The sequence below is a fragment of the Carcharodon carcharias genome, chromosome 6 (genome assembly GCF_017639515.1).
Source record: "Carcharodon carcharias isolate sCarCar2 chromosome 6, sCarCar2.pri, whole genome shotgun sequence".
In the NCBI taxonomy this organism is placed as follows: Eukaryota; Metazoa; Chordata; class Chondrichthyes; order Lamniformes; family Lamnidae; genus Carcharodon; species Carcharodon carcharias.
The window spans coordinates 146,317,071-146,461,249 of record NC_054472.1 but is presented as its reverse complement, the minus strand read 5'-3'; the positions used below and the strand labels follow the sequence as shown (position 1 = coordinate 146,461,249).

The window sequence follows — 144,179 nt, the reverse complement described above, 5'->3', positions numbered from 1 at the left end:
TCCCCAGGAGGCAGTTATTGATTCCACAGACCCCTACCTTGTATGTTCACCTGGACATTCCTCCCCCTTACTTCCTCCTCTACACTTACTCTCTCCTCCCCACCAGACTCCTTCCTCCCTGATGGATCCCTTCCCCCCTCCGGACTCTTTCCTCTCCCTAAACTCTTTCCCCCTCCCCGGACTCCTCACCCGCCTCCAAACAGCTTCCCCACTCCAAACTCTTCCCTCCCTCCGAACTCCTTCCGCTCTCCTAAATTCTTCCCTCCCCACTTACACCTACATCCTCAATTGCCACATTTTCTCCATTACACCCTCCTACCCCCATGTTGCCTCCTCCCCCTCCCAACCTCATCCCCCCCCCGACACTTTCGTCACCCCCCCTCCTAACCTCATCCCCTGAAACATTCGTTCCCCCTCCCAACCTCATCTCCCCCGACCCCTCCCCAGCCAAACCTAGACCTTCCCCTCCCACAGCCCCCACCCCCGCTGGTACACCTTCCTTTCCAAATCACAGCTGGGCCTTCCTCTCCCCTCCCTGCCCCCTGTTGCCGATCATCCATAGCAGCCCATGGTGAAATCTGTGATGTTCCAAAGCAGACCCAATACTTCAACAGAGATCTCCCACCATCTGTGAGCTGCTTCACAGCGCAGTCATATACATGAGAACCTACACAGCATGCGATGCATGTGTTCTTCCAAGGTCCAGTAGCTGTACGGCTCAACATCTTCCGCAATCTGAGCAAGACCCAACTTCTGCACGTCACACTTGTCCAGACGTGTTCTGGGCCCGCATATTTTCTCATTGGCGTAACAGGAAATCGGGCATGGCGTGGACAATTCCAGTCGGGCATTCCTTTGCATCCCATTAGCGGGATGCAAATCGGGTTCAAGCTGGCCTCCAGCGAGATTCACAATCTGTCAGGCGGACAGCATCGGATGATCCTGCTGTGATTTCATGCCATTGTGAAACTGATTTCTGCCCCTCCCACTGAATTTCCCACCACCACTGCCTGCCATGATGCTCAACACCAACGGGAATTGAAAATTTTGGCCAAGGAGTCTACAATGATATAGTGTCATGTTACATGAGTAGGCAACAAAGTGGCAAATGGGGTACAATGTCAGGAAATGTGATGTTATTCTTTGGTCTTAAGAATAGAAAAACATATTTTTTTAAAATGCATGAAACTTGTAAATATTGACGTTCGGAGTTACTTGGGTCATACAAGGAACACAAAGTTAGCATGCAGGTACAGCAAGCAATTAGGAAGGCAAATGGCATGGTGGCCTTTATCGCAAGAGGATTGGAGTGCACAAGTAAGTCTTGCTACAATTGTACAGGGCTCTGGTGAGACCACTGTGCACAGTTTTTGTCTTCATATCTAAAGGAAGATATATGGTAGAGCAAAGGTTCACTAGATTAACTCCTGGGATTATAGGGTTGTCCTATGGCTGAATAGATTGGACCTACATTCTCTGAAGTTTCGAAGAATGAGAGATGAGCTCATCAAAACATACACAATTCTGAAGGGACTTAGCAGGGTAGACACAAGAGGTTGTTTCCCCTGGCTAGGGAACCTAGGAAACAGGGGATAACAGCCTCAGGATAAGGGGATGGCCATTTAAGAATGTGACGAGGAGAAATTTCACTCAAAGGGTTGTGAATCTTTGGAATTCTCTACCTCAGCGTATTGCGGATGCTCCATTGTTGACTATATTTAAGGCTGAGGTAAATAGGTTTTTGGTCACTGAGGGAATCGAGATATGGGGAGCTGGTGGGAAAATAGAGTTGAGGTCGAAGATCAGCCATGATCATATTGAATGGCGGAGCAGGCTTGAGGTGATGAATGGTCTACTCTTGCCCCTTTTTCTTATGCTTTTATGTTCTTATTCTTTCATTGTCACTGAGTCAAAATCCTGGAACACCCTAACAGCACTATGCGAGCACCTTCACCACATGAAATACAATAGTTCAAGAAGACCCTCCAACAGCTTCTCAAGGGCAACTAGGGATGGGCAAAAAATGCTTGGTCTTGCTTGTAATATCCATGTGCCAAGAATATATTTTTAAAAATCTGTTCTCCACCAGTGGGGTATGACCTTCCTGTTTGTTTCAAGCATTTTTTGTCTTTTAACATTTTTTAACAGTTTTCTAGCTGATTCTTTCACACTCCTGACAAATTTCACATGAGCCTCTGATTGACTTTAAGAAGCAGATGTCTCCTTCTGTCGAGACATGATATACAGTTACAGTCTGTGAACAGACATCAGTCCTAGCCGTGTACATGTGAAACCAAATCAAACAGTTTATCTATACTTCAGTTCGACAAAGTGGACATTGCGGGGAGACAAGCACAGATTTAAAGAGGCGGCACAAAGGAATGATTGCAAATATTTCACAGTATTCAGTTAAAACACATACCTCTATAAATAGCAGTGTTTGTTCAATGCTTAGAAACGCTAGAGTTAGCTAATTAACTCTTGAGATGCCATGACCTTGTTATTGTCAAAAGATTCAACAAAGCCCACCTAATGGCCCAGTAACAATAAACAAAATGAATTAAAGAAATGAAAGACCGGCATTCATGAAATGCTTTCCATGACCTTTGAGGCCGAGGTGTCCAAAAATGCTTTACAGCCATGCTGCCAATTTACCCAAAACCAGCCCCCACCAATAGCAATTAAATACATGGCTAGATAGCTGCTTTAGGTGTTGGCATCAGTGTTGCCCAGAACATCTTACTGTTCTTTGAATAATGCCTAGGGATCTGTTACGTCTACCTGAGTGTGCAGATGGGGCATCAATTTAACAATTCACCTGAAAGATGGGACCTCTGACAATGCAACTCAATACTACACTGAAGTGTCTGCCTTTATTAGGTGCTCAAATCTCTGAATCTATGACCTTCTAACTCTAGAGGCGAAAACACTATCACTGAGCCACAGCTGATACCTGAAAAAAGTAAGGTCCAGTTTGAATAGCAGAAATTGCTCCTGTTGTCCTCACCAATATTGCTACCACATCACTAAAAAAAAAATAAGTTAATCTCATTGTCTGTGGGATTTTGCTGTGTGCAAAATGGCAGCTGCATTTGTCAGCATAACAACAATGAATGCACGACAAAGTGTTCGGAGTTGTGATAAGCTTATCTATGGATGCAGAATAAAGTTCCCTTTTACACTGTACCCTCAGGAAACTCAAAGTTGGGTCAGATGGAATAAGAAAGCAGCAAATCCTGCTCCTAGAATCAGGAGCATCCTGGACTTCAGCCAGGAGCAGTGCTTATGTGACAATCAGGTGCACAATCATGACGATGTAGCAAATGTATGAACAGCCTTTCTGCAAGACAAAGTTGCACGCTCTGACTGAGTGACAGTATAAAAATTTGTTTAAGACTCTGGCGATGTATCCTTCAATGTTATAGAACTTAAAATAGTCCAAAACATGAAGGAAACAGAAGCACCTGCCAAGTATTGTTTCCACGAAGGCTCCATGACACTGAGTCACTGTGGCAGGATGTCAAATTTACTGGTCCTCCTCAGGAAGAGAAACCTAGTGTTAAATTACATCTGCAGGCTGTTTCTCAAGGACATGTGTGCAGGTTGACCTTCAGAGATCCTGAAAATAAGACCCAATAAAACATTACATCAGATTTCTTGTTAGGTGACTCGAGATGTGTCTGTTGGGTGGTGTGGTGGAAAGTGCGGTGGGGATGGGTCAGTGTCCAAACTCTCCCCCCAGCCCTACCGCCAGTTGCCAGGCCTCGGGCCTCACCGGCCACCGTCGACAATATTCCCCCCCCACCCCCCAACCCCCACTGCCCCACTCCCACCAACCCTCCCTCACCCTGCTGCTCCGACTTCAAATCTGTATCTGGAGTGGTCGGAAAACGTCTCTCCTGCTTTCCAATTGGCCCTGTGAACAGAGATCTCCAGGAGAGGGGAGAAGAGGGGGGGAAGAAGGGAGGGGGAAAAAGCGGAGGGATAAGAGGGAGGGGAATAAGGGGTGTGGTGGAGGGAGGGGGAGAGAGAGGAGGGTGAGAGGGGTGTTGGGTGGGGGTGTGGGGGCGCTGTGACCCTACACACTTCACATATAATCAGTCAGGAATTCGGAAAATTTTGGCTGTATAATCACATTTTGTTGTGATGACTGCAGGGTGGCAATTGATGACAATGCTGCCATTTGACAGCTATCATTTGACATTGCAAGTATAGTTCTGGGTGAAAGTGAAATAGATTGATATTCAGATGATTGCTTCTGAGTGCAAGGAATATCAAATGATAACAGAATGTTTGTCATTCAGTGCAGTTGACGTCAAGTGGACACTGTTGAAAGCAAATCATGTGAAATGATATGAAAAAGTTTGGGTAGGGTAACATATGGTCAATATTGACAAGACAGTATGCATGTCCCATTGTTAGTTGCCCTGATGGCCCTTATAAGCCAACCAAACATTGTGGAACTCGAGGGACTTCTTGGCCCAGACCAGATAGGAGTGGCAAGCCCCACCATGCAGTGGATTTGACAACTTTAGTTTAATTTCAAATTATGTTTCCTGCACACTGAAAAACATTACATGCCCCTAAAGGTGAGAATTAGGATAGGTGTTCAGGCCCTCTGTGTGTGGGCACAATGTAGATTCAAGGGAGCTATACCCTATCTAACCTGTAGTGTACTTGCTCAGGAAATGTTCCATGATACAGTGTAAAGAACATACATACATACGAACTAGAAGCAGGAGTAGGCCACTTGTCTCCTCAAGCCAGCTCTGCCATTCAATAAGATCATGGCTGATCTGATTGTATACTCCCACCTACCTTTCACTCTCCCCCCACCCCCGTTAATCAAAAATCTATTGAGCACTGCTTTAAAAATATTCAAAGACCTTGTTTCCACAGTCTTTTGAGGAGAAGAGTTCCAAAGACTCAAAACACTCTGAGAGGAAATAATTTCTCCTCATTTCTGTCTTAAATGAGCAACGCATTATTTTTAAACCGTAACCCCTAGTTCTAGATTCCTCCAAAAGAGGAAGCATCTTCTCCACATCCACTCTGTCAAGACTCCTCAGGATCTTAAAGATTTCAATCAAGTTACTTCTTACTCTTTTAAACTCCAGTGGATGCAAGCCTAACCTTTCATCATTAGACAACCAGCCCATTCCTGGTATTAGAGTAGTAAACCTTCTCTGAACTGTTTCTAACACATTTACATCTTTCCTTAAATAAGACCAGTATTGTACCAGTACTCCAGATGTGTTCTCACCAGTGCCCTGTACAAATGAAGCATAACTTCCCTCCTTTTGTATTCAATTCCCCTCACAATAAACAATTAGTTTTCCTAATTACTTGCTGAACCTGCATACAAGTCTTTTGTGATTCATGCACTAGGACACCCCGATCCCTCTGAATCTCAGAGCTCTGCAATCTCTCACCATTTAGATAATATGCTTCTTTTATCTTCTTCTTGCCAAAATGGACCATTTCACATTTTCCCACATTATAATCCATTTGACAGGTCTTTGCCAACTCAGTTAACCTATCGATGTCACTTTGTAGCCTCCTTACAACTTACTTTCCTACCTATTTTTGTGTCATCAGCAAATTTAGCAACCATACCATCAGAAAAAAGGGGGCTTTTTTCTGTATATAACTAGTGCCTTAAGTGTCCTGGGAATATTTGTTGGGGCAGTGTAGAGGGAACTCACAAGTGGCCTATAGGAAGGAAACTTGAAGATTACCTGATCTAGCCTGGATGTGAATTCAGTTGTACACCAACTTGATTGACTTTGAACAGCTGCTCTGAAGTAGCCTAGCTAGACATTCAATTATATCAAACTACAACAAAGAATAGCAAAATCACACGCACTGGAATTACTCAACAAGAAGGCCGGCACTACCTTTTTGTGAAAACTAGGATTGCAATAAATGGCAACCTTGCAAAAATGCCCACATCATGAGAACGATTTTTGTTTTAAATTATGCGCTTACAAACACTACTTGATAATGAAGGTCTGTATCTTTTCCTAATTCCAGTGTTCCCATATGGTGCAGTGCCTGTGATTTCAGAATGGCTGTTGTTATGATGATGGCACTGGGGATATTGATGTAGCTAAATTTCTAGTATTATGGTGCATCTCAGTGGACTGCTGCATCTCAGCTGCTGTCTTTGAACAGGGATAAGAAATTTCCGCCATTTGGCAAAGTTCTGAAATTTGGATTTTGGAATTCTGCTATTCTAAATATATCTCCGGCCTCCACCTCCTCCATAGTCCAAATGGGGCTGTACAATTAGAAGCACAGATGTCAGTTAGAGTGGGGAAATACAGACTTGTTAATGAAGCAGTAGCGAGTGTTGGAGAGACAGAATCTGTGAGGAGCTGCTCCTCCAATCAAAGATTTTGGCTGTCAAGTGCTTGCTGCTTCAGCTCCTCCAACTAAAGGTTCCCTCTCTCCCAATCTTGCTGTTCCTCCAGAGATAGAATCTATGATTGAAAAAGCAACAAGGGCAAAAGGGACGAACATGTGATTGGTGGACAATGGGCAGTTATTCTGACTAACACTGCTGCAGGCATTCAGGAGACTTTTCATTGCACCATCGCCAACCACTTGACCATATGCTTGACAACCAGTCTGAGCTGTTCAACAGCCTCCATAATGGCAAAGAATGAGAAGCCAGTTGGGATGAGGGACTGTACCAGTACAAGGTTGGGGCGAGGGTCTGTATCGGGCTGCGGCTGGGTTGGGGGTGTGGATCAGGCTGGGGGTGGGGGTCTATACCAGACTGTGGTTTGGGGTGGGATCTGTGCCCCGGGGGTCAGGGTGGAGGTCTGTGTCAGGCCGGGTTTGGGTTGGGGGTCTGTACCAGGCTGGGTTTGGAGTGGGGTCTTTATCAGGCCAGGTTGGGTTGGGAGTCTGCAACTAGCTGTGGTTGGAGTGAGGGCCTGTATCGGGCTGCAGTTGAGGTGACTCAAACTACAACAAACAAACTATAAATTACAACTGCTGAGACAGTATTGGGGTGGGAGACTCTACTTGGCTGTGGTTGGGGTGGGGGACTGTACTCGGCTGTGGTTGAGGTGGGGGACCGTACTGGGCTGTGGTTGGGGTGAGGGACTGTACTCAGCTGTGGTTGGGGTGGGGGACTGTACTCTGCTGTGGTTGGGGTGGGGGTCTGTACTCGGCTGTGGTTAGGGTGGGGGGCTGTACTGGGCTGTGGTTGGGGTGGGGTACTGTACTGTGCTGTGGTTGGGGTGGGGGACTGTACTGGGCTTTGGTTGGGGCGGGGGACTGTACTGGGCTGTGGTTGGGCTGGGGGATTGTACTGGGCTGTGGTTGGGGTGACGGTCTGCACTAGCATTTTTCTCCAGTTTCTCTCCTACCTCCCCACCTGCTCGCTTCAAACTCACTTTGTCCACGAGATCTAACCCCTGCTCCCTCGGCCCTTTTCCCATTAAACAGCTGACGACCCAGTTCCCCTCCTGCTGCAAAAGAAAAAGGAAGAAAGGAAGAAACAAGAGAAAAAAAATGTACCAACAAAAAACACAAAACAAAGTGGAGGCAGAAGGTATGATCTAAAAATGTTGAATTCAATATTGAGTCCAGAAGGCTTAGAGTGCCAAGTCAGAAGATGAAGTGCCGTTCCTTAAACTTACATTGAACTTCATTGAAACATTGGAGCAGGCTAATGACAGAATGGTCAGATGGGGATCAAGGTGAACAACTGAAATGACAAGCAACAGGAAGTTCAGGGTCATGACTGGAGGTGTTCCGCAAGGTGGTTGCCCAGTCTGCGTTTGGTCTACCCAATTTAGAGAAGCCACATTGTGAGCAGAGAATACAGTAGATTAAATTTAAGGAAGTACAAGAAAATCATTGTTTCACTTGGAAGGGGTATTTATAGTACTCAGAGTCCCTAGATGGTGTCAATAACTCAAGGTTGAGGCAACTGAATGAAACTTCAATTTAAAGTTTCATAAACACAGCCTCTAAGCCTCCATGGCAGGTCCCTATGAAGGACAAGAAAACAAGATGCTTAGGCACAAGTTAGTATAAAATAATCCCCCTCCAAAACTAACATTTAAAACTTATCGCAGTGCATACACCACCTGGATGTAATTTTATAAAAACCCCATTGCTGCCACCAAAATGGCACACCCACCTATGAGCAGCCACAGTGCCAATGAGGACGTACCTGTCAAAAGGTGCCTTTGCCTTTCAGTCCTCTGAGCTCCTGTGCTCAGACTTGGGAGGACTCCATCGGTGGGATTTTCCAGCCCCACCCACCACCGGGATCGTCCGGCCCCGCCAAAAGTCAACGGACTTTAGGCCACCGAATCTTCCTCGGTGGGTCCTGCCACGAAGGGGCCGGAAAATCCTGGCCTATTAGATCCACGGGGTCACAGGCACTGGAACTGCACATGGGTGGGAAGTTCAGTCCCTGCAGTTGTGCCGTCAATAAGTGAACCCTACAATTAAACATAATTTACATGCAATTAACAATAGTTGCATGGTATCAAATACTCAGTAGGGGGACTGAAATCCCGAGCCAGGTGATAAGTCTCTCCTCAATACAAAAGCAAAATACTGCAGATTCTGAAAATCTGAAATAAAAACTGAAAATGCTGGAAATACTCAGAGGATCAGGCAGCATCTGTGGAGAGAGAAACAGAGTTAACATTTCATGTCAATGACCTTTCATCAGAAGTTTCTAACATTTGATGTCCTGGGAAGCAATGAGTTAAAATAAGATAATTCTTGAATTGAACACCTAGGCATAAGAGGAGGCCAAAAAATGGCTTGCATTTCTATAGTACCTTTCATAACTTCAGGACAACAAAAAGCCAATTATGTACTTTTGAAGTGTAGTCACTGTTCAAATGTGGGAAATGTAGCAGCCAATTTGTGCACAGGAGTGAAGTAAATGACCAGATAATCTGTTTTAATGCTGCTAACTGTGGAATACATTTTGGCTAGAACATGAAGAAGAACCTCCCTGGTCTTTTTGAAATAGTGCCACAAAACCTTTTACATCCACCCAGAACCCAGGAGAGGGGCTGCAGATGGTACCAATCACCGGGGCCAAGGCTCTAGGGGGACCTGGCTCATTGGCCAAGTAGCCTGTCATTCAGGATGGTCAATGTCCAAAGGAGCCAATCAGGTATGTAGACCATCCCGATTGACAGGCTACTTGGCCAACAATTGCTGTTGTTCTGAACAACAGCAATCATTAAGTTAGTAGAAAGCACCTTGTCTCGCTCCTCGTGATTGGACTTGTTGGAGTTGGAGTCCTCGGTCAACATGTGCTGTCTTCTGTTTGGTGGTTGGATTAGACTTAGTTCGGAGTTGTGAGCTGCAATCTGTCAGAGTGGAGCTCAAGGTAAGTGCCTGGTTGGAGAAGGTCTTAAGACTTTGGAGAAGAGATCGGTAGGGCAAGGGTCCTGGGCCATAGAAAACATCATCAAAGTACTGGACTGGGGGTGGGGGGGGATGGTGAGAGCTTCAGGATTTAGGGAAGAGGTTGGCAGGGGCAGGGCCCTGGGTACAGACAGATACCATTGGTGATTGTAGCCCTGAGGCCTTCATTTCCCGATCTCTTCTCTAAAGGCTGAAGGACCACCCCCCCCACCCCCCCCCCGCCCCGCGCCGGACCACAGAATGAGGGACTAGACCGGTGGACGATTTCAGGATTTAGAGAAGTCGGGAGGGGAAGGGCCCTGGGCCACAGTTATCGGAACAGTAGGGACAGATTTTACTTTTGCGTTCTACAACTAACCCCTTCAGCATTAATTTTATCTTAATTCTTTCTCCAGGTTAGTTTCTCATCAGCCTGACTTAAGTATAATACAAAGCAACCAAACTGAGTGCTGGGTTCCTGATGTTCACATTTGCATCATCCTGGCATATGCCCTACCCTCCCTTTCTGTTAATGACAGTCTGATTGAGATATATTTGGATTAGTGAGCTATGCTTAAATTTTTAAATGAAATCATTTTTGCAAAGCATGCAAAATATAATACATACTGATTGCATCCACCTGTTGAACTTAAAAACAAAGAAGTAAATGAGGGCGATATGCAATGCACAGTAAAGCGGGATATTCGTTTCCCTGAGTTTTCACACATTCCAAGTCAAACATTTCATTTATCAGCCCCTTTATTGGGCTTTCATAGAGCTGTATACTAGGGTAAATCTCCAGCTCCCATAGCAGTCCTGCTTATTGGCAAATTTCTACCAGTGGCTGCTGAAAACATTCCCACTTTATGCTCCTCCAATCACAGCCATATATTTTTCTATTTCTCTCTCCATCCACTCCCATTTTGCCAGTTGGGTTTTGATTCTCCACTTAAGTCCATCAATCGCCTTCACACATTTTTGTTTTATTTGTGGGGTGTGGGCACAGCTAGGGCCAGCATTTATTAGTCATCCCTAATTGCCCCTTTTCAGAGGGCATTTTTTTAAGAGCCACTATGCTGTGTGGTCTGAAGATTCCTTCCCCAAAGGGCATTAGTTAACCAGATGGGTTTTATTTTAATGACAATAGCTTCATGGTCATCCACCACTTGCCATGGTGGGATTCAAACCCAGGTCCCCAGAACATTACCTTGGGTCGCTGGGTTACCAGTCTAGTGACAATACCACTATGCCACCATCTCCCCTGCCTCAGTTCTGTAGTTAAATATCCTCTTAAGTCAGCTGTATTGATGGTAAAAGGTAGAGCAGGGCAATGAAAAAGCATTAAAACAAAACCCTAACCCTCATGGAAAAACCCAGGGGGTTTGGCAGGTAGAAGCATAGCGTGACTGATGGTACCTGGTGACATGCTATTATCAGAAGAGTTTTGCAGGAATCTGAATAACGGAATGTACTCGGTGGAAAATCCAAATCCACCTAGACTTCTGACAAAATAACCGAGCCTAACGGCCCCCATGTTTTTTGTTGTGTGAAAATTGTAAAGATGTGGAAGAAGTGAAGAACTTGAGATTGGATGGGAAGGCGGTTCCTTGAATCAACAATTCATGAGGTTGCTTTCTGACTGGTCTGTATGTAGGAAGAAAAGGAAATGATCAGTGACAATGGTGTGTCAATAGTGGTTTCAATCTTAACACTAAACCTAACCATAATAATGTTGTTAATTTTTTTAAGACTAACCCGGTTTCGTGTTCAAAAGCTTTTTTAAAAATTCATTAACAGGGATGTGGGTTTTGCTGGCTGGGCCAGCATTTATTGCCCATCCCTAGTTGTCCTTGAGAAGGTGGTGGTGAGCTGCCTTCTTGAACCGCTGCAGTCCATGTGGTGTAGGTACACACACATGCTGTTAGGAAGGGAGTTCCATGATTTTGACCCAGCGACAGTGAAGGGACGATGATATATTTCCAAGTCAGGATAGTGAGTGACTTGGAAGGGAACTTCCAGCTGGTGGTGTTCCCATCTATCTGCAGCCCTTGTCCTTCTAGATGGTGGCCGTGTTGGGTTTAGAAGGTGCTGTCTAAGGAACATCTTGTAGATGGTACACATTGCTGCTAATGTGCATCGGTGGTGGAGGGAGTGAATGTTTGTGGATGTGGCGCCAATCAAGTGGGCTGCTTTGTCCTGGACAGTTTCGAGCTTTTTCAGTATTGTGGGAGATGAACTCATCCAGGCAAGTGGAGAGTATGCCATCACATTCCTGACTTGGGCCTTGTAGAAGGTGGACAGGTTTTGGGAGTCAGGAGGTGAGTTACTCTTCGCAGGATTCTTAGCCTCTGGTATGCTCTTGTAGTCACTGTATTTATATGGCCAGTCCAGTTTAGTTTCTGGGTAATGTTGATAGTGGGAGATTCAGTGATGGTAATGCTACTGAACATCAAGGGGCAAAGGTTGGATTTTCTTTTGTTGGAGATGGTCATTGCCTGACACTTGTTTGGCACGAATGTTACTTGCCACTTGTCAGCCCAAGCGTGGATATTGTTCAGGTCTTGCTGCATTTGGATATGGACTGCTTCAGCATCTGAGGAGTTGCAAATGGTGCTGAACATCATGCAATCATCAGCAAACATCCCCATTTCTGACCTTATGATGTGAAGAAGATACTCCCTCCATTCCTGCAACTACCACATAGGCCAGTTGAAGAGGAGAAGTTACAACCCCCGATCACACAGTGACCACAGAGACGCAGGCTTCCTTTAACCGGTTTTATTCAAACATATGCAAGGGAGCTGCAATCATTCCTAAGAATGAAGATCAAGCTCCCAGATTGATTACATTTAATTATTTTTATACTTTTTTCTTATCATAATATATTTGAGTACATTTGAATACATCCAATCGGTAACTGACACACCAGTCTCCTGCTAACTCTATCCTATTGAGTACATAAACATGTGATTTTGCTAACCAATTATTCTAAAGGAGATATACATAATATCCAATCAAAATTAAAACATGTGCACAAAGACCTTGGTTCTCACAGCTCAAGACTGTCTGTGTTTCATCAAAGCCCCCTCTTTGTCCATTATATATCTTTCCATAACTAAGCTAAAGCCATCAGCCCTTCCCTATGTGAGAGGGGAGTGCACTTAATCGATTTTATGTCCTGCTTGTGTCTTCAGCCTGACTCTCAAGGCTGTACCATGTTCATCTGGTAATCGTCAACTCTTAATATGCTTAGCAGCCATGTCTGCCTGGAGATTTTAAATGTTCATCAGTATATTCTTACAGTGTTCTCTTTTAGCATTTTTAATTTTCCTCTAACATGATGGAAGGAGGGTCCTTGATGAAGCAACTGAAGATGGTTGGGCTGAGGACACTGCCCTAAGAAACTCCTGCAATGATGTTCTGGAGCTGAGATGACTGACTTCCAATAACCACAACCATCTTCCATTGTGCTAGGTATGACTCCAACCAGTAGAGAGTTTTCCCCCTGATTCCCATTGACTCCAGTTTTGCTAGGGCTCCTTGATGCCATACTCTGTCAAATGTGGCCTTGATGTCAAGGGCAGTCACTCTCACCTCACCCTGGGAGTTCAGCTCTTTTGTCCATGTTTGAATCAAGGCTGTAATGAGATTAGATGCTGAGTGGCCTTTGAGGAACCCAAGCTGGGCATCAGTGAGCAGGTTATTGCTAAGCAAGTGCCACTTGATAGCACTGTTGATGATCCCTTCCATTACTTTACTGATGATGGCGAGTGGACTGATGGAGTGGTAATTGGCCAGGATGGATTTGTCCTGCTTTTTGTGTGCAGCCCATACCTGGGCAATTTTCCATGTAGCCGGGTAAATATCAGTGTTGTAGCTGTACTGGAACAGCTTGGCTAGGGGTGCGGCAAGTTCTGGAGCACGGGTCTTCAGTACTATTGCCGGAATATTGTCAGGGCCCATAGCCTTTGCAATATCCAGTGCCTTCATCCATTTTGTGGAGTACCTCAACTTTCAAAAAACCATGAAAGTTCCATGCAAAAAGCTATAAATTAAGCTCAAGCTCAAGGCATTCAGGATTCAGGGTTAATCCCGGCATTTGTTGAAGATCAGGAAACATTCATTAGAGGAGTTATGTCAGGTTGGAGAGGGGGAGTACCGAGCAGGTTCAGTGTTGGGGCCACTGCCATTTCTAATTTACGTAAACTATCTGGATTCAGACACTGATTGCAAAGTTATCAGATTTGCAGATGATACCAAGCTAGGAAATGCAGTGGAATTGGAAGGAATTCAGAAAGAGTTGGATAAATTTTTGCAAATGAGCAGAACCAATGGTAGATGACAATTAATGGAAATTCATCCAGCCATCCAGAGAGATGTAGAGGAAAATGTAAAGTGCTACAAGAATGAAGGAGAAATAGACAGCGGAAAGAGTCTTTGTAGATTAAACATTTTAGATTAAACATTTCACATGTCCAATCAGCACAGAACCATTCAAGTCATTGGGATGCTAAATACACAGCATGAAGTATAGAATATGAGTGAGAGAAGGTAACAATCAGGTTGCGTAGGGCTGTGGTCAGACTTAAACATTGTATCTAGTTCCAGTCATCAAGAAAGAAAGAGAGATGTTTAACCACTGGAGGCATTGCAAAGAAGAGTCTGAGGCTTATTGAGTTTCAGGGGTCTGAGATATGAGGATAGACTCGAGAGCCATGGGCTTTTCAGCCTGGATGAGGAGCACCTAGAGATTTCCTTATAGAGGATTATGAGCTTGTTAAAGGTACAGAGGAAGTTGACCTTGAAAATTATTCTATATTTAACCTCAGGAGTTGAACAAGTAGACCAAGATTTATACAAGAGAGAGAATTTTAAGATTGTAATCAGGAAATTCTTCACATAATCAATGATCATAAATCCCTCGATTAATTAAGTAAGCTGCTGGTTGTGACAATGCGGGGGTTGGCGAATGGGATCTTTCTGGATCATCCATAGCTATTATGTGATCTCACATTAAAGCTGCACTGCACAAGCGAGCTAATGTTTTAACACAACTTTTCAGTTAATAAAACACCAACATATAGGTCTTGTGATGCAGTGGGTAGCATCCCTGTCTCTAAGCCAGAAGCTCTGAGTCCAAGTCCCAATCCAGGAGTTGATGACCATAAAGGTGCATTCATAATGCAGCCAAACAGCTTGAGTATCAGCTTGTAAATCCTCCTAACATATGCCAATGGCAGGTGGTAAGTTGTGGGAGATTCCTGGTCAGGCATGCCATGGAAAGGAATTGGAGCCTCTAGCATCACTTATCCATAGCTACAACACACACACACACACACACACACACACACACATGTAAAAATGTAAGTTGCCAAAGCAACTTGGACCCCTTTGGGGGTTGGCTGGATGGCTGGTGTGGTGTGCCAACAACACTGGACATGATCCCTGTTCCAGTTGGGGTGGATTCAGGACCTGCCCCCTTGCCCGACCCATGGTGGAAATTGTAACGTTATAGGTCGGACCTGCTTTTCAGCAAAGAACTCAAGGAGGAGAAAATGCCAACAGGGATAACTTTACAAACTGCCTTATTATTAAAAAGAATTGATTTCCACTCTCATGCACAAACTTGATTTTCATTCCCATGGTAACACAATGTGTTTGGCATTTGATTGGCCTTGAGTATGTAATTAAGTTCTTATATTAATAAGTGAGTATTTATTTTGGAGAAGTGGATGGTGTCACTCCTGAAGATTGTTTTTATTCTTTTGTGGGATGTGAACATTCTTGGCTAGACTAGCATTTGTTGCCCATCCCTAATTGGCCCTGAGGAGGAGATGGTGTGCTGCCTTTTTGAATCGCTGCAGTCCCTCTGGTATAGGTGTACCACAGTGCTGTTATAGAGTTCCAAGATTTTGATTAAGCAACAGTGAAGGAACAGCGATATAGTTCCAAGTCGGGATGGTGTGCGGCTTAGCGGGGAACTTAGGAATGGTCATGTTCCCATGGGTCTGCTGCACTTGTCCTATCGACTTCAATTTACGTAGGGTTCCCTGAGGCCACACTCGGTCAAATGCTGCCTTGATGTCAAGGACAATCAGTCACTCTCACCTCACCTCTGGAATTCAACTCATGTCCATGTTTGGACCAAGGCTGCAATGAGGTCAGGAACTGAGTGGCCCTGGCGGATCCCAAACCAGGCGTCAGTCAGTCGGTTAATACTGTGCAACTGATAGCACTGTCAACAATACCTTCCATCACCTTGCTGATGACAGAGAGTAGCCTGATTGGATAATTGGAAGGATTGGATATTTCCTGCTTTATGTGGACAGGAAATGCCTGGACAATTTTCAACATTAATGGCTCGATGCCAGCATTGCAGCTGTATTGTAACAACTGGGATTACTGTCTTCCTTTAGAGCGATCACATTAAATTCTTTAGGGCAAGCATCAAAGAACATATATTTATATATCACCTCTCATTACCTCAGGACATCCCAAAGCACTTTACAGTCAAAGCAGGACTTTTTTGAGGTGTGAGCAGTGGTTTAGTGTACGAACGAATGTATGAAAATAGCTATAAGATAACTTTTTTTTTAGCACATCTCCACATACACTTTTTTGCCTTGGGACAATAGTAGGGAGGTGCTAGAAGGATTCCCAGGCTTATTGTTAGCCAGCTTAAGCACGCCATGAATGCTCCATCCGTGGACAATATATCCTAGCATAAGACTTCTGCCCAAAGTAGGGACACTACTATCACTGCACTACAAGACCTCCTAGGTGACTGCTAATAGCCGGATAATCTGTTTAAGCTGTTGATTGAGGGATGATGACATGTTCACTGTGATTGCTGACACAGTGGGTGGAATTTTCCGTGCCCATTGGCGTCAGACATCGGGGGGCATGAGCGGACAAATATGGCAGGAAGGCCAAAAATTGGTTGCACAACGTCATGAAACGTCAGTTTGCAATCATCAACTCCCCCATGTCAATGGCAAGCTGCATTTCCCGCGCATGTCGGGAACTTCATTTTAATACATTTGCATAACATAAGCCCTGCTCACCAGATCCCCCTTCGCTGGATCACCCAGGCATGTCAATGTGATTGCACGCAGACATGACTCACAACAGCATTTATAAGCATGCACCTAGCGAGCTGCACTTTGAGAGGAACTTGGAGGTGAGTGCACTGTAATGTTGCACAGCATCTGTGAGGGTTGCCTGTTGGACCTCAAGGTTGAGGTGATTTGCATTCAGGTGAGGGCACAGACAAGTTGCTTTCTCCTGACTGGCTGACAATGCGATGCTGGGGCAAGGGCTGCGTTGCAATGGAGGTGAGCTGGGAGGGGCAAGGGCTGCACTGCAGTCGGGGTGAGTTGTGGAGGACAAGGGCTGAACTGCAGTCGGGGCGAGTTGTGAGGGGCAAGGGCTGCACTGCAGTCGGGGTGAGTTGGGGGCAAGGGCTGCACTGTAGTTGACGGTAGTGTGTAAGCATGTGCAGGGTTGGGGAGGAGGGGAGCAGCCATGCATTAGGGAAACCTTGTATAAAGTGACCATTCCTCCACAGCTGAGACAGTTCAGAAGCATGCACATTGCTATGCTTGGAGTTGTGCCTCTAGCATATCTGCTCACTCAAGCAAGGCAGAGGCATGAAAGTGCCACCAGATACTCCAGGGCTCTTCACCCTTCGGGCAAAAACTGCAAACTAATGAGCAGTTTAGTGGACTACAGAACAATTGGAGGCCTGCACATATTGTACAATCTCCTTGCTAAAGCTGGCCATGGAGCAGTCACTGGTGGAGGTGCTTACTGACCCTTGCAATGTCATCGTTCAGGTTTGGACCAGTCTCTCCCATTGTTCCAGCTATTAGTGCAGCCTTGCAATGTGGGTTAGGAGAATGCCTGTGCCTGAGCTGAGAGCACAGCATGCAGTCCAATGGGCAAACTTGCTGCCAATTGGTCAGGTGCAGTGGGGCGGAGGTGAGTGGTGTTTCCAGCAACCATGCAGCTCACTAAACTCTGGCCATCCAAATGGTGACCAGCGCTCTCTGCAATGCGTTAAGTAGCCTTCAGACTTAACCAAGAGAGGTTCTTAGTACATCCATCTAACCCACGTGTATTTCTCTTTCATCCTGCAGGAGGAGTACATCAGGAGCATGAAGCAGGGTGACCTAGCTGTATGCCTCAGGCTTACAGATAGCAGAGATGAAGAAGAAGAGGGAGAGGGCCAATGGAGGAGCAGCACCCTCAGGAAGCTGGGGCACCTGCACACGCCACTGAAAAGCCACAGCAAGCCATCACTGGTCAGCACCAAACCAGACCCAGGGTCTGTAGACAGCGCTTGCCATTCCTGCAGATGACTGAGAACCAATGTTGCCAATGGTTGTGCACATCCAGGGAACTGGTCAGTCAGACCTGCCAGCTTCTGCAGGATTTTGTGCCACTGCCAGTGGCCCTCAATTTTTACGCTAGTGGCTCCTTTCAGGGCTCCACAGGTGACCTCCATGGGATATCGCAAGTTTGCACTCTCAAACACATCCATGAGGTCATAGGCACGAAGGCACATAACTTTGCCCAGGATCCGGAAAGCCAGGAAGCAAGAGCGCTGGGATTTGCCCAGATCTCAGGTTTCACGCAAGTGCAGGGTGCCATTGACTGCATTCACTTGGCGCTCAGATCTCCGTCCCAACAAGCAATCAACTACATCAACTGCAAGGGCTTCCACTTACTGAATGTTCAGCTGGTGTGCGACCACTGCAAACGCATCCTGCAGGTCTGTGCAAGGTTCCAGCCAGTGTCCACAATTCCTACATTCTCAGTAGGTCTCAGATCCCTGACGTCCTCCAGGCTCCAGAGGGGTTGAAAAACCTCAGGGACAAGGGCTATCCTCAGAGGACGTGACTGATGACAGCTGTCCAATGGCCTCAGAATGCAGCGGAGAAAAGGTACAACAAGGCTCATGCTGCAACTCGCACCTTGATGGAGCAAATGCTTGGGATGTTGAAACTGAGGTTCCGGTGCCTGGACTGGTCTGGTGGAGCCCTGAAATACAATCCATAGAGGGTGTCACGCATCGTCATCGCCTGCTGCGCCCTTCACAACCTGGTGCTACAATGGAGAGAGGAGCTGGCTGAGGGGGAGATGGAGGAGCTGAAAGTCTCCTCTGATGAGGAGGATGTCGACAAGGATGAGGGTGAGGAGTACTTAAAGACGAGGATGAAGGCAATGTGCTCATCGCACCGGCCAAACGAGGCAGAGGCACTTGGGAGGCCCTCACAGCTGCTAGGTTTGTGGAGGATGATGACAACATGCAGTGAGGAGACACCATAGATCCTCACATCTGTGAATGTTTGACTCCCGTGGGGCTGATGCCAGCGCACATACCCTCTTTCATCAGGCTCCTGTCATGGAGACACAGCAGATGCCTACAGTTCCTACATTCCAGGAGGATAATGGCGACATGCACTGGGGACACTCCATGGATCCTCACATAGCTTTATGTGAATGCCTGACTCCCGTCTGATTGGCACTTCACTTGCGCTCTGTGAACAGCGTCATATCATGGAGATGCAGCAGGGAAACTTTAATTTCTCTTGATCATGTGACATCCTTCGTGAGCTGAACTCCTCAAAACCACACTCATAGACACAGGTGCTGATGAGATGGGGGGCAGCCGCACCGTTCACAAAGCTATTAATGTCTATATTATTGGAAAATATTTTTCTTTTAAAATAGAGGTTTAGTCTATGGATGTATCTTAATTAGATTAAAGCCAGTTAGTCTGGGTGATTTGATGTGCACTAGTTTTAAGATGTAAACAGAGAAGTAGAGATACATTTGCATTTTGTTGAATACAGCATTCAAGAAGTGGGGTGAAATCTGGCACATAGCTAGCAGACACCAAGCAATGTGTTTATATTACTAATAAAATTAGTACTATGAAAGGGTTTTATTGTTAGAAAAGGTGGAGTTCAAAGAAGCTGGTGATACAATGAGAATTTATATTCAATGAGATGTGCTGGATATAACAGATAGCAGTTTTGTGTGTGCAGAGCAGAGGCAATGTAAGATCAAAGTAGCTGTAAGCCTACAACTGTCTCCACAGGAACCAAAGTGAAAAGAGCCTCTTTGTGAATTCGTAAGATGAAAATGCTTTGCCTGGTGTTTGGATAAGCCTATGGGTTGCTGTTGCCTAAATGGAGATTAGTTTTGGAATTTGTTAGAAGTTATGATAGTAATTTGTAGCCATGTATATGTGTTTAATGTGTTGTAGCTTAATAAAATGTTTCATTTAGTTTAATATAAAACCTTTCGAAAATGGATAGTCTGATTCCTGAATTTAGAGTTGCATCTCACACATGCCAATTAAAAATATAGGCTATGACAGTTGTTTAAAGTTTTCCTCTGGGATTTTTAAATAACTCAGCTTTACCAATTGTGTCATAACAATTGGGAGCTCTAGCAGGACAAAAATATTTCTAATTCCAATGGTTTGGAATTTGTAAATCTTAAGGTTACATGTACGGGACCCACTTTGAATTCAGGAGTTGGTGAGGTATTTTAGAAGTGGTGAGATTGCAAGGTGGCTTTGGTAATTGCTAAGACTTGTCTGGGAGTAGAAGAGAGAACTTTGATTGGGTAGGAGAAAATAACCAAAAGTAAGTTAACAGAGTTTGCGCTTAAGTTAACATTGGGGTGACTTGGGGGTGCCAAGAAACCCAATATAATTAAGAGTTTAGTATAGAATCTACTGTTGGAAGTGAAACCTGACACTAGTGAGTCACAGCTGGAGGTAGTGAGACTTCAGTAGCAAATAAAAAAGCTTGAATTAGAAGCAAAGGACAGAGAAATGGCTTTTAAAAGGGAATTAGAAATTGTGAAGATAGAGAAGGAGGAAAGGGAAAAGAGAGAGAATTCCAACTGAAAATGTTGGCAGTTAAAAAAGAAACACCAATAGGTGAGGAAGGATTTATCTGTAGAGTGGAGCCCAGTGGGGAGATGTTTAAATTTGTACAAGCTCTTCCAAAGTTTGAGGAAAAAGATATTGAAGCATTCTTTATTTCATTTGAGAAGCTAGCTAAACAGGTGAAATAGCCACAGGAAAACAGGATGTTGTTATTACAGTCTAAGTTGTTAGATAGGGTGCTTGAGGTATATGCTTTGCTATCAGAAGAAATGTTGGTGAATTATGATGTGGTGAAAAAGGCTATTTTAAGTTGGTTCCTGAAGCATACAGGCAGAAATTTAGGAATATGAGAAAACAGCCTGGGCAAACTTATATTGAGTTTGAAAGAGTAAAACAAAGTAACTTTGATTGGTGGACATAGGTGTTAAAAATAGAAACAACCTGTGCAGCTCTTAGGGAAGTAATTATTTTGGAAGAATTTAAAGATTCAATCCCTTCAGTAGTGAGAACTCATGTGGAGGAACAGAGGGTTGATTCTGTAAGATAAGCAGCAGAGATAGTTGATGATTATGAGTTAGTTCATAGAGCTAAACATTTTTTCATCACCCTTTCAAATTGGAGAAGGATTAAAAGTGGTAAGGTGAAAGAAAGGTGGGTGGTTAGGAAAGAGAAGGATTAGCTGGAAGTTCCCTGGAAGTTTTTTCTCAATAAAAAGGAAGGTGCTGAAGGTAGAAGTGACATTTGAAAATTGACGTGTTTTCATTGTAATGAAGTGGGGCCCACGAAGTCAGTGTGTTGGAGATTGCAGGAAAAATCTATTTGAATTGTCGGCGCACAGAAAAGCTCTGGAAGTATAAGTACTGTGGGTTCTGAGGTTCAGGTACAAGAGAAACCAGTGGTTTGTGTGCAGATGAAACTGAGAGAATCAATGAAAGGTAAAGAAGTGGAAATGTGTTCACAGTTTACTCGAGAATTCTGAGAAGCAGGTTACAGAAATGTTTAAAGATTATGTATGTGAAGGGAAAGTCTTCCCATGTATACAGGGTGGAGTAGGTGAAGATGTTAAAATTTAAAGAGGTGCAGGGGCTAGTCAGTTTTCAATGTTGTGGGATAGTGACATTTGTTGTTCAAAGGGAGTATTGCAGAAGAAGGTAATAATAAGTGGGGATTATGGAGATGCCAAATCTATTCCGTTGTGGACGTAAGTTTAGAGCAAATGGAAGACAGGTGAAGTTATAGTTGGATTGGTGGAAAAATTGCCCATTGCAGGTGTTCAATTTATTCTGAGTAAAGATATAGCTGGATCGCAAATGTGGGTGATGCCTTTGGTAGTTAAGAAGCCTGTAGAAGTGTTTTCAATGGAGGCGTTACAAAAGGAACATCCTGAATTGTTTCCTGACTATGTTGTAATGAGATCAAAGGCTCATAAGGAAGAACAAGAAAACAAGATAAAAACAGAATTACCTGGAAAAACTCAGCAGGTCTGGCAGCATCGGCGGAGAAGAAAAGAGTTGACGTTTCGAGTCCTCATGACCCTTCGACAGAACAAGATAAACAGGCAGTTCAAAGGCAAGAAGAAGGTGTAGAAATCCAATTAGCTGGCACTGTATTTGATAACATTGTTCAAGAGGAAGGGATACAGGACAATTCAGCTGAAATGTTTAACTCAAAGAGGTTAGTGGAATTATAGAAAAATGATTTGCAATTAAAACAGTTATATCAGAAAGCTTATTCAGAAACAGAAGCAAAATGTATTCCAGTATGTTATTGTCGGGAAGGTATTCTATGAGAAAGTGGTGGTCAGTTCATGTCTCAGCAAATGAAAGCTGGAGGAAGGTGCATCAGATTGTTATCCCATTAGGATATAGAAATGAGATTCTGAGGATTGCTCATGAAGTTCCAATGGGGAGCATTTAGGAATTAGAAAAACACAGGAAAAGATACAGAGGTTTTGTTTTGGCCAGGATGGCACAAGAATGAAGCCAAATTCTGCAGAAAATGTTATACATGTCAAATAACAGGAAAACCACAAGCAGTGATTAAGCCGGTGCCTTTAATCCCAATACCAGCAGTTGAAGAACCTTTTACCATGGTCATGAACGATTGTGTAGGACCCTTCCGTAAGACTAAAAGTGGAAATCAGTATTTATTGACAATAATGGATGTGTCTACCAGCTTTCCTGAAGTGATACCTTTAAGAAATATTACAACTAAGAAGATTGTGGAGGAGTTAATTAAATTTTTCACAAGTTATGGTTTACCTAAGAAAATACAATCAGATCAGGGGTCAAATTTTCTGTCACAGCTGTTTAAGGAATTGAGGAAACGTTTGGTCATAAAACAGATTAAGTTAACAGTTTATCATCCAGAGTCACAAGGAGTTTTGGAAAGATGGCATCAAACTTTAAAAGCTATGATAACAGCATACTGTCAGGATTATGCACAGGATTGGGATACAGATTCTATTGTTATTTGTTATTAGAGATGCTCCTAATGCATCGGCTGGTTTTAGCCCTTTTGAACTAGTTTACGGTCATGAGGTAAGGGGACTGAAATTGATTCATGAGAAATTAGTGGGTCAAAATTCAGAAACTATTCCCCTGGATTATGTATCAAATCTCAGGAAAAGATTGAACAGAGCATGTAAGTTGACTAGGGGACATTTAAAGACATCACAGCAAGCGATGAAAGTGAAAGTAGATAAGAAAGCTAAAACTTGCAGTTTTGTTTCTGGAGAGAAAGTACTAGTTTTGTTACCAGTAGTAGGTGATTCATTAAATGCAAGAAGTGATGGGCCTTACAGGATTGAAAAAATTGAGTGAAGTAAGTTATTTAATAAATACTCCAGATAGAAGAAAGAAGCAGAGGGTGTGTCATGTAAATATGCTTAAAAAGTACTTTGACAGGAAGAGGAACAAAAAGCGGTATTAGTAATGGTGGATGATGAGAGAGGTAGAAGTGCAAGACTCTGAAATTGATTTTCCTCTAATCAAATTGGATAATGAGACGGTGTTTGAAAACTTAAATGAACTATTGAGTTACCTCCCAAGCAAGTGCCAAAGTGATTTGGAAAAGCTATTGCAGTCACACAAACCTATTTGTGGAAATAAGCTAGGAAGAACAAATTTAGCTATAATTGTGTATGTATAAAAATATCATCTTCAATAAGGTAACAACCTTATAGATTAAATCCGTCAAAGCTATCATAAGTACAAAAAGAAAATCATTTCATGCTTCAGCATGATATCATTGAGTCCAGTTGCAGTAACTGGTGTTCGCCCGTTGTATGGTACCGAAACCGGATGGAACACACAGACTGTATATGAACTATCGAAAGGTAAATGTGACGAAAGCAGATTCATATCCCATCCCACGGTTGGAAGATTGCATAGAGAAAGTGGGACAATTGAAATTTATCAGAAAGATTGACTGGCTAAAAGGATATTAGGAGGTACTGTTGTTAGAGAGAGCAAAGGAGATATCAGCTTTCATAACGCCAAATGGTCTATATGAGTTTAAAGTCATACCATTTGGTATGAAGAATGCACCAGCGGCATTTCAAAGACTGACAAAGAAGGTAATTGCAGGTCTAAGCAATTGTGCTGTTTATATTGATGATCTAATTGTTTTCAGTCAGACTTGGGTGGAGCATTTACAGCATCTGGAATAATTATTTACTCAACTACAAGAAGCTAATTTGGTGATGAACTTGGCTAAAAGTGAATTTGCAAAAGTGCAAGTTATGTACCTAGGCCATACCATTGGACATGGTAAGGTAGCTCCGAGATATGCGGAAGTCAAGGCTATCGTGAATTTCCCAGCAGCTATAGCAAAATGAGAAGTTTTGAGATTTTATGGGCATGAGTGGGTTTTACTGAAAATTTATACCAAATTTTAGCCGCGTGGTTGCTCCATTGACTGAACGATTAGAAAAAGAACAAGAAGTTTCAATGGACACTGGGGTGTCAGAAGTCCTTCGATAGTTTGAAAACTGTATTAACTATGACACCAGTTTGGCTGTACCCAATTATGCCAAGCAATTCAAATTGGCCGTTGACGCAAGCAGTATAGCCATTGGAGCTGTACTGTTACAAGAAGATGACACTGCAATTGAAAAACAATAGGATATTTTTCGTGGAAGCTGAATGTACAACAGAGAAGGTATTCAATGATCGAAGAAGAGAATTTGAGTTTGGTATTAGCATTGTGGCATTTTGAAACTTATGTTGCAAACAATTCATCAGAAACAATATGTACATATCATAGTCCTTTGAAGTTTTTGGGCAAATTTCGAGACATAAGTGCAAGGCTTTTCAGATAGAGTCTATTATTACAAATATTTAATCTACGAATTATACATATTGCTGGAAGAGAAAATCTATTCACAGATGTGTTATCAAGAGTTTGAAGCTTAAAGGAAAATGGGACTTTTTTTAAAAAGCTAGATTCTGAACTGGAATGATTTCTTGTTGATATCAAGGAATTCTGTTTGTGTGTGTGTGTGTGTGTGTGTGTGTGTGTGTGTGTGTGTGTGTGTGTGTGTGTGTGTGTGTGTGTGTGTGTGTGTGTGTGTGTGTGTGTGTGTGTGTGTGTGTGTGTGTGTGTGTGTGTGTGTGTGTGTGTGTGTGTGTGTGTGTGTGTGTGTGTGTGTGTGTGTGTGTGTGTGTGTGTGTGTGTGTGTGTGTGTGTATAGCTGGTAATGTAATAGTATAATAAGTAAAGGAAATACTGTGAGATGGGTTATTAAAATGAAGCCAACTTTTAGAATTATGACGGTTCATTTTTCAATAGGGAGGGGGATGTCATGAAGCTATTAATGTATATATTATTGGGAAATATTTTTGTTTTAAAATAGAGGTTTAGTATGTGGGTGTGTCTTAATTGGATTAAAGCCAGCTAGCCTGGGTGCTTTGATGTACACTAGTTTTGAGGTGTGAACAGACAAGTAGAGGTGTATTTGCATTTTATTGAATAGAGCATTCAAGAAATGCGGAGGAATCTGGCACCAAGCAATATGTTTATATTACTAATAAAATTAGTACTATGAAAGGGGCTTTATTGTTAGAAGAGGTGGAGTTCAAAGAGGCTGGTGATACAATGAGAATTTATATTCAATGAGATGTGCTGGAAATAACCAATAGCAGTTTTGTGTGTGCAGAGCAGAGGCAATGTAATATCAAAGTAGCTGTAAGCCTATAACTGTCTCCACAGGAACCAAAGTAAAAAGAACCTCATTTTGAATTTGTAAGATGAAAATGGTTTGTCTGGTGTCTGGTTAAGTCTATAGGTTGCTGTTGCCTTAATGGAGATTAGTTTGGGAATTTGTTAAAAGTTATGATAGTAGCAATTTGTAGCCATGTATATGCGTTTACTGTGTTGTAACTTAATAAAATGTTTCATATAAAACCTCTCGAGAACGGGTGGCCTGATTCCTGAATTTAGAGTTGCATCTCAAACATTCTACTTAAAATATAGGTTATTACAGTTGTTTAAAGTTTCCCTCTGGAATTTTTAAATAACTCAGCTTTACCAACTGCTCGGTCATAACACACGTCAGAGGCGCACAGAGAGAATGACGGAACTCTATGCCGCCAGGACATTCTGGCAGCAATAATAAGCCCCGTTGAGGTGCAGGCATGACTGATGTGACCAGTGACAGTGAAGACACACTATCAGTGTGCTGGGAAGGGTGCACAAAGCACAGGGAAGAGGTCTTGGACTGAGACACCTGCCTTTATCTTGTGTAGGGACCAATGTCTTACATCTGATTGACACACACTGCTCATCAGAACAAGGTGCCATAGGCAAGGAGACATTCTTGGGAGCTTATTAACAAAGTGAACATTATGTATAAGTGATGATAGTTGTGCCCAGGCTGCACCCGGTGCGGAAGGGGGTCGGGAAGGAGGAGGACCTTCTCCTGGGCCTGACCAAGTTGGCCATTAACAGGTCCAGGCAGCGGGCGATCGACGGGGAGTCCCGCCCGATTGTTTGTCCCTCTTCCGCGGCTACGTTCACGGCCGGTTGTCCCTGGAGAGGGAGCACGCGGTGTCTGCTGGCACTCTCGAGGCCTTCCGTGCTCGGTGGGCACCGCGGGGACTGGGGTGTTTTGTTGACCCCTTTAATCACATTTTGATTTAAAGTTTGTAAGTTTCCTTTAAACTTTGTTCTTGGTTTTACAGCTGACCTGAATTAGGGGCTGTGCCTGATTTATCCCAATTTTGTTGATTTGGTTTTCATTTAAAAGATTATCAGTGTGCTGGGAAGGGTGCACAAAGCACAGGGAAGAGGTCTTGGACTGAGACACCTGCCTTTATCTTGTGTAGGGACCAATGTCTTACATCTGATTGACACACACTGCTCATCAGAACAAGGTGCCATAGGCAAGGAGACATTCTTGGGAGCTTATTAACAAAGTGAACATTATGTATAAGTGATGATAGCTGTGCCCAGGCTGCACCCGGTGCGGAAGGGGGTCGGGAAGGAGGAGGACCTTCTCCTGGGCCTGACCAAGTTGGCCATTAACAGGTCCAGGCAGCGGGCGATCGACGGGGAGTCCCGCCCGATTGTTTGTCCCTCTTCCGCGGCTACGTTCACGGCCGGTTGTCCCTGGAGAGGGAGCATGCGGTGTCTGCCGGCACTCTCGAGGCCTTCTGTGCTCGGTGGGCACCGCGGGGACTGGGGTGTTTTATTGACCCCTTTAATCACATTTTGGTTTAAAGTTTGTAAGTTTCCTTTAAAATTTGTTCTTAGTTTTACAGCTGACCTAAATTAGGGGCTGTGCTTGATTTATCCTAATTTTGTTAATTTAGTTTAATTGTTTTAACTCAAAAGAGTTACATCTTTACCTTCTTAACCCTGCCATGACATCTTGGTGTTCCCCTGACAGCCACAGCAGAGGTGGAGGCAGGCTGCTGGCTGCTTCACCCTGTAATGATGGGCGTTTTCTGGAGGGCCGAGACCTGGAGGGCCCTGGGCTGCTATCAGGATCCTGCTGTGTGGCCTTGGCACCCTCCTCAGCCTATAGAGCTGAATTTGTGGGTCATAGGTAGAGGGGATTCAGATTGGCTGGACACTCCCGGAGTCACCTGGGTGGATGGCCCCAAGGTGTACACCTGCTGTTCCATCTCGCTATGGGTGCCTGAGGGCCCTGGTTAACTCCTTGAGAAGGAGGAGCTGGAGTGAGATCGAGCTGTCCACCACCCTCTTACATTGACACTGTTGGAGGCCAACTATGGTGTCAGCGATGGAGTTCAGCCTGCGCAGCAGTGCAGGACCGATGTCCTGGACCAAGGCCGCCATCCTAGCCATGTTAACCTCAGTGCCTTGGCATGCTGGTGCTGTCACCTCAGACCAAAGGCAGATGGACTCCTCTATCATGTCTTCCAATCTGAGAAGTGCAGCGGACATCCCTTCCTAATGTTCCCAAACTTGCCTTTGCAGCTCCAGTAACTGAGATATGACTGAATCCAGGGTCACGTCATCCGACTCGGACACTGCAGATTTCTGGTCTCCAGCAGTCCTCTCAGTGCCGGAAACCAGGGAAGTCCCTGCCACTGCCTGTTGTGGATCAGGCAGTGTGATGTGGCCACCAGATTGTGATCCTAAGGCTGCTCTAAAGCTTGGTCCCACCAAGATGTGGGTCTCTGTGCTGATGGATGGTGTGGGTCAGCGCTGTGATGGGTTTTCAATGAAGGCTTTAGCAGATTCCTCTTCTGAGGTGTCTTCAGGGCTTGAGTCGAGGATCTGGGCTGTGGACTCTGTTGGCTGTTTCCCAGATGTGTCTGCAAAAGCAAGGAGAGATAATTAGTGCATGGCAGTGGCCTGTGAAACAGGACACATCAGTCACAGCATGGTTGTCTGATGGATGTTGCACTGCTGAACCCTCACTTCACAGAGCACTGCCGACCTCACCATCAGCCCAGGAATGGTCCAGATCTGTGCTGGCCAGCTGGAAGGCTCTATTTTGAAAATCGGTGAGGACCTTGATTTCAGGGATTCCTCCCCAGTCTGCAACCTCTCTCTTTTGTTGTGTGCCAGCTTGTTCTGCACGAAGACAGATGGAGAGAGTGTAAGGAAGACGCCTGCCAGGCCATATGATAGGTGTGCCTGGCATGTATGGGTGGTGAGTGGTCCCATGGACAGAATGAGGATGAAGGTGTGTGTAAGATGGTGAATGGTGATGTCTCTTGAACTGGCAGTGAGTGAGATCACTGGATGTGTGATGGGTTTGTAAGTGTGTGAGTTGAGAGTGATGAGAAGAGTGACTTACTCTGGCCGGACAGAGGACATCATTCATCCTTTTGTGGCACTGGGTGGCTGTCCTCTTTTGCAGGGCATTGGCACTGACTACCACTGTCACCACCTCCCAAGCCAGATTAGTGATGTTGCTGCCCTTCCTGCTGCCAGATCGGGGGTAGAGGACATCATGGTGGGCCTCCACTGCATCCAAAAGGCATTCCAGGGATACGTCACTGAATTGGGACTGCAGTCTTCTTGTCTTTCAGGGCCATTTCTTCTGTGCAGCAGTCATTGTCTGGAAGCACTGACAGCTGCACTTTAAATAGGGTGCCTGGTGTGAGGAAGTGGCAAGGTGATGGTACCACAAACGTATCAGAGGCCCCCTCCAGTGAAACAGCTTGTTTGCCGGCATTGCATGATTAATGAGGCATGATTAGGATGATCAGGCAGAATTGGGACGATACAGTGTGAAAAACCGCCATCGTGGCCAGTGAGTAAAACGGTCTTTTTCCTGCCCGCTACCACACTTAGTGCAAATCTGGGACGTTTCCATCCGGTGTCTGAGAAGGAACCTGCATATCGTCATGCCAGGTACTGGAGCCATGTATGCACAGCTAACATTGCAAACGAGATCAGGATGAGGAAGAGAAAAGCTCAGGGGGCAAGCCGAAATATTATTCCGCTAGTCCCATTGACCTGTACCTAGTCCATAACCCTCCAGACCTCTCCCATCCATGTATCGATCCAATATATTCTTAAAACTCAAGAGTGAGCCCGCATTTACCATGTCAGATGGTAGCTCATTCCACACACTCACCGCTCTCTGAGTGAAGAAGTTCCCCCTAATGTTCCCCCTAAACCTTTCGCCTTTCACCCCAAAGCCATGTCCTCTTGTGTTTATCTCTCCTAATCTAAGTGGAAAGAGCCTACTCGCATTTACAAATTAATTTGAAATTTGTTGGCACCCAGTGCCCCCGGTTCAAAAAGTTTTGGTGACCTAGTGAACCTTGTAAAGAATTATTGCCAGCCAAAGCCCTCAGCAACGATACAATTGTTCAAATTTAACTCAAGGAACAGTGCCACGGGGGTGTCAGCTGCTTCTTATGTGGCAAGTCTGAAACAATTATCAGAATATTGCGAGTTTGGTACATCAATCAATGGTATGCTCAGAAATCGTTTGGTGTGTTGTATAAATGAAGATGTGATTCAGAAGAAATTACTGTCTGTAACAAATTGGGATTTTCAGAAGATATTCTGGCAATGGAAAGCACAGTGCGGGACTTGAAAGCCATACAGGGCGCACAAAGTGGCACCGTCCTCCACGTTGGGCAGGGAGCCATAGCCAGAAACAACATGAAAATAGAAGGCTTTGCTCAGAAGAAAGAAGCAGCCACCACTAGCAGACAAATAAAAAGAGACAACTTAGCATCGAAAACATGGCATAATGGTAACAGAGGTGGAAGCAGACAGCCTTGTAATGAATCAGTTTTAAAAAGTTGGATGTTTTTTCTGTCAGCGAAATGGACACCTCATGAGACATTGCTTTCAAACAAAAGCAAAAACCCAATGAGATCTACAGCATTGAAAACCCTGAACTAATAGATTCATATTTATTTAAAGGTATAATTTAAAGGTAGGAAGGACAGAACCTTTCAATGTAACCATGAGAGTGAATGAGAGGCCTATCGGAATGGAGGTGGATACAGGTGCAGCCACTATGGTGATAGGTGAGCATACTTTAAAATACTTGAATCAGGGGGAACGTAAACTAAATTTGGAAGAAACTGATGTCAAATTGAAAACTTACATGGGAGGAGACAGACGAGCTAGGGGCATAAGTAATGTCGCAGTACACTACGGTGGTCAAACAGTGAAATTACCCTTGATGGTGGTAGCAGGCAGAGAATCAAGCATACAAGGATGAAACTGGCTGAGGGAAATCAACCTTGATTTGTCACAGAGATTTCAAAAGAAAAATGAAAATCTGCCAAAAGACCTTTACGATCAGTTTCCCTCCTGTCTAAGTATGTATCTCTGGAAAACTATGAAGAGAAACGGGAACAGTTCTGCACTTCTGTAAGTAAAATGAAGGATGAATTGGCAGGGAAGGCATGACAATGCTTAATTTTCCAGGAGGCAGTACACCAATGCAAAAAAACAAGATGGAAGAACTGAAAAATCAGCAACGTGAAACCAAAGAGGCTTTGAAAGCAAAAGTTGTAGAATTTTCTAAGAAGCAGACAGATGATGAAATTCTGGAAAACTCAAGCACTGAGTTCACTCAAGTCGAGCTTACCTCTGAAATTAGCCTGGTCAATATGGAAGAATGCCCATCGAAAGAAGACACAGAAGCACAAGTAATACCATTGATCTTAGCAGTGTATGAGTATACTTTCATTCGTACACCCAGAAGTTAAATTGCAAGCGCTGATGCACTTAGTTGTTGCCCATGAAAGTAAACAATGAGGATGTTCCAATTCCTGAAGAACTCATTTTATTATTGAACTTCCTAGATTCATCACCGCTATGTGCTAGACAGATTAGACAAGTCGAGACCCAGTCTTATCCAAAGTGCGAGAACAAGTTCTTCATGGTTGGTCATAAGATCAGGGATCTGATGAGATTAAACCATATTTCCAGAGAGTATACAAGCCAGGAAAGTATCTCATTGTGGGGAGCTCGAGTGATTGTTCCTCCACAAGGACGAAAGCCATTGTTGTCTGAAATTCACAGCGCACATCCAGGCATTTCCCGAATGAAGACCATAGCACGCAGCTACCTATGGTGGCCTGGGAAGGATGGAGAAATAGAGAACTTAGTGAGAAGTTGTATGCAGTGTCAGCAAGTACAAAAATTACTTGCAACAGCTCCTTTACGCCCGTGGCAATGGGAAAGAAGGCCATGGGTGCAATTACACAACGACTACGAGGGACCTTTTATGGGAACAATGTTTCTACTTATCATCGATGCTCACTCAAAATAGATGGACGTATGTGAAGTGAAGTCATCGACATCTCCTGCTACAATTGACCAGCTAAGTCAAAGTTTCGCAATCAGCGTACTTCCAGAAGTGGTCATATTAGACAATGGAATGGCACTTATGAGGGCTGAGTTTCACCGATTTATCAGCCTCAATGGCATTACTCATAAAAACTTTACCATAACACTCTTCTTAATGGACTGGCCAAGAGAGCAGTTCAGACATTCAAGTCTGGCATGAAGAAATTGTCTGGAGATTCTATAGCAACTAACCTAGCACGTTTTCCATTATAAGACCATCCTTCAACAATAACAGGTGTCACACCTGTGGAATTGTTGAGGAAGCGCTGTCTCCAATCGAGATTGAGCCTAATTATAACAAACTTGTAGAGGAAGGTGGAAAGGAGTCAGGGGAATCAGAAAACTGGACATGACTGACACAGTCGTGACAGGACGTTTAATGTAGGAGAGAAGGTATATGTGAAGAATTTTAGGGAAGGACCAACATGGTTGTTTGGTGAAATAAGCGCAATAACTGGACCTCTTTCATACTGCTTGAAAGTGGAAGATTGAGTCATATGGAGACATGTGGGTTATATAAGACGAAAAGAAACAAAGTACCCAGATATGATTCCACCAGTGTTCATGACTTAGTTAACGTCTCCTGTTGAAAGAGCTCAACTGAGTACAGATGTAGCTGAAGGGTCGACTGCACCTGAAAGAGTAGGAGAAACGGATTTTTGGGTACCTACCGAAGAGGCTGATGCTCAGATGACTCCAGTGAAGGAGGTTCTGGATAAAACATCAGAAGCTGAGACATTCTACACAAAGTCAGAAAGACTGATTTTGTAAATTACTTACCTGTGTGAAAAACTTGATATTTTGAGAAAAAATGTAAAATGTATTTCTGAGTAAAGGCGGAGGGATGTAGTAATCTGAAGTGTAATATACCTCTAAGACGAATGTTGTAATGGAAGATCACATGCTCTTAGTATCCAATAGCAGAGTAGCGTGGGTTACCTCTGTCGTCAGTAGTCTTGAGTCAGAGTCTGAAGTGTAAAGACAGAATTTTGAGTTATGAGCACACAAGTGTAGCTGCTGAGTTCCTTCTGTAAATAAACTGAATGTATTTATTCTAAGAATGACCTACTGATCTTTTCTGCCTTTGGTACCAACTCGGTCATCTCAAAACAAGTGTACAACCCAGATCCTTAAGTCCCAACAGGGTACAGGATCCAATACATACTCCTTTTATTTTTCTGCAGAAAGCAATTACAGTGGGGGAGGTGAGCGGGACCTCAACATCCCAACTTCAGACTTCAGAGCGGGGCGGGATGCCTGGCTCCGCCGACTGCGGGTCATTGCCTGTGGGTCACTAGGTCCCTACCAGCAGAGGTTGTCGGTTTAGGAGGAAGCAAGACAATCAGTCAGCCCAGGGGCTTCTTTGGGACAAAAGGCAAAGTTCTTGGTAGGCTGGGGTGGAGCCTGAGCCAGTGGTGCAGGCTGAAGAAGGGTTGGAGCCAGGAGCCTCATGGAGAGAGAGATAAAGAGAGAGCAGGGCAGCAGCAAGGAGTCGGAGTTTGAGATGTGAGTCACAGTGTTGAGGAGTCAAGGCCATGAGTAGAGCAGCCCGAAGCCTCTGACAGTGCCAAGAGAACTGGGAAACAGCAGCAGAGCGGATAAGCAGCTGTTGGAGACCAAGGTAGACTGCCTGGATAGCACCCCAGATTTGAAGCCACAAGGTGGGGAAGATCCCCTTTGTGTCTGTGAGTCAAGATAACCTGAATCACATGGTCATGGGATATTAGCAGTGAAAACTCCATCAACTAAACTCTGCTATCCAGTTGATTAGAGATCAGGACTTAAGCTCTCAATGGTATCCTGTTGGATCTTGGGCTTCAGTTGTGAATGCCCATTATAAAAAGTTAGCTTCCCTAAACTCTCCCATTAATGTTTATAAAGATCTGATGCTAGTGGAATAAAGAATCCCTGTTTCATAATTGTTTTGCTGTTTGTGTACATGAATCTCATGTTACACTAGCACAAAGCAGAAACCTAGCACAAAGGAAGACGATTGTGGCTCTTGGAGGTCAATCATTTCAGTCAAAGGACATCGCCATTGGAGTTCATCAGGATAGTGTCTTCGGCCCAACCATTTTCAGCTTCTTCAACGATCTTCCCTCCATCACAAGGTCAGAAGGGTATTGTTTACTGATGATTATGTAGTGTTCAGTTCCATTCACAATTCCTCAGATAATGAAGCAATCCATGTCCATATGCAGCTAGACCTGGACAACATTCAAGCTTAAGCTGTTGAGTAGCAAGTAGCATTCACACCACATAAACACTGGGCAATGATCATCTCCAAAAAGAGAGAATCTAGCCATCTCACTTTGACATTCAATAGCATTACCATCACTGAATGCAATTACATTAATATTCTTAGGGTTAACATTCACCTTAAACCTAACTGGATCAGTGACATAAACAATGTAGTTACAAGAACAGGCAAGAGGCTGGGAATCCTGTAATGAGTAACTCATCGCCTGGCTCCTCAGAGCCTGTCTTCCATCCACAAGGCACAAGTCAGGAGTGTGATGGAACATCCTGCACCTGCCTGCATGAATGCAGCTCCAACAACACTCAAGAAGCTTGACACCTTCAGGACAAAGCAGCTTGCTTGATTGGCATCCCACCCACCATCTGTGGCAGCAGGATGTATCATCTACACGATGACTTGCAACAACTCACTAATGCTGCTTCAATAGCACCTTCTAAACGTGTGACCTCTAACACCTAGAAGGACAAGGGCAACAGATGCAGGGGACAACCACCACCTACAAGTTCCCCTCCAAGTTACACACCATCCTGACTTGGAAATATATCGCTGTTCCTTCACTGTCGCTGGGTCAATATCCTGGAACTCCCTTCCTAACAGCACCATGGGTGTACCTGCACCACATGGATTGCAGCAGTTCAAGAAGGCAGCTCACCACCACCTCAAGGCATTTAGGGATGGGCAATAAATGCTGGCCCAGCCAGCGATGCGCGCATCCCATGCATGAATAATAAAAAGGCTGAAGTCAAACAACAATTCAGTGCTGTAGTGGACACTCAGACTGAGGTCATGCTTTGATGCTTGTTGCTATTCAAGCCTGTTTGGTGCCATGCAAGCTCAAACTGCTTCCATCAGGCGAGACTACCAGTGCTCAAAGGAGCTTACAGGTCTCACAGCAGTCCTGAAATCTGTCCTCCAGCAGATTACTAAGGCACTATCCAGGGGGCAGTGACAATGGCTTCATGGTGCACATATCTGCTGTTGACTCTGAAGAGAACAGCATTCGTGCTCCCATCACTGCCACTTGGTCAGTCCCCTACTGATGCCATTCAGGAGCAGAGTTGTGGAGAAACAGTGATGGGGAAATGTTCTTAGGGCAACCAGAGTATGATTAGCCACTCATGGTCAGCCCACTTGGAGTGATATAGTTCTGGATGCCTCCTTCCATTATCCCCTCTCCTTTCCTCCTCCTCCTCCACACTCCAAGGTGCTCACTGAAGGCCTTCAGAAAGAGTTGCACCCTCATTACATCCAAATTGTGCAGTTTGCAGCACACCACCACAGATTTGTAGACACAGTCTGGCTAATATTGGAGGGCTTTGCACAAACAGTCCGGATAGTGGAACCATTGATTCAGAAACCCAATGGCTTGCTCCATGTGGTATCAGGGGGAGGCAGTGGCACAGTGCTATTATCATTGACTAGTATTCCAGAAACCCAGGGCAATGCGCCGGGGACCAGGGTTTGAATCCCAGAAATTTAAATCTAATTTTTTAAAAAGTCTGATAACCATGAAACCATAGTCAATTGTTGTAAAAATGCATCTGGTTCACTAATGCCCTTTAGAGAAGGACATCTGCTGACCTCACCTGGTCTGGCCTACGTGTAACTCCAGACTCACAGCAATGTGGTTGACTCTTAAAAATGCCCTCTAAACAAGGGCAATTAGGGGTGGGCAATAAATGCTGGCCTAGCCAGTGACGACCACATCCCATGAACAAAAAGAAATTGAAGGATTCAAGATGGGAACTGATAGGTTTTTTTGTTAGATGAAGGTTTCAAGGGAGATGGAACTAAGGTGGTGAGTTAATGGAGCTGAGATACAGATCAAACATGATCAAATTGAATGGTAGAGCAGACTTAATGGGCTAAATGGCCTATTCCTATTCGTATGTTCGTGTGCTGGTTCTCTGCAATAGAACTCTCCTTATTCCCATTTCCATACCCAGTCTCCACTTAACCCAAAATGGTTTTTTTAAACTCTTTAAAAGAGCTCTTCCCTGCATTCCATTCTCCTGCCTGTTCACTTTTGACCCATTGTGCCAGTGCTGGCTTTCTAAGTTCTTCCTTTAGTCCCATTCCCTTGCCCTTTACCCATTTTCCTATCGTGCTTGTGCCAACTCTTTGAAAGAACTCTGTGTTTAATCCCATTCTCCTGCCATTTCCCCATAACTTATTCATTTCTTTATGCTTCAAATATTTATCCAGTTCCCTTTTAAACATTGCTATAGTTTCTGCTTTTGTTTCTGGTCAGATGACCCATGTCTTCCTAATTCTCTGCGTAAAATATTCCCCTAATCTCCTCTCTTCATTCTTTTAACCTGGACATCAGCAGAGCATGAGAAATACTTTTTGAGATTGATGGCTGGCATCAAATGAGGGTTTCACCAGGGAAACCAGGTTCCAAGGAGTGTAGCAGGTCTTGAACAGGATCAAGAAATGAAGCTTATAGATGTTTTTAAATGTTTCTTTATGATTTGGGAAGAGAAGCAGTGCTCCTTGCACCCCACCTGGAAACCTAAGACCTCCTCAACCTGTTCCCTTCACGAATCACAATTGCCACTAGATCCCTCACCTGTACCAAACCCCCCACATTCCCCACCGCCCCCCTTCACTCCACTTATATGACTGCCAGGGGCCCACTCCCTTGGGCTTCCAATGGTGGCCTCCTGCCACTCAATATCCTACTCCTCCCAACTATCCAGGTTCTGGCTCCTGCTGGAATACCAGGCAGGAAATTCACACCGGAGGTGGAAACAAGAGTCCAGATCTCGCTACATCCTGGTCATGCGAGCTTGGTGACCACCCAGGCCTCAGACCGACCTCCTGCCTCAAGCTAAAATCAGAGTTTTACTCTTTTGCCCAGATACAGAGAGGCAATTTTATTCATCAATCTGAGGAATTCGAGTTTAACTTATGTCCCTTTTTCACATTTCTGTTAAATGCTGTCAGAATAATTAAATTAATTTCAAGCGGGCATAAGTAACTAGGTTAGATGCATTCACAGAAACAAGTTAGCTAAGCAGCTAAACGTGCAGAAAAAAGAACATTTGGTCTGTCACTTCAGAAACACATCACTTCAAAAAACATCAACAAAATGATTGAGAAAATAGGGGAAAATGCTTTGCTGCCTTGTGCTTTCCATATTTAAAGAGCACTGCCAGAAAAATGTTAAATGCACTCGTAAACTAAACATGATTTTGTCCACATTTAGTTGCTTCATGGCCATCAATTATTTGGCCCTTATGATAGTTTCAGCTTCCTCTGAGCGTAGTGGTATTGTCACTGGACTGGTAATCCAGAGGCCAAGGTAATGCTCTGGAGGCGGGGGTTTGAATCCCACCACTTTCTACCCAGGTCAAGATGAAAGGGAAGATAACTGGTACACTAGAAGAATTTACAATCAAGAGGAAGGAGGTGTTGGAAAGGCTATCTTTACTTAAAATAGGTAAGGTTCCAGGACCGGATGAGATGCATCCAAGGGCACTGAGGGAAGTGAGAGTGGAAATTGCAGAGGCACTAGTGATAATCTTGCAGTTTTATTTAGATACAGGGGTGGTGCCAGAGGACTGGAGAATTGTGAATGTTGCACTCTTGTTCAAAAAGGGATGCAAGGATAAAGCTGGAAACTACAGGCCGGTCAGTTCAACCTCAGTGGTAAGGAAACTTCTGGAAACTATAGTATAGGATAAAATCAATAATCATGATAATTAAGGAAAGCCAGCATGGGTTCATCAAGGGAAAATCATGCTTAACTAACTTGCTGGAGTTTTTTGAGGACTTAATAGAGAAGGTTGATAAAGCAAACACTGTTGATGTGATGTATATGATTTTCAAACGGCATTTGATACAGTGCCACACAACAGACTTGTGAGCAAACTTTTAGGTCATGGAATAAAAGGGAAAATAGGCACTTGGATAAGAAATTGGCTGAATGACAGGAGACAGAGAATAGTGATAAATGGTTATTTTTCGGATTGGAGGAAGGTTTGTAGTGGAGCTCCTCAGAGGTCAGTATTGGGACCCTTGGTCTTCCTGATATATAGTAATAACCTACACTGTGGTGTGCAGGGAATGGTTTCAAAATTTGCAAATGATATGAAGATTGGAAATGTGATCAACTGTGGTGGGGATAGTCTTGACCTTCAAAAGGACATATACATGTAGGTGGATTGGGCAGACAAGTAGCAGATGAAGTTCAATGCAGAGAAGTATGAGATGATTCATTTTGGCAAGAAAAATATGGGTAGACAGTATAAAATAAAGGGAGATCCTCTAAAGGAGGTACAGGAACAGAAGGACCTCAGCTTATACGTACATAGCTCATTAAAGATGGCAGGGCATGTTGAGAGAGCAGTTAATAAAGCATAAAGTATCTTAGGCTTTAGTTATAGGGGCCTTGTGTACAAGAGTAATGAGGTCATGTTGAACTTATATAAGACACTAGTGGGGCCTCATTTGTGTCCAGTTCTGGGTGCCATACTTGAGAAAGGATGTGAAGACTTTGGCGAGAGTACAGAGGAGATTCACAAGAACGATTCCCAAAAGAACTGTAGTTCTGAGGATAGATTGGAAAGGTTGGGACTGTTTTCCTTGGAGAAAAGAAGGCTGAGAGGAGACTTGATACAAGTATTCAAGATCCTGAGGGGTATGAACAGGGTAAATAGAGAGAAAATGTTCCCACTCAAGAAAACATCAAGAACTAGAGCGCACAGATTCAAAATAATCGGCAAATGTGATGTGAGGAAAAAACTTTTCACCCAGAGGGTGGTTGGAGACTGGAATAAGCTTCCTGAAAGGGTGGTGGAGGCAGGTTCGATCGAGTTATTCAAAAGGGAATTGGGTTGCTACCTGAAATAAGAAAATGTGCACGGTTACAGGGATAAGACAGGGGAGTGAGAGTAGGTGGAATGCTCTTTCAGAGAGTCAGTGCAGACTCAATGGGCCAAATGGCCTCCTTCCGCACTGTAAAGGTACTGTAATCCTGTGAAAGAAATCTGGAATCAAGAGTCTAATGATGACCATGAAACCATGTTGATTGTCATTAAAAAAAACCCAACTGGTTCACTAATGTCCTTTAGGGAAGGAAATCTATCATCCTCACCTGGTCTACATGTGACTCCAGATCCACAGTAATGTGGTTGACTCTTAAATGACCTCTGAAATGGCCAGCAAGTCAGTTGCATCAAACCACTAAAAGGTCAATAAAAAGGAATGAAATCGGACAGACTACCTGGCATCGACCTAGGCACCAGAAATTACAATGGCAATCTCAGCCCTGTCGAACCTGCAAAGTCCTCCTTTCTAACATTTCGGGGCTAGTGCCAAAATTGGGAGAGGTGTATCACAGACTAGTTAAGCAACAGCCTGATATAGGCATGTCCATGGAATCATATCTTACAGATCATGTCCCAGACACCACCATCACCACCCCAGGATATGTCCTGTCCCACTGGCAGTACAGACTCAGCAGAGGTGTTGGCACAGTGGTATAAGGTTGGGAGGCAGTTGCCCTGGGAGTCCTCAACATCGACTCTGGACCCCATGAAGTCTCATGGCGTCAGGTCAAACATGGGCAAGGAAAGCCCCTGCTGCTTATCACATGCCACGGCCTTCAGCTGATTAATCATTACTCCTCCATGTTGAACCTCACTTGGAGGAAGCACAGAGGATGGCAAGGGTGCAGAATGTACTCTGGGTGGAGGCCTTCAATGCCCATCACCAAGAGTGGCTCGGTAGCACCACCACAGATCGAGCAAAGGTCAATTGCTGTAGCTTGGAGCTAGCCAAGTCTCAAGGACGTAGCTGCTAGACCAGGTCTGCAGCAGATGGTGAGGGAACCAACAAGAGGGAAAAACATACTTGACCTCATCCTTACCAAGCTGTCCGCTGCAGATACATCTGCCCATGACAGTATTGGCAAGAGCGACCACTGCAAAGTCCTTGTGGAGACGAAGTCCCGTCTTCACATTGAGTATCGTGTTGTGTGGCATTACCACCGTACTAAATGGGATAGATTTCGAACAGATGTAGTAACTCAAGACGAGGCATCCGTGAGGTGCTGTGGGCCATCAGCAGCAGCTGATGATTGCACAATATTCAGCACCATTCGCGACTCTTCAGGTACTAAAGTGGTCCATGTGTAAATGCAGCGAGACCTGGACAATGTCCAGGCTTGGGCTGACAAGTGCAAAGTAACATTCCCTCCACACAGGCGTCAGGCAATGACTACCTCCAACAAGAGAGAATCTAACTATCGCCCCTTGACATTCAATAACATTACCATCACTGAATTCCCACTATCAACATTCTGGGAGTTGCCATTGACCAGACCCTGACTGGACTAGCCATACAAATACTGTGGCTACAAGAGCAGGTCAGAGGCTAGGAATCCTACAATGAGTAACTCACCTCCTGACTCCCCAAAGCCTGTCCACCATCTACAAGTCAGGAGTGTGATGTAATATTCTCCACTTGCCTAGATGAGTGCAGCTCCAACAACACTCAAGAAGCTTGACACTGTCCAGGGCAAACAGCCCGCTTGATTCGCACTTCTTTCATAAACATTCACTCCCTCCACCACCAAGAACAGTAGCAGCAATGTGCAGCATCGACAAGATGCACTGCAGAAACTCACCAAGGTTCCTTAGGCAGCACCTTCCAAACCCACGACCACTACTACATAGAAGGACAAGGGCAGCACATAAATGGGAGCACCGCCACCTGGAAGATCCCATTCAAGGCTGAATTGGAAAAATATCGCTGTTTCTTCACTGTCGCTAGGTTAACATCCTGGAACTCCCTCCGTAACAGCACTTTGGATGTACCTACACCAATGGGTCTGCAGCGGTTCAAGAAAGCAGCTCACTACCATCTTTTCAAGGGCAATTAGAGATAAGCAATAAATGCTGGCCTAGCCATTGATGCCCACACCATGTAAATGAATTTAAAAAACACAATAATCCTGGTTTACACTTCAGTATGGTGAGCCCTGTGCTATCAGATGGCATAATAATCCAAGGAGCTGTCTGCCCCCTTAGGCGAACTTAAAAGGTCCTGTGGTACTATCTGTGAAGAGGAACTGGGGAAGTGTCTTGGCTACTATTTAACCTTCAACCATCATCACCAAAGCAGATTATTTGTTCAATCATCACATTATTGTTTGTGGGAGCTAGCTCTGCGCAAATTGGTTCCACGTTTCCCTACATTAGAAGAGTGACTACGTTTAAAAATTTCTGCTGCTAATGTGTACCTCTGTGCAACCCAGCCTGCGCCATCAAACACACAGTAATGTTTTTTTCAAAGGTCAATTGCTGTAGCTTGGAGAAATTTGCAGATCTGCAGGTCTTTGTAAGTTCTTGGCCATGGCTCAGGAGTGACAGTATAAAAAGATTGGCTTTCTTACTCTCTTTTTTTAATCATTTTAATACTTTGTAATGTGATGCCTGCAGTGTGACTAGACATGTGACTTTAATATTCATACCAAATTTTCCATAGCGGTTGTCATGTTATTATAATGATATAATACTTATTTACTTATTTACTGTACAAGACACAAGGCACCAATTGCTCTTAAGGGATTCACTTATTAAAAGTAGGCACACAAAAACATTTAAACATAGGTACAAAGCTTGAAGGCATCAGAGCTCTGCTCAAAGCAAAAGTTAAACTAAGACTCGATCACATTTCCCTTCTAGTATTTCATGCTGATATCCCTTAAATGCATATTACAACATCCCCCTTTCTTTTAAAGATACTTTTCCCCTTCCAAAGAAGTATAACTATTTAGAATACATGTTCATATTTAGTTATCATCAAATAAGTGCAAAAATCTGATGAATCTGAGTCTCAAAAGCATAAAGGTAATCTACAGGTATGCCCAGATCTTCTGATGGTAACTTTAAATGGAGGTTTTTAAATTTATCACAATGATATGTGGGATTGTCATTCTTGGATGTTGTTCCTAGCTGCATGTGAGATCTTGACCTAGATTCAATAGGACTGCACAGGGTTTGAAGAGCTGGAATGGATCTGACTAGTCCTCGGTTGTGCCTCACCAAGGGGCCTCCGTTGCACCTTTGCATGTAATCACTTCCTAGGGCTTTGGTTCGGAACAAATCCTTGTCATCTTGGCTGGTTGTCATGTACCTTCTGTGGGATCCTGGATGCAAACTTATTGTCCCAACTGTAAACTTGGCAATTCTGTACCTGGATTATTATTATACATGTTGGTCATCTTCTCTTGCAGTTTTAAAAGTTGGACTCTACTTTCTGAGAGAGTCGAATGGGTAAGAGCAGGGCAATTGGTACAAACTGGTTTGTCAAACATGAGCTCTGCCAGTAATGGAATAGTTGCACTTAAAGGTGTTGCTCTCAGATGTAACATTGCAATGTGTAGATCTTTCTTGATCTATCTACATTTGAGAATTATGGATTTCACTGTGTCAGTCACTCATTCAGCTAGGCCATTACACCTAGAGTAATGAGGAGAAGAAGTAGTGTGATCGATATTACATTCCTCACACATATCCACAAATGACTTACTATTAAATTGGGGAACATTATCCGTAATGAACTCTCTGCACACAAATAAACTGAAAATAGCACTTTGAGTGTGCACAACAGTTATACTTGATATATTTTGCAATTGCCAAATAATAGGGGTATTTGGTAAAGCCATCAATGAGGGCGATGAAGTCAGTGCCATGGACATGAAAGAGGTCGGATGTGACTTTGGACCAAGGATGGGTAGGAACTTCATCTGAAATCGATAGTGCTTTGAACTTGGTAAACACTCTCGACGTACCTCGCACTTCTTGACGGTGTTTTCAATATCATTGTTCATACCAGCCAATAGACTGTCTCTCTTGTAGGTCATCTCTTCCAGTCTGTGCCCATGCCTGAGTGATGAAATTGTTGAAGAATATCAGGTCACAAACATTCCGGTATGATGACCTGCCTGCCTTTAAAAATAACTCCCCGAGAGATGCCTAGCTTGTCCCAATAAGTCCAAAATAGTCTCAAGCATTTGTGGACATGCTGAATTGAATCAAGCCATCCTTTGATGATGATTTTCCACAGCTTCTGTAGTGTAGAATCACTCATCATTTCTTCTTGTAGCTGCTGGCATTTGAATTGTGCAAAATTTCACCAGACCAAAATGCACCAAGCTAGGGGAGTGCGACTAGGTAGAATGCTCATTCAGAGATCCAGTGCAGACTTGATGGACTGAATAGCCTCCTTCTGCACTGTAAAGATGCTGTGATTCTGTGAATTCGGAGAACATCTTCAACTTCAATGTCAATTAAGTCAACTTGTAGATCTATGGATATATCTTCTGTTTCTGAGCTAAGCAATCTGCTAAGTGTATCCGATGTGATTGTCAAGTTACCTGGCTTGTACCTAATCTCACAGTTGTAACCTTGAATCTGTATTAAGAGACCTTGCAATCTTAGTGGTGCACCAGTCATGGTTTTCGCCAAATCATCTCCAGTAGCTTGAGGTCAATCTCTACCACAAATGTTTTGTCAATAAATAGGTATGAAAAATGCATGATTCCAAACACTAAAGCTAATGTTCCCCATTTGATGTTGGAATAATTGGAATGTGTTATTTACAGAGATTTTGAAGCAAAGGCAATAGGTTTGCCTTTTTGTAGTATGTATGCTCCCAGGCCTTTCTGGGAGGCATCCATCTCCATGTGAGCTTGAAAGAGATCCTGGCTAAGAGGTAGCCTGAAAGAAAGTTATTGGAAACAGTATCATTCAAATGGGGTATGAAATGCAGTAAGCTCTTGAGGCTCCTCTGCAAGATGTACTGACCCAGTATCCATGTTTGACATCAAGCGTCAAGCGTAATTTTACACCTCCAAACCTTGGATTTAATTCTTCTAATGTGGATATTTTGTAAGGACAGCATTTCAAAGCTTCGTTTAAATGTTTTGGATTGAGGTATATTCTCAATGATCCACTAAGATAAAAGCAAAATATTGCTGATGCTGGAAATCTGAAACAAAAGCAGAAAATGCTGGAAAATCTCAACAGGTCTAGCAGCATCTGTGCAGAGAGAAACAGAGTTAATGTTTTGAAGGGTCATGTGGACTCAAAATGTTAATTCTGTTTCTCTCTCCACAGACGCTGCTAGACCAGTTGTGTTTTTCTAGCATTTTATGTTTTTGTCTCAATGATCCATCCTTTTTTATGCCACATGCGATTGAGCTCTACCAATCTATGTGCTCTTGCCCTCTACTAATGATTCTGTCCTTCTCTATTTTGTCTAGTTCAATCTTTAAAATCAGTGGATGGTGCACTTACATGGTGGATCAATTGATGGACTTGCATTCTCTTGCAAGTGTAAAGTGTAAAAAGTAATTAGCATGATTGATGGACCTGCCCGTCCATCCTTAAGGTTGGTCGAAGGGCCGGGAGCCCAGACAGGCTTCTGAATAAACATGAAACCTCATCCATAGGTGGGATGAGGTTTCATGAGGGTATAACAAATTTTATAAAACGTCTAAATAAAAGAAATTGAAATATCCCAGCTCATGTGACATGTTAGTAAGTGGGCATGTCAGTAATTTTTTCCCCTTTATTGAAACTTTCAAACCTGAGCCGATCTCCGAGGCAGCACTTTGCCTCAGGGAGATCTGTGCGCTCTTTTACACGCATGTGCGAAAGAGCACACTCCCGGCTTAGGGAACCCCCCACCCGCAGAGCATAGCGCTTCCTGGTGCACATCATGCTGGGTGGGCCATAATTGGCTCAGCCACGTAAAATGGCAACGCACCCCGATCAGGAACCCACCCGCTCGAGCCCACTCCCACACAACCCTCCTGACGGGGGAAAGATCCTGCCCATGTATTCACCGCTCTTTGCCTCATCATGCACATCATTGTCATTTTCTGGTTTATCAATCGCCTCATGTATATGTTCCTGATGCATACCAGATAGTCATTCTTATTGCTTGAAGGTATCTATTGTGCATGGTCTGTGTGAGTCTGTGCAGGCCTCTTTGTCATTGCATCAGTCTTTTCTCGAGCGCACTGCCACTGCCAATGGCCCTTTTTGCCACATGCCTTGCAGAATTGATGGAAAGGTGGGCACTTCCTTGGTGCATGCAGAAGACCAGACATTCCGCATGTCTTGCTATGTTTGGATGTTCTTGTGAGTGCCTCAACAATTGGGGTTGTATTTAGGACCTGTAAGCTTTGTCAATCTGCAAGAATCGCTTCGTACTTATGTCCATCCTTGAGTAGCTCATCAATGATATACATTTTGGGGTGTGTCTGGCAGATCATTCTGGAATGCTTCCATGGGAGTGGATGTGATTGCCAACTCAATAATTCTGTCTGCTAGCTCTGTGTTTGAAAAATCACAGTACATACCTTTTTCTCTGTATCTGCTGATGAAGTGGTCTCTGGATTCAATAGGCTGTTGTCCAAATGGCATGAAGTCTAGTCGATGATACAAAAGCTTAACCTGATTTTGAACCGATCTTCAAAAGTAGCCCATATCTTTTGAGGATCCTTTAACTCTTCTTCAATTAATCTTGACATGTTCAACATGTGTAGACCTTCATTCTCAATTGCTAGGTGAAATCTTATGGCTCGCTTTTCTGGTTCAGACACACCTGAATCAAGAAACCATAGTTTTGTATACTGTTTAAACATTTTGAATTAGTAGGCCTACTGCATCCCAATTCAAACTGGGGAATTTTGTGGACATTCTGACAATATTCCTTTGACCTTCCATGTTCTGTAGTACCTAGGATGAGTGTCGCTGTAGCTGCTTTCACGTGCTTTTCGAAAATCTGTCTACGAAGATGAGTTGTGATGGGAATGCGCCTTAGAGTAATGGAGCCTTTGCTTTTTATTCAATTTATTGTTCAGCAGCTCCCAAAGCCACCCATTATAATCACAACCTTAATTACCTGGAAAAACTCAGCAGGTGTGGCAGCATCGGCGGAGAAGAAAAGAGTTGACGTTTCGAGTCCTCATGACCCTTCAACAGTAGAAGGGTCATATTGAAGGGTCATGAGGACTCAAAACGTCAACTCTTTTCTTCTCCGCCAATGCTGCCAGACCTGCTGAGTTTTTCCAGGTAATTCTGTTTTTGTTTTGGATTTCCAGCATCCGCAGTTTTTTGTTTTTATAATCATAACCTTTCCTGGCCTGATTTTTATGATGGTTTCCTTTGGGTTTTTTTGCATGTTTGACTCTCCCTCGCTCTCTGTCAATCCAGCCCAGAGCCTGGCCACTCGCTTTTCCTGACAGAGCTAACCCAGTGCCTGTCCTCTTGACGCACTGTCCCACTCAGAACTGATAGGCTATGTGCTGCAATCTCACCACGAGGGATTTGTCTGCTTAGCAGCTCTTTGCTTGAGCACTAACTCGGCATTGTGTCTCCAAAGCATTTTTTCACAGTCGCCGTGCTGCTTTTTCAACACTCTCTGAGGCTGTGATATCATTTCAGTCTGACCAAATGTCAAGGGTCTTCACATGCCACGATCTAAGGCTGTTCACCATGTCATATCTGCATTTAACCTTGATGCCATGTGTCTGGCCATCCCTGATCACCATGTCATGTTACTATAATGATATAATACCTTGGTCTTATTTACTGTACAAGGCACAAGGTACTAATCGCTCATAAGGGATTGTATAAGCATATTGTGGGTTCATTTATTAAGACTAGGCACATAAGAACAGTTATACATACGCATAAAAGTTGAAGGCGTGAGAGCTATGTGTGTGCTCTGCTCAAAGCAAAAGTGAAACCAAGACTGAATCACATGACACAATCCCCTTCTAGTGGTGTTATGCTGATATCTCTTAAAGGCATATTACAACAACGCTGATCGCAATGAGTCAGTAAGTGCACTATTTTTAACAAAGTATAATAGGGAAGGTTTACAGGAAGCAAGCAAATGTACACCCTACTGATTCCTGTGGTGAAGGAGTTGCCTTATCAGGAAAGCTTGAGCAGGTTGAGTCTATACGCATGAAAGTTTGGAAGAATGAGGGATGACCTTATTGAAACAGATAAGATTCTGAGGTGGCTTGATAGGGTAGGTGCTGAGAGGAAGTTTCCCCTTGTCAGGGAATTTAGAACTAGGGGGCACAGTTTCAAGATAAGGTGTCTCCACTTTAAGATGGAGATTAGGTAGAATTTCTTCTCTCAGAGGGGCATTAATCTTTGGAATTCTTTACTCATAGAGCGATGGAATATATTCAAAACTGAGTTAGACAGATTTTTGATCTCCAGGGGAGTGGAAAGTGAAGTTGATTCTTAACTATGCTTTGCAATGGCCTAGCAAGCCATACAATTCAAGGGGTATTAGGGATGGACAACAAATGCTGGCCTTGCCGGCAATACACATATCTCATGAAAGAATATGATCTTATTGAATGGCATTGCAGGATTGAGGGTTCAAATAGCCTACTCCTGTTTCTTATGTTTTAGTAATAATGCTTTCAAGAAAATATGTACTTCCATAGAGATATCAGTGAGATGTGTGTGCCTGTTTCTCATTGTAGTCTCTTTATCCTTGATGTGATGTTTGACAATGACGCTTGTAAATAATTGGCTTTATCCGATCAACACACCCCAAAAGATATCACCAATCAGAAAAGGCTCAGGATTATTTTAGGATTTTTAAAAAATCATACATAATATATATGATGCTTGCCCTTCAGAATTGTTTATATCAGTTAAAACATGAGCCTATTTTTAAAAAATAAAGTTCTATCTATTCCTATCCAAAACCAGATGTTAGCATGTCGTACAATTGATGCATCACAGAACCAACAAACAGTGAATTTCCAGTTTCCACTGGTGCTTTCCACTGGCGCGTGTGCAGAGAAATGGTGCTTATCAAGGTTGGTGGACAGTCAGAAGGAAGGTTATTATTCATGTTATTAACACTTAATTTATTGTTGTTAAAGTAGTCCTGATCAGAAACCATGTCCTGTGACAGAGGTAATTTAGTGTGTGGACCCTCTGAAAAACCTCTAAAGACCCCCAGGTGTCTGTGGACTGTTTGAGAATTACTGGGTTATAGGCTGTCAGTGTAGTGAATAGGGATTGGGTTTGTTATAGAGTGTTACCCAGTATAGTGAATGTTGGTTATAAAAGGAACATGAATTATGATTGAAACATTTAAAAGAAGAGGTGTTCAGATTCCTCAAACCACAAGACATTGGGAAATAAGAGCCCAGATCCTAATCTATGTGGCTTAGTTCGAGACTGAGCAGCTGGGCTCGAACCTGTTTAATTCTGCTCTGAAGGGAGCATGGCCATGACTTCCACAGGCACACTTGGAAATTTACACTAATTCTCAGGATTGGGCCAATCCTAGCAAAGCCAGAATTTACTGCCCATCTTTGGTTCTCCTGAGAAGATGGTGGAGTTTGCTTGGGCACTCTTTAGTTTGCTGGGCCACTTCAGAAGACATTAATTGCCAACTGCATAGAACATGAATGCCCAAAGCAGTTTGAGGTGATAGGTTCTTCCCTGAAGGACATTAGCAAACTAAGAGACTTTTTTTCTAGCATCAGCCTACAAATGATCAGATTTATTAAATATGATTTCATGACTCGCTATGTTGCAATTTGAACACTTGACCTCTGTATCAATATAACACAGCATAACTCCTTTAAAACCATATCTAAACCACAGGTGTGGACCTTGATGTAAATGCAGTGAATAGTCTTTTCAGGTGGACTAGCTGCTGGTCAAACTCCCAATTTTCATCCCTTGGTCACCATTTTATAATAAAAAAGGACATCAATCCAAAATAGAGCACATTTCATTGATTCTTGTTCAGTCACTAGACAAACAACCAACAAGTTTATTTTTTCTCACAATCACTAAAGATGCAAACTATAATCAGCATTTATTAAAAAATCATTAATAAATAATAATTTATCATTTTTCTCACATTTTAACCGAAGAACATGAACAACATAAATTCAACTAGAAACAATTAACATCCAGAACATCAGTATGTTTTGAAAGCTGTCCAGTTCGTTCAATGGATAATGAGTGGACATGAACTCATTGAACTGTGATAGCTAGCAGTTGGACTCAATGCCTAGTCAGTGGAGAAGGTTGTGGTTTTCAGTGTTATTTTGTTGTACTCAAAAGGTTCACCATGCAGTTCAAAACATTTGGGATAATTGCCATAATTGAGAATGTTGCAGCTGCATTAACCATGGTCTTTTAACACAGCACTGGTATTAAAACTGGCTTCTCTCTGAGTTTCAGCTATTTTGGGTCTGTTCTGAAGTTGGATGTTGGATCATTTTATTACCCCATTATTTTTTTATCTTTTCATACCCTCCCAAAATGAAAAAGATCCAAATGACTAACTTTCTAGGTATCAGTGCAAGATATCCAGAACATTGGCATTCCCCAGGTGGGACTCTGCAGCCCTTTATGTCCTGGTGCAGCAAAGAGAACAATCTATAAAAAAAAACGTTAGGCTTCAAACTGCCACTTTACATGATTCTGCTGAGACCGTTTCCCAGACCCTCTTTTCAGAGATCTGGTGGTCCTTCCAGCTGAAGATAACTCCTCTACATGAAAAAAACATCCAGACAGCGCCCGGATAGAGTTTTATATCATCAAATTCAAAGTTGAATACCATTGCCAACAAAGATAAAAGGAGGGCAGTTGATTGCCCGTTCTTCCCCATAAGCTCAAGCAGTTGATGGTCCTATAACATGGTCAACTGATGAGGGTGAGTGGGCCCTCAGAAGGTGAGATGTAGCTGGTAGAGTATATTTACTCTGGTAGATTCATGCAGAAGCAATGAGTGTCACCAACGCTGTTTTGAGTCTATCCACTGAATATTGGCAATTGTGATGACATTGAGGACAGTGCTTGACTAAAATTGAAATAATTATTCAAAGATGCAGGCAACCCTTAGGGGAAGAAAGGATTAACATGATGCAGTATCAAGTTTTCCTGATTCCTTGTCCATATTTTAGATCTTTTGCAGTTGGAGTGGCCTGCTCTTGCCAGTGTAGTGAAACAAGTGGAGAATAATCCATAGCTATAGTCTTATGGTTGAGGAGTTCAGTTGTGTGTAGATTTGATGCGTCTTGTGCTAGTGTCTACCAGTCACATTACAGTTTCTCTCTCTTCCTCAACAACCAATGAAGGTTTGTGGGACCCTGGAGGCCCCAAACTCCTGCCATGCTCATTGCCCTTGCCATTCTGTTCAGGAAGGGTGGAAGGGGGTGAGTTCTCAGAGACTGAACCATTCTTGACATAGCCCGGAAGGTTCCGATGCCCGTTCAGCAGTCCACTGCCTAGTCGGCTATTGTGGTGTAGGGCTTGTGGGGCTCGGGTGGTCAGGTTGGTGCTGATACTGTTGTTAGTGTGCGACACCATTGGCCCATAGCTGTAGTTGGTGCTCCCACTCCGGGCTTTGCGTTTGAAGTCAAGTGCCAAGGTCCAGCGTGCCCATGCTTTTTTGATTTCACTCTGTACCTGAAAAGAGCAGAGATACACAATCAAAAAGTGACAGAGAAACACCCCTGAGCTTGGATAGTGGTTGAAAGGAGCGTAATGAATAGGCCCAACTTAGCTGGTGGCAGAACCATTGCAAATTGGCCTACCAGCCAAATTCATTGGGCTGGATTTTCATCCACAAAGCAGGTAGTGGGAGTTGGGAAAACTCCTGGCTTGGCCTGCGCACCTGAGGAGAAAGTGCCTGCAAGGATGGCATTTTCATTGTGGAGGACCGGGGGGAGGGCTGCAGTTGGGCTAGCTAACCCTGGAAAATGTTTGGAGGCAGCCACAGGGACTGCCGGGTGTGGAGGCAGGCTGTTTAAAAGGTCCGTCTCAGAGTCATCGGACTTTGTCCTAGTTAAAATTTTTTTAAAAAGGCCCTTCAGTCCTCACTCCTCGCACTCTTTCACCCCTACAGGTTCTCCATGCCCCATCCATGCCCAATCCATGCCACCTCATGACCACATGCCAAGCTATGGCTCCTACCAACCCCATATGGCTCTCACGCCCCAGGGCCAAGCTATGCCACCCACACATGCCTTATGATCCCCCCTGCCCCCATGTCAAGCTATGCCCACAAACAATGGCAATGGTCCCTCATGCCCCCATTGCAAAGCTATGACACTTCCATGCCCATTCATCGTATACTGTATAGAAGCAATGAACCCTATAGTGACAGTTGTATGTGTAAAAAAAACTTCTTAAAAAGTCATACATCATTGGTAAATTTCCACTTTCTTAAAAATAACTTATTTTTGTTACAGCCCAATAAAAGTGTCAAGTAGCAGAAACTACAAGCACTCCAAACCTCTTTATCTTGTGTAAGTAAACATTGCACAATTGACAGCAAAAATTACAGACCCAGAGCTGTAATCAAGCAATGATTTCTCTGGGACTCAGATGCTTCAATAGGCTAATGGATACCTGGGCTTTCAGCCAAGCCTCATTAAGCTACTGGTGCACACATGCAGCTGACAATATTGGTCCTATAGGTGCCTGTAAAACAGGTGCAATGCAATCCAATCTCTGGGCCCATGGCTTTCAAAGTCAAAAGGAAGAAAAGGAAAAATCATTCATTTGAAAATTATTGCCCATGTTGAAATCTATTTCCCCTGCCCCATTTAATTAATGGACAAAATTGACTTATTTCTTTCAAAACACAAGTAACGATGATGTTATTGAAAACCATGTATTACATGAATGTCAGAACTTATACATTAACAGCATTTTGAAGACAATAGGTGAATGTTTCTATTCAGAGATTGTTTGACGCAAGTATGAACTATAAACACATGATGCATTAGAAGCATTTCAGCTCATTAGGTTTGTGCCAGATCTCTGACAGGAGAATCCAAAGCCATTTCCACCATCTTATGCTCTCCCTGAATCCTGCATCTTCCTCTGCTTCATGCATTTACATAACTTTCCATGAAGAAGATGCAATGGTTTATGCCAACCCCTATGGTAAACCACTCCATGCTCCTCCAACCACTTTCATTACTGGGTGGAAAATGGTCAGCTGTTTGTTCAACACACCATCTCAAAAATCAGGTGAGGCCAAAAATGGGTAACCTATAAGTTACAGGCCATTTTCAACCTTTAGGTAAAGGGGAAACGCATTCCTAAGTGTACTAAATTGTCATATAACAAAATCGCTAATAGTAACTTCCAGGCTTGAAAGCCTACCATGTTACTTTTTAATATATTGTTGCTAGTTGACAGCCCATCTGCCATATTTAAATAAATAATTAAGGGTAAATTGGATTTGTTAACAAGCCAATTGACCCTGATAATATGCTGCACACGAGATGAAATGGTTGGCATGGGCAGTCAGGTAGGTGGGCAGGCCGCTTTTAAAAACAATTTTTTCAAAGAGTGAAAAGGAAGTGGGGGTGGTTTACTATCTCCAGTCGGCGGGGGTCCTTGCACATCCTTTTTCCTGCCCACCTGCTCTATAAGTGCATCACTCCCAACCCCCCTGCTGCCCTCCCTAAATTGCCTAAACCTTTCCTTGCCCAAGACCCCGGACTTACCTGACTCAGGCATTCATGGGCCTTTTTGTTCAGATGGCAGTCCAGCAGTGCCCACTAATGCACTCTTGGTGCTGCTGGGACTGCTGGAGTGGCGGCCAATCAGATTGGCCAACAGCTGCTGAGGGCAGAAGTCCCAATCTTCCCCAATTCAGCCCGCCCGCCTGCAGCGAGTCTCCATGCTAACTTTACTTCCAGGGAGAGGAGGGGAGGGCAGTCCATCTGCCCCTTCGTAATATGCTGTCCATTGTATGTGATTCAGAACCAGAGTTGCTCACTTTTGATCAGGAAGGCTGTACTGACTTGCATCTGATTTGCAGAGTAGAAGGACTGAAAAGCTGAGAAAATCAGCTCACAAACTTCAGAGCTGAATTTCCTCAGCGGTTCACTGGACTAGGAAAGCTGAAGACAGCATACCACATCACTGTACATCCTGAAGCAAAGCCAGTGTGCCTGTTTACACTCAGAAAAGTTCCTCATCCACTCATGTCAAAAGTAAAGAAGTAATTTGTCTCTGTATTGAAGCAGGGGGTTATTTCACGCATGACAGAACCAACAAGCTAGTGCTCAGAGATGGTCCCAGTGCAAAAACTCGACGGATCAATCAAAATCTGCACAGATTTTACACAGCTCAACATAGCAGTTGAACTCAAAGTTCATCCTATGTCATCTGTGGATGAGAGCTTAGCTAAATTGGGAAAGAATGCAATCTTCATGAAGCTAGATTCAAATAGTGGTTTTTGGCAACTACCCCTTGATGAGGAGTTTACATTGCTCAGAGCCTTCATTACTCCATTTGGGAGGTTTTGTTTCAACAGACTACCCTTTGGCATCACATTAGTGCCAGAAGTCTTCCAAAGGACAATGTCAAGCATCTCAGAAGGACTGGATGGAGTCGTATGTCACACAGATGATGTCCTGATCCATGGATCCTCTCAGACAGAACATGCCACTAGAGTGTGAGCTGTAATGCAACACCTTAGGGGAAGCAAGGCTTACACGCAATATCAAATGTGAATTCTTGCAGCTGACTATCAAGTTCCTTGGGCATATTGTGGAAGCATCTGTTATCAGAGATGATCCACAGAAAATAAGCAATGAAGGAGCTTCCAGCAAATCAGTACATGATTGAACTCAAAACATTCATGGGTATTGTAAACCAAGCCAAAAAGTTCCGGTCAATCTAGCTGTCATCATAATAAGACCATAAGATGTAGGAACAGAAGTAGGCCATTCAGCCCATCAAGTCTGCTCCGCCATTCAATGAAATCATGGCTGATCTGATAATCCTAAACTCCACTTTCCTGCTTTCTCCCCATAATCCTTGATTCCCTTACTGATTAAAAATCTGCCTATCTCAGCCTTGAATATACTTAATGACCCAACCTCTACGGCCCTCTGCAGTAAAGAATTCCACAGATTTTCTCTGAGAGAAGAAATTCCTCCTCATCTGTGTTAAATGGGTGACCACTTACTCTGAGATTATGCTCTCTGGTTCTAGGCTCACCCACAAGGGGAAACAACCTCTCAGCATCTACCCTGTCAAGCCCCCTAAGAATCATATATGTTTCAATAAGGTCGCCTCTCATTCTTCTAAACTCCAATGAGTACAGGCCCAACCTACTCAATGTCTCCTCATAAGAAAACCCCTCCCTACCCGGGATCAATCTAGTGAACATTCTCTGGACTGCCTCCAATGCCAGTGTATCTTTCCTTAGATAAGGGGACCAAAACTGTTCACAGTATTCTAGATGTTGTCTAACTAGTGCCTTATATAGTTTTAGCAAGACTTCCCTATTTTTATACTCCATTCACTTTGAAATAAAGGCCAACATTCCATTTGCTTTACCTATTACTGCTGAACTTGTATGTTAGCTTTTTGGGATTCATGGACGAAGACCCCCAAATCCCTCTGTGCTGCAGCTTTCTGCAGTCTTTCTTCATTTAATATTCAACTCCTCTATTCTTCCAGCCAAAGTGCATAACCTCACACTTTCCCACATTTTATTCCCTCTGCCACGTTTTTGCCCACTCACTTAATCTGTCTATATCCCTCTGGAGATTCTTCGTGTCATCCTCACCACTTGACTTCCCACCTATTTTTGTGTCATCCACAAACTTGGTGAGAGTACATTCAATTCCCTCATCCAAGTCATTAATATATATTGTAAATAATTGTGGCCCCAGCACTGATACCTGTGGCACTCCACTAGTCACAGGTTCCCATCCTGAAAATGCCTCCCTTTATCCCAACTTTCTGTCTTCTGTTAGTTAGCCAGTCCGCTATCCATGCTAACATACTACCCCCAACACTACCTTATTAAGTAGCCTTATGTGTGGTATCTTATCGAACGCTTTTTGGAAATCCAAATATATTACATCTACTGGTTCCCCCTTATCTATCCTACTTGTTACCTCCTCAAAGAATTCTAATAAATTTGTCAGGCATAATTCCCCTTCATGAAGCCATGCTGACTCTCCTTGATTATATTATGCATTTCTAAATGCTCCGTTATTACATCCTTTATAATAGACTCCAACATTTTCCCAATCACTGATGTTAAGCTAACTGGCCTATAGTTATCTGTGTTTTGTCTCCCTCCCTTTTTGAATAAGGGTGTTACATTGGCAGTTTTCCAATCCTCTGGGACTTTTCCAGAATCTAAGGATTCTTGGAAAATTACTACCAGTGCATCCACTATCTCTGCAACTATTTCCTTTAATTTCCTAGGATGCAACCCATCAGGTCCAAGTGACTTATCGGCCTTTAGCCCCATTTGTTTCCCTATTTTTCTCTAATGATAGTTATTGTATTTATTTCCTCCTCCTCTTTTGCCCCTTGATCATTTCGTATTTTTAGTATGCTATTAGTGTCTTCTACCGTGAAGACTGATGTAAAATATTTATCCTACTCCTCTGCCATTTCCTGTTTCTCATTATTATTTTACCAGCCTAATTCTCTAAGGGCCTTATATTGAGTTTAGCCTCTCTCTTCCTTTTTATATATTTAAAGAAGCTCTTAATGTCCATTTTTATATTACTTGCTAGTTCACCCTCAAAGTTTATTTTCTCCCTCTTTATTATTCTATTGTTTTTAAAAAGTTTACCAATCCTCAGGCTTGCCATTAATCTTTGCCACATTGTATTTTTTTTTGCTTCAATTTGATACTGTCTTTAATTTCCTTGGTTAACTATGGTTGGTTTATCCTCTCTCTACAATCCTTCTTCCTCACTGGTATATATCTTTGTTGTGAGTCATGAACTACTTTCTTAAACGTCAGCCATTGTTCATCAACCGTCGTTTCTGCTAAACTCTTTTCCCAGTCCACTCCAGCCAACTCTGCCCTTATTCTTTTGTAATTACCCTCAGAAGTTTAGCACAGTTGTTTCTGAACTAAGTTTATCACTCTCAAACTGATTGCTAAATTCCACTATGTTATGGTCACTATTTCCTCAGGGATCTTTTACTCTGAGATCATTTATTAAACCTGCTTCATTACCATTAACAGACCAAAATAACCTGATCCCTGGTTGGATCCATAACATATTTTTCTAGGAAATTGTCCCAAATACACTATGAATTCTTGCTCGTGGCTACCTCCGCCAATTTGATTTTCCCAATCTACATGGAAATTAAAGTCACCCATGATTAACATACTGCCTTTTTTTACATGCCCTCATTATTTCCTGATTTATTCTCTGTCTGACAGCATAGCTACTGTAAGGGGGCTTATAGACTACTCTCACCAGTGTTCTCTTCCCCTTGTTATTTCTTACCTCCACCCATATGGATTCCACATCTTCCGACCTAATATAATTTCTTGCTATCGTACTTATTCCATCTCATACTAACAAAGCTATCCCAACACCCTTTCCTTCCTGCCTGTCCTTTTGAAAAGTCACATACCCATGAATATTTAGTTCCCAGCTTTGATCTCCTTGTAACCGTGTCTCCTTAATGTCTATAAGATCACACCCATTAACCTCTATTGGTTCCATTAATTCATTTATTTTGTTCCGAATACTACGTGCATTTAAGTCAAGAGCCATTAATTTTGCCTTTTTTTCCATTTTTCCCCCCTTTGACCCTATTTACTGCTGTCTTTTAATGTTTGTACAGTCTATCCCTTCCTGCCACACTCTGGGTATCATTACCTAAGTAGCTTCCCTGCAATGCTGTCAAATCCTTTTGCTTTGTAAGTCTACTTATCCCCACTCCAGAACCCTGCACCCACCCCCCCCCCCCCCTCTATTTAGTTTAAAGCCCTGCATACAGCCCTAGTTATTTGATTCGCCAGGACACTGGTCCTAGCATGGTTCAAGTGAAGCCTGTCCCACCGGAACAGCTCCCTCCTACCCCTTTACTGATGCCGGTGTTCCATGAACTGAAACCCGTTCCTCCCATACCAATCTTTGAGCCACGCAGTTAACTCCTCGTCTTTATTTACCCTATGCCAGTTTGCCCGTGGTTCAGATAATAATCCCGAGATTATTACCTTGGAGGTTCTGCTTTTTAATTTAGCTCCTAAGTGTTCAAGTTCTTTCAGCAGACCTCCTTTCTAGTCCTATCAATGTCATTTGTACCAACGTGGACAACACCACGGATCCCTCCTCTCCCACTCCAGGTTCCTCTCCAGCCCTGACGAGATGTCCTTAACCCTGGCACAACAAACCACTGCATCAACTTTTGCCAAAACGAAATACTTCAGATGATGGAAATCTGAGATAAAACAGAAAATGCTGGAAAAACTCAGCAGGTCTGGCAGCATCTGTGGAGAGAGAAACAAAATGAATGTTTCGAGTCCATATGATTCTTCTTCAGAGCTCTGAATCTTCTCAAGGGCAACTAGGTATTGGCAATAAATGCTTGCCAAGCCAGTGCAGCCCACATCCCATGAATGAAACAAAAAAAATTGCTGCCAGAACTACTGAGATTTTCCAGCATTTTCTGTTTTTATTACATTAGCTGTTGTGACAGGACAATGCATTGTGCTGGGAGGAAGCACAACAGAGTTCTTTTGAGAAAATCAAAGAGGTGCTGATATTATCTGATATTTTAGCTCACTATGGCCCAGAGCTACCCACTATCATTGCTGCAGATGCATTTCCACAGGATCGAGAGCCCTACTCTTTCAGGTACAAATGGATAGAAGCAGATCAGTTTACTATGCATCCTGAGCATGGACAGAGATTGAACAGAGATATGCAGTAAAAGAGAAAGAAGCACTAGGTGCTACATGGCTTGCAAGAAGCTTCTAGGTTATGTTCTTCATCTTCATTTCAGGATAAAGACAAACTATAAGCCCTTAGTCACAATCTTAAATTCTAAGGAGTTAGCAAAATGCCTCAACGGGTACAATAATCAGACTGAGGATGATGAACCTTGATGCAAAGACAGAAATGTTCCGGGGAAGCAGCAGAATACAGCTAATTGTTCCCATCCCAGTGGCAAGGCTGGCAAGTGGCAAACAAGGTGATGTAGCCCTTGTTGAAGACGTGTAAACCTTTGCATCGTCAACAACCACAACTCCACCAGGAGCAACTCTGTGACTGAATGAATCTGAGATACAGAGAAATCTGATGAAGAACGTTTTCAGATCAGAGAGTACTGCATCAAAGGATGGCTAGCATATATGTCACACAATCCCATTCTCAGACAGTACTATGAACAGAGAGGACACCTCAGTCTAGTTGATGATTTACTCATCTATGGCAAGAGAGTGATCATTCCATGAGTCCTGAGACTCAACATAATACAACAATTGCACTAAGGACTTTTGAGCATCACAAAATGTTAAGCCAGAGCAAGATATTCTGTTTGGTGGCTACGTATCTCAAAGTCATTGAAAGAGATGACATCAATCTGTTTATTTGCGCCGTCAGGAGACAAGAGAACCTTTAATGTCATCTTACTTCCCATCATGACCATGGGAACGTTTGGACTGGAACTCATAGAATATAGAGGCAAAATGTTCTTGACCATAGTAGGCTGCTACTCCAGATGGATACAAGTCAAGCAGCTGCAGTGTCAAACATCTGAAGCAGTAATTACATCACTGAAGGAGATATTTGTAATACATGGAATCCCAGACCTTGTAACCATTTGCCAATGAATACTTCAAAGAGTTCATGGCATTGTATGGATCTGTCCATATTATCAGCTCACCAAGATACCCTCAAGCCAATGGTGAAGCTTAAAAGAGTGGTGTGTGCAGTGATAACATTGCTGAAGAAGAACAATAACATCCAAGTTGCTTTTCTGAGCTATCATTCACTCCACTCCAAAATGTTCTAGCAGCATGTGAAGTCCTATTGGGAAGAAGACTGAGAACTCACCTCCCTACTCTCACACACCCTCATGACCTAAGTACAAGCTGATGACTTGGACAAAGTGACAGAGAAAGAGGACAAATCTCATTCCAGCCAAATGTGGAACTATGGCAAACATCAAGGCACACAATCTGCCAGAACTCCAACTAGGGCAGCCAGTTTGGATCAGACACCAAACTCGCTATGGACAAGTGGCTGAACAGACACTGCATCCACAGTCCTTCCTCATCCAAACAGAGCACGGTATGGTGAGACGGAACAGACGTGCCCTGGTTGACATACAAAAGCAGCCTCTTACCCAGTGGAAACAGTCATCTACCCAATCTAACTGGTGATAGATGCTGTATTCATCCACCAATCAAGATGATAACCTAACTGATATACCTGATCATTTCTGCTGCTTCCCCGGAACATTTCTGTCTTTGCATCAAGGTTCATCATCCTCAGTCTGATTATTGTACCTGTTGAGGCATTTTGCTAACTCATTAGAATTTAAGATTGTGACTAAGGGCTTATAGTTTGTCTTTATCCTACAATTCCCCACCTGCCCAGGAGAGTCTGAGAGACTGCCAGCAGGATGCAAGCCCCTGATCCCCTCCAAAGGAAAAGAGGATCATTCTGGTATGAAATCACGAGATTGGCTGTCCATATAAGAAGAATGGAGGAAAGAAGACCTAAGAAAAGTAAACAAGATTAAGGACCGCAACATGCCAGAGTTAAAAGTTGTGACTTGTTTGATCTTCATAATATAGAAATGGGAATCAGAGACTTGGGGGAGATGTAGCGGATGTGTTATTTTGGATGTTGGTTTGTTAATGGGTTAATTCTAATTGTTTAATATGCTAAACATATACTGTGTATATCCTCACAGGAAATGATGCAACATCACATGACTTAGTCTCTCATGCAGCCTCATGGAAGATATAAGTCAGAGCAGTAAGATGTGTTCCAATAAAGCTCCTGTTTCATTTACCTCTGCAGACTCATTAAGTATTTTGTATTAGTCTAGCAATACCAAGAATATTGTAAATTGAACCTTTCAAAATTCTGAAAGAATTTGCGATGGTGGAATCATAGAATTTAAAGCATAGCAAAGAATCAGTCAATCCATCAAATCCACTCATCAGCAAGAGCTATCTACTCATCTCCCATCTTATAAATATGGCTTTCTTAATCCTTTATTATTAGTGCTGTAACAAATTATCAAATACAGGACATTAAAGTAGATGCAGTTAGTATTTAATTGTTAAACTTGAGTTTAATAACACTACAAAAGAAGCAAAATACTACTGATGCTGGAAACCTGAAACAAAAACAGAAAATGCTAAAAATACTCAGCATGTCAAACAGGATGTATGGAGAGAGAAACAGAGTTGCCGTTTCAGGTCCATGACCTTTCTCTAGTTAGGAAGGCCTGAAAGCTTTGATCTGTTTCTCTTTCCATGGATGCTGCCTGATCTACTGAGTATTTTCAGCATTTTCTGTATTTATTTTTGGTGAAGGTGATTGTCATGAAGAGATGTTAATGTATATAATGTTATTGGAAATTATTTTAAATTGGACTTGTAACTCTTTCGAGTACAAACCCGTTTCCATCTGTTTCAGATGAAGTTACATTGCTTCATAGTTTACCATTGTGAGATTTGAACTCTAGATCTTGGGGTTACAAACCCAGTATCATAACCACTTGGCTATTTAGGCCAAGCCCAAAATTGGACTTGTAGTGGGTTCTGTGTCTTTAAGTGTGTATCTTAATTGGATTAAAGCCAGCTAGTCTGGGTGCTTTGATGTAGTTTTGAGATGTTAAACAGTAAGGTAAAGAGTACATTTTCATATTGTGAATAAACCATTCAAAGACTGGGATGAAATCTTGCACCTAGCTAGGAGACATCAAGCAAAGGTTTATATTATTAATAAAATTGGTACTATGAAAGAGGTTTTATTGTTAGAAGAGGTGGAGTTCAAAGGGCCTGGTGATATAATGAGAATTTTCATTCAAAGGAAAGGCTAGATATATACAGATGAGTTTTGTGTGTGAAAGTCAGAGGCATGTAAGATCTAATCCTGTAAGCCTACCACTGTGTTAGCAAAGGAAACAAATTACAGAGGACCTCATTTTGAATTTGTAAGATAAAATTTGCTTTGTGTGGTGTCTGTTTAAAGTCTATGGGTTGTTGTTGCCGTGGTGAAGATATTTACCTAGGAGTGATTAATTTGGGGATTTGTTTAACAGTTATTATGGCAGTAATTTTTAGACATGTTTAAATTTGTTGTCAAATTAATAAATGTTTAGTTTAATATATAAAAAACCTTGAGGCTGATGGTTTCAGAATTCAGAGCTGCACCTCAAACATACCAATTGAAAATATAGGTTATGACAGTTGTCTAAAGTTTCCCTTTGGGATTTTAAATAACTCAGCCTTTACCAATTGATGTGTCATAATAAGGATGAAGAGAATGAAAGAATTTATGATTGATTAGAACTCAGTGGAATGAGTGTTAGTTAATTGGACATTAGATAATTGGACAAGGTTCAGCTGACTGGACTCAGTACAATGGGAATGAATGGACAAGGTTTGATCCATTGGGATTCAGCACAACAGGAGTCATGGAATACAGGATCAAAAATCAAGATTCTATGGAATGACACAAAATAAGTTTGGTCTCTTGGGATTTTATATAACAAGCAAATTCAGAAGAAGCATAATTAGCAGAATATTGGGAACATTGCAAATTATGCAGGCAGACCTTCAGCCCAATTATACAAACAACAAACTCATTGAACAAGGTATGACACCAAGAGCACAGTCTCACAGAACTTATCTTCCAAGTGAATTGTGCATTTGTTAATGGACACAGCTTTAAACCAATCATTCCCAGAAAAATTCAAACAATAGGTGGTCAGTAGGGCCCTCCTTTCTGCCCCAGAAACCCTAGGTAACAGAGGAGTCAGAGAAATGAAAAGGATAAATTGGTGGAATTCAATGGGATCAAAATCCTAAGGAAGCAACAAGGATTGGTTCATTGCTGCTCTCAGATTTACTCTGTAACTCTTTTGAGTACAAACATGTTTCCATCTGTTCCTATTCAGATGAAGTCACATTGTTTCATAGTTTGCCATTGTGAGATTTGAACTCTTGATCTTGGGGTTACAAGCCCAGTACCATAACCACTTGGCTATTTAGGCCAAGCCCAGATTTACTCTGTAACTCTTTTGAGTACAAACACGTTTTGATCTGTTTTTTTAGATGATGTTACATTGTTTCATAGTTTGTCATTGTGAGATTTGAACTCTTGATCTTGGGGTTACAAGCCCAGTACCATAACCACTTGGCTATTTAGGCCAAGCCCAGATTTACTCTGTATTCAAACAATACAACCAGCCTGATTATTGCTTTCAATAAGTTTTGTATTCAGCTGTGCGACGATGCAGATTTTAAGATTATTTGATGTGGTAGGTTGTTTCCCAACTATTGCAGCTTAATGTGCGTGTATCAAATTCCCCCACTGCCTGGATTTATCATATTAAACATTTTGGCTGACAATTTTCTGAGCACCACCACCGGTAACCTAACCAGGTGTGCGACAGAAACCTTGCTGATACATAGATCTCCGAGGGCAGAGAAGGATCAGCTCCAAGGAAATTACACACAAGCACAAGTACTTACCTCTCCATTACAGAAACAGTAGATAACAGCCACAAAGCAACCCTGCAAAGTTAAACAGACAATAGTTAGAGCTCTGCTGATCAATTAATGGAGCTTCCCTGGTAATCTGCTATATCAAACCCTCACTACCTTCTATACATACTGGGGCTATACTGAAGCACTCAAACAAGTCATACAGTAACAGACAAGGGTGAATTGTTCCCTTTTACTCTATGTATACTCTTCATGTACATAAGCTGACACTGAAATACACATGGGCTGGACAATACCAGATGGAAGTGAGTTGGACTCCATGTCCAGAAGTTCTCACTGTGCAGCTTTGTTTGGAGACTCTTAAATGTGGAGTTTGATTACAATATATGTCAGATGTGCAGTTGGCCAAAGGAAATGGTCAAGAATCTTTAATCGAGTGTGCCTTCATAAGCTGAATGACTTGTTGGGCCAATTCATAGGGCAGCTAAGTGTCAACCACATTGGTGCAGGACTAGAGTCACATATAGAACAGACCAGGTAAGGACAGCAGATTTCCTTCACTAATGGACGTTAGTGAATCAGTTAGGTTTTTACAACAATCCACAGCTATGTGGTCAGTTTTACTGATACCAGATCATCTACACTACCATAATTCCTTATATTGCCAATAAAATATGCCTTTCTGCAGGAGGAAAAAAGAATTACCTGAGAGGAATTAAAGAGCATTTCATAATGCATCTGAATCTGCCAGAGAGTCCCAGACACTTCGGTGTAAGGAATAGCCATGAAGACTATATAGTGAACCCCAAACAGAGGAGTCAGGACTAGAGTTGACTTCAGTAGCTTTCTGAGAACCAAACAAAATGGATACATAATTAGACAGGAGATCAATCTTTCCCTTTAATACAACTTACCAAAAGAAAGCAAAAAGAGAGATAGAAATAGCGAGAGCAGGAAAAGGTAGAATGAGAAAAGAGGGAGAAGAGGCAAGAAGGAGGGAAGCAAAGATGAATAAGTTAGAAAAAGACAGAGAAAGGGGTTAAGAGAACTATACTAAATGTTACGATTTTAAAAGGGATGCAAGAATAGAAAAACATGAGGTGTATGCACACAAATCTTAGCAAGTAGAAGGACAAGCTGAGAGGCTGTTAAAAAAGTGTAAGGGGTCTTTGGCTTTATAAACAGGAGCATAGAATACAAAAGCAAGGATGTTACACTAAACCTTTATAAATCACTCATTAGACCCTAGCTGGAGAAGTGGGGATAATTTTAAAACCCCCACAATGGGCAGGAGATGGGATGGGCTAGTTGGTTAAAATCTGGTCACTCTGACCCCTGCTTTCTCCCCAACTCCCTGTAAATATTGAGGCCACTGTGTTCCTTTCTGGCCATCACACTTAGTACTCTGCAGAAGAGAGTTACTAGAATGGTACCAAGGATGAGGGACTTCAGTTACATGGGAGAGACTAGAGAATTGGAGTTGTTCTCCTTGGAGGAGAGAAATTTGGAGATTTGACAGATAAATTCAAATTCATGAAAGGTTTTGATTGAGTAAATAAGGAGAAACTGTTTCCAGTGGCAGAAGGGTTAGAAATCAGAGGACACAGATTTAAGATAATTAGCAAAACAATCAGAGGAGAGGAGGAGAATATCTTTAATGTAGCAAGTTGTTGTGATCTGGAATACACTGACTGAAAGGGTAGTAAAAGCCAATTCAACAATAGTTTTCAAAAGGGCACTGGGTAAATATTTGAAGGGGAAATATTTACAGACTGTAGGGAAAGAGCAGGGGAGTGGGACTAATTGGATAGCACTTTCAAAGTGTCCATACAGGCACAGTGGGCTGAATAGGCTCCTTCTGTGCTGTATCATTATATGATTCTATGAAAGGGATACCTTTAATTCTGTTTTGTATTTGTCTTCCTTGGGACTGTAATAGTTAATACAGTTGCAGTATTAGTTACCCAGGAAGATCAGTGATGAGGACAACGTAATGTAAAAGGCATTTAAATGTGTTCTTATTTTTTATTCATTCTCTGGATGTTTCACTGGCAGTTCCAGTCCCATCACTAGTTGCCCTTGAGAAGGTACCGTGTCCTTGATATGCTGTTAGTGGTTTGATACAATTTAATAGTTTGCTAGGACACTTCAGAATGCAGCTAAGAGTCAACCATCTATTTGGGTATTTACCATCGTAACCTGGAGCCTCTCTGGAAGCCAGAAGCAGCAATAGCAGAGAGCAGGGTGGGATCCTCAGTGTCTCAGCCCCACTGTCATTTACATGTGGTAGGTGAGAAAAGAGTGGACAGAGGGGGCAGAGGCAAGGCCTCACCACCTAAACATTCCCAAATGCTTCTATCGATATGTCACCTAATTTCCCCCCAATACCTCAATGGAAAGGCAGCATCAGAGATGATGCAGCATACCTTCAGACTAAATTATACAGTCTCAGGGGTTGGACCTACAACTTTCTGGCTCAGAGACGAGAGGATTAACCACTGTCAGAAGAGACTTTAAACTAAGATTCTCTCTGACAATTCATTCGAAGTACATTGTTTACTAGCTCTTGAAAGGTCCCAGAGGGATCAAAGGGAATGAGGAAGCATGCAATGTTGCAGTTACAGACAATGTAATCTGTGTCTTTTGGGTGCAAGGGTGGGTGGAAGGACTGCAAAAGGAAGTGTGTGTAGTTGGGTGTCAGGGTAAAACTGTCTCTTAAAATACTTTGTGGTCAGGAACAATACAAGTTAGATACAGACTTAGGGCAGTATTTAATGAACGCAACGGGAATCTTGTCTGCTGGATGGAGAGCCAACAAAAGTCCCACATTGCCTCCTTTGAGGAAGACCGCCACATTAAATGCCAATCAGGCACTTAGCTGGGTACCAGCGGGCCTTCCTCAGGATCAAATATCACAGGGCAGAAGTCCCGCCTCTGAGATATGCCAGCCAATCAGAGGCCAGCAGCTGTGCATTGCTCAGCAGCCCCACTGGGGAAGCAGTGGCTGCTGCTGGTACCATCACCCAAGGCCCAGGCTGGCTGAGGGACACAGGTCACAATTGAGTGCTGGCAGGAGGGGGAATCACAGGCTGGTTGTCATGCAGGAGGCTGGAGGGATTGGACGGCAAGGGCAAGGGGTGGAACGCAGTGGTACCACCCCCCCTCTCTCTCTTCCTGATGCCAGGTCCTTTGATCAAGCACTGAGTACATTTGAATAAGGAACTGCCCGGAATCTTGCAAGCAAACCTGACAGGTTTTGCTTATTGAGCTTCCAGCATGACAAGTCCCCCACCCGCTGTTGGCTGAGTACAGCAGCAGTAAGATGAGGTGGAGTGGCAGGAAGGCCATCCACAAGCCTTCCCACAACTGACTTAATTGGAGCAGAGGCAGGAACATCTGGAGGCAAACCTGCCACCCTCCCAGCCAATTAAATGTGCCACAGAATGAGGCATTAAATTCTGCTCTGAGTCTTCTTTTATATATTTTTTTCAGACACTGACAAGCCAGGTGTAATAGGAAGCAAAAGCAAAATAAAGTCCATGAACAACGATCTGACAAAACGTGTTAATCTCAGTCTCAGAATGACACTTTCCCATCCATTTCCATACTAGACACCTTCTCAATCTCTCCTTATAGAAGGTCCTGTTTCATCTGAACCAGTCATGTGCCCCGCAGCTTACCGGTACTGCTGACGAGTATCACACCTTCCAGCGTTGGTCTCTCTCAACTTTGTGGCTAGAACTCTGATAATATTGATGAAAAGCATGAAGTTAACCTGGAAGAAAAAAAGTAACAGATCCTGTTAAATGAATTTAGAAGGTTATTGGATGTGAAGGTACCTGACGCAATGGAATCCACTTCAGAATGGGGAGAAGAGAATTTTTCTTTTTTGCTAGCTCACCAATATTGCTGCCAGAATGGGTAGCTGATAAATCAGCTTTAAATTCCCAGCACTTAGATCCCAGCACCTGTAGAAAGAGAAAGAGGGAGAGCATTGGTGGAAGCCTCGAACTATATATGTAATTCCTGCACATATTTCCATTATGCAATAAAGAGATAACAGACCAGAGAGGAAGGAAAGGACTTTCATTTGTACAGCACCTTTCAGGATCTCAGGATGTCTGCATTAAATGACTTCTTTAAGTGTTGTAATATTTTATGAATCTGATTCTTCTTAAAATACTGCTACAGCATCTTTAACACCCATCTAAACAAGCAAAAGGATTTTGGTGTCCAGAGATACAATCAATAAAAACTATTGCGTATGTACAAGAAATAAATCAAAATGATACTAATAAATAGAATGTTGACTTTTATCTCAAGGAGGCTGAAATACGAAGTGGGGGAAGCTATGCTTCTATTGTACAGTGTCTTGGATTAATTCCAGCTAAAACATTCTAGAATAATCTGGAATATTTATTTCTGTGCACCGCAACTCAGGAGGGATATACTAGCTTTTGAGGGCGTGCAACCCAGATTCATCAGAATGATAGCAGGGCATAAGGGGTTAAATTAAAGGGATACGTAGCAAAAACTTGGCTTGTATTCTCCTGAGTTTGGAAGGTTGAGTAGTGGTTCTAGTCAAGGTGCATAAAATGATAAAAAGATTCAGCAGGGTGGATACAGAGAAACCATTTTGTTTGCTCCAGGAATCCAGAACAAGTAAACACAACCTTAAAATCAAAGTCAAACCATTTAGGAGTGAAATCAAGAAGCAGTTTTTCACACATAGGGTAGTGGAGATCTGGAACATTTTCCCTCAAAAGACTGAGGATGCCAGGTTTTCAAGACTGAAACCATAGATTTTTGTTAGGTAAGGGAGATAACTGGAGTTGAAGTACAGATCAGCCATGATCTAATAGAGTGGGGGAACAGGCGCGAGAGGTTGAATGGCCTACCCCTGTCCCAATGTTCAATAGGGGTGTCCCTAAGTAGGGGATCAAGAAATCATGAAAGAGGGCAGTCTACATAGTATAGTTATATATGGAACCAGGGCAGAGCAGGCTGAATGACATTTTTTTGCTTTAGATTTTCATATTTTCTTGTGCTCGCTCTTATTAAGAGGCTCACAGATTTTCCAGGCAAATGTTAACTTGCTGTACGTACTGTGTATCTGCCAGAGTTGCTCTCACACTTGCCCATGCTGCCACGAATACAGCAGGAACACCTATGGATGAAAAAAAGTAAAAAAAACACTCATTTACAATAGAAATTTAAATTTCTCTGAGTAGAACCTTTCCCTTTATTTTTGTTATTTCAGTGCCAGCCTTGACTTACTGGCAGGGTCCTCAACTCAGAAATGTGTAGCTTCAAGTACCACTCCGGAGACACACAATATTGGACAGTGCAGTATCAAAAGAAATGCTGCATTGTCAGAGGTGGTGTCTTTCAGATGAAATGCTATGTACAGCTTTTCTTGCCTTAGGACATTCCAAACCATTTTACAGCCAATTAAGTACTCTGAATTATACTAACTGTTGTAATGTAGGAAACACAGCAATCAATATGTGACAGCAAAGTCCCACAAACAGCAATGATTAGGTTATCTGTTTCACTGGGGAAAATATATTGGCCTGGACACAAAGAACTCCCTCATAATTCTTCAATTAGTGCCATGCATTCTTTTACATCTAACTCAGAGAGAACAGGGCTTTTATTTAACATTGCATCCCAAAGACAGCACCTCCAAAAGTGGAACGCTCACACTGTAATGCTCAGGAGTGTCAGTCTGTGTTGCGTCCTCAAGTGTCTGGAGTTGAGCCTCAATCCATGAGCTTCTGACTCAGGGATGAGCCTAGACTAACACCATTATTTTTAGGTGCCTTAAGAACAAGATCTCACTCAGATGTGATGAACTTAAATATCCTGTCAACATCAAAGGCCAAAATTTCCAAGACTCGTTCTGTGGGATTCCCATTGCCCCTGTAGTCTCTGTTGCTGACCCCAGCTAGAGTATCAAGGTTTAGAGCACAGTTAACTAATTTACATATTTCTGACACATGCCCATGTCAGCATGGATGGGGGTCTGCAGGAAAAGGAGAAGGAACATACAACAATGGCAAACAGCTAAGGGCGGGCATGAGGGGAGCATGACCTTAGCAATCAGTTCCCTTTATGAGGACCTACAATCTCTTGGGGAGTTGCAAGGGCCTTGGAGAGGGTATAGAGCAGAATTACCAGAGTAGGGTTGCCAATTTGAATGGCTGGGAGTCTCCTGGTGCCGGCATCAATGTCCCAGTGACAATTGAAAGCAATCTGGGAGAATTTGAAACATTATTTTAAATAAATTAATTAATATGTCATAAACTGCTACTAATGTGGGTCATGCACGCATAATCCGCTCATAAACATCATTGCCTGTTTTTTCCTGCTGAGAAGGTGAAAGACTAAGCTCTCACATGTAATTGTAAAGAAGACTGTGCATGAGTAATGGAATGGCAACTGCCATGTGCTTTGTGTTGGTTTGCTCGGTGGGAGGCTCAGACAACTGCTCAGCAGCTGCCCTCACTGGCCTGTGAGATGAGTGCGGTGTGAACAGGTTGGGGGAATAGGTGCTTCTGCAGGAAGCAGATGCAGGGTGCGAGGACTTGGTCCCGGGATGGAGAATATGCCGGCAACTTGCCTGGGCCTGGATTCCATTTGCTGCAACTTTGTAACCAGGACCAGCAAATGTTGCATTGACGACAATCATCAGGAGGAAGCAGGCAGGGCCACCGCCAGCTGGAGAGTGGAATCCGAGGTGGCTGCTTGTCAGCGTTCAGTGCGTGTGTGTGTGTGTGTGTGCGCGCGCATGTGTGTGTGTGTACGTGTTTGCATGTATATGTGTGTGTGTGCATGTATGCGTGTGTGCGTGTGTACATGTGTGTACGTGTGTGTGCATGTGTGAATACGTGTGTATGCGTGCGTGTGCACGTGTGTACGTGTGTGTGTGCATGTGTGTGTGTGTGTGTGTGCATGTGTGTGTGTGTGTGTGCAGCGGGATTTTACATTCCCGCTGTCATCAGCTGGATTTATAACGGCTCGCCGCATTTTACGACCCCCTCCCTGCCAAAACGGGGCCGTGAAATTCTGCCCTGTGTATGCGTGTGCGTGTGTATGTGTGCCCAGGGGATTATCCTTCAGGAGCCCCCAGCAGTGTGTTGGGTGGGGGAGGGGAGAATGCAAGCGGAAAGACTGGGGTCTGAGCTGGGGAGAGTGTGAGGATTCAGCTTTAAAGGGCCGCCTCCTGATTGCAGTTCCAGTGAGTGCCCAGACACAATTATACCTGATTAAAGTTTTTAAAAAGCAGTTTTTCCAATGCTGGTAATGATCAAGGATTGAGGTGGGAAGTTCAAGTATAAATGTCAGGCAAGAACTAGATTCAGCAAGATTACAACTTCACATACTGACCACACAGCCTAGCTTCACATGTTAGTCTCTGGTGTCAAGGAAATATCAAATTTTTCCTAATATTATTGTGGGATACTTTAAAGCTGGCATGTGTGTCTGTGTGTGTGTGTGTGTGTGTGTGTATGGTTCTGTGTGTACGGCTAATTTAATTAAACTAGAGACAATTAGTCTGCAAGGTTTATTGTATCAAAGAAATTAAGTGTAAGACAGGCATTTGAAATAGAGATGAGTAAAGCTAGGGTGAGGTCAGTAGATATGGTGTGAATGGAATTTTCATTTTTAGATAAGTGGAGAAGAGTTTGATTTTCAAAGGGACAAGGAAAATGTTTATAACCAGCAAGATAAATAAGACAAGGTTGTTACGTTGATTTTTCCCAATTTGGCCATAATGATATCATGAAAGATTTTATATTCTGGGGAAAGTAACTTCTAAAGACAAGTTGAAACAATGGGATTTACAAATCAAAAAAGGGAGAAATATATTTAAAGAACAATGGAAGGCAGTGTGAGGTGCAGCCTGAAGAGATTGAAAGGTGCACTGTGATGGGAAAAGCCTGTAGCCACCCTGCAGAAGTTTGCTGTTCCAATAACCACAGTTGTGTTACAGGGAACACCTATTGCAGTAGTTGGAACATAGAAAAGCTCTGGAAATAAGAATACTATAGATTCTGAGATCCAGGGGCAGGAAAAACCAGTTGTTTGTGTACAGGTGGAGCAGGAAGGATCAGTGATACGTAAAGAAGTGAGAAGGATATAGTTTCACTCGAGGCGATTCAGAGGAGGTTCACTAGATTTATTCCAGAGATGTGGGCCTTGTCTTATGAGGAGAGATTGAGCAGTTTAGGCCTATACTTGCTAGAGTTTCGAAGGATGAGATTGAGGTATATAAGAGGCTATAGGGGATAGACAAAGTAGACATAGAGCAGATGTTTCACCTTCTGGGGCATTCTAAAACGAGAGACCATAGTTTTAGACTAAGGGGCAGTAGATTTAAATCAGAGATGAGGAGGAATTACTTTTCTCAAAGGGTCATGAATCTGTGGAATTCACTACCTCAGAGTGCAGTGGATGCCAGTACGCTGAATAAATATAAGGAGGGGGGAAGAGGGCGAGCACAAGCTTTATGCATGCATGCGAGTGAGCCGTTGAAAATCTCCTTGAAGCACAGAGCTGCTTCAAGGAAATAAAGAGTTTTAAAAATTAGAAATGATTTTTTTTAAATGTTATAAAACATGTCCCCTCATGTAACTCTGTCACATCAGTAGGGACATGTTATAAATGAAATTTAAAATTTTTATTTTATTTTTATTTGATGTTGGAAACCTCATCCCATCCATGGATGACGTTTCCAAAAAAATGCAAAGGCCGCTTGGCCTTTTCGCCTACCTGCCAACCATAAGGTTGGACGGGCCACGAAAAATTTGTTTCAATTACCTTGTTAATGGCCTTAATAGGCCTTTTGATTGTCGGTGGGTGTGCTGCTGATTCCCACATGCGCTCGCCGACCGAAATATCAAGCAACTGCGCATTGACGTCAGGATGCTCGCCCGACATCAGCACACATCATTTTACACTCAAGCGGGCTGTGTGCGCGCGCCTGCCCACCAAGTTAAAAATTCTGCCCATTAAAATTTTAAGGGACACAGGGGCTGGTCAGTCCTTAATGTTTGGGATAGTTCCATTTGTTGTCCACAGGGAGTTTTGCATGATGGTAATAAGTGGAATTCATGGAGATGCTAAACCTATTCCATTGTGGAAGGTAAATTTAAAAAGTAAGTTGAAAACAGGTGAGGTGATTGTTGGAATAGTAGAAAAATTGCCCATTGCAGGAGTTCAATTTATCTTAGGTAATGATGTAGCTGGGTCACAGATCTTGGTGTTGCCTATTGTAGTTGAGCAACCTGTGGAGATGCATTCAACAGAGATGTTGTGGAAAGAACATCCTGGATTGTTTCCACATTTTATTGTAATGAGATCACAAACTCATGGGTTGGAACAGGAGGGAGTGGAATCTAAAAGGTAGGGGATGGATGCTGACATCCAATTAGCTGGATCTGTCTTTGAAAAGGTTGTGCAGGAAGAGAAGATTAAAGAGAATGAGGTGGAAGCGTTTAGCTCAGTGAGATTGGTAGAATTACAGCAGAAGGATTCATGAATAAAGAAGTTATATCAGACAGCTTATTCAGAAACAGAGGCAGAATGTATTCCAGAAGGTAATGTGTTAATAAGGAAATGGAGACCATCTCATATTCCAGCAGATGAGAAGTGAGCAGTAGTACATCAAATAATTACACCATCTGGATACAGAAATGAAATATTGAGAGTAGCTTGTGAAATTCCAATAACTGGACATTTAGGAATTAGGAAAACTCAGGCGAAAATACAAAAACATTTTCATTGGCCTGAACTGCATTAAGATGTAGGCAAATTCTGTAGATCATGTCACACATGCTAGGTGACAGGAAGACCTCAAGCAGTGATTAATCCTGCACCTTTAATTCCGATTCAAGCAGTTGAGGAACCTTTTACCAGGGTCTTGATTGATTATGTAGACCAAAAGTGGAAATCAGTACTTGCTGACAATCATGGATGTGTCTATTAGATTTCCAGAAGCAATAACTTTATGAAATATTACAGCAAGAGAATTGTAGAGGAGTTGTCCAAATGTTTTCCAAATATGGGTTACCAAAAGAAATACAATTGGATCAAGGTTAGAAATTCATGTCACAGCTGTGTAAGGAAGCAGTCAGCAGCCTGGGGATAAAACAGTTTAAGTCATCAGCTTAGCATCCTGAATCACAAGGTACTTTAGAGAGATGGCATTAAACTTTAAAAATATGATGAAAGCCACGGGATTGGGATCAGGCGATTCCATTCTTGTTATTTGCTATTGGGGATGCCCCTAATAAATCAACAGAATTTAGTCCTTTGAATTAGTCCATGGTCATGAGCTGAGGGGACCATTTAAGTTGATTCAGGAGAAACTAGTGGCTCAGAGTTCAGAAACTACTCTCCTGGATTATGTGACAAAATTCAAAAAAGATTGAACAAAGCATGTGAGTTAGTTAAGGAACATTTAAAGACACCACAGCAGGTGATGAAGGCAAATACAGATAAGAGGACCAAAACTTGTAGTTTTGTTGCTGGGGAAAAGGTGTTAGTTTTGTTACCAGTGTCAGGTGAACCATTAAAGGCAAGGCTTAGTGGGCCTTGCAGGATTGAAAAGAGGCTGAGTGAAGTAATTTATTTAATAAATGCTCCTTTAGAACAAAGAAGCAGAGGGTGTGTCATGTAAATGTACTTAAAAAGTACTTTGACAGGGAAGACAACCAAAGGAGGTATTAGTAGTGGTAGATAAAGCGAAAGAGGTAGAAATGAAGGATACTGAAATTGATTTTCCTCTAACGAAACTGGACATTGAGGGGGTACTTAAAAATTTAAATGTAATATTGAGTTACCTTCCAGACAAGTGTCAAAATGATTTGGAAAGGCTATTGCAGTTACACAAAGAAATTTGTGGGAATAAGCTGGGGAAAACAAATTTAACTACACATGATGTGGATGTGAGATTCAGTTTCAATAAGGCAATGTCTTTATAGATTAAATCTAGTAAAATTAACTCAAGTGCAAAAAGAAATCGAATTCATGATTCAGAATGACATCATACAATCTAGTTGCAGTACCTGGAGTTCACCTATTGTGATGGTGCCGAAACCGGATAGAACATAAAGACTGTGCGTGGATTATCGAAAAGTAAATGCAGTAGCAAAAGTGGAAGCATATTCTATCCCATGCTTGGAAGATTGTATTGAGAAAGTGGGGCAAGCAGAGTTTATCATAAATATTGACTTGCTATGAGGATATTGGCAAGTACCATTACCAGAAAGAGAAAAAGAGATATCAGCTTTTGTAAGATGGATTATATCAGTTTAAAATTGTGTCATTTGGTGTGAAGAGTGCACTAGCAGCATTTCAAAGACTGACAAAATAATTGTAGGACTGAGCAACTGTGCTGTTTATTTTGACAACTTGGTGGTTTTCAGTCAAATGTGGGAGGATCATTTACAATATCTGAAAGAACTGTTTGATTGACTGCAAAGAGCTAATTTGGCGATGAACTTGGCTAATTGTGAATTTGCAAAAGCTTAAGTTACATATCTAGGCCATACCGTTGGACATGGGCAGGTGGCTCCAAGAGATGTGAAAATAAAAGTCATCATGAATTTCCTAGAGCCTACAACAAAACGGGAAGTTTTGAGATTTCTGGGTAAGAGTGGATTTTACCAGAAGTTTGTACCAAATTTTAGCAGTGTGGTTGCTCCATTGACTGAACTACTAATGAAGACCAAGAAATTTCAATGGACACACAATTGTCAGAATGTATTTTACACTTTAAAAATGGTGTTGACTATGACACCAATTTTGGCAATAATTAGCACCTAATTATGCCAAGCAGTTTAAGTTGGCAATTGATTCGAGTGATTAAGGTATTGGTGCTGTGTTGTTACAAGAAGATGAAACATGAATTGAAAAGCCGGCAGTATATTTTTCACGGAAGCTGAATGTACATCAGAACAGATACTCAACCATTAAAAAAGAGACTCTAGCCCAGGCATTAGTGCTACAGAATTTCAAAGTTTATGTTGCAAGCAATTCATCAGAAATAATTGTTTATGCAGACCACAATCCTTTTAAATTTCTGGACAAATTTCAAGACTGAAGTGCACTGTTCAGGTGGAGTTTATTACTGCAACCATTTAATTTACAGATTATACATGTGACTGGACAAGAAAATTTAATTGCAGATGCTTTGTCAAGAGTTTAAAGTTCAAAGGAAATTGGGCATTTTAACCTTGGACACTGGACCGAAATGATCTCTGTTGATTCTAAGAATTTGTATATATTGTCATGTTAATGCATGTACCTGGCAGTGTAACAGTTTTGTGTATATTGATAAGTGCAGTAAGCAATGTAAGATGGGTTGAGAAAATGAAACCATCTTTTAAGTTTATGACAATTCGTTTTTCCATTAGGATGGAGGTGTCAAGGAACTACCATATTTGTCCTAACATTATTGTGGGATACTTTAAAGCTGGCTTATGTGTGTGTGTGTATGGTCCTGTGTGTGTGGCTAATTTAAATAAACAAGAGACGACTTGACTGCAAGGTTGATATTATCATAGAAATTAGGTGTAAAACAAGTACTTGAAATGGAGATGAGTAAAGCTAGGATGAGGTCAGTAGATAAGGTCTGAATGGAATTTTCAGTTTTAGAGAAGTGGAGAAGTGTTTGATTTTCAAAGGGACTTGGAAAATGTTTACAACCAGCTAGATAAATAAGGCAAGGTTATTACACTGATTTTTCCCAATTTGGCCATAATGATAACATGAAAGATTTTATGTTCTGGGAAGAGTAGCTTCTAAAGGCAAGTTGAAACAATGGAATTTCCAGATCAAAAAAGGGAGAAATATATTTAAAGTAGGATCGAAGGCTGTGTGAGGTGTGGCCTTGTGAGATTTTGGAAGGTGCACCATGTGAAACAAACTGGTGGGAAAAGCCTTTAGCCACGCTGCAGAAGTTTCTTGTGCCGATGACCACAGTTGTGTTAAAAGCCTTTGGAAGTCCATTGTCCAGTGGGTGCTTAAGGTAATACTGCTGGATGACTTTATAAATTTGGGATCTATTTGGACTGTTGCCTTAAAGGGGGTGTGTAATTGGGAGTCTGGTTAAGGAGAAATTTTTAGAACTGTTCTCACGGTGTAACTGCAGTCTTGTGTGTGTTCAAGTGTTTTCTTATTTTGGTAATAAATGTTTTAATTTAATCTTTAAAATCTCTAAAAGTGGCAATGGGCTCATTACTTCTGAGTTCATTGCACCAGCCTTCCTGTAATAAATGCAAATTGCAAAACTGTAGTAACAGCGTGGCCAATTTCCTTTGTGGATTTGGTCAACCTGACAAATACCACCTGCCATATCATAACACCAGGGCTTTGGTCATTGCCCACACCAAATGGGCTCACCCACTTGTGCCATACTACCAGGATTCAATGATGGCCCTTCTGCCAATGTCTCCTGGGATATGTCCAGCCAGAGTCAACAACCCTATGCCAGAGTGATACCAAGGGTGAGAGACTTCAGTTATGTGAGAGACTAGACAAACTAAAATTGTTCTCCTTAGAGCAGAGAATGTTCAGGAGATATTCAAGATTACAAAATTATAATGAGTGATAGAAAATACTGGTTTCAGATAATGGACAAGAGTAGCAGAGTGGAGATGAAGAGTATTTTTGCAGCAAGTTCTTCTAAGGTGATGATTTTTTGCACTGCCTGGAAGGATGGTGGAAGGAGATTCAATAGTAACTTTCAAAGGAAATGGGAATAAATACTGCAAAGATAAAAATTTGAATGGCATTGAGGAAAGATCAGGGGCATGGGATTAATTGGACCAATTGGATTCTGATCCCCATGCCCCCAGCTTACATTCTGATCTCCCATGACCCACACTCTGAACTCCCTCCAACTCACATTCCAATCTCCCACAACCCACACTCCTGATCTCCCCACCAACCCTGGCTCTGATCTCCCCCTGACCCGAACTCTGATTTCCCCCTCGGCCCACCCTCTGATCTCCCCCTCGACCCACCCTCTGATCTCCCCCTCGGCCCAATCTCTGATCTCCCCCTCGGCCCACCCTCTGATCTCCCCCTCGGCCCACCCTCTGATCTCCCCCTCGGCCCACCCTCTGATCTCCCCCTCGGCCCACCCTCTGATCTCCCCCTCGGCCCACCCTCTGATCACCCCCTTGGCCCACCCTCTGATCTCCCCCTTGGCCCACCCTCTGATCTCTCCCCTGACCCTGACTCTGATCTCCCCCCGGCCCTGACTCTAATCTCCCTCCGATCCTGACTCCGATCTCCCCCCGACCCTGACTCAGATCTCCCCCCAACCCTGACTCTGATCTCCCCCTGACCAATGCTCAGATCTCCCCTGACCCATCCTCTGAACTCCCCCCCAACCCACACTCTGATCTCCCCCTCAGCCCACCCTCTGATCTCCTAATTAACCAATACTCAGATCTCCCCCAACCCCCACTCTGATCTGCCCCCATGGCTCAAGCTCTGATCTCCCCCTCAGCCCACACTCTGATCTCCCCCAAACCCTGATATCCGCCCCCCCCGACCCACACTTTGATCTCTCCACTCAACCCACACTTTGATCCCCCACCGACCCAAACTCAGATCTCCCTTGATCAATACTCAGAACTCCCCCAACCCATACGCTGATCCCCCTTCTTGGCCCACACTCTGATCTCCCCCCAACCCACACTCTGATCTCCCCCCAACCCACACTCTGATCTCCCCCCAACCCACACTCTGATCTCCTCCCTCAGCCCACACTCTGATCTCCCCCCTCAGCCCACACTCTGATTTCCCCCCTTGGCCGAAGCTCTGATCTCCCCTCAACCCACACCCTGATCTCCCATCGACCCACACTCTGCTATCCCCATGACCCACATTCTGATCTCCCCTCGAACCGCATGCTAATCTTGCCCCGACCCTGACTCTGATCTCTCTGTTGACTGATGTCTCTCCCTTTATACGCTCCCTGGCTCCAGCCTTCCATTGCAGGGCTTCCTGCCCAACCATCTCCCAGCATGTCAACTGGCTGGCTAACCACCTTGGAAATGGATAAAAATATTCAAATGAGATCCTGTCATTAAATTCATCATGACCTTCACATTAGCCACATTTACAGATTTACTTTCCACTATGATTTCCCCTGCCCCCAGCGTCCCCATTTATATTGGGGGCTATTACATTCAATTCTGGACACTACAGATTAGGAAGGATGTCAAGGCTGTAGCAAGGTTGCAGAATAGATTTACTAGAATAGTACCAGGGGTGGGAGACTTCAATTATGTAAAGAGACTGGAGAAACTGGGGTCTTTCTCCTTAGAGCAGAGAAGGGTTAAGAGAAGCTTTGACAGACATGTTCAAAATCATGAAAGGTTTTGATACAATAATTAAGGAGGAATTGTTCCAGTGGCAGAAGGGTCAGTAACTAAGGGTCAAGATTTAAGATAATTAGCAAAAGAACCAGAGGGGAGTTGAGGAGAATTTCTTTGATGCAGCAAGTTGTTGTGCGCTGCCTGAAAGGGTGGTGGAAGCACATTCAATAATAACATTCAAAGGTGAATTGGATAAATACTGAAAGGTGAAAAATTTGCAGTGAGACTAATTGGATAGCTCTTTCAAAGAGCTGGCACAAGTACAACGGTTCAAATGGCCTCCTTCTATGCTGTATGATTCTGTGGTAAACCATGCAATTACTACACCGAATGCAAAGCACTAAAATATATCTTTAAACACTGTGTTAATGAGAAAGATTGGCTTCCAAACCAGTGCCTCAAGCCCATCATACACCTAAGGCTGAGAATGCCCCTGGGAGACATCTAACGGTGACTGTGAGCCCAACTGATTGCCTGGGTTGGCTTAGGAGGAATTTTTTATGAAATGGAGTCTGTCAATAATTCCCAAATCTAAAATTGCAAAGAGGAAATGATTGACTGTGATGTTGGCATATTGGTGTAAGGAGGGGCTATGAAGATTCCCAGTCACTCTGCTGGAGGTGGTGGGGGTTCGGGTGGGGTTCCAGACATGCTCTGAAAATCCTGTTTGTTGCAAATACTTTCATATTTTTTACTTTTTATACTTTTAATTCTTTTATAATCCTGCTACCTTTCCAATAATGAATCTAACCATAATCTCCACACAGGGAGAGCCAATCTCTCTGTCATTCAACTCTGAGAATAACAGTGATGGACAATGGAGGATAGCACAGGCTGGCTTATTGTCCTCAAGAGGAAAAATCCACCTGGAATCCTGCTCCCCCTCACAGCTTCTCATAAATGAGATGAACTGTCAATCGAGCCCCCTACTGTCTCCAGATGACAAGTAGCTGTTGACTTTCTATGGGAGGGGGTCCTCCAGCTCATGGAAGATCTGAAGAATTCTGGGGATGTGGCATAACAATATATGACAGAATCAGCAGAAGCCGTGTGGAAATTACTCAGTCTTCTGATGAATGGCAGGGAGCTTGTTTTGCTATTGAACTTCAACATGCTTTTCATACAACTGTTAATTCTCCTTTGACAGGTAACTCCAGCAACTGCCCCCACCCCCACCCACCCTCTTATCTATATTCCTGTCCCAATATTTACTTAGGTCTCATAGTCCTACATTTTATCAAGTCCTTTAATGACAGTCTCTAATTTTAATTCTAGCCAACAGAGTGCATTATCTCCTTCAACGCTCAATTCTCCAAAATCAGCTGTCATTATTAGAAATGGTGAGAGAATTCTACATGATGGGGTCGATTTGAACCCCAACCACTTGTGACTTGACCTTTATCACATTGTTTCCAATTTGAACCTGCAGGTGAAAGATACAGCCACCTAACACGAATGGGAGTGGGATGGTGGGGGAGGAGACAGTGGGGGTTGGCTCGTTAATCTATGCAATTCAATCTATGTTAGAAAGACCCCAAAGTGTTTTACTGAGGCCTGAGTGAGGAACTTGTCATAGTTTTCCAACCAGGTTGAAGGTGGTCTCCAAATAGTTGGAGGCCCTCTCAGTAAATTAAACATTCTCCTTCATTGAGCCAAAAAGAGAGGACTCCTTGCTCCTCTGCCCGAAACCTACAAGATTCTCCTAAAATCCCTGACCTTACAACTTATCTATTTGTCAGTGAGCTCCCTCACACTCCAGGCAGCAACTGCTGCCTATCCCAATGATGGCCCAGTCCCAAAGAAGGGTCATATTGGTCTCGAAAAATTAACTCTGTTTCTCTCTCCACAGATGCTGCCAGGCCTGCTGAGATTTTCCAGCATTTTCTGATTTCTGTTTTTATAGCACCTACTTTTTGCCTGTTTCAGATGAGCTGCTGAATGACAAAATTAGATGAGACCCTCAAACTGGGGCCTGAGAGCAATTTTTGCATTAGTTTCTTACCCTCTTCCACCCCTTTCACTATCACCCACCTCACCCACCCAAACTGCTAGGGATTAAAATCAACTCCAATGATTTAATATATTACTTACTCCATTCACAATACAGCAATTCATTAGTTGTGGCCGTAGAATGGAAACTGAGCTGTGTTGTTACATCCTATCGCTGCTCAATGAATGTATTTCATGAGACCCCAAGCAAGCAGGGTAATGCAGAAATTTCAGCCCTACATGCACAACATGAAGATATTTTTACATACCCTTGCTCGGTGTTTCCGTGTTAATTTTTCAGACACAAACCCAATGTCTTACATATGGCAAAGAAGATATCCAAAATGTTTCTTTTAGTCAGGTCAGTGCTTGATGAATGTTTGTGTTTCCAAACCAAGCTATGAAGAAACCCACACAGTGAGAGTTTCTAGTTGCCTGGTGTGAGGTACATCTCTCTTGCCATGGGTCACACCTTACTTACCCAACCTCAGGGAGCTTAGTAGTTGGTTACATAGAGCAAATGTGCACATTTCTCACAGATCCATTCCCATCTTACAGCCACTACTAATGACAACTGCACTGGGAATGGATTAGGTAATATATCAAATCATTGGGATAGTGCCTGGCTATGACTAGCCAAAACCATTTTGCTAACAATTACAGAGAGAGAGAGAGAGGTGGTGAGGGCAGGGGGAGGGTATATGTGTGTGTATGTGGAGAAGGAGGGAGGAAGAGAGAGAAGGATAGAGGGAGAATGCATCGGCATATATAGATGGTGTTTTTTTATTCTTTCATGGGATGTGGACATCGCTGGCTTGGCCAGCATTTATTGCCCATCCCTAATTGCCCTTGAGAAGGTGGTGGTGAGCCGCCTTCTTGAACTACTGCAGTCTAAGTGGTGCAGGTACATCCATGGTGCTGTTAGGAAGGGAATTCCAGGACTTTGACCCAGCGACAGTGAATAAAGGAATGGCAACGTAGTTTCAAGTCAGGATGGTGTATGACTTGGAGGGGAACTTGCAGGTGGTGGTGTTCCCCTGTATCCACTGGCCTTGTCCTTGGTGGTAGAGGTTGCAGACTTGGAAAGTGTTGTCGAAGGAATCTTGGTGAGTTACTGTATGAATCTTATAGATGGTACACTCTGCTGCCACTGTGCTTCAGTGGTGGAGGGAATGAATGTTTGAGGTGGTGGATGGGGTGCTAGTCAAGTGGCCTGCTTTGTCCTGGACGGTGTTAAGCTTCTTGAGTGTTGTTGGAGCTGCACTCAAAGATAGAGACAGAAATAATGATGCAGAAACAGATTGACATAGAGAGAAGCAGAGGGAAAGGGACAGAAAGGGACCAACAAAAATAAACATTGAAATAGAAGGGCAAAGAGCGAGAAAGAGAAAACATACTTGCTGCTTGAAAGGGATGATAGACAGAGAGTAAGAGATATGGAGAGAGGCAGGGAGATAGTAAATAGAGGAAAAATCAGTTTGTTAAAAATCTTTATCTTACCCCAGCCTATTAAGGTGAAGCCCCAGAGATACTTTTTATCAGAGAAAAAGGTCATGAAGATGAGGCTGTGGAGATAGAGGCCTTCCACCAGAATCCAGTAGTAATTAGTAGCCAGGAAGTAAAGGAAAATGGTAACAGCCACCTTGCAGCCAATCTGGAAAACATTGAGGAGAAACATATCAGCACATCGATAGACCAGAGTTACTACAGCTCTAAAACCTTGACAGGTAGTTACAATGATCTGATAGAGTCAAAACTTGGTGACAATTATGATGTCAACAACGTGAGGTCCTCTTTAAATCACACACCCCTTCCCCATGTAAACATTTCAAGACACTCCTACAAATGAGGAGCAGTACTTATAGGAACTTTTTCTCAATCCCAATCTTTTTATCTTTGAATTTCACCCACATCTTGTCAAAGTTTCATGAAGAAAACGATAAATAAAGAACTACTATTACTGAACATCAATTGTGAGTTGAGTCGATGATGTGGCATCCTGATTCTTCTCAAGAAAACCAGGTGACAGGATCGGGCAAATTCTGGAAGGGTTGATTGGGAAGTGGAATTAATTTGCAGTGATCTGGTTGCAAATACTCTGGTGGCTGCTCAGATTTTTTTTATTCTTTCACGGGATGTGAACATCACTGGCATTTGTTGCCCATCCCTAATTATCCTTGAAAAGCTGGTGGTGAGCTGCCTTCTTGAACTGCTTCAGTCCATGTGATGTAGGCACACCTACAGTGCTGTTAAGGAGGGCAAAATCCTAAGGCTGGTGATATTAATTTAACTCTTTAACCTGGGTTCAAAATGAGCCCAGCCTCCTGTGATGCGAGTCTCCTCTATCTGTTGGTCCTGTATGAAATGAGATTGGAATGTCTGACCATGATACCTGTAACCAGAGTCCAAAACTCCCACTAATTTCAACTGGAAAGTCCCACTCATGGAGATTCTTAGGATGTGAACATTGCTGCCAAGGCTCCCCAGAAATTATGGCACCATTGCAGCCCTCAACAGCAGTGAACTTATCAGCGTTCACCGCTATTGAGCTCCACATTTGCCGCTATTGGGATCATAAGATTCGGGCCAATATCTCATGTCTCTCTCAGATATTGTTTTTCATCCCTGGCATCACTCTGCAGAGCCTACACAATGTAGCTCTCTATGATTTTAATGTCCTTTTCTGTAACAGAATGCCCAATAATGCACATATTAATCTAACTGTGACCCAACCATTGCCTTTAATAAATAGTCAGCAGACACTCCGCGTACAAAGTCCAGATCTGTAGCACAGCTGACGATGGCATTATGGAAGTCTGAAGTCCTCTGAGTGAATGTGCAGCATCTTCCTGGCATGGCCCTTGCTGTACCCCATGCTGGGAAGGAAATCACACAAGTGCCCCTGCAAGCATCAGAAGTCTGCCAACTGGTGCTGTCATGATGTCAAACAGCCACACCAGCTGATCTGACACACTATTTACAAACTTGGGCCATCCAACATCTTTAAAAGCCTAAGAAATAGGAGTGGGAATAGACAACATAGCCCATCAAGCCTGCCCTGCCATTCAATATGATCATGGAAGCTTGTCATTTACCAAAGAACATATATTCAGCTTCATGAGGGAACCAACACCACAGTCCTTTTAAGGCCCAGGCACCTAACTTTCAGGTAATATAGGTGAACTTCTGATATTATTTATCTGTAAAGACTATGGAGTGTTTTTGAAGGCGTTGTGGTGAGTTCCCACATTTGGCAAGGTGTGTTGCTGCAAGGTGTTCCAAATGGGGAGGTATGTGGGATAATTTCCCCCCCTTTCTCACATCTTGGCTGATGTATTTTTGAGAAGGAGTGTTTTAACCCCTTGAGTGCTGTGACTTTAAAGAACAGACGTGTCATTGCAGACTCAATGGGCCGAAGGGCCCCTTCTGCACTGTGTGATTCTGTGATTCTGAAACAGACTCTCGTGAGTTTAAATCAAAAGAAAGGATAAATGTTTATTTCTTCCAACACCAAAATGTAGTGCAACAAACATGCACTCCTCACACATACTAGATATAGACACAAGAGAAGATGATTTCTAAAGATGAAACATGCAATTAAATTACTTAAAGGGTAAAATAAACACGTCACTTCTTCAAACAGTCCTTAAGATGGCGGTTGAAACATTGTAAGCCTGAAGAGTTCTCACTTGTTTTCCTGAAGACAATGGTAGTTGGCAGTTTCTGGCTTTTTCAGCTGAAATTGTGGTCGAGCTCCTATTGCCTATCAAATTAATTAGTCCCTCTTCTGTGCCTGAGGCACCTTTTTGAGGCAGGGTCCAATCTTTTGGTATGTGAGAAATGATGTCCCTCAGGTCTTCATATCCCAGTCTGACTCATTGGGCTGCCTTTGTGGATTAATAAGATATTGGCTATCGTCAGTCAGTTTAAGTCATGTGACAACAGTATCAATGTATTCCATTGTCCACACAATGGGCTGATGGCAGATGTAACTGACAGACATGGTGACTTTCCAGAGACATGTTCAGACACAAAGTTAGTCCTTGTCTGTATAGAGATCACAAAATAAGTCACATGACCACTCTGAAGTCCATCTTGTCAAGGTACAGGGTCCATATTCCATGTTTTCTTTCCATAAAGTTAAGTGCACATCTACCAATAAGCTTTACAGGAATATGACTTGACTGTGACGAAAGTCACAGAAGACTTGGTGACATGATCACACAAAGTTTGCAACGGCTATAATGGCATTGGTTGCAGTGTCTCTCGGTCTGGAAGGCAACAGTGAGGTAGACAGAGGCCATGGAACATAGGACACTCTTTGCCCTATACCCTCTGCCAAGTTGGATCTGGACCCCTCCATGCTCCTTGGCAGTGATAAGAGGCTGAATGGCAGGTCGAGCAATGCAACCAACATCTTGGTGTGCATTCTCATTTGTCTTCTCCTATATGCGGAGGTCCAGCGATGTCCTCATCAGAGTCCACTGAAGCAGAACCCATCTCTCCTTCCAGTGAGCTAGTATATGAATTATCCTTTCCCCCAGCCTGGCTGCAGCACACTCATGTCAAATGACTCACCATGTCCAGATCCCAACTCTAATGTAGCATCTAAGGTATGTGCAATGCCAGGATCTGAGTTGGTGAACACACCCCTATCACACCCAACTCCCTCAGCTTCCAAATGGCTCTAGCTATTCAGCTGTGGCAAGAACATCACCCAAACACAGTGCAATGCAATTACTAACATTTTGCCCTCTCTTACAGGACAAGGTCACTCTTAACTGGGAGTAGAACAGAACCAGTGTCAGATCTAGCGATGACCTGCTCAATCAGTGCTGCATTGTCACTCTCTCTCTCTCTCTCTCTCTCCTCCTGGGTGTGCTGTGACTTGGCTGTTGGCAGTCTGCAAAGGAGAAAGCTGGAAGGAGGGATTAAGGAGGAGTAGGGTGAAAAACAGGACATCCATGATCACACCAACAGCAGCTTGCTCACCAGGCCAGGTAGTATGATGAGGGTGAGCTGGGAGTTGAGAAAGGGCATAAGACAGGAACATATTGTAATCCTCAATGCTCTCAGTAACAGCAGATATCATGGGCTCTGTCACAGTCGGACACATGGTTTTTTTTATTCTTTCACAGGACATGGCCATTGCTGGCTAGGCCAGCATTTATTGCCCATTCTAACTGCCCTTGAGAAGTTGGTGGTGAACTGCCTTCTTGAACCACTGCAGCCCATGTTAGCACTCCACAGTGCTGTTAAGGAACGAGCTCCAGGATTTTGACCCAGCAACAATGAAGGAACGGTAATATAGTTCCAAGTCAGGATGCTGTGTGGCTTGGAGGGAAATTTCAGCTGGTGGCATTCCTATGCATCTGCTGCTCTTGTCTTTCTAAGTGGTAGGTCGTGGGTTTGGAAGGTGCTGTCAAAGGAGCCTTGGTGAGTTCCTGTAGTGCATCTTGTAGTGGTACACACTGCTGCCACAATGCATCAGTGGTGGAGCGAGTGAATGCTGAAGATGGTGGGTGTGTGCCATCAAACGGACTGCTTTTTCCTGATGACGTTGAGCTTCTTGAGTTTTGTTGGAGCTGCACTAACCCAGGCAAGTGGGGAGTATTCCATCACACTCCTGACTCATGCCTTGTAGATGGTAGACATGCTTTGGGGCATCAGGAGGTGAGTTAGTCACTGCAGAATTTCTAGTCTCTTATCTCCTCTTGTAGCCACAGTTAGTCTAGTTAAGGTTTTGTTCAATGGTAACTCCCAGGATATTGATTGAGGGAGATTCAGTGATGGTAATGCCATTGAATGTCAAGGGAAGATGGTTAGCTTCCCTCTTGTTGGAGATGGTCATTGCCTGGCACTTGTGTGGTGTGAATGTTACTTGCCACTTGTCAGCCTAATCCAGAAAACCATCTCCTCCCTAGGGTTAGGAGATGCAGGCAGTTTTCTCCCTCACTGGTTCTGCTCTACTGCCAGTAAAGGGTGACCAGCTGAATAGCTGGAGGCATTTGGAAGCTGAGGGAGTTGGGTGTGAGACTGTCATCATTGCAATGTTTGTGGGGGTGAGGTGGAGTATCTGAATGTTAGACATGAGTCCTGAGTGTCAGGAATTGTGGCTGGATGAGTGATAGAGCAGTGGTTCAGTGGGCAGAGTGAAAGGTTGGTGGAGTGGTGAATAGGAGATGTCATGTGACATTCACTGACCTTGACTGTCATGTCATGTGAGGCCATTAAACCTCTTGTGACGCTGCAGCCAAGCCCTCAGAGCCATCTGCTCCATTCCCTTTGGAGAGTGGTCCTTGAGGGCCACCTAGTCCCCTGAATGGCCTCTTGCAGGCATCTCCAGCACTAAGGCCTCTGCATCTCATTATATGAGCCCTCTGTCTTCCCTAGTACCCCATTGTGCAGCTCCTACTTGCACCCAGTGCCAGTACAGGCAGTTAACTGCAGTTCCTTTCTACAGAATGCAGTTCCCCTTTAAAATGGACAGGCTGCCATTAAGACAACAGTAGATGCACTATGTGCTCTCTGCAAATGCTGCTTGTCCCCTTGCTAGCACTCAGGCAGCCAGTAGCATGGCCCTATTGAGGCAAACACCATAATCTGGTAAATGAGGAGACAGCACCAAGCTTGTGTACTATATACTGCCATGGCAATGGAAATAGGCTAATCATAACTAGCACACCCAAAAATGCCATGGAGCAAATTTTAGTCCACAATGTCTAAGTTTACGTGCAATTAATCAACCTTGGATAAGATGCTGGGTGGTAGTGATAGCTGTGGAACGGGATAGTAATGAGGCCTCTAGAACTGGAGGGTAACGATGCCTCTGAAACTGAAGGATAATGATGGGTCTGGAATTGGAGAGTAATAACGGTTGTGGAACTATTGCCCCTCCAATTTTCCCATATCACAGAAACATAGAAACATAGGAAATAGGAGCAGGGGTAGGTCATTCAGCCCTTCGAGTCTGCTCCACCATTCATTATGATCTTGGCTGATCATCCAACTCAATAGCCTGCTCCAGCTTTCTCCCCATATCCTTTGATCCCTTTCGCCCCAAGAGTTATATCTAACTCCTTCTTGAAAACATACAATGTTTTGGCCTCAACTACTTTCTGTGGTAGCGAATTCCACAGGCTTACCACTCTCTGGGTAAAGAAATTTCTCCTCATCTCAGTCCTAAATGGTCTACCCTGTATCCTCAGACCGTGACCCCTGGTTCTGGACTCCCTCACCATTGGGATCGCCCCTCCTGTATCTACCCTGTCTAGTCCTGTTAGAATTTTATAGGTTTCTATGAGACCCCCCTCATTCTCCTGAACTCCAGTGAATATAATCCTAACTCAACCTCTCCTCATATGTCCATCCCACCATCCCAGGAATCAGTCTGGTAAACCTTCGCTGCATTCCCGCTATAGCAAAAACATCCTTCCTCAGATAAGGAGACCAAAACTGCACACAATATTCTAGGCGTGGTCTCACCAAGGCCCTGTATAATTGCAGCAAGACATCCCTGCTCCTGTAATTGAATCCTCTCGCTATGTAGGCCAACATACCATTTGCCTTCTTTACCGCCTGCTGCACCTGCTTACCTTCAGTGATTGATGTACGAGGATACCCAGGTCTCGTTGCCTCTCTCTCAATTTATAGCCATTCAGATAATAATCCGCTTTCCTGTCCTTGCTATCAAAGTGGGAAACCTCACATTTATCCACATTATACTGCATCTGCCATGCATTTGCCCACTCACTCGGTTTGTCCAAATCACACTGAAGCATTTCTGCATCCTCTTCACAGCTCAACCTCTTACCCAGCTTTGTGTCATAAGGAAAGTTGTGAGTGAGAATGTGTAAGAAATAATGCAGAATTGCAAAAAAAATTAGTAGCATCTGAGTGTTTGGAATTTAAGAAGTGCCTTACCAATAGAAGGTGTCACTTACATACTGAGACTTGTCTTGAGATGGAGGAGCATCGTTTATGGATTTCAGATCCTCCAAGTCAACACCTTCCAGATCTAAGAATGCTGTCTCTGAGTATAGCACTGCATCCTTCACAAAGATACTGATGGCTCGGAGCATGAAGGACACAAAGAGATGGATGTGGATGTAGTTCCTGGTACAGTGTAGGCGTCTGTGAGAGGATGGCAACATGTGAACAAGGGTTAATGTGGGTCAATCCACTTTAAGGAAGCCAAGTGTCTATAGTAACCCAATGCTAAAATCTCTTGTCATTCCCCCATATCCTGCAGAAGCCAACCAACACTGTCCAATCTCAATAAATAAGGTCCCTCATGCACAAGAACTTCCATGAATAGTGCCCCCTGTAGCCAACTTGTTTATATTTCCTTTTGTGTGTAAATAGCTGGCATTGATGTAGAAAATCTCATACCTAGTTGCTTCACTCATCAAGTGCCAGAAGTTCAAGCCCCAATCCAGAGACTTGAGCACAAAATCTAGAAGGACACTCTAGTGAAGAACTGATTCTGTCTTTTGAATGTGACATTAGACCTGTCTACCCTCTCAAGTGAATATAAAAATTGCTGTTTCTTCATCATAATAGTATCATGGGATCTTCACAGCTCAACCTCTTACCCAGCTTTGTGTCATAAGGAAAGTTGTGAGTGAGAATGTGTAAGAAATAATGCAGAATTGCAAAAAAAATTAGTAACATCTGAGTGTTTGGAATTTAAGAAGTGCCTTACCAATAGAAGGTGTCACTTACATACTGAGACTTGTCTTGAGATGGAGGAGCATCGTTTATGGATTTCAGATCCTCCAAGTCAACACCTTCCAGATCTAAGAATGCTGTCTCTGAGTATAGCACTGCATCCTTCACAAAGATACTGATGGCTCGGAGCATGAAGGACACAAAGAGATGGATCCTGACCAATCCTGACCAATACTTATCGCTCAAAAAATAGAGACAGTATAAAATAAAAGGTACAACTCTAAAGACGTGGACAAGCAGAGGGACCTACGTGTATATGATCAGGAGTCATGAAAGCTGGAAGGACAGGCTGAGAGAGCAGTTAATAAAGCATACAGTATCCTGGACTTTATTAATAGGGGCATAGAGAACAAAAGCAAGGAGGTTATGTTGAACTTGTATAAGACACTAGTTAGACCTTAGCTGGAGTATTGCGTCCAGTTCTGGATGCCGCATTTTAGGAAGGATGTGAAGGCATTGGAAAGAATGCTAAAGAGGTTTAAGGATTAGAAACTTCAGCTATGAAGATAGATTGTAGAAGTTGGGACTCTTTTCCTTGGAGGAAAGAAGGCTGAGGATTTGGTGAAAGTTTTCAAAATCATGAGGGGCCTAGTCAGAGTGGATAAGGAGAAACTGTTCCCGCTTGTGAAAGGATTGAGAATGAGAGGGCACAGATTTAAAATAATTGGCAGAAGAAGCAAAAGCGATATAAGAAAAAAATTGTTTCACACAGCGAGTGGTTTGGGTCTGGAATGTATTGCCTGCGAATATGTTGGAGGCAGGTTCAATCAAGGCATCCAAGAGGGAATTAGATGATTATGTGAAAAGAAACAATCTACAGGGTTACAGGGAGAAGGCAGGAGAATGGCACTCGGTGAAATGCTCACTCAGAGAGTCGGTGCAGGCACGATGGACAGAATGGCCTCCTGAGCTGTAACAATTCTGTGATTCTGTGATTAAACATCACAGAGACAGATTATCTGGTCTTTATCATTGTTCTTTGTGAGAATTTGCTTTGAGCAAATTGGCTGCCGTGTTTTCTACATTACAACAGAACTAATTAACTAACTGTGAAGTGTTTTGCGAAGTCCTGAGGTAATGAAGGCATTGTATATACACAAGTATTTCTTGGATTTTCCTCTTGTCACAAAATTAGAAACTTATGAGCTCAGTATCCTATTCCAGGACATGAACATCTAATCTAGGCTGATACTTCATGAAGTACTGAAGAATTGCTGGACTGTTAGTAATGCCTTCTCCACTAAACCTATCCCATCATGTGAATGTAAAAGATTCCACAGCACTGTTTAAAGAGGAGCAAGGAACTGTGATGGCTAACAATACTTTCTCAACCAACACCACAAAACAACTAAAATCCAGACTAAACAGTCATTTACTGTTTCTGGGGCCTTAATTGTCACGTACAACATGACTGCCAAGTTTGCCTATGGAACTAACTGGCTGCCATTCAAAAGTAACTCAATGGCTGTAAAGTGCTATGGAATGTGATCACAATGTGATTTTCTTTTATCCAGATGCAAGTTCTTCCTTTCAAAATAAGGATAATGTCTTCACCTCCATCCCAGTACGAGCAAGGAAATGAAGCTGCTCTACCAACCTTTCCCATACTCACGACTGCTGACCTATCATGATTATAAATTTCCTTAATCCCTATTGCCCCACCCGCCACCAGACCCTACCACCCCCCTACACCCCCGCCCTGACCCCCACCCCCGCAGCCGCACCCCTACAGCCTTGTAAGCTCTTGGAGAGGCAAAAAAAAGGCCCAAGCTTTAAAGGGAAAAATCTCTGTAAATTCTTCTCCAAGCTCTCAGGTGATGAAAAGCAGGCCAGGAGACCATATTGATCATCTTTACATTGTCCGTTACTCCACCCATTTCATTTGTGATGTGAGCTCTGCACCAACCAAGCTTTCTATTGAAGGCATGAAGCTATCATTTGTCCTTCCACAAGGCTCTCTTTGAGTCATCTTTTCATTTGAGTAGGTTCATAATTTTAAAACCTTCCAAAAGAAAACTGCAGATGAAGCACACAATGATGATAAGCCCCCCCCCCACTTCTCCTCAGCTACTTAAACCTCGAATGAGATCCAAATTCTTCTGTTAATTAAGATGAATTAGATGACACTTTTTACCTGAAGTATCCTAGTATAATCACAGCTACAGTCAACGAGCTTAATGAAATAGAATATCCCACTGTGTAGATGAGGTACAGACGATCAAAGGTGTCCTGCAAGAAAGTAATAAAATGTCATAGGTTGTGGTTAACAGTAGCCACAAGACACAAGCATGTAGAGAGCTGCCATCTGCACCATACTGCACAGTAATTGATGTGTGACAGTTCATGCTACAAGTGTAATGTATGTGGGCAGGAAGTACTGAAGTACTTCAAATCCCTAGAATTTGCCCTGGCTATTATAGACATAGCATGAGAACTGAGGCAGTTGGTGTTTTTGCAACATATAGAATTAATGTACACATTACAACAATATATACTCCCTTTCAGCGTTGGTAGGTACCTTGATTCTCTATCTCTTTCTCTGTATCTCAATGTCTCTTTGATTTACAATCCCATATCTCACCGTATATACAGGACTCTGAATGAACTCCTAGATTCATAATCCCAAATTTCACTGTATATACAGGACTTTGCAGAAAATAATGAAATATCACAGGCAGTGCTTACAAGACACAAACATGCAGGGAGCTGCCATCAACACAATAATTTATTCTTTTATGGGACATGGGCGTCACTGGAAAAGCCAGCATTTTTTGCTTGTCTCTAATTGCCCTTAAACTGAGTGGTTGCCAGGCCAATTTAGAAGAAGTCAATTACAATACTGTAAATAAAAACAAAAAATTGCAGATGCTGGAAATCCAAAACAAAAACAGAATTACCTGGAAAGACGCAGCAGGTCTGGCAGCATCGGCGGAGAAGAAAAGAGTTGACGTTTCGAGTCCTCATGACCCTTCAACAGAACTGAGTGAAATTAGGAGAGGGATGAAATATAAGCTGGTTTAAGGTCGGTGGGGGGGTGAGTGGGGGAAGAATAAAATGAAACTGGGGGCACGCCACACACACACCGCCCCCCCCCACCTTAAACCAGCTTATATTTCACCCCTCTCCTAATTTCACTCAGTTCTGTTGAAAGGTCATGAGGACTCGAAATGTCAACTTTTTTCTTCTCCGCCGATGCTGCCAGACCTGCTGAGTTTTTCCAGGTAATTCTGTTTTTGTTTTACATTACTGTAAATCTGGAGTCATGTGTAGGCCCAACCAGGTAAGGACATTAGTGAACCAGATGGGTTCTTATGACAACTGATAGTTTCATCGTCACTATTGTGGTGACTAGCTTTATATTCCAGGTTTATTAACTGAATTTTAAATTCCATCAGTAGCCATGGTGGGATTTGAATCCATCTACCCAGAGCATTGGTCTGGACCTCTAGATTACAAGTCCAATGACATTACCATGACATTACCATCACTAACTTGAGCAACTGATAGTTCACCCTATGAATGAAATGTATGGAGGTGAAGGACTACTGAAGGACAGTTTTCAAAGTTATAACTCTATTCTACAGCCACTTAGAAAGTGCACTGATCATATAGTTATAGAATGAGATATGATCAAGCAGTTTGTATTATAAAATACTCAATAATGCAATACACTAAATCAATATGTGATTTGCAAAAATATGTAATCCTTTTCAGTTCAGTGTTAATGCATGTCTGTTATCTATCTCTTTCTCTGTATCTCAGTCTCTCCTAGGGTCGCAATTCCAGATTTCATTGCGTATACAGAACTTTAAATGAACACTGGATTAACAATTCCAGATCTCACAATATATATTGGCTACTGAATCGACTCCTTGATTTATTATTGATGGTTTTTCAGTGTTATCATGCATCTGAATGGACTCTATTTCCTACATTTCAACAATGACTACACTTCAAAGTAGTTCTCTGGCTGTAAAATGCTCTGGATGTCCTGAAGTCATGAAAGATGCAATATGAATACAATTTTTCATTTTCTGTTTTGTTCTTTCTTTTCCTTTCTTACTTTCTTTCCTCCTTTCTTTCTCCTAGATTCATAGGGCTAGATTTCCTCAGCCTTGGGCCAACCCCAAAGACCTTTAAAAGAGGCAGCCAGGACCCAGGTGCAGAAGTCCCACTCCCATTTCCAGAAGATCCCATTTTTGCTGGCAGGGGGGAGCAGGCAGGATATGAATCACACAGGCTGGAAACCCGAACTCAACAGGGCCATCTGAATTAGTGCTGAGTTCAAACAGGCCCCATTTTTCTTGTTCCAAGGATCTTAACCCAAAGTGTAGGAGTCATGAATTTATGGAGTATTAGTTAACACTCCTGAAGAGCAGATGAAGCCTGTTTAAGTGTCATGAACTCAAGTTATTTAAATACCCAACCCTTAAAAGATGAAAAAGAGCTGCAGCTGTCAGCTAGGATATAAAAAACACCGTCTGCTGGAGTGCACTAATTGAGAAGCCATCTGGTGTAGCTTAGAAAAAAAAACACCTGCTCCTACAATTTCAATAGACTCCATTGTTGACATTTGCCAAGGGCTACTATTACAGCTGAGCCCATTATGAAAGCTTGGCTGAGTTTCAAATGCTTCATGACTTGGTCATGTATCACCATTCTTTCATAGCAGCTGAGTCAAAATTCAAACACACCCTACCCCACCTAACAATATTCCAAAGTACCTTCATTAAATGGGCTGCATCAGATTCATGAACATTACCAGAAACATCCATATCCCAAGAACCCCAAGTAAAAAAGGGAGATAGAAAGTCTACAAGGGAGTGTGTTAAAGGACTAGTAAATAATATCAAATCAAATATTAAGGATTTTAAGATGTGCATAAAATGTAAAAAAAATACTTAGAGAGAGTAGGAGACAGGGCAGAGGAGAGAGTCTTAATTTGGGGGAAGAAAGCATGGTGGAGATATTAAGTAAATATTTTGCATTGGTTTTTAACAAATGATGATGGAAGTGAAAAAGCAGGTCTACTGGGGGGAACATGAACAGTTTCTGAAGAGGACTGTAGAAAGGAACTGATTGTGAAAGGAATAGCAGAAATCAGGGTAGATATCATTATTTTTACAGGCAGGATGAGGGTTAATTTAAACAGTAAGATAAAAGCAAAATTCTGCAGCTGCTGGAAATCTGAAATGAAAACAGAAAATGCTGGAAAAACTCAACAGGTCTAGCAGCATCCGTGGAGAGAGAAACAGAGTTAATGCTTTGAGTCCATATGACCCTTCTTCAGAGCTGAAAAGTAGAAATGTGATTAAATTTATACTGGTAATAGGGTGGGGGGGGGCTGGTGGTGGTGTGGAGCAGGTGAAGCTGGATAGAAGACCAGCGAGAGGTGGGGACAAAGGAGAGATAGACAAAGATGTCATGAACTGGACTAAAAAAGGTGCCGATAGTGGTGTAAAAGTAAGAAAGCAGAATGTGGTAATAGCAGAAAAAGGGTGGGATTGTGTGAAAGAACAACATGGAACAAGTAACAGATGGCCCTATAGGGGATGGGGTGGAGGGAGGGGGCAGTGGTGGGGGAAAAAAGGATAGTAAATGGGATAGATAGGGGGGATAAAAAAGGGGATAAAACCATGGATAAATGAATAAAAATAAAAATAAGTGGATAAAAAACAAAAAATGAATGTAGAAAAAAGGGGATTTAAAAAGGGGTAGGAATAGGGGAGAGACTTCATGTCTGAAGTTGCTGGACTCAATGTTAAGTCCAGAAGGCTGTAAAGTGCCTAATCGGAAGATGAGGTGCTCTTCCTCCAGTTTGCATTGGGCTTCACTGGAACATTGCAGCAGGCCAAGGAAGGATGTGTGGGCATGAGAGCAGGGTGGTGTTATGAAATGCCAAGCGACGGGAAGGTCTTAGTCATGCTTGCGGACAGACCAGAGGTGTTCCACAAAGCAGTCACCCAGTCTGCATTTGGTCTCCCCGATGTAGAAGAGACTGCATTGAGAGCAGCAATGCAGTAGACCAAACTTCACCTGAAAGGAGTGTTTGGGCCCTTGAACGATGAGGAGGGAGAAGGTAAAGGGGTAGGTGTTGCACCTTCTGCGATTGCATGGGAAGATGTCATGGGAAGGGGACGAGGTGTTGGGAGTGATGGAGGAGTGGACCAGGGTGCCTAAAGGAAATGGTCCTGACAGAATGCTGACAGAGGGAGGAGTGAGGGGAAGATGAGTTTGGTCATGGGATCATCCTGGAGTTGGCGGAAATGTTGGAGGATGATCTTTTGAATGCAGAAGCTGGTGGGGTGAAAAGGGGACAAGGGGGACCCTATCATGGTTCTGGGTGGGAGAGGAAGGTGTGAGGGCAGAGGAGACCCTGATTTCTGATTTCTCTTCCCCCTTTATAAGTGGTGATTTGCTTCCCCCTTTATAAGCGGTGGCATATTTCCCAGCCTCTCAGTTTTGGTGTGATCCAGTTATCTATTAATAACCCTGCAGCAGACTCAAGATAGGATGAACTCAAAGGATTAGTTTATTTACACAGACTCAAATGTGGGAGGAGGGGTAGCAACTTTGCCTCCTTTGCACTCACATAATAAGAGAGGGATAGAGAAAAGAAAGATTTACAGGGCAAAGAACACAGACCAAAGAATTATTGTTTCATTTGAGTCCAAAGTCCAGACTCAAAGTCCAATGAGGTATTCCATAATGGAGGTTGACAGGTTGAAAACCAATGCTGTATAATTCAATTTTCCAGTGGAGTTGACTTCGCACAATGGTACAGAATTTCCAGCAGAAACAATGTAGATGGGGCCAAGTATCCCATCTGGGAAGAGCTCCTTTTCTGTGCTGCTTGTAGATGTAAAAATGGCAGACTGAGTTTTCAGTACAGCAAGGCAATATAACAGGTTTCATCAGCTGGAGTTTCTTGTCACATGACTCCCACCTCTCCACTCTGGCACTGACAAAGGGTGCGCGTCCCTTTGTCTGTGTCCCTGAGATTGTTAAATGTTCTAACTATTAAGAGTTGAAAGGAAGGTTGCGGGGTCTTTTGTCCTAACAGACGAATAGGCTCAGTTGGCCAGGTCTGGCTTATGAAATGCAGATGGCCTTTGTATAGCTCTCCTTGAATTTGGTCTCTGCAGCTCACAGGGATTGTTTGTTTCTCTTCAGAGATAAAGACGTGCAAGTTTCTGCCATACTGCCATGTTAGCTTTTTTTTCAGTTCCATGGGTACATGTAGTTTCAGCCATTTTAAAAGGTCATTGTCCAGTTTTTAAAATTTTAGAAATTAGCGATGAGCAAAATATCTAGTGTGAAGTCTTTGTCCCCTGACAGTCCTCATGGCCTCAAACAAAAAATGAATTACATTTCATTTTTATAATGTTGCCTGATGATGAAAGAATAGCTGGTAAAGGAGTATGCAGGCATTCTCTCATTCACGTCCACATCAGACACACAGCTAGCTGGGACAATAGCAACTCCCTGCAGCATTTTCTTTTTGGGGTTTAAATCCAGGTTAATGGGCCTCTTTTCTTTTGCTGGCTAACACCAGCCAAATCATTCCCAAGGGTGAAATCAATCCCTGTTACTGGTAGTTCAGGGATGACTCCTACCGTGACAGGGCCTGAAAGAAGGTCACAGTTATGGAGGGGTGCAAACACAAACCCTCCTCCCACTCCACTAATCAGGGCTTTGGTCTTCAGGGGGGACTCGGGGGTAGGTTTAACTTTCCTTCCAACATGAAGGACTGAGTGTCCCCTGTGTCCTGGATCAGTACAATGGACTTGCTCACATTTTGGGACGAGTAGGGAGACACTGTTCCTGAAAGGACAAAACTCCGAAAGCTCTCTGGGAGTCTGTCTGGCTCAGTGCCATGTCCTCCAAAGGGTAAGTTTCTATAGCAAGAGTCTGCCTTCTCTGCTACACTACCCATTGGGGTGCCTTTTGGGGAGTAATCATATGGATCCTATTAGACCAACATTCTTCCCTCACAATCTACAAACATAAGAAATAGGAGCAGAAGTAGGCCATTTAGCCCCTCGAGCCTGCTCCACTATTCAATAAGATCATGGCTGATCCAGCACTCAGGCCTGGTATAGCTTATTTTACTGCAATGGGAACACATTGGTCTCTGGAGGTTATACCTCCATCCAGGCTGCAGGAGGGCATCATGCACCCTCCTTTGTGTTTTCTTTTCTGGATGGGGGCCATTCCTTTCTAGATTGCCCTGCTTAACTTTCCAATGGTTTGAAAAGGGTCTGCCTGAGTTTCCGGGCCAATATGTAAGATCATAGCTGTCAGCTGTGACAGCTTCATCCCTGGCTGTGACGATTATCTGCTCCTCGAAGTTAATCGCAGGTTGGAGTGTAGGCAATTTTTGAATTTCTCCGACAATATGAACTCATGCAGCCCCTCATAGGTGCATGGAACTCTTAGAGATCTTACCCAATGGTCAAACGCGATTTGCTTCAGCTGTTCGAACTTAATGTAGGTTTGAGTTGGCTTCTTACGAGCATTCCGGAATTGCTGGCAATATGCCTCCAGGCCTAACACATATGCACTTAGGATGGCAGCCTTGGTCTGCTCATAGACACATCAGGGGTCAGCATGGAGTAGACCTCTTGGGCTCTCCCTGACAGCTGTCCTTGAATTAAAAATGTCCAGATATCTGTTGGCCATTTTAGCTATCATGCTACTTTCTCAGAAGTGGCGAAAAATGACTCCACAACCCTCTCTTCAAGTTTGGGAATGAATCTTGCATACTTGAGTGCTTCATAGGGTGATTCCAGGTTAGAGGGATAGGGGATGTTACTGGGTAGAGATATTTTTCCTTGCAGCTTCCAGCTGTCTTATCTATCTCTCAGTTTGAGCTGCTAGCTCCATTTCCAATTTTCGGAGCTGGAATTCTTCTCTCTCCTTTTCTCTCTCTCTCTTTCCCTCTTTTGTTCCCTCTCCTTAAATTCTAGCTGTAATTTGAGCTTTTCCAGCTTGAATTGGGTTAGAGGAGTGGAATCTGAGTCATGGTTGAGCTCTACATCTAACTGATCTACCGGTAACGTGAGATCCAAAACTTCTACCAACAATTGAATCAGTTCACTTCTCCACTTTACTGGGCACTATACCTCTTTAGCTATAGCTTTTAGTTGCTCTGCGCTAAGGGCCGCTAATGTTTCATTATTCAAATTTCCTTGTTTGACCCACATCTGGACATAAAATTTGCCATTTTCTTAGTGTTAGAGAAAAGGAATTTGCTGTGGGACGTTACTTGCATTTTAAAATTTGTTCCAGCCACAAAGTTTTTCCCTTTTGGTTTCCAATTGATTCCTTTATATCAAATTTGGCTCATCTTAGCTTGGATTCTGGTCAAATTCAAAGGGGTTATTCCGGACGAGCCCCCAATTTTTGTTACAGACAAAACAGCCCTGATTTCTCCTCTCACCAATCATCCGTAAACAGAAAGGTGTTTTTATTTGCTTCCCCCTTTATAAGCAGTGGTGTATTTCCCAGCCTCTCAGTTTTGATGTGATCCAGTTATCTATTAATAACCCTACAGCAAACTCGGGATAGTATGAACTCAAAGGGTTAGCTTATTTTTACACACTCAAACGTGGGAGGAGGGAAGCAACTTTGCTTCATTTGCATTCATATAGAGGGATAGAGAAATTAAGGATTTGTAGTGCAGAGACCACAGAGAATAGAATTCGCACTTGAGTCCAGAGTCCAGAATCAAAGTCCAATGAAGTATTTCTTCACAGAGGTCAGCAGGCTAAAAAATGATTCTGTATAACTCACTTTTCCAGTAAAGTTGACTTCACATGAGAAGACAGGCACACAGAAATGCATCAGTCTTGTGAGCAATGGTACAGAATTTCCAGTAGGAACAGTGCAAATGGGGCCAGGTATTCAATCTGGACAGAGTCCCTTTTCAGTGCTGCTGCTTGTAGATGTAAAAATGGCTCACTACAAGTACAGCAAGGCAATATAGTTGGTTCCACCCAGCTGGAATTTCATGTCACATGACTTACACCTCTCCACTCTGGCTTTGACAAAGGGTATCCCTTTGTCTGGGTCACTGAGATTGTTAAATGTTCCAACCATTAAGATTTCAAGGAAAGGCTGTGGGGTCCTTTGTCTAGTAGTCAAATAAGCTCCAGTTGGCCAGGCCTGGTTTATGAAAGGCAAATGGCCTTTGTCTAGCTCTCCTTGAATTCGGTCTCTGCAGCCCACAGGGTTCATTAGTGTCTCTTCAGAGATAATGAGGTGCAGGTTTCTGTGATACTCCCATGGTAGCTGTTTCTGTTCAGGGTCTGTTCAGGGGCAGACATAGCTTCAGCCGTTTTAAAAGGTCATTGTCCAGTTTTTAAGATTTTAGAAATTAGCCATGAGGAGATATATATAATATATTATAAAAATATCCAATGTGAGGTCTTGACACTATGCCCTGGTTACATGGACCTTATTCTATTACAGGCAGTCGAAGAGGAGATAGCAGTGGCTCATATCACAGTTCTTCCATCTGCCTTAAATATGCTATTTGTGCAATGCAGTGGGAGAGTATCTCTGATATCACATTTGTTCATTAGGGAGAGAAGAATAAATTAGGTGGATAAACTCAGTTGTGGGCAACCTATTAGATTTCATGATTTGATATAGAATTAGTGAGCATTTTGAAATCAATGGTTTAATCAAAGACAGCTAACACATTAAAGCATCAATCTGCATATTACAATTTTTTCTAAAGAGTGGTCAAATAGAGTGTTTGAAGTAAATGTAGGATTTTCATAATGCTCTCATGAGGTCTCACAAGAGGTTTGTTAGACAAATTCATGTTTAGAGAATCAGAGAAAATGAAACACATGGTTAAAAAATTAGTTGATGTGCAGAAAACATTGAATTGGAGTAAGTGAGGAGGATTGTAAAAGACTCCAGAATGATGGACAGGTTAGTGAAAATAGTCATAAAAGATGGCAGGTGTAATTTATTGTTCTTTTAAATGTAAGGTTGCACATTTTGGGAGAAGATTGCGTGACTATTTCCATCAGAGTGGAGAAGGATGAGGAGACTTGAATTAATCTAGCAAAAAGCCAGCACAGACATGGCAGGCCAAATGGCCTCCTTCTGTGCTGTATGCATATATTGTTCTGTTTCATTATCATACTTGTGTGCCTAAATGAAAAATACCCACCGCTTGAAGAATTGTATTGGAGAAAGGGTGGCTGTACAATCCGATCATAAACTGCTGTGTGTTAAAAACAAAAAACTGCAGATGCTGGAAATCCAAAACAAAAACAGAATTACCTGGAAAGACGCAGCAGGTCTGGCAGCATCGGCAGAGAAGAAAAGAGTTAACGTTTCGAGTCCTCATGACCCTTCCGCAGAACTGAGTGAATATAAGGAGAGGGGTGAAATATAAGCTGGTTTAAGGTGGGGTGGGGGAGAGAAGTGGGGGGGTTGGTGTGGTGTGGTTGTAGGGACAAGCAAGCAGATAATCAAAAGATGTCACAGACAAAAGAACAAAAGAACACAGAGGTATTGAAGGTGGTGATATTATCTAAACAAATGTGCTAATTAAGAATGGATGGTAGGGCACTCAAGGTACAGCTCTAGTGGGGGTGGGGTGGAAAGACTAGCAGGGCATAAAAGATTTAAAAATAATGGAAATAGGTGGGAAAATAAAAATCTATATAAATTATTGGAAAAAACAAAAGGGGGAAGAAACAGAAAGGGGGTGGGGATGGAGGAGGGAGTTTAAGATCTAAAGTTGTTGAATTCAATATTCAGTCCGGAAGGCTGTAAAGTGCCTAGTCGGAAGATGAGGTGCTGTTCCTCAAGTTTGCGTTGGGCTTCACTGGAACAATGCAGCAAGCCAAGGTCAGTCCTTTATGAATGCTCAATATTTGAATGCTCAATATAAGAGACTTGAAGCAACTTACATCCCCAACTTTTGTGGGATGGGAGAATCAACAAAAACATTAACTGCACAATTTACAAGGTCACAGGATTAATTTGGCCCTTGAATGAAGGTTCTTCAGCCCATTTAATCCCACCCTACCAAAAACCCCTACTATAGCAGCTAGCTGGTTCTGAAATAAGTGCACTGCCTTGGTCTCAACAACTCTCATGTAACCTCATTATAGCTGCTTATCACCCTGTGCATAAAGTTCACCTAGTTGGGGATGAAATAAATGGCTGAAGGGCAGGGGTACATTGCAGGCCTCTCTGCCCAACTGTATTATTCAAAGAAGTTCAGAAAGTTCGCCCAGTTCGCCAAGAAAGGCTGATTATCCAGTTGTTCACCTCACTGCTGTTTGTGGATGTTGCTGGTATAACCACAGTCACCACAAATGTTCCCAGAACCAAATAGTCACTTCAAATGTTCTGAGAAGCAACAGAAAAAGAATTATATTATAATACAAATGATTTATGGGGTAACCTCACCTTTTCTGTACCCTGGTTCATGTGCGCAAGGTACCTGGCACATTCTGTGTAATTTGCCCATGTTCGGTTGTTGCTTGGCACAAGCTCCCAGCTCCCGTTCACGTTACACTGTCGATAAGCATGGCCTGGCAACAAAACACAAAGCAAGTTAGTACCAAAGGCAGTTTGCCCTTCACCCATCCCACCATCTGCTCACTCATTAACGTAACCATAAAGACAATTGGGACACAATTTAGCTTGAAGGCCACTCGTATTCATACAAATGATTTAAAAGTGATGGATAAAGCACCCTTTGAGCGAACAGTCAACGTTTATTCTCTGGGAGATGGATTTGATCCCAAGAACAATGCAATGTCTAACATATACCAAAGATGGATACTGAGGAAAAGGGGAAACAAATGACAGCCTAATCAAAAGGAAGGTTTTGGGCATGCGTTTGAAAGATGTTTGAAGTGCTAGACATTGAACCCTGCTGAATTTAGGCTTCTCAGAGTCACATGCCCCATTGATTTAGCAATTATCAACCTCAGCATGCATCCGCAGCCTGTCAGGAAATCCACAGTAGGCAAAGAATTCTGAACAGCACCAATGCTAAATTTCCTGCACGTAAAAGAGGCTCAAGCTTCCAGCCAAAACAGGTGAGTGATAGTTCACCTCGTCTATGCACACTGAAGTTAAAATAGCCCCAGTTTTGTTTTTGTGTCGAGGAATATGTGAATATGTATGCACAGTGAAAATGTATGTGTTACAACACTGTTCAGGACAGGTTGAGAGCATGGTTAATAAAGCATACGTGATTCTTGGTTTTATTGATGGAGTACCATATAGAATAAATCTGTATGAAAACCCATGACTTTTACCTTCTAGAAGGACAAGGGCACCAGACACATGGGAATACCACCACCTGCAAGTTCCTCTCCAAGCCACTCACCATCCTGACTTGGAAATATATCAACGTTCCTTCACTGTTGCTGGGTCAAAATCCTGGAACTCCCTTCCTAACAGCACTGTGGGTGTACCTCCACCACATGGACTGCAGCAGTTCAAGAAGTCAGCTCACCACCACCTTCTCAAGGGCAACAAGGGATGGGCAATAAATGCCGGCCTAGCCAGCGACACCTAAATCCCATGAATGAATTTTTAAAAACACTGTTTTGGCCTCAACTGGACTTTGGGGGGAATTTAATGACGTTCACTGGAATGGGCATGATGGTGGAGGGTCAGGGGGGATTGGGCAGGAGTCACTACATCAGATTCCCAGTGTCAGGAAAACTGTTTCCAATTAAGTTGGGGCAGGATAGGACTGACACAGGAATCCCACCCGTTGGTGACAGAATGTCAATTGGGCTCATTAATGAGCCACATGAGAGCAATTATCCTTGATTCTACCGGAATTCAGAGATTTCTGGCACTTACATAGCTCTCCTGTATCTCCCGACAGCCACCCAGCAAACACTGTTGAGTGCCTGTAGCCTAGTATGGGGTTGGGGCTGGTCCCTCATTGTCAGGCACTCAGTGCTGGATTGGCAGACCCAGTATCCATGGGGGATGGAGGGGGGTTGGGGTGTGGTTCCGCTGAAAGCCACTCCTCTGCCCTTGTCTCCGATTCCTCTCCAGTCCCTGTGACCCCTCAACCACCCTCACTCACCTGTGTCCAGGTATCCAGCCAGATCCTCTGGCTGGGCCTCAGTGAATTACCAACAGCAGCCACAACACCTGGTGGAAGATGATCACCAATGAATTCAATATCCCCATAGCTACCTTTTTCAACACTCTGAGATGTAGATTCTCAACCTTCAGTCCCATTAATTTCTCCAATGCAATGTTCTCACTAATACTAATTTCCTTCAATTCTACATTCTCCCTAGTCCCTTAGATCCCTAATTCTGGAAAATTTCTTGTATCTCCCTCAGCGAAGACAGGGACAAAGTAATCATTGAGCCCCTCTACCATTTCTCTATTTCCCATTATAAATGCTCCTGACTCTGCCTGTAATGGACCCACATTTGTCTGAGCCAAACATTTCCTTTTTACGTACCTATAAAAGCTTTTACAGTCCATTTTATGTTTTTTCTTTGCTAGTTTACATTCATATTCTATTCTTCCTTTATCAGTTTCTTGGTCCTCCTTTGCTGTAACCCATAATCCTCCCAATCCTCATATTTACTACTATTTTTGGCAACTTTATAAGCATTTTCTTTTAATCTTATACAATCCTTAACTTGCTTTGTTAGCCAAAGTTGACAGATTTTTTGGGGGTTTTGTTTATTATTTACAATCAATGAGGAAACAGCTTCCAAGTTTTGCTCACTGGCAACTTAGCAATCTAAAACCTCTCTTACTAACTTGCAAGAATATGCTACGCTTTTAAAACTCAACAATTAAAATAATTCTTTAATTCCTTCACATTCTTCTGTGGAAAAATAGGCAAAAGTTCCTGAACCGTGATGCATTCTTGCGAATCCAGTTTAAAACGGTGTGCTCTAAGATATTGTGCTTTTAGTCAGTACGAAATGGCAACTACTGACTACACTCTTACCTTGATGGTTAAAATCGTAAATGTAATCTGGGCACTGCATTGGCACAAACTTCCCTGGTGGTCCTTCTGGCCAGCAAAGAATGCCATCCCATTGGGGAGCACAGTACCCTTCTGTGGAAGAAAGTATAAAGTGTGGTTTGTCGTGTTATTATAATGATATAATAACTTGGTCTTATTGTACAAGACACAAGACATCAATTGCTCATAAGGGATTGTGTAAACACATTGTGGGTTCATGTATTAAGACTAGACACATGGGGCAGCATTTTCCCATCGGCGACTGGGGCCAGGGCCTGCTCGCCGACGTGTAAAATGACGTGCGGTGACATTGGGCAGATTTCCCAATGTCGTCACGCGTCATTTAGATTTTTAATTCAGCAGGCGTGCAGCCGACTTGGCTGTGCACCCGCCGAACTGTCAAAGGCCTATTAAGGTCTGTTCAAAACTAATTAAAACAATCAAATGAGCTGCCTGTCCAACCTTAAGGTTGGTGGGCAGGCGAAGAGCCCAGGCCTTTGCATATTTCTTGGAACCTCATCCACGGGCGGGATGAGGTTTCATGAAGTGTTTTAAAAATCAGTAAAATTTTTTCCAAAATTTCATTAACATGTCCCAGCTCATGCGACACACGAAGTAGTGCAGGGAACCACTCAGGGAATCCCCCCACTCCCCGCCCCCGCCACCTCCTGCACAGGGTGCTCAGCACTTCCGGGCATGCATCACGATGGGCAGGCCTTAATTGGCCCGCCCATGTAAAATGGTGGTGTGGATCAGATCGGGAGCGCCAATCGGATTCACACCCACCCCCGCCCATCCCTGCATGACTGCGCCCCCCCCCCCTCCCTCAACGGGGGGAAATTTCTGGCCATGGGGACAGTTATGCATAGGTGTAAAGCTGTTGTCTGTGCTGTGCTCAAGGCAAAAATTAAACTAAGACTAGGTCACATGGCACATTTCCCTTCTAGTGATATCACACTGCTATCCCTTAAAAACATATTAGAATGTCTCCCTTTCTTTTTAAAGATACATTCCCTCCTTCCAAAGAAGTATAACTCTTTAAAATACATGTTCATGTTTAGTTACCTTTAAATAAGTGCATAGAACTGATGAATTTATAAGTTTCCAAAGCATAGAGGTAATCTGCTAGTGCTCCCAGAGCATTGTAATTGTAACCTTGTCTGGAGGTTTCTTTAATTGCTCACAATGATCTGTGGGATTGTCATTCTTGGATGTTGTTCTTGTTGCCAAATAAACCAGAAATCGCCCTTAAGTGTGTGTGTGGCAGTTGTTCTTGACATATTGTGCGATTGTAGAATAATGGGGTACTTGGTAAAGTAGTCGACGATGACAATGAAGTCAGTGCCAAGGACATGAAAGAGGCTGTATGTGATTTTGGACCAAGGATGGGTAGGAAATTCATGTGGAATCAATGGTGCTTTGTGCTGACTTGGCATATGGTCTTGATATGCCTTCCACTTCTTGACGATGACTTCAATGCCATTGTTCATACCCAGCCAATAGACTGTCTCTCTTGCATGTCTTCTCATCCAATCTTTGCCCATGGCCAGAATTTTTCTCTCGTCGGGGGGCATGTGCCCGACCCAAACGAGCGTTAAATGACACGCGATAATGTCAGGCTAGCATCCCGACATCATTGTGCACTTGTCGGCGGGCACACATGGCAGTCGAAGCCACACCCGCCATTAATTAAGCAGCCTATTAAGGCCCTTAAGAACCCAATTGACTCAAATTTTCCACTGCCCATCCAACCGTTTGGTTGGCAGGCGGGTGAAAAGGCCAAGCGGCCTTTGTATTTTTGGCGAAACCTCATCCACAGGCGGGTTGAGGTTTCAATCTGTGATTTTAAAAAAATTTAAAACTTTTAACTTGTATTTAACATGTCTCTGCTCATGTGACAGAGTCACATGAGGGGACTTGTTTTCATTGTTTTTAATATGTTTGTTTTTATTGTTAAAAATCTTGAGCTCCCTGGGGCAGCTCTGTGCCTCAGGTAGCTTTTACTGCACGCACACCCGTACACACGCTAACTTCAACGCTCGTGCTCCTCCCACCCCCACCCCAGCAGCGCTAAGTGGTGCAACGCGTGTTTCACGCTCGCTGGCCTTTAATTGGCCATGAAATCCATGCCGGGGCCCAATTGCAGGCATGGTCGGCTTCGTGACCGCTCCCAGGCCTGCCCGCTGCGCCCGCCCAATGAGGGCAAATGTCTGCCCCATGTGTGAGTGATGAAGTTGTTGAAGAATATCAGGTCACAAAGATTCCAGTATGATGACCTCCCTGCCTTTAAAAATGGCTCCCTGGGAGATACCTAACTTGTCCCAATAAAGCCAAAATTGTCTCACATGTTCGTAGAAATGCTGAATAGCATCGAACCATCCTTCTATGATGGGTTTCTACAGTTTCTGTACTGTAGAAACTTTCACAATTTTTTTCTTGTAGCTGCTGGCATTTGCATTGTTTAAAATGTACCAGATCAATTTGGAGAACATCTTCAAATTCGATGTCAATGAAGTCAACTTCCAGATCTAAGGATATAACTTCTGTTTTCGTTGGGTTAGGCAATCTGCTAAGTGTATCCAATGTGATTGTCAAGTTACCTGGCTTGTACCTAATCTCACAGTTAAAACCTTGAATCTTTATCAAGAGATATTGCGAGCTCGGCGATGCACTGGTCAATGGTTTGCACAAAATCATTTCCAGTGGCTTGTGGTCGGTCTCTGTCACAAATCCTTTGCCAAGTAGATAGGTATGAAAACGCATGATTCTGCTTGATGCTGGAGTAGTTGGATTGCATTATGGACAGAGATTTTGAAGCAAATACAATCGGTTTGCCTTTTTGTAGTATGCATGCTCCCAGACCTTTCTGTAAGGTATCTACGCCCATTGTAGTTGTCTCCCTAGGATCATAAAATTGCAATGTCGATGCTTCTGCTAATGACTGTTTCAGCGTTTCAAAGAGGGATTGGTGGTCTTCATGTAACAGGAAAGGCATATCCTTTGTCAACAACTCCCTTAGCGATGAAGATCTTTGAGCAAAATTGGGAATGTACGGAGACAAGAAATTAAAGAGAACTAGGCATCTTCGAAGATCATCTTTATTTTGAAGAGTTGCCAATAGCCTTAATATCCTCTATTTTACTTGGATTGGGGCATATGCCAGCAATGGCATAAATAGAACCAAAGAAAAGAAATTGATCTGCTCCACAAATATCCCCATCCTCAATGATGGAAGAGCCCAGCACATCAGTGCAAAAGATAAGGCTAAAGCATTCGCAATGATCTTCAGCCAGAAGCGCCAAGTAGATGATTCATCTCGGCCTCCTCCATAGCTCCCCAACATCTTAGTTGCCAGTTTTCAGCCAATTGAATTCACTCCATGTGATATCAAGAAACAGTTGATGGCACTGTGTATTGAAAAGGCTATGGGCCCTGACAATATCCAGCAATAATACTGAAGACTTGTGCTCCAGAATTTGCCATGGCACTATCCAATCGGGCAATGTGGAAAATTGCCCAGGTGTGTCCTCCACAGAAAAATCAGGACAAATCCAACCCAGCCAATTACTGCCCCATCAGTTTACTCTCAATCATTAGTAAAATGATGGAAGGGTGATCAACAGTGCTATCAAGCAGCATTTGCTTAGCAATAACCTACTTGAGTATTGCTGAAAAAAGACTTAAATGTTGATAACAACACTGTGTCCATGTGCTTATTTGATATTGCTAACCTATTCACCAAAGTTCCACTTAAGGAAGCCATTGATATTTGTGCTGCAACACTATATCATGGCGATCCAGACCTGGCACCATTGCGTAAATCAGTTTTCATTGAACTTATAAACTCGGTAACTTGCGCAGTTGAGTTCAGTTTTAATGACACCATAAATGCCCAAAATTTTATTTTATTCATCCAAGGGATGCGGGCTTCACTAGCTAGGCCAGCATTTTTTGCCCATCCCTAATTGCCCGTGAGAAGGTGGTGGTGAGCTGGCTTCTTGAACCGTGGCAGTCCGTGTGGTGCGTATTCACCCACAGTACTGTTAGGAAGGGAATTCCAGGATTTTGACCCAACAACAGCGAAGGAATGGCAATATATTTCCAAGTCAGGATGGTGAGTCATCTATCTGCTGCCCTTGTCCTGCTAGGTGGTAGTGGTCATGGGTTTGGAAAGTGCTGTCTAAGAAGCCTTGGTGAGTTCCTGCAGTGCATCTTGTAGATGGTGAACACTGCTGCTACTGTGCGTCAGTGGTGGAGGGAGTGAATGTTTATGGATGTGGTGCAGTCTCAAGGATCCCTAGCAAAACTGGAGTCAATGGGAATCAGGGGGAAAATTCTCTGCTGGTTGAAGTCATACCTAGCACAAAGGAAGATGGTTGTGATTGCTGGAAGTCATCTCAGTTCCAGGACATCACTGCAGGAGTTTCTCAGGGTAGTGTCCTCAGTCCGACCAGCTTCAGCCACTTCTTCAATGACCTTCCTTCCATCATAAAGTCAGAAGTGGGGATTTTTGTTGATGATTGCACAATGTTCTGCACCATTCACAACTCTTCAGATACTGAGGAAGTCCATGTCCAAATGTAGTAAGACCTGGACAATATCCAGACTTGGGCTGATAATTGGCAAGTAACATTGTGCCACACATGTGCCAGGCAATGACCATCTCCAACAAGAAAGAACCTAATCATCACCCCTTGACATTCAATGGCATTACCATCACTGAATCCCCCACTATCAACATCCTGGGGGTTACCATTGACCAGAAACTGAATTGGACTGAGGGGGTGTGACGGCATAATAGTATTGTCACTGGACTAGTGATCTAGAGACCCAGGGTAGTGCTCTGGGACCCGGGTTTGAATCTGACCATGAATTCAATAAAAATCTGGAATTAAAAGTCTAATGATGACCATGAAACCATTGTTGACTGTTGTAAAAACCCGTCTGGTTCACGAATGTTCTTTAGGGAAGGAAATCTACCGTCCTTTCATGGACTAGCCTACATGTGACTCCAGTTGCAAGAAATGTGGTTGACACTTAAATGTCCTCTGAAATGGCCTAGCAAGCCACTCAGTTGTAACAAATGACTACAAAGTCACAAAACAGGAATGAAACCGGACGGAAAACCTGGCATTGACCTAGGCACCGGAAACGATAACGGCAATCTCAGCCCTGTCGACCCTGCAAAGTCCTCTTTAAGAACATCTGGGGGCTAGTGCCAAAATTGGGAGAGCTGTCTCACAGACTAGTCAAGCAACAGCCTAACACAGTCATCCTCATGGAATCATACCTTACAGATAATGTCCCAGACACCACCATCACCATCCCTGGGTTTGTCCTGTCCCAATAGCAAGACAGACCCAGCAGAGGTGACGACACAGTGGTATACAGTTGGGATGGAGTTGCCCTGGCTGTCCTCAAAATCAACTCCAGATCCCATGAAGTCTCATGACATCAGGTCAAACATGGGCAAGGAAACCTCCTGCTGATTACCACGTACCACCCTCCCTCAGCTGATGAATCAGTGCTCCTTCATTGTTGACCACCACTTGGAGGAAGCACTGAGGTTGGGAAGGACGCAGAATGTACTCTTGATGGGGAACTTCAATGTCCACCAGCAAGAGTGGCTCAGTAGCACCACTACTGACCGAGCTGGCCGAGTCCTAAAGGACATAGCTGCTAGACTGGACAGCTGGTGAGGGAACCAACAAGAGGGAAAAGCATACTTGACCTCATCCTCACCAATCCATCTGCCCATGATAGTATCGGTAGGAGTGACCACCGCACAGTCATTGCGGAGACAAAGTCCTGGCTTCAAATGGAGGATTCACACTCCATCATGTTGTGTGGCAATACCACCCTGCTAATTGGGATAGGTTTCAAACATATCTAGCAACTCAAGACTGGGCATCTATGAGGCACTGTGGGCCATCAGCTGCAGCAGAATTTTACTAGAGCATAATCTGTAACCTCATGGCCCAGCATATCCCCCACTCTACCATTACCATCAAGCCAAGGGATCAACCCTCTTCAATGAAGAGTGTAGGAGGGCATGCCAGGAGCAGCACCAGGCATACTTAAAAATGAGGTAACAACCTGGTGGAGCTATAACGCAGGACTACTTGCATGCCAAACAGCATAAACAGCAAGTGATAGGCAGGGCTAAAGGATCCCACAACCAATGGATCAGATCGAAACTCTGCAGTCCTGCCACAACCAGTCATGAATGGTTGTGGACAATTAAACAACTCACTGGCGGAGGCTCCACAAATATCCCCATCCTCAATGATGGAGGAGCCCAGCACACAAGTGCAAAAAATAAGGCTGAAGCATTTGCTACAATCTTCAGCCAGAAGTACTGAATGGATGATCCATCTCTGCCTCCTCCAGAGGTCCCCAGAGATGCCAGTCTTCAGCCAATTCGATTCACTCCACGTGAGATCAAGAAACAGCTGAAGGCACCGGATAGAACAAAGGCTATGGGCCCTGACAATATCCTGACAATAGTACTGAGGACTTGTGCTCCAGAACTTGCCATGCCCCCAGCCAAGCTATTCCAGTACAGCTACAACAGTAGCATCTACCCGAATATGTGGAAAATTGCCCAGGTATGCCCTGTACACAGAAAGCAGGACAAATCCAACCCGGCCAATTACTGCCCCATCAGTCTACTCTTGATCATCAGTAAAGTAATGGAAGGGGTCATCAACAGTGCTATCAAGCAGCACTTGCTTAACAATAACCTGCTCACTGATGCCCAGTTTGGGTTCTGCCAGGACCACTCAGCTCCTGACCTCATTACAGCCTTGGTTCAAACATGGACAAAAGAGCTGAACTCCCGAGGCAAGGTGAGTGTGACTGCCCTTGACATCAAGGCCGCATTTGATAGTACGGCATCAAGGAGCCCTAGTAAAACTGGAGTCAACAGGAATCAGGGGGAAAACCCCCTGCTGGTTGGAGTCTTACCTAGCACAAAGGAAAATGCTTGTTTTCATTGGGGGTCAGTCATCTCAGCCCCCGGACATCACTGCAGGAAATCCAAAGGGTCATGTCATTGGCCCAACCGTCTTCAGCTGCTTCAACAATGACCTTCCTTCCTTCATAAGGTCAGAAGTGGGGATGTTCGCTGATGATTGCACAATGTTCAGCACCATTCGCAACTCCTCAGATACTGAAGCAGTCCATGTCCAAATAAAGCCAGACCTGGACAATATCTAGGTTTGGGCTGATAAGTGGCAAGTAACATTCTCACCACACAAGTGTTAGGCAATTACCACCTCCAACTAGAGAGAATCCAACCATCGCCCCTTGATGTTCAATGGCATTACCATCACCGAATCCCCCACTATCAACATCCTGGGGCTTACCATTGATCAGAAACTGAACTAGACTAGCCATATAAATACTGTGGCTACTAGGCCAGGTCAGAGTCTAGGAATAGTGCGATGAATAACCCACCTCCTGACTCCCCAAAGCCTGTCCACCATCTATAAGACGCAAGTCAGGAGAGTGATGGAATACTCCCCACTTGCCTGGATGAGTGCAGTTCCTACAACACTGAAGAAGCTGGACACTGTCCAGGACAAAGCAGTCTGCTTGGTTGGCACCACATCCACAAAAGTTGACTCCCTCCACCACTGATGCACAGTAGCAGCAGTGTTCACATCTACAAGATGCACAGCAGGAACTCACCAAGTCCTCTTAGATAGCACCTTCCAAACCCATGACCACTATCATCTAGAAGGACAAGGGCAGCAGATACATGGGCACACCACCACCTGGAAGTTCCCCTCCCAGCCACTCGCCATCCTGATTTGGAAATATATCGCCGTTCCTTCACTGTCACTGAGTCAAAATTCTGGAACTCCCTCCCTAACAGCACTGTGGGTGTACCTACACCACATTGACTGCAGAGGTTCAAGAAGGCAGCTCACCACCACCTTCTCAAGGAAAATTAGGGATGGGCAATAAATGCTGGCCTAGCAATGATGATTGGACAGAATATGTAGGCTGAGGGTTTTCTTTAGAGCCTCCAGTGATACTAAGGAAAATTGCCATGCCCTTACCAAAATACCAACTGAGAATAATAAGTTGTCCTTAGAGGCCATTTGTTTTTTCTCCTCTTCCAGGCTTAGGTGGGCAGTGTCTGTCTCGTGATGCTATCATGACAAACTATCACTTCTATATGCAATAATCTGAATTGACAAGTGGGTCTTTTTCTCTCCATGTAAAACCCATTTGGAATTCAGCATTTGGTATTTGATTAAATCTACCCTAACAGACCAGAAGGATCCAGGTGAACTCTGATAAGAGTTTTCCATTGTTCTCAATCACCAATTAATACTCTTTAATTGTAAACATTGTACTCATCAGGTCAAAGCAGGATGAGTGATAGATTAGGAGGAACCACTTTACAGAGAGGGGTGTTGGAAAGTGCAATGACTTTCTGCTGCACAGTTGAAGCAGAGAAAACTTAACCGAAATGTAGATAAAGATTGAACCACAGCAGGATACAAAAATGGGAAGGGTCTATAGATTAATTTTGGATTGCTCTAGCAATGAGCCAGTACAGGCACAATTTTCCAAGACAAAGGAAGGTGGTTTTGTATGCGTGCAGGGAAATTAAATCTCCTGAAATTGGCATCAGGTAAGGTAGCATTGAAAGCAAGTGGAGGATCCCCTTGAAATTGTCAGGTAACTTATTATGGTAATTACAAAGCCTATTAAAACTTGTTTTTACTCTCAATTCTGGAATTCCAAATTATGGAACCTCTTTCCCAACCTGTCAACAATTTGCCAGGGTGACCAAGGCTAATGCACAGCACAAAGAGCTTCTTCAGTGAAACGGAAAATCTGGGAAGAGCTCCAGCTATGGCTATTGAGTGACTGCTGTTCGAAGTATTGTTTGAAAACTTGTTCGGAGACATTGCACCTATGTAAGATACTACTCACCTTCAACTGCACTTCCTTCTGTGACATCCTTTGATCCAGAAGCAGTAAGAGCAAGGAAAATTTGTAATTACATTAAAGTGTAATTGTTCTAAAAATGGTGGAAGGGACTTTTAACAGTTTGAATCACTTGTAAAGAGATCAATTAAAGTTTTGGATAATAAGATATACTAGTCCCTGTGCCCTGCAGCACTTTACCTGGAAACAGTACCAACAGAGGCCATGTGGTAGAAAAGGTTCAAGGAAAGGGAAGAGCTGCAGGGATGAGGTTAAGAGTTGAGAGTCAAGAAGGTTCGAGAAAAACATGCATCATTATGTGGTAAGGTTGCACGTGTGGAATACTGTTCACACAGGTCCAGCTGACGTTGGGGAATCAGCAAAGTCCTTGAAAAAAGTTTGACTAGAATTCTGCCTGAAGAAGAGAGAATTCTGCCATGAGATCTATCTTTGTTGTGTTTGCTATCCCATGCGTAATTTATATTTCCTACCAATCATGATTTGCCATTTAATTTATGTTTAATTACTTTGATTCTGATTTGTGTTAAAGTGAAAGTTACAAAAAGTAAAAACTTGTTTGATAATTTCTTCATTTGGGGGGGATTTTCAGTAAATTTGGTCCTTTTGGTTTACTGAACCCCAAAGGTATTGTAATACCTGCTACCAGCCTTTACCATAGCATGGGAGCAGCTTATGCAACTGCAGCTTGTATTTCTGATGAGGGGCAAGGACAGAAACCACACCATCACCAGCAGCAACCGCTGCATTCTCTTCAGCAGCATGTTTAATGGCAAAAGAGCACCAGCTAGTAAGGTGCAAGCAAAGAATAATGGTAAAAAAATAAAATGAAAGGCTCTTAACTGAATGCATGAAGCATACGCAACAAGACAGATGAACTGTCAATAGAGATAAATGGGTTTAATATAAATACCATTACAGAAACATGATTACAATTAGGTGTCCAAGGTTGGGAAATAAATATACCGGGGTACACAGTATTTCAATAAGAGAGGCAGAATGGAAAAGAAGCAGGAATATCCGTGTTGACAAAGGATGATATAGGATAGTAGCAAGAAAGGATTGTGGCTCAGGCAATCAAGAATTAGAATCAGCATGAGTGGATATTAGGGTCAGAAAATACTAGTGAGATTAGTTTTCGGCCCCCTAACAGTAGTTATATCCTTGAACAGAGAACTGAGCGAGAAATAAGTAGTGCTTCTAACAAAGGGCATGTAACAATTGTGGGGTACTTTAATCCTCTAGGCAGCTTCCAAGAGCACTATGCGGCGGAACCAGTTACACAAAGCTATTTTAGAGGTGATACTGTGTGATGAGGCAGAATTAATTAGTAATCTCATAGTAAAAAGTCCTCTGGGGAAATGTGATCATAATACAATTGAATTCCATATTAAGTTTGAGAACATATAACATATGAACAAGGAACAGGAGTAGGCCATTCGGCTCCTCGAGCCTGCTGGGCCATTTAATAAGATCATGGCTGATCTGATAGTAACCTCAAATTGGCATCCTGCCTACCCCTGATAACCTATCGCCCCCTTGCTTACCAAGAATCAATCCACCTCTGACTTAAAAATATTTAAGACTCAGCTTCCACTACCTTTTCAAGGAGAGAGCTCCGACGACCCATGACTCTCTGAGAGAAAAAAATTTCACCTCATCTCCGTTTTGAAAAAGCAACCCCTTTTTTTAAAACAGTAATCCCTGGTTCTAGATTCTCCCACAAGAGAAACATCCTTTCGACATCTACCCTGCCAGGTCCCCTCAGGATCTCATATGTTTCAAACAAGTCGCTTCCTACTCTTCTAATCTCCAGCAGAGACAAGCCTAGTTTGTCCAACGTTTCCTCAAAAGACAACCCACCCATTCCAGGTATTAGTCTGGTAAACCTTCTCTGTACTGCTTCCAATACATTTACATCCTTCCTTAAATAAGGTGACCAATACTGTATACAGTACTCCAGATGTGGTCTCACTAGTGCACTGTGTAACTGAAGCATAACGTCCCTATTTTTGTGTTCGGGTCCCTTGCAATAAATTTTATTATTCTATTAGCTTTCCTAATTACTTGTTGCACCTGCATACTGGCCTTTTGTGATTCATGCGCTAAGACACCCAGATCCCGTTGCACCTCAGAGCTCTGCAATCTCGCACCATTTAGATAATATGCCTCTCTTTTATTCTCGCTGCCAAAATGGACAATTTCACATTTTCCCACATTATACTCCATTTGCCACGACTTTGCCCACTTACTTAACTTATCTATAACTTTTTGTAGCCTCCTTATGCCCATTTCATAATTTACTTTCCTACCTACCTTTATGTCATCAGCAAATTTGGCAACCATCCCATCTATCCCTTCATCCAAGTCATTTATATGAATTGTAAACAGTTGAGGCCCCGGCATTCATTCCTGTGACACACCACTCGTTACTGAAAAGGATCCATTTTTGATTCCTGTTAGCTAACCAATCTTCTATCCATGCCAATATGTTACCCCTTATACCATGAACTTTTATTTTCTGCAATAACATCTGATGTGGCACTTTATCAAATGCCTTCTGGAAATCTAAGTACAGTACATCCACCAGTTCCCCTTTATCCACAGCACATGTTATTTCCTCAAAGAAGCGACTAGTGAGATAAAAACAAAAAAACTGCGGATGCTGGAAATCCAAAACAAAAACAGAATTACCTGGAAAAACTCAGCAGGTCTGGCAGCATAGGCAGAGAATTTTTTGTTTTTATTTTTAGACTAGTGAGATAGTTGGTTTTAATTTTCCAAAAATCCCTAGATTAATTGAATAAATTAGCCAATAAATTGATTAAACATGATTTCCCTTTCACCAAACCATGTTGACTCTGCCTGATTACCTTGAACTTATCCAAGTGCCCTGCTATAGCTTCTTTAATAATAGCTTCTAATATTTTCTCTATGACAGATGTTAAGCTAACTGGCCTGTAGTTTCCAGCTTTCTGTCTCCCTCCCTTTTTGAATAACGGAGTTACATTTGCTGTCTTCCAATCTAATGGGACCTTCCATGAATCTAGGGAGTTTTGGAAAATTAAAACCAATGCATCAATTATCTCACTAGCCACTTATTTTAAGACCCCAGGATAAAGCCATCTGGACCCAGGCATAGTTGAGTCAAAAACGAGAATTTTAAACTTAAACAGAGCCAATTACATAGGTATCAGGGATTGATTGGGTAAATAGATTAAAAGGTATGATGGTAACTAAACAGTGGAAACATTTAAAGAAATCATTAAAAATTTTCAACAAAAATACGTTTCATTAAAAAACAAAAATTCAGTGAGAAAAATCCAGCCATGATTTGCTAGAGAAGTTAAGGAAAATATTAGGGTATTGGAGTGCAAAAATAAGGAAATCTTGCTATAATTGTACAGGGATTTGGTGAGGCCAGACTTGGAGTACTGTGTGCAGTTTTGGCCTCCATGGGTGGAATCATCCCAGATTTGCACGATGTGTGGTAGCAGGCCAGTACCGGCCATGATGCGGGTTTTCATGCAGTATCATCCCAAACCCATCTCATTACATATGCATCCCCAGGAAATGCACTGTTTCCATGGCGGGCGGGCTCCCATTCGCCAGTCATGCCATCACCTCACCATTTTGCTTCCAGCCCATGACTACCGCAAGGAAGATGTCCACGAAAGGCAAAAAAACTGCAGCTAATAACGCAGCAGTAGAATGCCATTTGGATGCCATGGAGGCCTGCCATGATGTTCTCTACCCCCACTCTAGCCACTGGATGAGCAGCAGCATCACCAATCCAGCACGGCAGGCGGTGGCAGCAGTGGTCAGTGCCAATGCTGCACAGAAGAGGTTGGTCATCCAATGCAGATAGACGATGAATGATCTCATCCATGCAAACAGTTTAGGACAACCATCTTATCACTCTAAACTTACATACTCAAGCCCATCACACATTCACTGGCATCTCACTCACTGCCAGCTCAAGGGACATCACCACCCATTTTCACATGTCCATCTGATCTCATCTCCTCTGGAGACTGCCTCCTTAGCCCTCACCATCTTAAGGCCACTTGCACAAATCAACATGTGTCCCCACACACACCCTGAGATACCCCTCTTCCCCAGTACAGCCCTCGCCCTGCAGCCTCTTCCCTTGCTTGAGACCACTTCTCCAAGCAAGACTTTCCTCAAGCAAGGCCTAGCCCTGCAGCCATTGAAAACGACCCACATATGGCTGATCTGGTAGGTAGAGATCTGCCGTGACCCCCTAAAAGTGATGTGGTGCTGTCTGTGAAGCCTGGTGCTGACTGAAGCAAGGTAGGCAAACAAACCTTGCCCCGAGCAAAGTGCAGCCCGCCAAGCGCACGTCGCTTATGTGGTGTTGTGAAACACATCACTGTTTTTTCCCGCCGACATGGGAGGATGATCCCGTGGCGGGGTTGGGGGGTCGCCAGGCTGGCCTTATAATGACATGCTGATGTATTACAATGAGGTTCCTGATGTCCCATGGTGAGAAATGCAGCCCGCCTTAACTGGGCTAATCGGGCAATCACAAACTGGTTTCACACCGTCGTGAAGCCAATCACGCCATATTGTCCGCTTATGCCACCGAACATACCTGACGCTGGCAGGCACGGGGAATCCCAATCCATATCTAAGAAAGAATATACTTGCCTTGGAGGCCGTACAACGCAGGTTCACCAGATCAATTCCTAGGATGAGAAGCTGAGTAAGTTGGGCTCATACTCTCTGGGGTTTAGAGGAATAAGAGGTGATTTCATTGAAACATAGAAGATTCTGAAGGAGCTTGTCAGGGTAGACACTGAGAAGTTGTTGCTCTTTGCAGGAGAATTTATAACACAGTCTCAGGTTAAAGGGATGATTATTCAGAACTGAATTGAAAAGAATTGAGTTTGAATCTTTGGAATTCTCTACCCAGAGACCTGTGCATGTTCAGTCATTGAGTACATTTAAGACAGAGGTTGATATATTTTTGGACACAAAGGTAATTAAGAGATGTAGTGATAGTGCAGAAAGGTGGAGTTGAGTTGAAGATCAGCTTATCGAATGGTGGAGCAGGCTCAAAGGGCTAAGTAGCCTATTCTTGCTCCTAGTTTCTATGTTTTTATATTCTAATACCCCTATATAGATAACACACTCTGTGTTACTAGGAATGACATTTGTGTATATATTCTATAATATTGCACCATGTGTTACTGGGATGACACTCCTGTATAGATAACATGCAGCCTGTTACAGATACAATGCTCTGGTATATATATGGTGTTCTTGTGGCGGTGGGTAGCGCCCGTGCCTCTGAGCCAGAAGCTCCAGGTTCAGGTCCCACCCAGGATTTAATAGCCAAGTAGCTGCATTCATAATGTAGCCAGATAGGTTGAGTATGAACCTAAAAATCCTTCCAGTACACATCAATGGCAGGTTGTAAGAATGCAGGGAGATTCCTGGTCAGCCATGTAATGGGAAGAATGTTAGAGCCTCTACAATCACTATCCATAGCTCCAAACTACAACATGCATATAAAAGCCTTGGACTACCTGAGTGAACTGTGTACACCTTATTGAGTGTTACTGGGTGTAACACTCCTGTATATATAATATATTAAAAGAATTGAAGAATGAACAAGTGAATGAAATACAAGAGCTCAAGAGATGACTTTGCGACCTTATCCCAGCATCATGCAGCACTCTGTGGAGAGGAGGGTCAAAAAAATTAGCAGTTGAGGATGCAGGTATTACAGGGACCAAGCTCCAGCCCCAGTCCCACCAGCAATGTGAGATTGCTGCCCATTTAACATTTACTGCAAATGTTATTTTTCAGATTCTCCCAACTTGAAGAAAAATAATCTTGAATTACAAAGATTTTGGTAAACAAGAAAGTTATTTTTGGCTGCCCTGCTTCAGAGGCCCAAGTCTCTATGATCCTGCTCTCTCAGTCAGACCTGGCCTGTATGCGTTTATGGAGTTTTATTTGCTTTTTGAAAACAGTGCTGTGTTAAGCTGGTGACACAGTGTCACCCAGAAAAGGAAATAAAGGGATATTGTGGTATGTGGGAATAAAATATTCTTAAAGGCTAATTTTAGGTTTTTGGATGAGAGCAGGCAGTGGTGGCCTGGTACACAGAGCATGCTTCTGTGTAGCAGGGAAACTTGAAACAAGGCTGGGTATGTTTGCAATAAAATTCAGTACACAACCTCTGACCACACTGCTAAAAACAGCCGCCCCACAATTCCTTTGGGCAACTGCCCATAGGTTCCAACTATCACAGACGAGTATTTTTTTCTATCTATGAAGTATGTAGCAATTCTAAAAGATTTATTTCCCTGTGTTTCGTGAACATTATGTGCCCTCTCATGTGTGAGATGGTAGTCCTGGGAATTAGAATGGTTCTCTATGTCTCTTACTCTGACGCTCCATCCCACTGGAATAGCAGTTGATTGGTCCAGGAGTACTGATCCAATGTGAACATTCCCTCATGATCATGAAAGCATCAATACTTTGCATTAGTTTGGGCATGTCATTTGGAGACACTCCCTTGACAAACAATCTTGTTGTAATTAGCTGTTCAAGCTTGGCTGTCCTAACCAAGAGTCTACAAAATAGCAGAGCTTGTAACGTTATTCTAAATCTTAAAATATTGATCCTTTTTTAATCAATATTCAACAGTAACAAATCCAAAGCCATGTTTAAGTCAGAACTTTGTACCTGGTAAAGTCCCCTCCACTAGAGGACTTGCTATAGCTGATGAAAATAAGAGGCAATTATGAGTCTATTTTTAATTGGGTTGGTCAGCAAGAAAATTCATGGTGATCAGGCCCAGCCATTAAGACTGAATAAAAAAACAGACTGTGCCTCATTGCTCTTTGTGAGATCTTGCTGTATGCAAATTGGCTGCCATGATTGCACTTCAAAGTTACTGCTTTGACAACAGTGTTTTGCAACATGCCAAGCTTGTAGAAAACACTTTGTAAATCTTTTTGCTAAATTTATGTATGTATAAATGAACTGTATACAGCGCAATGCATGCTTTACTTTATTTCCACAAATGCCTTTTTCTTAATACCCATTTAAGCCAGCAATTTGCCATTGTTTTAAAGCAAATGTCACATCATCCTGAGTCTCAATTCACATTGTTCAGTGCCTATCAGAAGCCACTGAAGTAGCGCATTCTGCCAAATAAGTTTTTTTTGCACTTGACACCGCGACTTAGGTTGGCTGGCAGGAGGGTGAGGGCATCCTGCCAATTAGGCAGCCACGGTTTTTCCCACCTGCCCATCCCCCTCCCTCCCGCCCTCCTTCAGCACAAGCTCTGAGATGGCTTGTTAAGCTGGCAAAAAGGAAAGATCACTCAGTGCCTCTTAGAAAAATAAATAATAATAAACTATGGAATGTTTCACAGCAAGGCTTTACACATCACTGAAAGGTTGAGCTCCTTCAGCAAGCAAACAACTCGGAGCCAATTTTATTATTTAATGACTTGAGTTCAATAGACTGTCTTTGTCTCACTGTCTCAGCTTAGTCGCTTCTTCCACAATCCTCCAATGATGCCAAAAAGGTGCTCGTCCTCAAATAAAACTGATTGCTCTAAATTCTTGCCCCTGCATTCCCAACTTGTACTAAGGTCTGATTCCAAGGTGACCCTGGCCCTCAAACTCCCTTTTCTTCAAATTTGGTTCTAGATGTTGAGTTTCATCAGATGAAGAAGAAAAACCCAGCCAAGCTGATATCTGGGCAGGCACCCTTTCAATGGGAAACAAAAACAGAATTACCTGGAAAAACTCAGCAGGTCTGGCAGCATCGGTGGAAAAGAAAAGAGTTGACGTTTCGAGACCTCATGACCCTTCAGCTGAACTGGGTGAATCCAAGGAGAGGGGTGAAATATAAGCTGGTTTAAGTTGGGGGGGGGGGGGGGGGGGGGGTGGGTGTTGGGTTGGGGGAGAGAAGTGGAGGGGGTGGTGTGGTTGCAGGGACAAGCAAGCAGTGATAGGAGAAGATAATCAAAAGATGTCACAGACAAAAGAACAAAAGAACACAGGTGTTGAAGTTGGTGATATTATCTAAACGAATGTGCTAATTAAGAATGGATGGTAGGGCACTCAAGGTATAGCTCCAGTGGGGGTGGGGGGCATAAAAGATTTAAAAATAATGGAAATAGGTGAGAAAATAAAAATCTATATAAATTATTGGAAAAAACAAAAGGAAGGGGGAAGAAACAGAAAGGGGGTGGGAATGGAGGTGGGAGTTCAAGATCTAAAGTTGTTGAATTCAATATTCAGTCCAGAAGGCTGTAAAGTGCCTAGTCGGAAGATGAGATGCTGTTCCTCCAGTTTGCGTTGGGCTTCACTGGAACAATGCAGCAAGCCAATGACAGACATTTGGGCAAGAGAGCAGGGTGGAGTGTTAAAATGGCAAGTGACAGGGAGGTTTGGGTCATTCTTGCGGACAGACTGCAGGTGTTCTGCAAAGCGGTCGCCCAGTTTACATTTGGTCTCTCCAATGTAGAGGAGACCGCATTGGGAGCAACGAATAAGTAGACTAAGTTGGGGGAAATGCAAGTGAAATGCTGCTTCACTTGAAAGGAGTGTTTGGGCCCTTGGACGGTGAGGAGAGAGGAAGTGAAGGGGCAGGTGTTGCACCTTTTGCGTGGGCATGGGGAGTTGCCATAGTTGAGGGGTAGGGGGTGATGGAGGAGTGGACCAGGGTGTCCCGGAGGGAACGATCCCTATAGAATGCCGCCAGGGGGGGTGAAGGGAAGATGTGTTTGGTGGTGGCATCATGCTGGAGTTGGCGGAAATGGCGAAGGATGATCCACTCCTCCATCACCCCCTACTCCTTGGTCCACTCCTGCTCTCTTGCCCACATGTCTGTCCTTGGCTTGCTGCATTGTTCCAGTGAAGCCCAACGCAAACTGGAGGAACAGCACCTCATATTCCGACTAGGCACTTTACAGCCTTCCGGACTGAATATTGACTTCAACAACTTTAGATCTTGAACTCCCTCCTCCATCCCCACTCCTTTTCTGTTTCTTCCCTCTTCCTTTTGTTTTTTCCAATAATTTATATAGATTTTTCTTTTCCTACCTATTTACATTATTTTTAAATCTTTTATGCCCCCCCACCCCGACTAGAGCTATACCTTGAGTGCCCTACCATCCATTCTTAATTAGCACATTCATTTAGATAATATCACCAACTTCAACACCTCTGTGTTCTTTTGTTCTTTCGACTGTGACATCTTTTGATTATTTGCTCCTATCACTGCTTGCTTGTCCCTACAACCACACCACACCAACCCCCACACTTCTCTCCCCACACCCCCCCCCCACCCAAACCTTAAACCAGCTTATATTTCACCCCTCTCCTTGGATTCACCCAGTTCTGCTGAAGGGTCATGAGGACTCGAAACGTCAACACTTTTCTTCTCTGCCGATGCTGCCAGACTGCTGAGTTTTTCCAGGTAATTCTGTTTTTGTTTTGGATTTCCAGCATCCGCAGTTTATTGTTTTTAACCCTTTCAATGGGCGTTGGCAATACCCTGGCTATTGCCCAATCAGCAACTGAGCAGTGCAAAGGTCAAATTATAGCATCCCATTACCTATGTGGGTGCACAGATTTCATTGCTCCTGTAACCGAGCACACATTTTACACTTTCTGTCAGCATTGAAACATCCTTCTCTGCTCTTGTCACAATGCACACAAGTTTCACAGTTCCTGTCACGGTGCACACAGTTCATATGGTATTATAGGCAGGTCGTTAGTTTCATCATTTACTGTGACAGACATGGCTCAGTGAAAAGCACTCTTACCTCTGAGTCAGAAGGTTCTGATCAAATTAATATAGAGAAGTGTGAGCTAGTGGTGCATTTTGGTAGAAGGCACTTAATGGCATATATCTAAAGAACACAGGGACCAAGGGTTGCATGTGCATCAATCTTTAATGGTGGCAGGACATATTGAATGAGTGGTTAGCAAAGCATTTTACAGATTAGAAGGTTAGCTGTAATAATAGCTACTGAGCATGTGGATAAAGAGCTATGTCACAGTGAGGCCACTCACTGAGAGAAGATGATTAGAGAGTAGCATCTTGGAGCATAGCTCCAGCTATGTCTTGGTCTTAATTAACATTTATAAATAGTATGTAAATAAATGTTTTTCCACAAAAAGACCATTGTCTCCAGCAAGATCTCTACCAGGGTAAGAATCTAACCAATCCTGAGATAAAACCATGATAGCAGATGGTGGCAACAGGAATAGATCCAAAGAGAAACAGTAGAAATATCAGGAAAAGTCTTAAGTGAAACTCAGCAATAGTGCAGGGCAGCGCATAAAGGATTTTGAGGCCAACCAGCAACCACACCAGAGATGACAAAATAACAAGGGCAGCCCAGTGACTGCAAGACAAACAGTAGGGAAAAAAAAACTTCAAATCAGGGTGAGAACTGGCTACTACTTTTCCCCTCCCACAATAATTTTAAAATCTAGAGTGCCCCAGGCAAACTGAGCAATGGCAAAATTTTGAAGATGTTTTATCTTCAAGGAAGTTAAAAGGTAAAGCGCAATTTGCATGTGTTGAATAAATCATTCAAAAGAATGGGTAAAATCTTGCACCTAGCTAGAAGGCATCAAGCAATGTGTTTATATTACTAATAAAATTGGTGGAATGAAAGGATTATTGTTAGGAGAGGTAAAATTTTAAAAACTAGTAATACAATGGAAGATTTACATTCAAAAGGAAAGCTAGGTATAAACAGAAAGGAGTTTTGTGTGTGCAGGTCAGAGTCATGTAAGATCTAATGAGTCTAAAAGCCAGCAACTGTGTGTGCAAATTGAAGGGAACCTTAGTTTGAATTTGTAAAGTCAAATGTGCTTTGCCTGGTGTCTGTTTAAAGTCTCAACACCTCAACACTTCAGGTCCTGTGATTTAGGAGAACAAAAATCAACAAAAAATAGTGGTAAGTGTTATGACGCAGCAATTGGTAAAGGCTTAGTTGTTTAAATTCCATATGGAAACTTGAACAACTGCCATAACCTATATTTTCAATTGGTATGTTTGAGATGCACTTCTGAATTCAAGAATAAAACTTCAAAGCCTCAATAGGTTTTTATATTAAACTAAATTAAACATTTGTTAATTTAACAAATTAAACACATACATGTCTACAAATTACTACCATAATAACTTTTAAACAAATCCCCAAATTAATCATTCCCAGGTAAATCTTCACCAAGGCAATAATAACCCATAGACTTTAAACAGACACCAGGCAAAGCACATTTGACCTTACAAATTCAAAATAAGGTTCCCTTCAATTTACACACACAGTTGCTGGCTTACAAGCTCATTAGAACTTACATGACTCTGACCTGCACACACAAAACTCCTTTTTGTTTATACTTAGCTTCCCCTTTGAATATAAATCTTCCATTGTATTACTAGATTTTTTTAATTTTACTTCTCCTAACAATGATCCTTTCATTCCACCAATTTTATTAGTAATATAAACACATTGCTTGATGCCTCCCAGGTAGGTACAAGATTTTACCCATTCTTTTGAATGATTTATTCAACAAATGCAAATTGTGCTTCACCTTTTAACTTCCATATGTTTATCTAATTAACATCTCAAAACTACTATACATCAAAGCACCCAGACTAGCTGGCTTTTATTTAATTAAACTACACACAGATACACACATAGACACAGATCCTATTATAATTCCAATTTAAAAATAATTTCCAATAACATTATACACATTAATATCTCTTCTTGACAGTAAGCCAGAGGATTGAGAAAGTTTTAAAAACCAACAAAAGATGACCAAAAACAAAAAGAGGAAGAAAATGGACTTTGAGTGTAAACCAACAAGTAATATAAAAACAGACTGTAAGAGCTTCTTTAAATATATAAAAATAAAGAGAGAGGCAAAAGTGAACATAGGCCCCTTAGAGAATGAGGCTGGGGAAATAATAATGGGGAACCAGGAAATTGCAGAGGATTTGAATAAATACTTTGCATCAGCCTTCTCAGCAGAAGACACTAATAGCGTTCTAAAAATACCAAATAATCAAGGGCCAAAAGAGGGGAGGAAATAAATATAATAGCTACCACTAGAGACAAAGTACTAGGGAAATTTAAGGGGCTAAAGGCCAATAAGTTCCCTGGACCTGATGGGTTGCATCCTACGATATTAAAGGGAAGTAACTACAGAGATAATGGATGCACTAGTCGTAATCTTCCAAGAATCCTCAGATTCTGGAAAAGTCCCAGAGGATTGCAAAACTGCCAATGTAACATCCTTATCCAAAAAAGGAGGGAGTCAAAAAAACAGGTAACTATAGGCCAGTTACCTTAAAATCCATCATTGGGAAAATGTTAGAGTCTGTTATAAAGGGTGTAATAGCAAAGCATTTAGAAATGCATAACATAATGAAGCAGAGTCAGCATGGCTTCATGAAGAGGAAACCATGCCTGACAAATTTATTAAAATTCTTTGAGAAGGTAATAAGCATATAAATAAAGGGGAACAAGTAGATATAATTTATTTGGATTTCCAAAGGCATTCTATAATGTACCACGCATAAGGCTACTTAATAAGAGCCCATGGTTTTGGGGTAGTATATTAGCATGGATTGAGAATTGGCTAATATAAGACAGAGTATTGGGACAAGGGGGGCATTTTCATGATGGAAACCTGTAACTAGTGGAGTCCCACAGGGATCAGTGCTGGGGCCACAATTATTTACAATATATACGAATAACTTCGCTGGGAAAAGTGAATGTACTATTACCAAGTTTGCAGATGACACAAAATTAGGTGGGAAGGCAAGAGGTGAAGATGATACAGTCTACAGAAGGATATAGGCAGGTTAAGTGAGTGGGCAAAAACCTGGCAGTTGGAATATAATGTGGGAAAATGTTAGGTTACGCATTTTGGCAGGGGAATAGAAGAGCTGAATATTATTTAAATGGAGAAAGACTGCAGAAAGCTGCAGCACAGAGGGATTTGAGGGTCCTCATGCAGGAATCACAAAAAGCTAGCATACAAGTTCAGCAGGTAATAGGGAAGGCAAATGGAATGTTGGCCTTTATTTCAAAGGGAATGGAGTACAAGTATAGGGAAGGCTTGCTAAAACTATACAAGGCACTAGTTAGACCACAACTAGAATACTGTGAATAGTTTTGGCCTTCTTATGTAAGGAAAGGTATATTGGCATTGGAGGCAGTCGTGAGAAGGTTCACTAGATTGATCCCGGGTAGGGAGGGATTTTCTTATGAGGAGATATTGAGTAGATTGGGCCTGTACTCATTGGAGTTTAGAAGAATGAGGGGTGACCTTATTGAAACATATAAGATTCTTAGGGGGCTTGACTAGGGAGGTGTTGAGAGGCTGTTTTCCTTTGTGGGAGAGTCTAGGACCAGAGGCTATAATCTCAGAGTAAGGGGGCGCCAGTTTAAGAAAGAGATAAGGAGGAAATTTCTTCTCTCAGAGGGTGATGAATCTGTGGAATTCTTTACCGCAGAGGGCTGTAGAGGCTGGGCCGTTATGTATATTCATGGCTGAGATAGACAGATTTTTTATTAGTAAGTGAATCAAGGGCTATGGGGAAAAGGCAGGAAAGTGGAGTTGAGAATTATCAGATCAGCCATGATCTCATTGAATGGCGGAGCAGACTCGATGGGCCAAATGGCCTACTTCTGCTCCTATGTCTTATGACCTTATGGGCACGGTCTTAAGTTAACACTTTGTTATGTTGGGAGCATAGCATACGACACGGCCAGACAGGGGGTGAACGAAGCGACAGCTTTCTACGAGGATGTCACTGGAACTTTTGACTCATACTTCAGTCTTTGTAAAAATATTACCACAGAGAAGGTGAAACTTAATCGGCACAGACAAAAACAGGATGAAGGGATTGGCTCATTTATCAATGAATTTTGGCACCCAGCCAAAAACTGTCAGCATGGAACACTAAAAGATGACTTGATCAGTGATAGAATAGCCATTACATTTTAGATTGGAATCTCTCAGACTTCTTACAATTTTGGGAAGATTTAAATTTAAGCAAAGCTGTACAACTGGCCAGAAAGGTCAAAGAGCAGAGGCAGAATAAAGCTTTTGTCAGAGATGCGAGGGAAATTTCCCAAGAACAGCCCAGTGAAGTCGTTCCATTTTTGAGTTGTAAAACCAAAAATATAGCAAGACAGCAATAAGGGACATGGCGCTGAAAAGGCACCAACCGCCATTTTCCAATGTCCCACTGTGACGGGAAGAAGGTCCACAGGCGAGAAGAATGCCTTGACTCTGCTGGACCGGAATCTCCATGGCATCCACCATGGAGACTTCCAAACGTGCACATGAGGGCACCACTTCAGCAGAGAGCAGGCGGACTCACTCCTCCAATTCGCATGCCACTCTGTTGAGGACTTCAACAGCTCTGCGTGATGTTCCCCTGCCTTCCGCAGACTCCCCACAATAAGTTGGAAGACTGAATCCAGAGGTTTATCATTTGACTCGAACCTCACAGGTGCTTCTTCCCCAGCAGTCCTCCAAGTGCCAAGGAGCTTGGCTGAACCTGCCTCCTCCTGCTGTGGGCACATGTCCGTGCAATAACCACCAGATTGTAAACCCAAGCCTGCTCTAGATCTAAGGTCCACCAAGGTGTATGTCTCTGCACTGGTGGAGGGTGTGGGTAAGCGCTATGATGAGTTTTCCAGGCTGCTTATTTCCAGCTCTTCAATGGAGGAGTCCTCTTGGCTGGAGCTGAGAGTGTGCATGGAACTGAGGGATTGGCTGGTTGAGAGCGTTGGTTGCTTGACAGAGCTCCCTGTGAACTGAGATAATTAGTGCAAGGCAGCAGAGTCAAAAGCAGGAGAGAGAGCAGTCACAGTTGCATTGTGAAAGGGATGATGTGGTGTGGGATCCTCACGAGGGTGTTTGCCACCAATCTCACCATCGCCACAGGCACGGTCCACCAGTCAGCATGATGGCACACTCCTCAAAGTGAGTGAGGGGCCTAAAGTGGGCCACTCCACCCCATGTCTAGGACCTCTCCTTGCTGCTTTGAGCCAGCTTCTCCTGCATGAAAACAGATGGAGAGAGTGTGAGCAGGACACATGGCGCTGTGTGGAATGTTTATGTGGTGAGTGGAGCCATGGATGGGATGAGGCCACGAGCTCAAGAGGATATGAGTCTGATGGAGATGTGAGAGTGTGTGTGAGAGTTAGTGGTGTTGCCTCTTGAGGTGTGAGACCCCTATGCATTTGTGATGGGTTTGTGAGTGTGTGATTTAAGGGTGATGAGAAGAATGACTCACCCTGGCGAAACGGATGATACCATTTATCCTCTTTCAGCACTGGGTGGCTATCCTCTTTTGCAAGGTGTTGGCGCTGACTACCGCTGCCTACACCTCCCATGCTGGATTGGTGACCTTGCTTACTAAACTTAACCCAGAGCCAGAGTAGAGGACATCACAGCAGCTTCCATGCTGTCCAAAAGTCGCTCGAGGGGCTCATCACTGAACCGGGGCCTGCAGTCTTCTTGCCTTTTGGAGCAATGTCTTCTGTGCAGCAGGTCTTGGGCTGGAAGCACTGGGAGGTGTGAATGCGCTGCACTTTAAATATAACGTTTCGGCATGAGGAAGGGGCATGCTGACGGCATGGCGGGCCAATGAGAACCTGCCCGCTATCGAAACGGCGTGTTTCCCGGGAATGCATTATTAATGAGGCAGGATTGGGATGATATGGTGTGCAAAGCTGCCATTGCGGCTGGCAGGTAAAACATTCTTTTTCTCGCCTGCACTTAGTGCAAGTCTGGGGCGATTACGTCCCCCCCCAACCGCCTTGTTCGTGAATCAATGAAAGCTAGCATACAGGTGCAGCAAGCACTCAGGAAGGCAAATTATATGTTGGCCTTCATCACAAGGGATTTGTGTACAGGAGTAAGGATGTCTTGCTACAATTGTTTAGAGCCTTGGTGAGACAGCACCTGGAGTATTGTGTACAGTTTTAGTATCCTTATGTAAGAAAGGATATACTTGCCATAGAGGGAGTGCAATGGAGGTTCACCAGACTAACCCCTGGATGGCGGGATTGTCTTATAAGGAGAGATTGAGGAAACAGGGCCTGTACTCGCTGGAGTTTTGAAGAATGAGAGGAGATCTCACTGAAACTTACAAAATTCTTACAGGGTGGATGTAGATTGGATGTTTCCCCTGTCTAGGGTGTCTAGAATCAGGGGGAATAGTCTCAGAATAAGCAGCAAGCCATTTAATACTGAGATGAGGAGGAATTTTTTCACTCAGATGGTGGTGAATCTTTGGAATTCTCTATACCAGAGAGCTGTGGGAGCTCATTCATTGAGCATGTTCAAGACAGAAATCAATAGATTTCTGAATACTAATGACATCAAGGGATATGAGATAGCATGGGGCAATGGCATTGAGGTAGATGATCAGCTTAATCTAATTGAATAGCGGAGCAAGCTCAACAATCTGAATGGCCTACTCCTGCTCCTATATTCCTGTGCTCCTAGAAGATGACTGAGGAGCATCTTAGAAAGTAGCTGCAGCTATGTCTTGGTCTTACTTAACCTTTGTAAATAGTAAATAGTTGTGTCTCCAACAAAAGACTATTGTTTCTAAAACAAGAGGCTAACAAATCCTGAGATAAAACCGCAATAACAGACATATGGGATTGTGGGCTTCATCATTAGAAATCTTAAGTACAAGAGAAGGGAAGTTACGTTGAGCCTTTATAAAGGTCTGAATAGCCCACAACTAGAGTATTACGTCTAGCTCTGGTGGCCACACTTTAGGAAGGATGTAAGGGTCCTTGAGAGGATGCAGAAGAGATTTACCAGAATGGTTCCAGAGATTGGGGATTTTACTTACAAGGTTCAGTTGGAAAAGCTGGGGTTTTCTCCCTGGAGCAAAGGAGATTGAGGGGAGATTTGATAGAAATGTACAAGATTGTTACAGGTTTGGATGCAGTAGACAAGGAAAAACTACTCCCACTAGCTGATAGTACAAGAATATTACAATATTACGATGGCCTGCAAATGCTCCCAATTCGTATGATTACAGGTCACAGATGTAAGGTTTTGGGCAAGAGATGCAGGGGAAAAGTGAGAAGGAATGTTTTCACACAGTGAGTGATAATGGCCTGAAATTCGCTGCCCACAAGGCTGGTGGAAACAGAAACAATCAATGATTTCCAAAGGAAATTGGATGCATACTTAAAGAAAATTAACCTGCAGGGCTATGGGGATCAAGCAGGGCAAAAGTAACCTGCAGGGCTATGGGGATCAAGCAGGGCAAGTAGGACCAAATGGATTGCTGCGCAAGGAGCTGACATGGACTTGACAGGCTGAATGGCCTCCTTCTGTGTCATAAATGATTCAGTGTGCAGAATTTAATGCCCTCCCCAGTGATGAATTTGATAGCAGAGTGGCATTTAATCAGGTGGTGGGTGAGAACACAGCCCCCTTCCTACCTCTACTCCAATTAAGTCTGTGGCAGAAATGCCCATTGATGGCCTTGCTGCCCACTGCTAATTAATGCCCACGTAAGGACCTCATCCCACTATCATTGGTATTAACCCAGTAGCAGGCAGGGTCGCTTGTGGGCTCCCGGGTTGGTGGGGGAGGAGATCCTTTGTTCAAAGACACTCGGTGTCTAATTGAGGAACCCAGCAACAGGAACAGGGAGCCTGCTGAGGGCCACTCCCTGCCCTTGTTGTCAACCCCCCACAACCCCAAAACTACAACCCTTTCCTGCCATCACTCACCTGTGGCGTGGAATCCTCGCTTTGGGTTGGTATAGTACCAGCACCAGCCATTCCCTCAATACAGCTGCCATCCTCAGGCTGGCTGGCAGCTCTCGGGAGGCAGGACTTCCACCCCCAGGGTCCTTAATCCTGAATAAGTCCTGCGGCTGTCCAGTTAAGTGCCTGAGCAGAATTTAATTTAGCCAGCATTCCCTAAATGAGGTGACACGGCAAGGCCACCCTCATCTCCATTAAATCCAGCCCTATGACTCTATAAATTCCCCTTCAGGATTTGAACATGAAAATCAAGGCTAATGGTGCAGTGCTGAGAGAGTGCTGTTTTGTTGGAGGTGCTGTCATTCAGATGTGATGTTAAACTGGGAACCTGTTTGCCTGCTCAGGTAGCCATAAAAGATCCCATAGCACCATCTTGAAGAAGAGCAAGGGTGTTCTCCCTGGTCTCCTGGACAGTATTTACTTCTCAATCAACATCACAAAAACACAGATTATCTGATCATCACTGTATTGCAGATGTTGGGAGCTTTCTGTGTACAAATTGGCTGCTGTTTTTCCTGCATCACAAGTACATTTCAAAAGTACTTAGTCGGCTGCAAAGCACTTGGGGATGTCCTGTAGTTGTGAAAAGTGCTATATAAATCAGTGTGTCTCCTGTCAACGCAATATGGCCATGCAAGTTGGCCGCCGATACCCATCTGCATGTGCGCACTGCTCCACGTATGGACAGAAAGAGGCAATGACGTGCACACATCAGTTAACCCAGCACACCGGCAGCTCATTTTGCTTTCTAATTCAGATACTGCAATATGCTCTTAACTTGTGTATTCCATGGATCCTACACATCACTTAGTCAGCAGGTTGCTTGGAATATCTACCTCACAAACATTTTGTTGACACTTGGGGAAAGTGTTAATGTATTTTTCGAGGAGTGACAGGGTAAATCCAGAATTGTTACTGAACGCTGATGCTTCAACTCACTTTAATTATTTCTGACAGCCACTTTATTTTGATGCATGGTACTGGGTTTTTGAAAGTAAATAAGCTGGATTCATGTCGCACATTGCCTCCTTTACCAATGGTGGGCGCGCATTCTACTGTGCTTGCACGGCATTGGCAGCAAACGCAACCTATATAAATACAAGTCTTTTGTCCTTAAATTCACCTAGATTCTTTAGCAGATGCATTTAAAACTGCCATGAGCCAATTTTCTTACCTGATTATGCTCCTGTGAAGCACCGTGGAACATTTTACCATGTTAAAGGCATTCTATAAATTCAAGTTGCAGTTGACAAAATTAAAGACGGGACTCACCAGCAACTTTACCCATCTTGGACTTCAGCTTCTGTTCGCACTTCCGTTTAGCATGAAGCAGCAAGTAAATCTGTTCATCCCTGGTAATGACATCATCTGCGTCAACCTGATTAGGGAACAAAAAACATCAAATTAGTTGGAAGAATGGGGCAGGGGAGCAGCATTTCTGATTCAGAGATAGGGTCATCAGTTTAAAATTGTCGCTAAGAAATTATGGAGAGAAACTTGAAAAATCTCTTGCTCAAAGACTGTTGAAAAAGAGAAAGCTTTGCTGCAGAGCCCATTTCATCTTTTATAGGGAAATTGGATAAATAATAAGCAAGGAAACAGAGCTATACAGAGGGAGTGGGAAAATGGAATCACTCTAGCTAAGAGCCAGTACAAACATGATAGACCGAATAGCCGCCCTCTTTCTCTCTATTGTTATAAGGCCAGCCCGCTGGAATCATGTACCCCATGCTGGATCGTCCACCCACATCGGCATGATTGCATGCCAACGTGTTTCACAACAGCATATATAAGACGTGCACTTGGCAGGCTGAACTTTGAGGGGAACTTGGAGATGAGTTCACACTAACATTGCGCAGCACTCACAAACTGCAAAGTAATGAGCGTTTTAGTTGACTGCAGAACAGTTGGATGACTGGGCACTGGCTGGCTGTGGATCAGTCACCACTGGAGGCGCTCACAGGCCCTTGCAATGTTATTATCCTGGCTTGGACCTGTCTCCCCCATGGTTCAAGCTAACATTGCAGCCTTGCATTGTGGGTTAGGAGAATGCCTACGCCTGAGCTGAGAGCACAGCATGCAGTCGAATGGCCAAGGCTGCTGCCAATTGGTCGGGTGGAGTGGGGCAGAGATGCTTGGGGTTTCAGGCAGCCAAGCAGCGCACTAATCTCTGGCCATCCAATTGGTGGCCATAACTCTCCGGGACATGTTAATGGGCCTTCAGATTTAACCAAGAGAGATTCATAGTATACCCAAGCTGACCCACATGTCTCTCTCTTTCATCCTGCAGGAGGAGTACATCAGGAGCATGGAGCCTGGTGAACTAGCTGCATGCCTCATAATGTACAAAGAGCGAAGACCAGGAAGAAGAGAGCAATGGAGGCGTCCGGCTGCACAGAGGGAGAGGCAGCACCCTCAGGAAGAAGGGATGGCTGGGGTTCCCACACATGCTGCTGAAGAGCCACAGCGAGCCATCTGGCCAACACAAAGGTAGACCCAGGGTCTATAGGTGCTGCCTTTCATTCCTGCAGATGACCGAGAACCATGTCCCTAAAGACTGTGCAGGTCTAGAAAACTGATCATCACATCTGCCACCTACTTCAGCATTTGGCGCCACAGAGACATGGAGGGCATCTAGTGCCAGTGACCATGTAAATGACAACGGTGCTCAATTTTTACTCCACTGGTTCTTTTCAGGGCTCCACAGGTGACCTCTGTGAGATCTCACAAGCCTGAACCCACAAATGTATCCATCAGGTTATGTATTCCACTTTGCAAGGGCACACAACTTTGTGTATTTTGCCCAGGACCAAGAGAGGCAGAGTGCAAAAGCGACTGGATTTGCCTGGTGTTTCCCATAGGTGTATGGTGCGATCAACTACACTTATGTGGTGCTCAAGACTCCGAAGAAACAAGGGGTCAAACATCCCAGAAGGAAGAAACAGTATAAACTGGGAAATAAGAATGCTGGTCCGAACTGGTCTTGTATAACTTAAAATGGAACACCTGTAAAAGGTGGGGAATAAGAGTTCTGGTCTGAATTGCTTTTTGCTTCTGGGATGTCAACCGCAAGGGCTTCCATTTACTGAATGTGCAGCTGGTGTGCGACCACCACAAATACATCCTGCAGGTCTGCACACGGTTTCCAGGGATTATCCACAATTCCCACATTCTCAGTCAATCACAGATCCCTGATGTCTTCCAGGGTCCACAGAGGCTGCAGGGTTGGCTCCTCGGGGACAAGGACCACCCACAGAGGATGTGGCTGATGACACCTGTGCGGCAGCCTCAAGCTGCCGCAAAGTGAAGATACAACGAAGCTCACGCTGAAACTCTCAATTTGGTGGAGCAAACCATTGGGATGCTGATAATGAGGTTCCAGTGCCTGGACCTGTCTGGTGGAGCCCTGCAATACAGTCTGCAGAGGGTGTCACACATCTTCGTCACCTGCTGCACCCTTTACGACCTGGCATTGCAATGGGGAGAGGAGACGGCTGAGGAGGAGTTGCAGAGGTCTCCTCCAATGAGGAGGACGTTGACGGTGACAATGGTGAGGAGGTCCTTGAAGGCGGTGATGATCACAGTAAGGCCCTCGCACTGACCAGACGAGGCAGGCATGCTCGGGAGGCGTTCATAGCTGCTAAATTTGTGGATGATGATGACATCATTAAGTGAGGAGGTAGCATAGATCCTCACATTGCATCTATGAACATTTGACTCCAGTCTAGCTGATGGCAGCGTACATACCCTCTGTGATAATGCTCATGTCATGGAGACGCAGTGGAGGCCCAAATAGTCACTCAATTGCAGGAGGATGATGACAATATGCAGTGAGGAAACTCCATAGATCTTCACATTGCCTCTGAGAATGTCTGACTCCTGTCTGGCCGAAGGCAACTCGCTTGCGCTCTGTGATCAGGGTCATATTATGGAGACGCAACACTGAAACTTTAAAAGCATCTGATCCTTTGTCCGCCTTCAGCTCTCGACCCCCTCAGGAGTACAGCGTCACTGGTCACAGATGCTGAAGAGATGGGGACCAGTCACATTTTTACTCAGTTCTGCTGAAGGGTCATGAGGACTCGAAATGTCAACTTTATTCTTCTCCACTGATGCTGCCAGACCTGCTGAGTTTTTCCAGGTAATTCTGTTTTTGTTTTGGACTCCCAGCATCTGCAGTTTTTTTGTTTTTACACCTTAAAGGTGTTGAGAGCACACAGGGAGAATGACGGAACTCTGTGGTGCCTGCCCACGACATTCTGACAGCATTGGCAAGCACCATTGAGTGCAAACATCATTAATATGTCCAGGGACTGTGAGGCTGGAACATCACTTTGATCTGAAGGCTGCACAAAGCACAGGGAAGAGACCCTGGACTGAGACACCTGCCTTTATCTTGTGCAGAAAGATTTCACATCTGAGTGTCAAGAACACTGCTCATCAGCAAGGAGCCATAGTCAGGGAGACATTCTTGGAGTTTATTTACGATAGTGAACATTATATACAAGTGATTAACACTCATGGCCAGGCTGTGCACTTATTGACCCCTTTAATCGCATTTTGATTGGATGTTGTAAGTTTTCTTTCAGGCTTTAGTTCTCTTTTTGCAGTATCCCTTTGAGGGGCTGCCTTTCAGCGGTCCCCTATTTTGTTAACTTAATTTATTTGGTTTGTAACAAAAAGAGTTACATTTTCTTAACTTTCCTAACCCTGCCACTATGCCTTAGTGATCCCCGGACTACCACAGCGGAGGTGGAGACAGCCTGCTGATTGCTACACCCTGCCTGTGATGACCTTGGTGACTGTCCTCTGGAGAGCTGATACCTGGTGGGCCCCAGCCTGCTTTCAGGGTCCTGCTGTGTGGCAGTCACACCCTCCACAGCCTGCGGAGCTGGAGTTGCTGAGAACACAAGAAGAGGGGATTCGAATGGGCCAGACACTCCCAGAATCACATAGATGGATGGCCCCGGGCGGGTACACCTGCTGATCGTCCTTTCTACAGGTGCTCAAGGGCCCCTTGCCAACTGCTTGAGGAGTGAGTTACTTCCTGTTCCTGAGCTTGCCTTTGCAGATCCAGCAACTGTGACAGGACCGAGTCCAGAGGCTCATCAACTGATTTGGATTCAGCAAATTTCTGGCCTCCAGCAGTCCTTCAAGTGCTGGACACCTGGGAAGTCCCTGCTGCCGGCTGCTGCGGATCAGAAAGTGCGATGTGCTCACAAGATTATGATCCCAGGGCTACTCTAAACCTAGGTCCCACCGAGGTGTGTGTCTCTGCACTGGTGGAGGGTGTGGGTGAGTGTTGTGAGGGGACTTCAAGGAGGGTGCCTTCAGATTCCTCTTCCAAGGTGTCTTCAGGGCTTGATTGGAGAACCTCATTATGGACTCTCTTGGTAGTTTCCCAGATGTGCCTGCAAAAGCAAGAAGAGATAACTAGTGCATAGCTGTGGCCTGTGAAACAGGACACATCAGTCACAGCATGGTTGTCTGATGGATGTTGCACTGCTGGGTCCTCACTTGATGGAGACCACCAACCTTATCATCAGCACAGGAATGATCCAGATTCTTGCCAACCAGCTGGATGGCTCTTTTTTCAAAGTCCTTGAGGACCTTGATTTCAGGCATTCCTCCATCGGTCTGTGACCTCTTCTTCTTGTTGTGTGCCAGCTTGTCCTGTATGAATAGAGATGGAGGGAGTTTAAGCAGAATGCCTGCCAGGCCAGATGATAAGTATGCCTGGCATGTGTGGGTGATGAGTGGTCCCATGGATGGGATGAGGACAATGAAGGTGTGTGTGAGAGAGTGAATGGTGATGTCCCTTGAACTGGCTGTGAGTGAGATCCCAATAGATGTGTAATGGGTTTGTGAGTGTGTGAGTTGAGAGTGACAAGAGGAGTGACTTACCCTGGTGGAACAGAGGATATCTTTCATCCTCTTGCAACATTGAGTGGCTGTCCTCTTTTGAAGGGTGTTGATGCTGACCACCGTTGCCACTGTGCCGGATTAGTGATGTTGCTGCTCATGCTGCGGCCACAGCGGGGTAGAGGACACCACGCCGGGTCTCCACTGCATCCAAATGATGCTCGAAGAATGCATCATTGAACCTAGGGTTGCAGTCTTCTTGCCTTTTGAGAGCATGTCTTCTGTGCAGCAGTCATGGGCTGGAAGCACTGAGAGTTGTGTGAGTGACTGCACTTAAATATGATACCCAGCATTACGAAGCGCCGAAATGATGGTATGGCGGGCAAATGAGACCCCACCCGCCATGGAAATGACGCATTTCCGGGGAATGCATGATTAATGTGGCAGGTTTGGGACGATACAGCGTCAAAAGCCGCAATTGCGGCCAACAGGCAAAACATCGTTTTACCCGTCCACTACAGCACTTGGTACAAATCTGGGACGAATCCACCCACACACTGGGCAATAATATTTTCTTCCTAAATTGCTCTGCTTTTCTGAAGACATGGGGATGTAGGTTGAGTCTGGAGAGGTCCAAGGGCCTAAGGTTGGGGGCCTGGTGCCAGATCTGCGGGCGTGTGGTTCCTCCTATATCTCACCAATATACCATTCTAGATTTATGAGAGTTGATGGGCAAATGAAGCATTACATCCAAGCCCATTCCTTTCCTTACCAAAAATCAATATATGTGCATTTGTCCAGCAGGGGTCACTGGACAGCAACCAATTTCCTTTTCTATTCCGAAAGAGAGCTGCCTGTTATCGTGTTTCATCATGTTCTTACAGCATCACAGATTACCACACATCTAATCTCTGAAGTGCTATTGTATTGGTAACCACATGTACCAAGATTGTCACAAGTAGCAAATGAGACACAGAAGACTAGTTAATCTGATTTTTCAGTGGTATTGGTTGAGGGAGGAATGTCGGCCAGGACAACAGGAGAATGTTCTGCTCTTCCTCCAGTAGTGCCATGTGATCTTTAACATCCCTTTATTGACTCAATATAGGTCAACACCTTTAGATGTAGATTAAGGGTATTGCCAACTGAGCAAAGCTGGCACTTAGTAGCCTGCAGCTTCAGAGGTCAATTAGACTGCTCTTGTCACCTCATCACAGACTAGTAATAGAGCAGGTGATTCCAGGATGCTGTCAGCCATGGTTCAGTGGCCACACTCATGATCCTGAGGCAGAAGGTTTTGGATTCAAATCTCCACTCTAGAAACTTGAGCATGTAATCTTAGCTGACATGCCAGTGAAGCACTGAGAGAGTGCTGCACTGAGATGCCACCTTTCAAATGCAAAGTTAAATTGAAAGCCTGCCTGCCCGCCTTCTCAGATCAATTTAAAAGCACTGGGATGAAGAGAAGGATCATTAATTGGATGACAAGCTTTTTCTTGTATACTATACAAAATTAATATAAACACTTCAGATCGCTGGTAAGTTACAAAGAACAAGGGGGTGTATGTTCAAGATACATATAGAACATGAACAAAGAACAAAGAAAAGTACAGCACAGGAACAGGCCCTTCGGCCCTCCAAGCCTGCGCCGATCATATTGCCCGTCAACTAAAACATTTTGTACTTCCGGGGTCCGTATCCCTCCATTCCAATCCTATTCATGTATTTGTCAAGCTGCCTCTTAAATACCACTATCGTACCTGCTTCCACCACCTCCTCTGGCAGGGAATTCCAAGCACTCACAACCCTCTGTGTAAAAAACTTGCCCCGCACATCTCCTCTATAGTTTTCTCCTCTCACCTTAAATCTATGATTTAAGTAATTGACTCTTCCACCCTGGGAAAAAGCTTCTGACTATCTATTCTGTCCTGGCCACTCATAATTTTGTAAACTTCTATCAAGCCGCCCCTCAATCTCCGTCGCTCTAGTGAGAACAATCCGAGTTTCTCCAACCTCTCCTCATAGCGAATAACCTCCAGACCAGGCAGCATCCTGGTAAACCTCCTCTGCACCCTCTCCAATGCCTCCATATCCTTCTGGTAATGTGGCGACCAGAATTGCACGCAATATTCCAAGTGTGGCCGAACCAAGGTTCTATACAGCTGCAGCATGACTTCCCAGCTTTTATACTCAATACCCCTGCGAATGAAGGCAAGCATGCCATATGCCTCCCTGACTACCTTATCCACCTGCATTGCCACTTTCAGTGACCTGTGGACCTGTACACCCAGAACCCTCTACTCGTCAATGCACTGAAGGGTTCTGCCATTTACTGTGTAATTCCTGCCTGTATTAGATCTTCCAAAATGCATTATCTCGCATTTGTCCGGATTAAACTCCATCTGCCATTTCTCCGCCCAAGTCTCCAACCGATCTATATCCCGTTATATCCTTTGACAATCTACTTCACTATCTGCAACTCCCCCAACCTTACTGTCATCTGCAAACTTACTAATTAGCCCAGTTACATTTTCCTCCAAATCATTTATGTATACTACAAACAGCAAAGGTTCCAGCACTGATCCCTGCGGAACTCCACTAGTCACAGCTTTCCATTCAGAAAACCACCCTTCCACTGCTACCCTCTATCTTCCATGACCAAGCCAATTCTGTATCTATCTTGCCAGCTCACCTCTGATCCTATATGACTTTATCTTCTGTACCAGTCTGCCATGAGGGACCTTGTCAAAGGCCTTACTGGAATCCATGTATATAACATCCACTGCCCTTCCATCGTCGATCATCTTTGTCACTTCCTCAAAAAACTTGATCAAGTTAGTGAGACACGACCTGCCCTTCACAAAACCATGCTGCCCCTCACTAATACACCCATTTGCTTCCAAATGGTAGTAAATCCTGTCACGAAGAGTCTTCTCCAATAATTTCCCTACCACTGACGTAAGGCTCACCGGCCTGTAATTTCCTGGATTATCCCTGCTACCCTCTTAAACAATGGAACAACATTGGCCATTCTCCAGTCCTCTGGGACCTCACCCGTAGCCAGTGAGGATACAAAGATTTCTGTCAAGGCCCAGCAATCTCCTCCCTTGCCTCCCTCAGTACTCTGGAGTAGATCCTATCTGATACTGGGGACTTATCCACCTTAACATTCTTCAAGATGCCTAACACTTCCTCTTTTTTGATCTCAACATGATCCAGGCTATCTACACACTCTTCCCTAGACAAATCGACCGCTAAGTGTTTTTCTTTGGTGAATATGATGAGAAGTATTCATTTAGTATCTCTCCCATTTCTTCTGGCTCCACACACAGGTTCTCACCTCTGGCCCTTTCCGTGGCTACCCTCTTGCTTTTTACATATGTATAAAAGGCCTTGGGATTTTCCTTAATCCTGGTTGCCAATGACTTTTCATGACCCCTTTTAGCCCTCCTGACTCCTTGCTTAAGTTTATTCTTACTTTCTTTGTATTCTCCACGGGCTTCATCTGTTCCCAGCCTTCTAGCCCTTACGAATGCTTCCCTTTTCTTTTTGACTAATCTCACAATATCCTTCGGTATCCAAGGTTCCTGAAACTTGCCGTGCTCATCCTTCATCCTAGCAGGAACATGCCGGTCCTGAATTCTTATCAACTGACGTTTGAAAGCCCCCACATGTCAGTTGTTGATTTGTCCTCAAACATCCGCCTCCAGTCTAGATTCCTCAGTTCCTGCCTAATATTGTTATAATTAGCCTTCCCCCAATTAACCCAAGGACTCCTGTTATCCTTATCCACCAGTACCTTGAAACTTACTAAAATTTCAGGGAAGTAGAAAGATAGAGGTAGACTTTTCCTTTCTCCAAGGATCATTGACCCTTGGAATTAGTTGGTGGCTTGTGAAGTGATTACAGATACAAAAGAGAGCTGGAGAAATTCATAGAAGAGGCTGATTTTGTTATGTACAAAGGGTCGGTGGGATTTTGGGTAACATGCCTCGCTGTTACCTTCTGGTATTCATTTATGAACTTGTAGGTTTCAGGGGTCTGAGGTTGGAGATGGATTTCCCAGAATGCTTTTCTTTTCCTTGAAATGATCTAAAATTTTTTTACTGATCTGTTTTGTTTGCCTCACCCAGGAGACTTCCTGGCTGCTGGTAGGTGTGGTGCATTGAGGACCTTGTTGTTTAGTTGAAACACAGCAGGGTGAGACAGATTGGATAGACCAGGGTGTTTTTTTGTTTGTTCATATGTAAGGTTGGTGATTGAGTGATCCACAATGGTATCACTACCACATTTGAAAAATGCTGCTTCACATCACTTTTATAAAGCATGCCAGAAACATCAAAGATTAAAAAAAATACTGATACCTTAGACTCCTTGGATCCAGAGATGGGCTGCTGGAAATTGAAGGCAAAATCCTGAAAGGATTCCTAGTTTCAGAATCCAAGATCTAGGATGAGTCACCAATCTAATACTAAGGCACAGTTGCATTGTCAGGTATATTGTTATTTGGAAGACACATTAAGCTAAAGTCCTCTTCTGCCTGCTCTATGGCATATCGTGTCACATCTTTCATTCATGTACATTGCAGCACTGTGGGCCGGACCTGCCTTCGGGCAGAGAATTAAAGAAAAAGAAGATCTCTAAGGCTAGAATTTTACAGCTCCACCCACCCGGCTACACATTACGGTCACGCCAAAGTGAATGGAGATTTAAATGGCTAGCTGCATCCGCTTGGGGGGAGACATGCCCCAGTGAGGCCGTAAAATCCTGGCCTAAGTTTCACTTACAAATTACTTTAAAATCCAGGGAGAAACAAATACAGTAGCCATTGTGGATGCGGCCACATGCCACAAACAGCAAGAGCAAACAGCAAATTTTCAATCTTTCAGTGCTGTGGGTTGAGGGAGTCCAGGACACCAGGGGCAGAATTTTCCCGTTGGTGTGTGGAGCGGGACCCGCACGCCGGTGTGTAAAATGATGCGTGATGATGTCGGAGGAGCGTCCCAACATCACCGCGTGCCATCACAATATTTCGTTGGGCGGACACGCGATGATATCCGATGTGGGCCCGCCATTAATAAACGGGCCACTTAAGGCCCTTGAGGCACCAATTGATGGTGATTTTTCGGCGCCCATGCAATCTTCGGATCAGCATTGCGTGGGAAAGGAGGGCTCAGTGGATCGCGAGTGTGCTCTGTTAAATATTGATTTTTCAACGTTATTGATACTTGCCTGTGTTTTCTGCAATACTTCAAAACGCATACTAGCTGCTTGGTCTGGACCCACAACTTTCAAGTCAGCACTCTGCAGTGAAGAACCTTTTTTGGGCCTGCAGGTTTCAGGAAGCCTTCCCTTAGACTGGGAATGGGAGTTGAACTATCCACTGGAGGCACCTGCTCTGAAGAGGATGGGAGGTCTAGAAGAGGGAGAAGGCCAGGAGTGCACATTCAGCCTCCAGGGGAGCCATCTTTGGAAGGATAGGCGCAGGCACAAGGGGGCGCAGGGCCAAGAGGTAGTCCAAGGCGGAAGGGGCCACAGAAGACGCCATTATCCTGCTGCCAAGGTATACAGGCGGTGAAGCAGCTACCTCAATATGTCTGAGGTGCAGTGCCGAAGGAGGCTTCGTCTCTCAATGGAGACAGTCAACTATATCTGTCAGATGATAAGGCCTGAGATCTCCACAAACTGTGAGGGTGGACATCCCATGCCAGTGGCTTTAAAGGTCACAGCTACCCTCAACTTCTATGCCTCTGGCTCCTTCCAGGGGTCAGTGGTCTCCCAATCAGCTGTCCACACTTGTGTAAAGCAGGTTACAGACGCCCTGTTCAGGTGTGCATTGACCTTCATTCACTCTCATCGGGACCAGGCAAGTCAGGCACAGCGAGCCAAAGGCTTTGCGGCAATTGCTGGCTTCCCCCATGACCAGGGTGCTATAGGCTGTGCACATGTGGCCATCAAGCCACCAGCAGGTGAGCCCAGTGCCTTCATCAACAGGAAGGGCTTCCGCTCCATGAACATGCAGATAGTGTGTGACCACAGGATGCAGATTCTACAAGTCTGTTCAAGGTACCCAGGTGGCTCCCACGATGCCTACATCCTCAGACACTCCCAGGTGCCGAGGCTCTTCAGTGCTCCAGCCCGGCTGGATAGATGGCTGGTGGATGACAAGGGCTATCCCCTCAGTAGGTGGCTCATGGCGCCTCTCCACCATCCAAGAGCAGAAGCTAATCAGCGGTAGGAGCCATGCCTCCAGAAGGGCTGTGATGGAGAGAGCCATCGGTCTTCTTAAGATGCGCTTCCGATGCCTGGGCTGCTCAGGGGGCGCACCCTAGTACCCCCCAGATCAAATGTTGCTGATAGTGGTTGCATGCTGCGCTAGCCACAATCTTGCGCTGGAAAGGGGGGACGCTGTGGATGATGAAGATGTAGACGCAGTGGCTGCGGTTGCACACAATGAGTCCAACGGTGAGTCTGAGGATGACCATGCACAGGGAAATGCTGAAGGGGTGGACGCTGACCAGGGCATAATCCAGGGAGGCAGGGACACCTTGGAGGCTTTAATTGAATGAACCTTCAGCTAACACACCACATGTGGACCTCCAGGACAAACCTGGGCTGTAGGCCCCATACTCAATACCTAAGTGCAAAATCTGCCTGGATAGGAACATTAGCTAAGGGCCTTGTTAGTAAAGCTGAATGTACCACAAATCACTCATAGCCTTATTGGTAACCATCCATTTGCAGAAGCAAAGAGGCACCCTCAGCCACGATGATATGTCTGAATTTAATATTACAACCAAAGAAACTTTAGGAAACAAAATGACAAAGTTGTTAAAAATCGCACCAACTCATAAAGATCTCATTGCAGGTCAACACAAAAGCACCAGTGATAAACAGTGGTGCACCTAAGGTGCCTTATGTTTATCTTTTCGGTTGCTATGTCTTGGTGCTGACCCCTTGCTGTGAGTGTCATCTGAGACAGCCTGCTCACTCTGCTGTCCTGTTGGCCTCAATGACCTTGGCAGCCGTCCTCTGGCCCATGGAGTCTGTGCTGGCCCTGCCTGGGAGGGAGCTGCCAGTTCCACAGTTGTCGCAGCCTCACCGGATGCAACCATCTCTGGGGGAAGGGCAGTGGATCTGCTGCCCTCGTCCGGAGCACCCTGTGAGGAGCCCACAGAGACAAAAGGCAGCTGCTGCGCAACATGAGGTCACTTCGGACCTCCCTGCTCACCATGGTCTCTGAGCTGGGAAACTTGGTGCCAAGACCACCTCCCTCATTGGCACTGACCAGCTGAGGTCAATGCCGATGTGAAGACTTGCTGGTCCAAGTGCATCCCCAGGAAGCCCTGATTGGTCTCCTGGTGGAGCCTCTTCATGTGTTTCGTCACTCTCTCCATGGAGGACATGTGGCACTCTGCCGTGAGGCTCATTGCATCGGCGATCATCCGCGTAGACTCCTCCACCCTCCACCACGGACACCAAGCCAAGCATAGCCTCATCTATCTCCACCAGATGCTCCTGCACACCCTGCCACATTTCCTGCATTTGCTGAATCACAGACGACTCCAGAGGCACATCATCAGCCACTGACTGAGCATATGCCTGGTCCCTGCAGTCCTCCGACTGCTGGCATCATGGGCACTCTCTGTCTCTGCCAGCTTCTCCAGCAAATGTGAAGTGCCCTCACTGCTGTGCTCCAGGACTCTAGCTGATCTTCTAATTCCCACCGAGATGCTAGTGTCTGCGCTGGTGCCTGCCTGGCAGAGATGGTGTGATGCTGGTGAGACTTCAGGGCCCGCAGGTGTGAGAGGGGGCCTCTGCTGCTCCTCCTCCTGGTCCTGCTCCGCTGATGCTGAAAGGAAGAACAAGGACATTGGATCAGTTAACGTGGAGACAATGTCAAAGTGCATCCCTGTCCCTGGATCATTATGCGCTCATCCTTCCATAAGCAATGGTCAAGCCATGTTGCAAACTTCAATCACTGAACATTCAGCACTGCCATGGCTGGTGGGAGAACACTGGTCACCTCA

The 144,179-nt window shown here is 43.6% G+C and overlaps 1 protein-coding gene across 1 annotated transcript; it reads right to left on the bottom strand.

Moving 5' to 3' along the window:
- Window positions 1-48,651: 48,651 nt before the first annotated feature.
- On the bottom strand, window positions 48,652-143,594 carry pth1r (parathyroid hormone 1 receptor). Its single transcript, XM_041189297.1, has 14 exons — window positions 143,454-143,594; window positions 140,514-140,576; window positions 131,560-131,665; window positions 103,470-103,580; window positions 100,931-101,055; window positions 90,624-90,718; window positions 87,703-87,892; window positions 81,260-81,413; window positions 67,479-67,539; window positions 66,274-66,340; window positions 66,053-66,147; window positions 63,078-63,219; window positions 62,400-62,441; window positions 48,652-50,350 (listed from the first exon to the last, which is right to left on the bottom strand). Exons 1-14 carry the CDS (start codon window positions 143,592-143,594, stop codon window positions 49,979-49,981), a joined length of 1,764 nt encoding a protein of 587 aa, XP_041045231.1. The 3' UTR covers window positions 48,652-49,978.
- Window positions 143,595-144,179: the final 585 nt, after the last annotated feature.

Bases quoted from the DNA above. Each gene is read 5' to 3' on its own strand.
- pth1r (XM_041189297.1), bottom strand. From the start codon at position 143,594: ATGATCGCCGATGCAATGAGCCTCACGGCAGAGTGCCACATGTCCTCC. The intron at 63,220-66,052 runs GTAAGCTGCGGG...TTTGGTTCTCAG, and splicing joins GATACTCGTCAGCAGTACCG to AAAGCTACTGAAGTCAACTC. The intron at 50,351-62,399 runs GTAAGTACTTGT...TGCTCTTTTCAG, and splicing joins ACTGTTTCTGTAATGGAGAG to GTACAGAGTGAAATCAAAAA.